The sequence below is a fragment of the Triturus cristatus genome, chromosome 5_1 (genome assembly GCF_964204655.1).
Source record: "Triturus cristatus chromosome 5_1, aTriCri1.1, whole genome shotgun sequence".
NCBI classification, from domain to species: Eukaryota; Metazoa; Chordata; class Amphibia; order Caudata; family Salamandridae; genus Triturus; species Triturus cristatus.
In genome coordinates this window covers 656,099,986-656,244,164 of record NC_140587.1, presented here as the reverse complement: position 1 = coordinate 656,244,164, position 144,179 = coordinate 656,099,986, and the positions used below count along the sequence as shown (strand labels likewise).

General features: G+C 44.2%; 1 long non-coding RNA gene across 1 annotated transcript; it reads left to right on the top strand.

The window, feature by feature from the left end:
* Positions 1-28,517: 28,517 nt before the first annotated feature.
* LOC146831340 (uncharacterized) lies at positions 28,518-121,962 on the top strand. The gene is made up of 4 exons (XR_014961270.1): positions 28,518-28,691; positions 62,417-62,545; positions 115,866-115,936; positions 121,426-121,962. It is a non-coding gene; the product is annotated as an uncharacterized LOC146831340 (long non-coding RNA).
* The last annotated feature ends 22,217 nt before the right edge of the window (positions 121,963-144,179 follow it).

Here is a 144,179-nt window from a genome sequence, read left to right as displayed (position 1 = left end):
CTTTGTTCTTGGTTATTTGGAGTTTTCATGTGTTTACTGCATACTTCTCGTTCAGGTTCCTTTCTGTTGTTCTCTTATATTTGCACTTTGTTTCTTTCTCCTTAATTCTGGAATTCTATCTGTAGGATCTTTATTTTGTTATCTCCATTTGTACATTGCATATTTCTCTTGTAGTGTACTTTTATTGTGCAATGTTGTAATCATTATTTATTTATTGTGTTTCCAAGGGAAGGGGATGTGTTGTACCTTGATTTCCTTTCCCTGCTGCTCAGTCAGTATGAATTTGATGTGGATGTGGAATGTTAGAATGTTGATGAGAGAGCAAAATGTTGGAGTGCCTGGATGTGTGTGAGAGAGACAGTTGGAGACTGTGGGCTGAGCAGCAAGGATGCTGCTCCTGGTGGGCCTTGGATTATCTTAACTACCATCCTGTAACTACCATCTTCCATCCAAGCTTAAATAAACCTTTACTTATTTTATGCCTCATGGCTACGTCTGAAGTTCCTACAATTCACCTTTGTAACAGTAGACAATTGGTGTTCCCTCAATAAAGTTCCTAGTAGGCCTCATAGGCTCCGTCCACTCTGCATGAAGGAGTTCACTTTTTAGGATACTGGGAAATGTGAACACTGGTAGACATCAACTTTGGGAAGACACAGCATTGGACATGGGGAGACATGGAAACAAGCAGACCTGGACTTGGACACAGAGATACCTCAACTTTCGGCGACACAGAGAAACACATACAGGGAGACATGGGGAGCAGGGGATGGGTGTGGCATTGGGAGATAGACACTGAGAGTCATGAGGAGACACAAAGACATTAACAAGAAGACAAAGGGAGGCACGTACACAAGGCGTGAAGAATGCTGAGGAGGCAGGAAACAAATGGACAGAGGAAATAAGTTAAGAGGACACATGAGACATACAGACAGACAAAGATGACGCTGAGACATGGAATCTGGGGAGAAAGGTGAAACAAAAGCACGGTTTCTGGAAGACATGCATGGTAACAAATGGGAAGATTTGGGTACCTGAGATACACTGGGGGGCATAAAGAGATGCTAGAAGACAGAGAGATCAATTGGAAACACACTGACTGGACAGTGGGAGACACTGATAAGGACAGAGAAACATAGAAGACCAGTAGATACAGTAGATATGGGAAGACTGACACAGTGAGGCCTGAGAGTGTGATGATATGCAGGGAGAAATACACATGGGAATGTAGGGACTCTGTGAGACGAGGAAACTGGGATAAATGGAAACTACAGAGACAGTGGACACAATGAGACATGGAGTCACTCTGGGAGGAACAGACACCGAGAGACCCAGACTTTAGGCGACATGGATATTGGAAGACACAGATAGTGAGAAGATATGAGATAGCAGAAGAAGAAATATGGAGAAAGTGCTCTAAGTGAGCGTGTTGAAATGGTTGGGGTTTTCTATAAGTGACGTGACCAAATAAGTGCACAAAAAATATATTACAAGAAGCTTAGCTTCTGTCTTTATTGTCATGGACTACAACGTGAAATCAAATCCTGTGCTTATCAGAGCATGCAACCTGACCAACATTTGAGTGCCTCAATGTGGGTTTTCTGCAAGTGCATTCAAATGCATCACATAACAAACAAACACCTAGAACAGTCTTCTCCACTGAGTATCTCACAAGTTACTGGTAGCTCTACAGCTACCTGTAAGTAGCTCTCCTGTGTATAGCACACCCTGCTAAATTGGAACTTTTGCTTAGTTGAAATTACATGTATACCAAAGTTGAGAGGGTGAATTTGAGGCAAAAATGTGTGTATTTTCAAAACTCATAATCTGATATCTGGAGAAAAAAGGCTACATTTCCAAAATATATTCAAATGTGATATTTGAGTGATAAATTATGTGGCACTTGAGAAACTTTTAACTAGTACCTTGGTGACAGGGTCATTACAACTATTGCTGTTATGCATTGCCTATGTAGAGACATTCCAAATTTGCAACACCATATTTACATGTGATCACTGCTAATAATCTTGCATATGGTAGCCACTAATGTAATCTTGTCTGACGTGGTAACTATTACAATACTAATAATATTACAAGTTCAGGATGATTTTCCTGGAACATAAGTAGCTCTTATTGCAAAAAGGGTTGGGGACCCGTGGCCTAGAACAAGCCAGACCTCCACACTTTACCAATGCTTGTCAGGAATTATTTGTATTCAATATCAGATAAATTAGTAACATTTCACAGTATTTTGCACTAGAATCTCCCTCTCTGTGTTAGTCACTTGCGTCATCTTCATGTCTTATGCTTCTTCTCATTCCTCTCCGTTGCTGTCTTTTCTCTTTTCACTGTCTTTGTGCATATATCACTTTATTTCCTACATTGCGCTATCCCCTAACACAAACACGTGTGTGAGCCGCCCCCACACAGAAACGCTGCATTTTGCTTTGTTATAAAGGGGTTCAGACTACATGCTCATTCAGTCATTGACCTCTCTAAAGAGCGCTCAGAGTGATGTTCAAATGTTTGCTAATTGTAATTACTGTGAGTTTGAAGATATAAACACAGCAGTCCAAATGAGTACAACACCAAATGAAAGCAAGTGACAGGCATTATCAGAAACTCACACTGCCTTCAGCCTAAAATCCAGAGCTGTCGATCGTGCCCTCATTCACACTCTGAACTCACCCAGGTGCCTAGTGGTGACTCAGCTTGAAGAATGCGCTATACAAGGCTCATATGTTGCAAGAAAAAACAAAGCTACTTAAAGATATCTGGGAAAATTTGAACATAGCATTCAATGTGATACAAAATATCTGTAATATATCAGTGACTGCATTCTGACTTAAATAACCTTCAGGGTTTTTGCACGCCTTGTTGAGAAAGAAATGCTTGCATTGTTTGTAAAGTTAAGGATCCAAATATTGGAACTAGAAGAGGGACCCAATTCAAATCTGTGTTTCTTACTCCCAGCTCTGGCTGAAAAGCATCTCAATAAAAGCACTGAAAAGGACATGAACACAGGAGACAGGCACACATGGAGGGAGGCAAACATAATGTACATCCCATGGTGTTTGTGTTGTGAAGATAAGTGGCTCACAGGTGAGATTTTTAAACTGCATTACAATTAAATAACCTTCTGGTGCAAACAACAGTAACTCAACCTGGCTCATTTGCATGTTTAGCATGGTATGGTAGGTGATACACTTGGCATTTTGAGGAAACTCCAAATAAAACAAGCATTAGCAAATACTGGAGATTTTTCATTATTATGGTGTACAGATTGGCCATGAGCATGCCATTGAAATGCACCAAAGTGCAAGCAAAAGTATCTGAAAGATGGATGCTACAGAAAGCGGGTTGCTTTATTTTCAGTAGCATCCATTTTTCAGGATCTTTTTTCAATGCTCACTCCGAAGTGCTCCGTAGTGCTGCCACACTGCTTGCTGACTAACTATAAGCATGATGGCCATCTTGTAACACTAAATAATATAGTGTGTGGAACACTCTTCCAAGATGGCCACCATGGTTGTAATCAGCCAGTGAGAAGCACAGGAGTGCTGGAAAACAATGTCTGACAAAAAAATTATTAAAAGGATGTTACAAAAAATAAAGCAACCCTTTTTTATGTCACATCCATTTTGCAGATGCTTGTGTGTGGTATAGGACTGATTTCAGATGTAAAACAGTCCCTAATGCACTCTAATGTAGGTGGAAAGACACATCCAAAAACCAATAGATAAAAAAAGAAGCTAAAATAGTCCTGTGCGCTGATCCAAGATGTGAATGACTACATCTGAAGCCAATGGCTGAAGATTCTGGAGCAGAATAAGCCAATGGCTGTAGAAGGCTGACTGAAGGCCATTTAACTGAAGTATAGACTATAATTAGGCTTTCCTGCTGTTTGTTGTTTTTTGTCTATTTCAGTGATGTTTCACAGTTTTTTCCAAACCTTTTGAAATCAGTGCTTATTAGTGTTCATTCTGCTGCCTAGCCTCCAAAATAGACAACAACAGTGTCTTTCCAGAGTCTACAAAACATGCTTTATTTTTACAGTTATTTCTATAAAGCATGTATTTATTTATAAAGGAGAAAGAATACAAAGTTTATAGTATTTTCCACCTGGCGGTGTGGCCAATCTACTTCTGTTGGCCTGTTTTAAGCACAGCAAGTCTGTGTGTTGCACTCTTAATCACATCTCTTTACCTCTCATACTCGCTCTGTCTGGCTTACAGGACTATCAATGGATTAAAATAGTATGAGAGCTATTTTCAAATGTATTATTCAACAAATTCCAGGACACAGTTGAGGGTCATTTGTCTACTTCTCACTGAATATCATGACAGTGTGGGGTGGTTAACCCTGACAAATCCATAGCACCTTCTGAAACCTGGAACATGGTAAATTATTAAATGGTGTGGCCAAGTCCCTCAGGCAACTTGGACGCTAGTGAGCACTGCTCTAAGTGATTTACCTAAACATAATACACTTTATAAACCAATGTTTATCTGTTTCAAACTCAATTTTTTTACTGTCATTACAAATCGATGTATCTTAACAATCACAAATAAAGTACATTACATAATAACATAAATGTTTTTCACCAGCATTGATACAATCAATTAATGTTGTACATCATTACAGTTGAATGGCGCCCAATGCATTTCGGGGCGAACAGTCCCTTCATCAGGGGAAAACCTGTTGCTAAAGAAAATTCATCAGATGATGTGCTAATGAGTTTGCGACAATGTCACTCAATATGATGAAGTTGCTGGGTGTGTTAGTATATAAAATAGAAAGCCTGTGAGTATTTGTTAACCTCAGTAGCACCCAAGTGTTCCCCAATGAATAATCACAACATAACAGCCATTTACATCCAAGCGAGACTCTGACTGCCCGAGTTACCTAAAAAGATAAGAGCCTACCATTATATAGAAACACGAGATTATGCTGTCAACTCAAGCTACGTCAAACACCAAATTCACGTACCTCAAAAATAAATTTAGAGGCCTCTGGTGCACTTTAGTCTGGTGGCGAAGAGGAACCAATGTCACAAATGCTGTTACTGCAATAACGAAAAAAACCTCTGATAGCCCTCCCATAAATGTAACACAGGCCTATATGTGTTCAATTCAACTCTAAATCCACAGGAAGAATCAGCATACCTTGACTAGCCACGTGAGTTCTCGCGAACGAAGCCACGCAGTGTTTTCTCAAAGGAACAGGTCAGTCACGATGCTGGAATCAAAAAGTAAATAGCTTTGGTTATTCTCCGTCTAAACCAGAGGGGATTGCAACACTGTAGATAGACCCTAGCTACTGGCACATACCTCATGATAGTCCGTATACATGCCATTCACTGGAAATGAATTCCATTCCATTTCAAATTCTTTATTTCGACATTTGTCATAAAAGAATCATACAAGTTTACATTTTAAAAAATATTCGAGTTTGATACAAATGTAATAAAATCAGTTATTATCAAAAGAAAAAATGTCAGTACCCATGAGACAGCCTAAAATAAAAATAAGGGTTTTGCACTTCGATATAAACTGAACTTTCGGTAGCCTACTCTTGACAATTGCAAAACTAATGGCGAAATATAGTTCAAAGCATTTTATCAAATGTCCTTCTTTTCCTCCACATAGCTCTCAAAAAGGATGACATAGCAAAAACTATTACAGGATTTAAATCAGTTTTAAGAATTCGGAAAGATTGCATACATTGCGTAAACCCCAGGTTTTTACAGAGGGGAACAATCCAATACCTTATGTGTAGATACAGTTTTCTTGCTACAAGTGGGCAAATATCATTTAAGGCATACTCAAAGCAATAAAAATCTTTGATCATTGTAAAAGAGCGTGACAAACTACCAGTATGGCAATTCTGAATAGAAGCAGTTAGTCTAAATTCATAATACAGGTTGACCAAATGCTTACGTGAAATACTAGAACATGCTTTCGCTGGCTCTGACCACAACAGCGGGAGGCCAATTCTCCCCAATTCCTCTTTCACATACCTTAGCCATGGGTGATTCCCCGCTTTTGGAAGGCCTATAAATTCCAAGAGTTCTTCCCTATAATCCTGGAGTTCGGGGGTAGTCCAAATCCTCTGCCAGAATGTTAGGGGTTTAAGGCCCAATTCCTCATTTATGGGTCTAAGGCCCATATCTAGTCTTATTGGCAGTAGCGGAGTGCTTGGGGGGAGGGCCAGAAGCTGCCTTAAAAATTTGTTTTCTGTAAGCACAATCTCTGGACGGCAGTTAAAGCCCCAGAGTTCACCTCCATAGGTTACACCCCCCCCCTTGCCTGAAGTTTGTATATTTCAAGAGGGGGGCCAATTGGTTTGACACAAGAATTATTAAAAAGTTTTAAAATGCCCCCGATAATTGAGCTAACTTGAGTGTGCTCTAATTTGGTGAGGGACCCAAGACATAGTTTCATTTAAAGTAAGACCCAAGTACTCGAAGGTCTGAACCCTTTCTAAACTAACGGTCCCTATAGTTGGATTTGGGCGTGTTGTTGGTGGTGGGCTAAAAATCATGTATTTTGTTTTAAGCGTGTTTATTTCTAACCCGCGGTCGAGGCAAAATGTCTCAAAACCATCCATCAATAGTTGGATGCCCATCTGTGACTTCGAGAGTAGTAGGGTATCATCTGCAAACATAATCGCAGGAAACCGGGATCCGCCGAGCTTGGGGGCATCACTATTTGAAACCTCATTCAGGTGTGAGAATACTCCATTAACATAGAGGCAAAAGACGGTTGGTGCCAGGACACATCCCTGTCTGACTCCCCTGTTGACGGGAAACCTGGATGATAAAACACCACCTTTGCCGCACCTAACCTGTGCAAAATTTCCGCTATGGAGTCGGATTATCATATTCAAAAGGGAGACAGGTATACCTAATTGTGATAGGACCAGCCAAAGTTTGGTCCGAGGAACCAAGTCAAAGGCCGCACGTAGGTCCACAAAAACAGAGTACAATGACCCACCCTCAACTTGTACAGTTTTCCAAAATAATAAAGTCTATCGAAAAATCTGGTCCGTAGTGGATACATTCTTTCTGAACCCTGCCTGATAGGGGCTTAGAATGGAACACTCTTCCATCCAGTCCCTAAGGCGATTCAAAATCAGTCCAGCAAAGATTTTTTGGGGGACATCGATAAGGCTGATCGGCCTATAGTTGACTGGGAGGAGAGGTGAACCCTTCTTAAAGATAGGGACTATCTCAGCTCCCAGCCAAGTATTAGGAACCGCCATACCCCGCTGGATTGCATTAAATAAAGCCGTTAAGTACGGGGCCCAGACTTTAGGTTCGTGCTTAAATAGGTCACCTGGGAGTTTATCCAGACCAGGTGCCTTACCTGATGGAAGTTTGATTAATGCAACACGAACCTCTTCTTCCAGAAACTCAATCTCAGGTGCATCAACAATGGTATTAGACATTAGACCCATCTGTTCCCTCTCGAGATTAAGATCATCCCCCCATAAAGGGTAGAGAAGTGTTCTTCCCACACATTTGCAGCAATATTTGGCAAAATTGCCGGTGAAGGGTCAGACGACCCCGTGTTGACAATTTGCCAAAACTTCTGGGGGTCTCTTGATCTTAGTGCCGATGTTAAATTAATCCAATTATCGTTATCCCACTCCATCTTGGCATAATATATTAATTGCTTGCTTGTGGAGAAGTGTGGCTCAATGGTTAGAGCAGCAGACCTCGATGCAGAGCACTGGTCCGGGACCAGGGTTCGATTCCCGTCGCGGCAGGGTCTCGGGCTATAAATTCCGTGGACCGGATATTCTCGCCTCAGTGCCTATTCTAATCATGGGTCCCACGCTGCAACTCTGGGCAATAGCTTGCTTAATCTCCACAACGGCCCCACAGCGCTGGGGATGCCTGGCTTCACCCTGGGGATGCCCAGGAGTGGACATTTCACAGGGAAAGCCAGGAAGGTTTCCCTAGCGGTATGAATACAGCGCCGGGAGACCCCGTCCGGGGTAGCTGTGCGCTATATAAGTACTAGCACATTTACATTCTAAACGTTTTTCTCTTATTAGCGCCTTATTGTTATTTAGCTTTACAGCCTTGAGAAGTTCTGTTTTAAGTTTCCTACATGTAATATTATGCCATGTAGGTCTGTTACCTCTCCTTCTCACTTTGGGCGCTATAGGATTAAAAGCTTCTGCCAGAATTAAATTTAATTCAAAATTTAGATCCCCAAATTTTTGATAAATTTCAGGGGTGGGATACTGCAACGATAAAGCAGCTACTGCTTCCAATACCGGGATTACCTGCGCATAAAGATCTGCCACTAACGCTAAATTTGTAACCAGTTTCTCCCACCTAACCCTGCGCCTATTACTGGTTAGAAGGAGCCTGGCATCTAGGGGTTCAGTTAAATTTCATGGACCTTCGGGGTTTCCCGGGGACAGTAGTTCCAGGATCAGCGGATTGTGATCGCTATCAACCCTGGATTCCACCTTAAAATCGACAACCTTATCCCATGTGGAGGTTCCAAAAAATATGTAATCCAATCGTGACTCATGCCCGATTTTGTTGAAAGTACATTTGGAGGGGATATCAGATTTTACACGACCATTGCAGGCCCTAATTGAATGATTTAATGTTAGGGCCATAATCTGCACAGCCAGTGGCGCCCAAGTCCTAGGTGAAGGGCCCACTACTGGTGGGACTTTCCAGTATTCGTCCTCCTCCGAGATTGCACTGTCAAACAAACCCATAAGCGGTTCAAAATGGCAACTGAAATCACCCCCTACCAGGAGGGTGATGCCTTGGGGAATCGTATTTAAAAATGCCGAAAGCTCTTCAATGGTTCCAGACTCAGCTGTAATATTAACAGGTCTTGAATAAACATTGACCAGGCCAAGCCTGGAATCATTCGGCCATTCTAATATCACGCATTGGAGATCCGCTGACAACGTATTCACTACCCTTGCACTGCATCCGATATGGGAGCGCACCCAAATAATTAAGCCCCCTGAGGGTCTACCTTTTCCACCCCACCTAGCCGGGAGTGAAAATGAAGCAAAACCACTCCGATGATAATCCTCCCTTGCCCATGTTTCCTGAAAGAGGCATATATCATTCTTATCTATGAACTCCCCCCACTCGGGACATGCTATTTTGTTGGCTATCCCTGCTAAATTCCACTACAGAATTGACATATGATCAGCGGTAGGTGTGGGTTCTGTAATTATTACACCACAACCCTCGCTGGTCGTTTTAGTTGTAAGCAGGGAACTTTCCAGCAGGGCCCCACACCGAGCGTCCGGGAGGCCAGTGCCCAAAGGGAGAACTGATTGGGCATTATCCGCTCTATCTGCTCCCCCCGTCCCGCCCCTATTCTTACACGTAGCTGAGCAGCCTAGCGGGGTATAGTTATTCGTAATGATAGTATTACTCGCCCTCAGATAGCTCCTCAATATGGAGCTACAGTGTAGTCAGTCCACCTCATCGAGGCAGCTGAAACGGTTGAAATCGAAATATTGAGATGTGGGGCTGGGAAAATGCAAAGTATTCATATTCCTTCTAGGGTTACTTCTGGACCATCCCTCTTCTAAACCCGTATCAGGTTGGCTAACAGGGGGTGGATAGAAATAAGCCAGAGCAAGGGTCTGAATTGAGGTCTACTCCCTGGAGGACGACATCTTCAGGATGTGGGCAACTGTCCCTGAGTCCCTAAAATTTACCAAAATACAGTCTCCGCTAATGTTTTTCTTAGTTGGGCTCAGCCATGAGACCCTTCTGACCATCAGGATTTCACTAAAAATGTGTGGAGGGAGGGGTCTATGCTTGTTTACCCAACTCACTACTTTATTTTTAAGTGAAGCGAATGATTCAGCTCCTATGTTAGTGGGTTGAGGAACTCCTGTTAAGACCACTACCAGGGGAGCAGCTTCCGGGGGTAAATTTACTGTCAATTTCTTCCTCAATCTTTTGCCCTCCGGATTGTCTTGCTCAATATGTACAAGAGGCTTTTCCACCATTGGGCCAGGGCAGGAATGAAGGGGGGGGGTCGGTATTCCTATGTAAAGTGTCCTGAGCTGGAGGTGGAGGATTTACCACAGCTGGGAGAGTTGTTAAAAGGGGAGAATTAACTGAATAAGTACCCCTTGGATCTACCACCCTCCTCCCTTCCATAGTTCCTGGCAAAGACCCAATGGCCCTTTCAATATTTGACAACCTAAGATCTATTTGGTCAAATCTGATAATTAAAGGGTCCAGCAAAGATTTCAGAATACTGCCCAGGTCTAAGGTCTGCTGAACAGGGCAAGCCTGAATATTATCACCATCGATCTGGGTGGAAGACTGTACTATAGAGGGAGATGGGAGCGGTGGATTTGTCGAATCACTAACTACTGAGGGATTCGCCTTTTCTTTTGCCTGGTCTTTAGAATTAATACAATTTGCGAAGTTGGATAATCTTGCCTTCTTACCACCCCCTATCTGCTTCCCTCTCTTTCTTTTTGGGACCGCCCCCTCCCTATTACCTCTTAACTGAAGAAAATTAGCCTCAGTCCCACTATCTCGAACAATGGGCACATTAGGATGGAGTGACGAACTATGATCGATATTAGCCGGCGTGGGATCTGATGTAGATCCAGAACAACACCCGAAATTTGGCGGGGTAGTCACTACCAAAGAAACACTGTTGGAAATAGGGTTGGGTAGTGGCAAACCCCTGTCAGGTATTCTAGCTTTAGCTATATTGCCCAGCGACGATCTTTTTGCAGTCTCTATGCCCTGGGAAAGGCGGCGTTCAAGGATAGTGATCTCATTAGATAACAATGAGTTTGCTCTTATCAGAAAACTGTCCAAAGTACCTGACATCGATGTAGTAGAGATAAGTGCTTTGCTTCTTGTCTCTCTGCCCGCCATAGTCCTATGTCTTCAGCAATAGGTTCGCGGTTGAATAACAATGTCAATAACACATAGGTCAATTTGACGGAAAACCAAGAGGGGTGGCCCGGTCCGGTCTCACACGGTCTATAACGGGCTAAAACGGGCTAAAACGGGCCCGCCCTTGGCCCGGGCTTGTCCCGCGTTGCGTTGGTGTGGTGGAGTTATATCCGTCCAAACAGGGGGTGGAGCATGAGGGAAGAGGCTGCAGCTGTGGTGGAGTTGGCTGCTGGTCCTCGCAGTCCTTCACAGTGTCAGAGCCCCAAGAACAAGCAAAAGGCCTCCACGAGCGGCTCCCGCGAAGCGGGGGCCGCGAGCCGTTTTCAAGTGTCCAAACAGGGGGCGGAGCGTGAGGGAAGAGGCTGCAGCTGTGGTGGAGTTGGCTGCTGGTCCTCGCAGTCCTTCACAGTGTCAGAGCCCCAAGAAGCGGAAATGAATTTATAATCAACGCTTCCCGATTCTAATAGGGAACAAGTACAGAAACCACCATTACTCAAACGTGAGCAGAAAACCCAGTTTCAATACAAAGAAAGATTGCTCATAATACCTGGTGTCCAAGTTGTTGCGCGTCAAGGCTCCCGCTCGTCACCTATACTCATCTCGTCTCCCACTCGTCAGCTGTACGACTCTACCAGCTGAAAGTCGCCTATAATCTCGCCCAACACCGATATTGCGAGAATTCTCGCAACCGGATTCTAAGCGCCATTACTAACTGCCAAATGGATACTGACTACATACCACAATTAGACTGTAAACCGTACGGTTACAATATTAAATCACATACAAAGAATCAATACTTGGCATTCTAGGCACCTATGCATCGCCTCTACGTGTTCCACGTTCAAAGTAATTTCAATGCGTTTCTGGAATACCTAACCAGCTTACACTGTGAGAATGGGCGCCATCTTGAAGTGGTGTTCATTCAAAAGATTAGTGTGGAGCAAGTGCATGTTGGTGATGTTAAAATATTAGTAAAAGGTAGGAGGTTAATAAACAAAGATCAAATCCATATAGTGAAAGTTATATGCAAAAATATAAAACATATGATTTTGTCTCTTGCAGTGATGCCAGGTCCACCTTGCTACTATTTTACATGATTAAACATTCGTCATTATATACAAAGGAATCAAGCACTCATAATAATAAAAGACTTAAAAGGACGTCGTAACTGGTGTCTTATCTAATGTTGATGTGATTCTCATGGCAAAACTTCCCTTAGTTAATTCATTAGAAATCGAGCAATTAAAAAAACTTTAGTCACTGCTAAACTGGTGATGTTTCTAAATCTTATGTGAATATAATGTATATATTATAAGGGGTCTTCAACTGGATGCATGTTATTATACTAGAGAAAACATGCCATTTTGAAACCATCATTGAGCCCGTGGGGCATTAGGGTTTTCAGCCTTTTTATCCAAAATGCCTCACGTTGTAATAGTTTTTGGGAATTATCAATATCTCGTCTGATTGGTACTTCCTCAATGATTTGGAACTTCAGTTGTGCAATTGTATGTCGATTCTGCTTGATTTCTAATGAATCTAATGAAGGTGTTAGGTAGATCGGCACAAGCATTCAAAGGTATTGACGCAAAACCCAATCCACTAAGGTAGGATGTGTGTTATCAAGTTTTAGATGTCCTGGTGGTGAAAGACTTCTGAATTAGTTGTCCATTACTGTAAGGCCTATCTCTCCTATTAGATACCATTTGGTTACCTTATTACATTTAATAACCGCTAACCTTTGACTGGGAACAAATAGGAATGCCACATTTGGACTCATTTAAATTGCAATCTAATTCTCTTAATGGTAAAGTTAATTTTAAATCATAATTTTGAAAATGCTACTTTTGGAAAGTTTACATTTTCTTGTCCTAACCATTTAGCGCCTGCTACCAGTGTCTTGGGTCGCATGACCACTGTGAATAGCTTAGCTACTGAGCTTTGTATATTCCTGCCAGACGGTGAGACAAAAGGGGCTAAGTGTTGGTAGGATGGGTCATTCTGCCAGGATGGTTTGGACTGAGCTGTTTCCTTCCCCAATTAAATCTTAAATGGCTGCCTCTGAACACACATAAAGAAACCTGATACTAGTCTTTTGTCTCCCCACACTTCTTGAAGGCTTGACAGGGGAAGGAAAGAACTTTTCAAAACTAGATGTGGGGGTAGTATAGGATATCCCCCCACTTCAAAGGCTGGCACAAGGTATAAATATTGAACCACTCTTCACTACACTCTTGGACCTGCAGACATTACAACAGGAAGAGCAGCCTTGTTCCCCATAGAAATTATTGCTGTCTGGGGCCTGCCTTGTTCCCCAGAGGACTGCCCTGCTGCTAGAGGCCTGCCTTGTCCCAAGGAGGACTGTCCTGCTGCTTGAGGTGTGCCCTGAGCCCACTGAAGTAATACTGGACTGGCTCTCTTTTTCCAAGGTGACCTGACTGACTCTCAGGGTCAGTTGACTGAACTCCTGTTCTGAGCTTAGGGACACAACAAGCTCCAGAGGCCTCCCTGCAACTCTGCAACTGACTTGCTGCAACTGGACCTGCATGGACCTACAACTGGACCTGCCTAAGCCCTGCTGGCTGCTGCTAGACTGAGTCCCTGATCATCAAGTGGTACTTCCCAAGGTCGTGGATACTTCACTGGCATCAGAGTTCCCTCCTCTTCAAGAAAAGGAGAAATCCTGAAGTTTTGGGGCAATTTGTGACCGTGAACAGGCCTGTTCATGCTGAGACTCTGTGGCCTGCGAGGACAACCAGTGTGAAGCTCCGTTGAACCAGACTCTTCGCGTTACAGTGAGCACCAGTGATGACCGGCCATGTGAGATCTGCACTTCGCACTGCAAAAACGGCAGCCCACAGAGACCGCCAAAGCGAAGCTCCAGCAATGGCCATCAGCGTTACCCAAATGGACCTTTGTGTTACAGCAACAACCATCAATGATGACAGGCCTAATCTTCACGCTACAGTGATGACCATCCGTGACCCTCTGGCTGCTCCTCACAGCCTCCTCCACTGTAAACGGAACTCTTCACGCTAGACTTTGACAAGGTAACTTTTTCAGTGGGACTAACCTTGTCCCTGTATCCGAAATGTGATCACATCATGGTCGGCCTTAAGTCGTTAGTTTCCTCTGGTCAAGCACGACCACAAGTGTCTCTTTGTGCTTTTAGGCACTATATCTACCTACAAATTTGAAATTGAATATCTCCAGTTCTGCTGATTGGATTTTTGTTGTTTTGGTATCATTGTATTTTTTACAATTTACACTATTTTCCTAAATTGGTTTGGGATTTTTCTTGTGTTATGTTTTTACTTTATTACTGTGTGTGTGCTGCATAAATACTTTATAATTAGCCTGAATTTAAGCCTGATTGGTTTGTGACAAGCTACCATGTGTTAAGCATTGGTTAATTTTGTGACTTTTGTGATTCACCTTGACAAAGAATGTGGTTGTTGCTTGAGTGGGGCTTCAACACCTCTCAACCAATAACCCAATTTTTTACATACATGTTTCAAATCAGCTGCTAATAACACAAAGGAAGGGTTTAAAATTGTGAAAGAATTATTCTCTTCTGTAGATTGCTCTAAGACAGTTACCCTTTTCCCCAGAACTTTGTAAAACATCCCCTTCATATTTTTCTTCTATAATCAAGTTGATCAATGACACATTTGATTAGCCTTGATCTCCCTGTCTCCAGAAAAATCCTTTCATACAGAAAAATGAGGTAACACCATGGTGACACTATTACAGGCTTTTTCATTAGTCAGTGCAGATGTTAGGTCTGTGCGGAAAGATTCAGATTCTTCTCAGAACTGGTGTTAATATTGATAACATCAATGTCAATGTTTATAATGATACGCTTGCATAGACGAGCGAAATCGCATCACAATTAACAAACTCACCCGTCATGAACTCTCCATGAAACTTGACTCAGAAATACATGGTCAGGCAGGCTTTGTGACATAAGCCTGAGGTTACTGATCGACACATCACAGGTGCGGTAGTACGTTGCGGGCAGATAAACGCGTGAACAGGAAACTCAGGTCCAACCCCCAGATAAGTGCAGTGACACCTCAATGACCCAGGGAGATTGGCCCCGATAAAGCACATGTGGCTGGAGGGGTGTGCGCATTCCCAAAACATCGTAAAGTCAGATGCCACAAGAAGTTAGGAACACATAGCCAATCAGGACACAATGCACACAGTACATGCAGTGATCACACGTCCCTCATTCCGGACATCTGGACACATTACCCGCATCCTCCATTGTGTCCATACAAGGTCGGAGCCCACCTGGATTTGCTATCCAGGGCCTTCTTTATGACTTCATAGTCAAAGCCCGCATTCTTTCACCAAACAAGGATTGACTGAAGTATTTTTATAAAACCCAAAACTGTATAAAGACTGTAGGAGAGTAGGGTCTGCTATCCTATGGTCACCCCAAATTTTTGCTTTTTGCTTCACTGGTTTTTGACATATTGAGGCTGTGGGCCTGCTAATCAGACCCCCAGCCTGCTGTTCTCTCTAACTAAATTGACACTATGCACCCTAGGTGCATAACCAATTGGGATTGGATCACCCTGTGAGCCCCTGTACCAGTGTACACTAGGTACCCAGGGCATTGGTGTATCTAAGGCCTACCAGGGGCTGAAGCATGTATTGTGCCACCCCTGGCCTGGCCTAACAAATTTGACACAACTGGCTGATCACTCAGCTGGGGTAAGTTGGTGTAACCACCTCTTACTTAGGTGTAGTATACCTATACCGAACCTTAAATGGGACACATGTTAACCTATAAGTCACTCCTATGGCAGGCCTTAACAATCCTGAAGGCAGAGTGCTTGGTTCCATGTGAGATGGTGCTCTGGCATGAGCTGAGCCTGTCTGCAGTGGTCGGAACAACTTCCTTCTACCGTTTCCAGATATCGTCATACCATATACTCTTAAGTGCATTATGAACCTCGCGGTTAAATGCTAACTTTGGTTTGGCTTTATCAAAACATGTCGAGTAAGGTGTCATACGAATTGGAATACTAGCCCCTCGCCAATTCTGGCGACGGGGTTAGCATTCCACCCTTCTAGAGGGACACGACATGTACAGTACCTGAAACCCGGGTAAAATCAGACATAGCCTCAGCTCCACAAAATGGATGCTGCCACCACAGACACAAGTCTGCCCTCCTGCTGCTGGGAGTCCTTCCAGCTTGGTAGATGTGGACAAAGGGTTTCCTGCCAGGGGAGGTGCGAGCACCACCCCAGACAGGATTTTGTGTATTGGTCAGGTAGGGCTTGAAAGGAAACAGACATGCCTGAGGCTCACCAGGAGCCTCGGTGCATATGCCAGTTCAAACCGGTCCTGGGGCACACCAGCCCCGGACCTGGGGCGAGCTGGACAAAGGATTGGGGGTGTAACCACCCCCCGTCCTGGTCCCACCCTTAGGGAGGGACCTAGCAGGTAGTCTGGCCCCTAGAATCCGCTTAAAGGTAGGAGCTGTGTCCTAAGACTTCAGACATCCTGGAATCAACTTAACCACAAGAAGAAGATGGGAACTTCGACGCTCTGCTGCACAGAGGACAGAAGGAAATCTCCCCTATGGTCAGGGAGTGACCATCTTGCTAACGCAAGCACCAACCAGCTATTCGACGTCTGCTTTGACACGCCTCCCGCCGGAGCCCGAGCCCAGAGCCCAACAAGACCTGGACCTCCAGACCTTTCACCGCCCGATCCACAGTCCCTGAAAAGAAGGAACCCGTGGAGGCACCGAGACACGTGGAGCCAGCCATCTTGAAAGACCGACGACAAGCTGCAAGCGCAACAACAGAGGCTCCCTCCAAGTTGTGCTTTGGGTCCTGAGACGCCCAACACCCGAGCAGCATCTGCACCAAAGGTGAACCCTCCAGCATCTCCACGATCTGCGTGGGGCCCCTCTGCACTTTGCATCTCGACGCGCCTGCCCGGTCCCTGGCCCGCTGGCTAGTGGCCATTTTGGCGACCTAACTTGAAATCAACGACGCTGGTCTGGTTGCTCTAGACTGGCCACAGCTGCTCCCCAGCTGGTCAGAACAATCAGCTTTCCTCTCTTTCCACGACTCCTGCCTTTGCCAAGGCTTGTTTGCTTCTTTCGAGTCGCCGACACCGCCGACAGCGAGAGCCTGTGTGGGACAGCTTGTGAACCGACTCCTGGACGTCGTCGACCTTCAGGGACCACGTGGCTGCAGAGACAAGCTACACCTCTTCACCTGTTTGCACCCGACATCGCCTGGTACCTACCTGGTGCCACGCCGGTCACTGGCTAGTGACTGTGAACACTGTCCCCTCTGCTTTCAGGTCTTCTACAACTCCGATCCACTCTTGGATCCACCGCATCTCTTCTGGACCGACCGCCTGCAGCATCTTTGTCGTCAGGCTCCATTGAATCGATAGAAGAAACCCGACGCACTTCGAGACCTATGCACCCGCTTCCTGTGGGTGAGGTAAAGCTGGCACTCCGGTGCCCAAGTGTAGAGAAACATCTCTAGTGTCTGTGTTTTGAATCTTGAATTCGTAGTCCATCCAGAAGACCCTTCTAGCAGTAACTTTTGAACTTTTACTCACCCGTTGAAAACCTATGGGAGCACGCATGTAACTTTCCTCACTGCACACGCGACCCGTGGACCTCCTGGTCACTAACTGAAGTTAGCTCCTTGTAGGCCCAGCGATTCCAGAGGCCCTAGGCCTTTTCCCTTTCCTGTTCGTGGTACTTATACCACTATTTTAGTATATAGTTTGATCGGCCACCAGGGCCTATCTATATAAAGTGCAACTTCTGCATATTATAACATTGTCTTGTTTAACGATTTGTGCTCCTGTGTTCATAAAGAGTCTAGGGGATACTTTGAGTAATAAATACATATATATTTTGAATATATATCTGTGTGGTATCCTTTCATTGGTATAAAGGGGGGTTACATATGGTAAAACAGCTTGCTTAACACGCTTTAACGAGTTTAGCCTCAAAGACTGCTTAGCCTACGCTACCACTAGGGCAGCTAGTCCGAAAAGGTTGACTTACAACCACACCATAAGGGTTGTTTGGCATGGTTCAAGGTGGTCACTTTAACTAGTGAACAGCATATACCAGGCCAACTTCTCACATTGGTGAGCAGCGGTTGGATTTGAGCTTGCTGTGTTTTACCTCTGTAATCTCTTTGTTACCAATTGAAAGATCATACAGGTACATATAAAACAAGATAGATATACTTAAGTTCTACTGAACTTAGTTGTTGTAGAGCAAAGGGAGTAGCACACCCTGACTACAACTACTAGATAGGTTTAGTAGGAAAACCCAAGTGTAGGTAGATTGCAACACATCCACCCACACTTAAGAGCAATGGCTGGGGCAGAGGGGTCCAATGTACCCATCTCTGTTGAGAGTGACCCCCAGAGGGCACCATCCATCTTTGCTACCCTAAACCAAAATGAGCTCAGGCAGTTGGCAAATATCAGGGGCCTTAAACAGCCCAAGAACCCTACCTCTGCTGAACTCAGAGAGCTTTTACAGGCTGATGAAGATCAGAAAGCTCTCAAGAAAGCCTCCCAGTTAGGCCCCTTAGGGACTGGAACAGGAGGCCCCCCTTCTGAAGATGCTACTGAGTTACCCCTTTCCAATAGTCACCCCTTAGATGAGAATCATACTACAGAGGATGAAAGTGATAAGGGTACTGAGACAGAAGGTAGTGGGGATGAAGGGAGAACTAGCCCAGTGCCAAGTGTTATACGTGGCCCAGCTAACCTAAGGCTACTGGGGACTGACAATGGGATCATCCCATTGGATCTCCATAGTGGACTTAACCAGGGGTTTGGGAGGCAAAGGAATCACTCAGGTGAATCTAATGCTTCTCATGACTCTAGAGGCTCTCAAGGTCACTCCAGAAGAAGGATGACCACCCCTCAGAGGAGGGAACATGAGGCCAGAATGCAGGAAGCTCAGCTGAGAATCAGGAGACAGGAGCTAGAAGTAGCTCTGATGGAAGAGAAACTGAGTAAGGCTAGGCAACCTAGAGAGAGTGGGTCTAAACCCACTGGTGGTAGCATTGTCCCTAAGGACAAAGATAGGGTCTTTGACAATAGGAACCTGTCCAAGGTTGTGCCCCCCTACAAAAGTGGGGATGATATCCACAAGTGGATGGCTGCTCTTGAGAGAGCCTGCAAAGTGCAGCAGGTTCCTGAAGACCAGTGGGCAGCAATCTTATGGCTCTCCTTTGAAGGAAGAGGCAGAGATAGACTCCTCACTGTTAGGGAGGAGGATGTCAGAAACTACAGAGCCCTGAAGAGTGTCCTAGTTGATGGGTTAGGCTTAACCACTGAACAGTACAGGTTAATGTTCAGAGACACCCAGAAGACACAGACTCAGGACTGGTCTGAATACATTGAATGTGCCACTAAGGCTTTGGAGGGTTGGTTGCTGGGAAGTAAGGTATCTGATTATACAGGATTGTACAATTTGATGATGAGAGAACAGATTTTAAATAACTGTCAGAACCAGCAACTGCATCAACACTTGGTTGACTCAGATCTGACCTCTCCCCAAGAATTGGGAAAGAAGGCAGACAAATGGGTCAGAACCAGGGTTAAGCAAAATAACCAGAACCAGGGCCAAGGGGGTGATCAGAAGAAAACAGACCAAAAGGGTGGAGATCAGAAATCTAAAGACCAGAAGTCTTCAACAGGGCCCCAAACTAGTACTAACGAGGGTGGGTCCCAGCCTAAAGGGAAGAAGAAAGAAGGTCCAAAGAAACCCTGGTGCAAATCTTGCAAGAATACAACTCACTGGACTAGTGATTGTAAGAAGGGTGGAGCCCCCAACACTGTTGCCCCTAAGGCACCTGCTCCCAGTACTACTGTTAGCAATGTTGGTCCCCAGACAAAGGGTGTAGTGGGAATCACTATGGGAACTGAAGGAGATTCTGACTTAGACAGAACCCTGACACAGGCAGTCTTGATCTGTGATGGGGACATGGATTTGTCCCTGACTGTGAGCCCCAGTAACCTGGGCAAGTACAGACAGACTCCTTTAATAAATAAGAAAGTGGCTCAAGCCTACAGGGACACATGTGCCAGTGTCACTATGGTGACACCAGGCTTTGTGGACCCTGGACAGTACATACCAGGTGAGAACTACCTGGTGACCAATGCCAGCAATGCCACCACTTCACATAGTGTGGCAGTTGTTAACTTCTCATGGGGAGGGGTAACTGGCCTCAAAAGGGTTGTGGTTAGTGCAGACCTCCCAGTAGAATGTTTGTTGGGCAATGACCTAGAGAGTTCTCTATGGTCAGAAGTGGAGTACAGGACACATGCAGAGATGTTAGGTATATCACCACATGTCCTTGCTGTGACCAGGTCACAGGCCAAGTTCAACCACTGGAGAGTAAGATACAATCCATCAAGGACTGGTCCCCTCCAACCCCCCAGACTCAAGTTCGAGCTTTCTTGGGCTTGACTGGGTACTACAGGAAGTTTGTTAAGAACTATGGGTCCATTGTGACTCCTCTTAATGATCTGACATCCAAGAAGATGCCCAAAAAGGTTCAGTGGACAGTAAGCTGTCAAAAGGCATTTGAAGACCTGAAGAAGGCCATGTGCTCTGCACCTATCCTGAAAAGTCCTGACTACTCCAAAGAGTTTATTGTCCAAACAGATGCTTCTGAGTTGGGTGTGGGAGCTGTGCTGTCACAACTTAATGTAGATGGTCAAGACCAACCCATTCCTTTTATTAGCAGAAGGTTGACCCCCAGAGAGAAGAATTGGTCAGCTATTGAGAGGGAGGCCTTTGCTGTGGTGTGGGCCCTGAAGAAACTGAGGCCATACTTGTTTAGCACTCACTTCAAGATTCAGACCAACCATAAGCCCCTCTTGTGGCTAAATCAGATGAAGGGTGAAAACCCCAAACTACTTAGGTGGTCCATTTCCCTACAGGGGATGGACTTTACAGTGGAGCACCGGCCAGGTACAGACCATGGGAATGAAGATGGTCTCTCCAGGTACTTCCACTTAGGACATGAAGACGAGACTGGTCAAGGCTAGTTTAATGTCCCTGCGTTTGGGGGCGGGTTGTGTAGGAGAGTAGGGTCTGCTATCCTATGGTCACCCCAAATTTTGGCTTTTTGCTTCACTGGTTTTTGACATATTGAGGCTGTGGGCCTGCTAATCAGACCCCCAGCCTGCTGTTCTCTCTAACTAAATTGACACTATGCACCCTAGGTGCATAACCAATTGGGATTGGATCACCCTGTGAGCCCCTGTACCAGTGTACACTAGATACCCAGGGCATTGGTGTATCTAAGGCCTACCAGGGGCTGAAGCATGTATTGTGCCACCCCTGGCCTGGCCTAACAAATTTGACACAACTGGCTGATCACTCAGCTGGGGTAAGTTGGTGTAACCACCTCTTACTTAGGTGTAGTATACCTATACCTAACCTTAAATGGGACACATGTTAACCTATAAGTCACTCCTATGGCAGGCCTTAACAATCCTGAAGGCAGAGTGCTTGGTTCCATGTGAGATGGTGCTCTGGCATGAGCTGAGCCTGTCTGTAGTGGTCGGAACAACTTCCTTCTACCGTTTCCAGATATCGTCATACAATATACTCTTAAGTGCATTATGAACCTCGCGGTTAAATGCTAACTTTGGTTTGGCTTTATCAAAACATGTCGAGTAAGGTGTCATACGAATTGGAATACTAACCCCTCGCCAATTCTGGCGACGGGGTTAGCATTCCACCCTTCTAGAGGGACACGCCATGTACAGTACCTGAAACCCGGGTAAAATCAGACATAGCCTCAGCTCCACAAAATGGATGCTGCCACCACAGACACAAGTCTGCCCTCCTGCTGCTGGGAGTCCTTCCAGCTTGGGAGACGTGGACAAAGGGTTTCCTGCCAGGGGAGGTGCGAGCACCACCCCAGACAGGATTTTGTGTATTGGTCAGGTAGGGCTTGAAAGGAAACAGACATGCCTGAGGCTCACCAGGAGCCTCGGTGCATATGCCAGTTCTAACCGGTCCTGGGGCACACCAGCCCCGGACCTGGGGCGAGCTGGACAAAGGATTGGGGGTGTAACCACCCCCCCGTCCTGGTCCCACCCTTATGGAGGGACCTAGCAGGTAGTCCGGCCCCTAGAATCCGCTTAAAGGTAGGAGCTGTGTCCTAAGACTTCAGACATCCTGGAATCAACTTAACCACAAGAAGAAGACGGGAACTTCGACGCTCTGCTGCACAGAGGACAGAAGGAAATCTCCCCTATGGTCAGGGAGTGACCATCTTGCTAACGCAAGCACCAACCAGCTATTCGACGTCTGCTTTGCCGCCGCCTCCCGCCGGAGCCCGAGCCCAGAGCCCTACAAGACCTGGACCTCCAGACCTCTCACCACCCGATCCACAGTCCCTGAAAAGAAGGAACCCGTGGAGGCACCGAGACACGTGGAGCCAGCCATCTTGAAAGACCGACGACAAGCTGCAAGCGCGACAACAGAGGCTCCCTCCAAGTTGTGCTTTGGGTCCTGAGAAGCCCAACACCCGAGCAGCATCTGCACCAAAGGTGAGCCCTCAGGCATCTTAACGATCTGCGTGGGGCCCCTCTGCACTTTGCATCTCGACGCGCCTGCCCGGTCCCTGGCCCACTGGCTAGTGGCCATTTTGGCGACCTAACTTGAAATCAACGATGCTGGTCTCGTTGCACTAGACTGGCCCCAGCTGCTCCCCAAAAGAGCAGCCCCTCTGACCTTGCTGGTCAGAACAATCAGCTTTCCTCTCTTTCCACGACTCCTGCCTTTGCCAAGGCTTGTTTGCTTCTTTCGAGCCGCCAACACCGCCGACAGCGAGAGCCTGCGTGGGACAGCTTGTGAACCAACTCCTGGACGTCGTCGACCTTCAGGGACCACGTGGCTGCAGAGACAAGCTACACCTCTTCACCTGCTTGCACCCGACATCGCCTGGTACCTACCTGGTGCCACGCCGGTCACTGGCTAGTGACTGTGAACACTGTCCCCTCTGCTTTCAGATTTTCCACAACTCCGATCCACTCTTGGATCCACCGCATCTCTTCTGGACCGACCGCCTGTAGCATCTTTGTCGTCAGGCTCCATTGAATCGATAGAAGAAACCCGACGCACTTCGAGACCTATGCACCCGCTTCCTGTGGGTGGGGTAAAGCTGGCACTCCGGTGCCCAAGTGTAGAGAAACATCTCTAGTGTCTGTGTTTTGAATCTTAAATTCGTAGTCCATCCAGAAGACCCTTCTAGCAGTAACTTTTGAACTTTTACGCACCCATTGAAAACCTATGGGAGCACGCGTGTAACTTTCCTCACTGCACACGCGACCCGTGGACCTCCTGGTCACTAACTGAAGTTAGCTCCTTGTAGGCCCAGCGATTCCAGAGGCCCTAGGCCTTTTCCCTTTCCTGTTCGTGGTACTTATACCACTATTTTAGTATATGGTTTGATCGGCCACTAGGGCCTATCCATATAAAGTGCAACTTCTGTATATTATAACATTGTCTTATTTAACGATTTGTGCTCCTGTGCTCATAAAGAGTCTAGGGGATACTTTGAGTAATAAATACATATATATTTTGAATATATATCTGTGTGGTGTCCTTTCATTGGTATAAAGGGGGGTTACATATGGTAAAACAGCTTGCTTAACACGCTTTAACGAGTTTAGCCTCAGAGACTGCTTAGCCTACGCTACCACTAGGGCAGCTAGTCTGAAAAGGTTGACTTACAACCACACCATAAGGGTTGCTTGGCATGGTACAAGGTGGTCACTTTAACTAGTGAACAGCATATACCAGGCCAAGTTCTCACAAAGACTTGCTCAGATTGATTGTACTTTGAGATAGTGCTCAGACTCGTTTCTGTAACTGTGCTCCTGGACCAAGTGTTTAATTAAACCAACTGTTCCTGTTTTGCCAAATGCCTCTTGTCTTTTGTTTTTTCAAGGCAAATTCATATTCGAGCAACATCGGCACGATGCTAAGAATGGAAGCACCTCCAGGCACCATTGGGTTCCTATATGAAACTAACACAGGACCCCTAATATGCCAGGTGAATGAGGAGTTCTCTAAGTATTCAAACACATAATGCTAACTGATAACACTTCAATGTTAATACATAATGAATTAGGCCTCATGGGTTACATGTTCTCACGTTTAATGCTGCACAGGGGATTCTGTATTGTTTGGGCCTGTATAGCACCCTTTTATCCGTGTATAAGGTTGGATGGCAGAATATTATGTTGTAAGTAATTATATTTACCATATCACGTGTAAACGTGCTAATGAGTCAAACTGTTGCGCTTATTAAAATACACATAATCAACGGACATATATGATATTTTAACCTTGCTGTACCACATAGCAGAATAAAATGCTGGTGTACATAAAAATATACGCTGTGAATATTTAAGTTTTATTTCCTATTTAGTCCAATTCTGTGAAGACAGATTATACGTCTAATAACATAACATATTTTGTCCGAACTGGTCATAACAATAAATAAAACCAAAATGCACTAACGTTGGGGTTGTCCAATTCACTCCAAGCAGAGCACATCAACACTGCAAAATCATATTACGGTACCATACAAAGAAGACCAAGCGAGGAGGTTCGGCCCAGCCAGAGGCCTGCCTGCTTACAGCTTGACCTGTTGTCATAGTAACATTGAACTTCCAGGTATTGATGTGCCAGGGTCAAGCATCTGGCTTGTTTCCAAGATTGTGCTTTTTGCTTGTTCTGTCCTGGGACTGCATGAGTTTCAAAGATAGTCCGTCTACGGGGGGAGAACCTTTAAGCCAAGAACACACAAAGCAGCTAGAGCTACTTTTTGTATAAATGTTAAAAATACTTGTGCACTTTAGCAGTTTAAAACTCCCATTCTGTGTGCTCTTCATTATGAATGCCCTTTTGCCTTGTTTTTAGGCTTAAAAATCATGTCATTAAAATATCACGAATAAATCATACAAATATATACACATGAAGGGTAATTTGGTCGGTTCTCCTTATCCATTGGTTTGTTTAACGGTCATTTACATTTTGTTTCCACCCACGACAGCATGACACATGTGACAGGGAGTCCTCTCACTTCAGCCATTCAGCTTGTTGACTTTGCCAGTGCTTGTTGCAGTTGTCCCTAGTCTTGTGTACAATTCTCTGACAACACAATCAACTTTTATTTCATTGTTTCCTTTTATTATTAATTTTTATAAACTTCTTTTATTGGTTTTGATGACAGTTGAGCCAAATACACCAAACATACTTGTGCATCCAGCTCTCATCCATCTTCCCACCCCCACCCTCAGCAGCCTTCCAGGAGCGTACAATGTCACGTTTGGTCACCAAGGCTTCATCCCCACCAATGTCCTTGCACCCTTAGGCCACTAAAACCACTCCATTAAGCCTAAGAGGATAACTTTGGAGTCAGTTCAACCGGTTTATTGAGGATCGCCGAGAGGGTGAGTCCAATACTGCCAGACCATGTGCAAGAAGTCTGCTGCGGGATGTTGGCAGCGAGCACATCTGGGGTTGGGGACAATACCTGTATATCTCAGCTTTGGGGTGTCAGGTTAGTAGTGTGTAGGTAATGTATTTGGGTCAATCTAAGCCTTGAGGAAATCTGTAGGAGCCATGAAGGCCTCCCGCCACTCAACCTCCTCCAACTCGCTCACCCACTTCTCCCATCTTTGTTCGAGCTATACCATTGTCTCTGGTACATTTGCAAATAAGGGTATGGTAAATCTGGGAGAAACCCCCCCCCCCCAACCCTGTCAACAGTTGTGCCTCTATATGGCTAAATTCTGGGATCTCCCGCAAACGGGAAGAGGACTGACCCAGGGCATGATATAGTTGCAGGTATCTGTGAAACTGGGAGCCGAATAGGGCGAATTGGGTTTGCTTATATTTTTTTATAAGAAGAATTAACCTCAAGGTTTCTCACGTGTAACTTAAGCAATAATAATACATTTTGATGAATAATAGAACACATCCATCTCACTGTCATGTGCCCTGCCAAAACTCAATGGTGCAGTCTTGAAACAGTGGGACAGCCCCACCTAGGGGCGCACAGGTGTCTCCAGAGGTGCTCAAAGTCTTGGCAAGGAGAAAACAAGCTTTTCTCAAACACTGCAAAGGTTTCTCTTGAATCCATAATCGTTTAGCCAATGAACTTTGCGAAATTGGCTTATAAATGGTAAAAGCAAATATAAATCATGTCAATGCTTAACACAGTACATAGTTTAATGAGTTTAATTGTAAAACCAGAAATGAATAATTTAGACTGTAGAATATAAATAAATAAGATGAAACTACTTCTATGTAAGCTCAATGCACTATTCCCACAATTATTGTTTTCTGATGGATCTTGTTTGTTACCCAGACTGTCACTGCAACTCTTCTTCTCCCAAATAGGCAACTTTTTTCAGTTTCGCCTTCACAGCGCTTGCAAAATCTCTTGTAATAATAAAAAATGTGTTTTTTTCTGTAGAGAAAATCTTTTCCCATAGACCATCCCAAATTTATGGGGTGATCCATTTCCCTTTCCCTCTCCACCCTTTAAAGGGGTTTGAATCAGCAGTGGCTGGAGTACATCTCTGACCCTTTCCAGGCTGGAAAGCGAGACGGGAAGTGTTTGCGAATGCTAAGAAAAGTACTCATTTGTGGAAGTTCACAAACTTCCAAAACTAACCAGGCCATGGAAAACCCTCAATCCTGCCCCTTGAGTGGGATTTATGGGGGCAGCGATCTCATCACTTGTGGTGGAGAGCTCTGCAAAAGTGGGCTTACGTCTGCCAGGAATCCCATGAGAATCCCTGGCAGGCAAGTGATGTAAATTCTGTCATAAACCTACGTTTACTGATGAATGTTCTTTTGTGAATAGCTCCATTTATGTCAAATTCGTATCACCATGCAAAGATTCAAGTGAGCTCCGTGGATTTGTCTTGTACAACACACTCAAACTGTTCGATTTCCCACAACTGCTGCTTATTACAAATGTATATATATTTCATGCCCCACTATTGTACTGCTGTTCTCCATATGCACATGTAAATGTCTGATGAATGCCCTGGGATTGTGCTGATGACAGCCGCAGATGTATATATATAGATCTCACTTGTCTCACTAGTGTATTAATTATGCCAGTTATTTTTCCCTTTAACGTAAATGGCTCTGTCACGCTTCCGGGCATAACAGCGCTTTATGAAAGACTCTAAATTAAAATTAAAAAAATCTTGGTTTCATGAACATCATATACGTTTACACGGACACATTTTTGCACAGGACGCACAACAGAGGACATTTTTTATCATTTTGACTACGTTTTGAAGAAGTCCAGCCTTCAGTTATACATTGTTTAACATTGTGTTATGGGCATACAGTGGCGCCTGACCGTTCATGCTGAGAAACAGATTTTTCGAAATGTTAAATATTTTCAAAAATCTTTGGTGAGTCCCAGAAGCAAAACATATATTTTCAACAATCCTGAACACAGTTCTTAAATAGATAAACACCATTGAGATAAAGCATCAGTTATCAACCATTTTTTTTTGTAAAACAGATACTCATTAACAAGCATCCATAGTACTTTAAAAATTCTAAAAATGTGTTTTATACTTTCATCCTTATTTTTTTTTTGTTTTCATTGAAGTAACAATACTATTTTTTTTAAATACCTTAAAATATTTTATAACTTTAAGCGCCAGTGCTGTTTTTTTTAAACTACCGAAATAATTGTGCATTAAAATATATGTATCAATGTTAGCATTGTTCGATCAATAACCCCAACTATAGAAAACCCCAAACATACTTTCGTAAATGTTCGGATCAGTGGGCCTTGCTAGGTAGTTGATTACCGTAGAAGCGGTTACCTCACCATGTTAACGTTTCGTTCGCTCACTCAACCACGTAGTCAGGGACGAATTGGCTAACTGACTCACTCGTTTTAGTCACTCTTCTATTGTTAGATTAAAAAAAAAAAAATGAACAGGTGTCATGAGTTTAACAGATTATTGGCTATGTTTGTCGTCAGTTTACCACGATCTGGAAGATTCCAACCCGTAGAGTGTCGTGTGCCTCCTTATCGACTTTGCTTTTGGTACAATCAATCTCTCAGATCGCCAACTCCCTTTTGTATCATCCCTTTCCATGTCTCTATAGAATAAATTGACTCTGTAAGAATTACACGCTCGCGTTTTAAAAATCATTACAAAAATAACCCTGCACATTTGTCGAAGAAAGGTAAACGTCCCACCTCACTTCCAGAAAAGTAAACAAACCTGGCCGCGCTGTTGGTGTTTGGCCGAAGTATGTATTTTTGCTTCCCATCCTCCCACCCCCCAATAGCGTCACCCTGTATTTTTCCTTCAGCGACCATGTAGCGCCCTTGTTGTGTCTACTGTCAGTGATGTCGCGAGCGCATTTTCTTTATTTTGGCTGAAAGCGAGGCTGCTGACCTTTGGAAGAAGCCCCTCGCCCAGCGTGTCTTTCTTTTATCTCGCCGGCTCCAGCTGCTGACGGAGGGAAGGGGGGCTCCAGATTCCAGCGGGAGGGTGGGCAGCGCGACTCCAGTATCGGTCAAGTACAAGTGCTGTTATTTTTCCTGTCATGTTTGTTGGGGCACCGCTATGGTTTATTTTCCTTACAAAAAGGCAGGAAGGGGAATCTGAAAAAAATACGGCTTGCATGTCATCGGCAATTACTTGGCAGCGGTGCCTGCTGACAGTTTAAAGGTAAGGAGTGGTTGAGACCAGCTCGAGCTGAAGCCAGCACGAGCAACAGAAATGCGCGGGAAGGGGGTTGGGAGGCTTTAAAGCACTAAAGCCACACAAAAAAATGTTTCGAATGAAACAGGTTGCACCAAATAAACGGACATTATTTGTCTAGATTTAAACTGCGTTTAAATGGGCATAGCGCGGAACATGCTCGGGCGCTATCTATGCCATTGACATTGTTTTTTTTAAATTGAGCTCTTGATGAAACAAACTGAATTTAATGAAAACGTTAGGAGTCATACCAGTAACAAGGCTATGCTTTTTAGCTAACAAAGAGCATGAACTAAAGATCGAACCCTCACAATGAAGGTCACCTGATAGACGGCGTGGAGAGTGAGCATGTTCTGGATTTAAATATATCTCATACAGAGAAAGCCCTTTTCCAGATACTGATACAATTCGGGCACTGCTGGGGCTATTGACATCTCGGATCGTCTCCAGTGCGTCACTGGGTTGAGGACAAAGTTGTGAAGAACCACAGACCAGTGTGAGCTTAATCTCCTGGCTACTCCTTCCCTGGAGTGCCCACTCACTACATCTGGGAGTAGATGTGCTCACATCAGAATCTTGGTCTGAGTAGTACATATTTAATGAATGCAAACCATTGCCTTTAAATTGCATACTACAAAAGACTACTTTTGTATGAAACCAAAGTTACAATCCCCAGTATGTACCTAAAGGCTGTGGTAAAACCGAGCGGTTTTTGCAACAAAGTTGAAGTAAGAACGAGATAGTTCACCGTTTTTATTTTAATTATGTATGAAACGCAAGAAACACATAATGAAGCAAAATCAGGAACAATACTGAGAAAGAGTAATGCTAAACAGTCATATGCCTTTTCACCCACATTCCCCTGTTCTCCCCGGGGAGTTGAGGCAGTCTGGTCTAGCGTGCCTCATTTTAGAGCTGCACAGTTCTCTCAGCAGTCATGCCCACCCACCTTCCCTTCCGACTGAAGTGAGAATGCTTCCCATCCTCAAAGAACCTTTCTCGTTGGTCTTTAATCCCATTGGCCCGCATTAAGGAGCTACCTGAAACACTAAACACATCTAGACTGCTCTTGAAATTATTAGCTGGTCTTCCAAAACTGCCCCCATTGTGATGCTTTATCCTCCACAAAAGAGACCTAACGTAACTGGGCGGCCGCACCATTGACATGTACCATATGTGGCGTCACACATTTTGTACAAATACTATAAAGCACTTCCAAATAAACAGTATGAGAACTTCTATCCAGACACCTAAGGGGTCATATCAGTGTGGGTAAGGGGAATTGAGGCCCCAAAGCCCATGCTGATGCACACATGTCTGTGGCTGCCTGGCTCTTGCTAGCCGCATGCAGTACTGGTCTGCTCATAAAGGCGTCACCTTGGATGAAGGCACCGCCCCTGGGTGTCTTCTGTCTCAGTTTGAGATCTGATGCACTCTACTGCAGATGAAGTCATCCAGAAACCTCTTTAAACACAATGGTATCCCTACCAACAAGCTTCTATGCTAGGCCCACTTGTGAGTATTTTACAAGAGATGCACTGCAGAAGTAGCAAGGGTACAAGCCAGACATGGGCGTAGCTACCAGTGGTGCAGTGGCACCATGGCTCAGAGGTGGAAAGGGGTCAGCCTGCTCTGCAAGTCTGTAGTAATTTTAGAGGCCCTCCTCTCACATGTGTTTTTTAACACAAAGCCTTGGGCCTGCTCTGTGTTCATTCCGTATGGTGTTTGAATAGGCTACGGGGAGTATAAAACAAGGGATACTAGGAGAACAACGAAGAAAGGGGTAAACGGACAGGATGAGAGATAGAAAGGAAGGGAGAAGAAAGTTGACATAATGAGAGAGGGCCAAAATGATGAGGCAGCAGGAAGAAGAAGATAAGGATGAGCAAAACAGTCAGGAAGAGAAAGGAGGCAGGAGATAAGAACAACTGAGAGTCAGTAAAGAGGAAGAGAGAGAGAGGAAGGAAAAAGAAGAGTGAATGGAGAGGAGATGAGTGGACAGAGGGACCCTGTGGAAGGAGAGAAGGAAAGACAGATTGAGGAACTTGGAAACTCGTAAGCAGGGTCTCACCTATCATTACTGTAACAGGTGCAATGAAACCAGAGTCCACGGTGGGAGGGCTCCACTGCACCCCAATGAAGTGAATATTTTATTACCAAGCTAGGGGTAGTTATTTTCCTTGCTTGCATTAGAGCGCAATACATGCAGGGTACGCCACTGAAGCCTGACGTCTGAGGAAACGCCTTTATGCTTAACTAGGAATGCACACTGTCATGTTTTTCTTAGCTAACCTTCCACCTCACAGAGCGCATGACCATATTGACTAGAAAAGAGGTTATCTTCCATAGAAAGAAGTGAGCATCCTTTGTTTGAAAGAAATGCCAAATGTTCCCATTTTGTTGTTACCAGACCCGGTCGAATGGCTGGAGGCCAGCAGGCAGGAGTAGCGACCATTGAGGCCGGGGTCGGTCCAGGCGCCCTCATACAACAGCTGATGTGACAGAGGTATTAACTGGTTTAGATGCACAGTCTCTGGCTGGGGATAGAGAAGAATATCCCGAATGAGTCTACATGTTTGCAAGAGTGTAGTAAGGATGGGCTGAGGGCATTTCGGCCTCTAAAGAAAGCGCTTTAAGTTTCTTGGAGGTGGATTTTAACTCCTGTACTTGCTCTCTGAGTATGCCGGAAGAAGTGAGATGAAAACATGATGAATTCAGGGAAAAAGTAGAATTAAGGGGAAGCTAGTCTTCAAAGGCCCTGATGCTCCAATCCTCTCAACTGCAGTGTTCCATCGTTTTCAATCTCCCTGATGCTCTGAGCTGACGAGACCCCAGGACAGACAGCAAGTAACATAATGGGAGAGACAGCAACCTAAAGCGGCTCTACACTGAAACACGGGAGGAATCCACCAAGAAGCGTGGGACCTGCGTCTCCTCCAAAGCAGAGAGATTTGCCAGCTTTGCGTTTTGTTGACACACTGACCAGACTCGGAGTCTGCAGCTGCCTCTGTAAGCCCAAGTAATTAGCCACATTGTCAGAGAAGGGATTTGTACATTTAGTAAAAGCCCACGTTTCCTAGTGCTGCCTGCCCTGTGCGTGCTGCAGAGCCAAGGCCTAAATTACTATGTGCAAGATGGGAAATCTCAGATTATTTTCAACACTCTGCATGCAAAAAAAGATTTAGATGAGGAAGCCTTCAACAAGTACCGTTCTCTGTCCAACCCTTCCTTCGTAGGCACATCAAGGAGGAAGGTGAACTTTACTCGGCTAAACGTCTGTGAGGGAGTTTGTGTTTTAGATATCATGTGGCTTAGCTTTGCTATGGTCTTAGCTGCTATTTTTAAGGCTGATCTTTCCATCTGCAAGCTTTTTTGGGGGGGAGGGGAGGCGGTGGGGGGGATGTGCTTGCTTGTGCCAGCTCCTTGGACCACGTCTGCCACCTGGTTGGTGAGGCATGTCCCTCACTTAAAGCATCTGCCCACCCAGGCATGGTCAGCTCTGGTGACCTTCTGTCTGATACTGAGCCTGGCGATAACAGTCTTCAGTAGTAGAGGGTGTAGTGAGGTATGATATCTGCACGCTCAGAGTCCTTTGGGCACAGTGGGAATTTCGAATTTATTGTATTTATTTTATTCATTTGAATCCATATATCGCTTTTGTCCAAAGTGATGTTACCAAACATTTTCACTAGAAATAATGAGAATCAGTAGAAAAGCAATAGGAAACTGAAACAACGCTAACAAATATACACCAGACTCCGAAAAGCATCCATATACCTAGATATAGAGTTATTCATCGCATTTGGTGTGTTTTTGTACACCATACTGAATAAAGGACCAGTGGAATCAGTAGGACTTGCTGCAGCAAACATAAACCATTAGCAATTTTACAACGAAAATGTTTTAAACTCATCACAGCTTTACAAAATAGGGTGAAACACATCTCAAAACAAAATCCAAAACACGGCAGACGCAAAGAAACAAAATGTCACCAACCCTCACCATTGATCCTGTCAAATGTATATATCTCTTTCGATGGGAGAAGTGGGTTTACAATTGAAAGAATGAATGATGGTGATCATGAATGTTGACATTACTGTTGTGTTGGACCTGGCATGAGGCATCACTTATTTAGCCCATCAAACACTTTGAACAGTGCTTAGACAACATCATTTTTAGGTAAAGCCATAGCCTTTCGCACAGTCTTTCCTGCAATCACCGTTTTATGTTGTTACTTATTCTACATGCGGTGCTTCTTTTTGTTAATTGATTTAGTGATTAATGCAGTGCTATTTAGAAAGCCAGAGATTAAATTTATAAACACAACACAGCACCAAACTAACTACACCTATAAACTGGCCACCAACATTATAAACAGAATCAGTTCTCTTGTTACAGCTTGTTCCGCTGTTAGCCTTTCCACTTGCCACAGCCTTACCTGCAATAAGTTGCAGGGCTCGAGTCGGGGTACCACGTGGGTGGACGGCGTCCCCCCCACTTATTTTACCAGTAGCTCGATAACTGGAGCAAATGGAGCCACACATTCACTCTTTGGCCTCTCTGGAGCGAGATCGTAGCTCATTCAGAACGCTGCTCACGTGCTGGCTTCTCTGATGCAATCGCATCTAAGGGGTGAGCGAGGGAAGGCAATGAGTCTGATGGTGCAAGCCACCTTTCGTGACGTCACTTCCAGTCGTGACGTCAGCATCCCCCCACTTCTGTTTTTTAGGACTTGTGCCCTGATAAGTTGCTTATAGATCACGGGAGATGGGCGGGCCCTCTGGCCTTACACTGTGCTTTCCGGCAGGAGGTCTTAGCTTGACGTAGAATTTACTTCAACTTGTATCTTTTTCTGCCACTAATACAAAACCATGAGAGCACAGTCAAACGTGGGGGCCTCCTTTCATCATTTATGTCTGTTACTAGAAACAGGAACGTACAGCCACTCTGAGGAATGAGGCTTAGCAGCACCACGAACTCCACAATAAGAACTGCCCTAGTCCCTTTTCACTCCTAAGTTCTTTCCATGAGGCAGCTACTAGAAAAACCTAATTAGTATACCTGAAGGGTTTAGGTGACTGGAACACACATTCAAATGAATAGATTTACAGCGGGTTTACGCTTTCTTTACATTAATACAGTCAGTAGTGTTGTGCTTGTCTACATCACAACCTTTACATATAAACCCTCAATTACAAATATAAAAAATGTGTCAGAGACCCCAGCCAAAAAAGAAACACCTTTACATTTGTAATATAAAGAATGCACGTGTGTGTCTAAGTGGACTTTTGTAGCTCTTATTTTCCTTTTCGTAGCTTAAGGGCATCCTTGAGAACAGATTCACTGGATTCTTGGTCAGCCCCCGATCACGACCACTGAGGTTCACCACATACTAGGACATTGGAAGCTAGGCTAAGGGCAGTGGTGTAGCTAGGGGAGGGCGGCGGGCGGCCCCAGGCGGCGGCGAGCGCAAGGTAAGTTTTCTCTCCCACGTCATCTTTTGCCTCCCTCCACTTGTCGTCATCTATCGCCAACCCCCCTCTTACCTGCACTGTCGTCACTGGGCAGCAAACTCAGGGATGGCCCCGGGCAGCAAAAGCTGTAGCTAAACCACTGGCTAAGGGCCTTATTTTGAGTTTGGCGGACTATATACTGTATAAAAGTGTGGCCGCTGTCTTGTCCACCGTACTCTTACTATAGGTGCATTATAGTCTAAGACATGTATAATATGGTGGGCGGGATATCTTTCACAGGATCTTTTTCAACAACTGGATACCCTCACGGGTGATTTGCCATGCTCTACAAATTCACATAACATTCCACATTTTGATGGAATGATGCAAATTACGGCCCTACAAGCTCTTGTTATATGGTATGGAGAAATTGGCACTGCAAGCGTTGCAGACAATAAGTTGCCATGATGTGGCTGATTCTAGTTATCAGACCATCCTGACATCAGCCTGTACATTGCAAGCTACTGCTGAAGAGCATACAAGGATCCCAATCACAAGGGCTTCAGAAGTATAGTGAAGTGAGAGAAAGGAAAAAGATGGTGTTTTACAAAAATAATTTAATAAGTATAACTGCCTTTTGATATGATGCCGCCTGTTTCACAGTGGGCCCCATCCAATCAGTGTCCTGAGGACTTGTGGATTTTACATCACACATAGTGTTGCCACCTTTGCTACAAGCTAAATCAGGAAATGAAGGTCCGCCCACATTAAGGCTTTGCAATAATCCTTTTTTTCCCTTACAAAAGAAGATGCATAAACACACACCATTTTACAAATTTTTTTGACATACCACTTTTTGACAACATTTTGCAATCAGTGGTAATGTTAATGGGAGTTATCATTATCCAGATACGTTGTGTTTATTTTATTCACCAGACACATAAAAAGGATAACTTAGCTGCAAAAATATTAAAACCTGTGGCATTCAGATTATCACAGCAGGAACATTGACCTCCAAAGTATCTGCCTGCCAAGTGTATTTAGTAGTAAGCTTGGTAAACAGTGGAGGCTCCTCCTCTAAGGCGGAGGAGCGTCGCCCTACTGCTTTGCAGCAGTGTAACTTGATGTTATTATCCTTTCATCATCTCCTGCTGCGGCAGCTTTGTGGAGCAGGGCTGGTGGCACAGGGGGAGGAGTGGTGTGCACACTCTAAGTGCACATGAATGTTTGTACGTCTGTCTCAGGTCGTCCAAACAGTCATGCACACTTTGCATGTTCTCCACCCAGGCTGCATTACAGCCTGGATGGAGAACATGTCCAGGCTACCATTCCCTGTCTGAGTGCCAAACCACAATGCTCAGACCAATCACAATGCTGCATTGCAACGTTGTGATTGGCTCAGGGGAGCCTACGTGCTTCCTTTTCTAGCCTGAGTCTGACGCGAGGAAAGACGGATGAGAGATGCAGCGATAAGGGACTTTTTTTGTTTTTATATTTCTTAACATCCCCTTACCTCCCTGCCCGCCACTCCAATCCGTGCCAGCTGCCACTGTGGGTAAGGGGCTTAAGGTACATGCTCGGAGATCTGTTTGTATCCCAAAATGTTTGCTATAATAATGGCAAGAAAACGCTGGTTATAAGGTTATAACTAACTTGCTAGAGAGATCTGAGTGGAATCTGTTGGTTTGAGGTCTGAGTAATCATAGAATATCTTAGATGGTTAATGTACTTAATTCTAAGGACTGTTTATAACCCGTAATTCACACAATCAGATTCTAGTAATGCAGCCAAGTCCATTTTAGCATTTTTATTTAAATGGATTAATTGAAGATTCCTTTTTGGTAAGAAGGAGTCAGGTGGTCAGTCCACATAGGTTAACAGGTTGCAGGCTTAGCAACATCTTCTCTGCTCAGCCTACTCTAACAGCAATCCAACATTAAATACACACACCAACATTCTATGACATCATAAGCTTGGCTCAGCGGAGCAGGGAAACATAGCAGCAAGACATTACAAACACAGCAGATTGTAGCAATATAATACTAGGCATTCTGCAATCTCTTTATAAACGCCCATCTCTAATTTCTTTATAATCCTTGGGATTGAGCAATGCCTGTAAAAACGCCCACCTCTAATTTCTTCTTAATCGATGACTTGTAACCCACCCAGCTGCCGATGATAAAGAAAAGACGTCAGAACTCAGATATGATAAGTCATTTCTAAAGTCACAATGCCTGCTGCCAAAGCCAGCAGATGAAGTGAAAGGCAGATCACGTAACAGAGCATAATGAAAAAAGCTGTTTAAAGCAACAAAAAACAAAACATTGCTGTTCTTTTTTCTGCTCTATTTTTCTAGCTTACAGTGACAAGTAAAAAGAAAATGTTTCTTTTTTGCCCTCCTCAGATAATTAAAGAAAAGCAAGAATATTTCTGCAAGTTTCTGCACATTCCGAGCTACTGTAGTTTTTGAAAAAAAAGTCTGACTTGTATTTAACTGTCTCTAATATATTTTTTCAACAAGTATCTAACATGGCTTTTTGATGTGTCTAATTTTGCACTAGAAGTTCTATTGTTATTCTTCATGTTTGCAAACATGCTCTCTCAGTCAGATTAAAGAGCTACGCACCAAGGGTTTAAGTGATTTTGAGGAAAAGTGATGGTGTAACCATGTATTATATGTGATAAAGTACCCCATTCTGTACATTATAAGGATATTGCAAGTGACCTTGGAGTACCATAACCTTCCAAAAGGAACTGAGACTTTGTCCTCATTCCTCTATATGGTTATAGAACTCCTCAGTGACTTGTAATATTCTTAAAATGTTCAGCGGGGGTACTTTATCCTTTTTATAATTGGCGACTTGTGACTCACCCACTCTCAGATTATAAAGAAAAGACATCAGAATTTAAATGTAATAAATTATTACGTAAAATTCTGATGTCATGATGCCTTCTGCGGAGCCAGCAGCTGAGGTGAAAGGCAGGTCAAGTTATGGAGCAGCTGTTCACAGCTACAAATTCGTTTTCTTTCTTCTACTCTATTTTTCTAGCTTACAGTGACAAGCAGGAAGAACATGTTTATGTTTTACTCCTTAGATTATGATAGAAAAGTTAGAATATGTCTGCATGTTTGTACACATTTCGCGCTACTGCATCTTTTTTTTAACAGTTTCTAATAGCTTTTTGCTACAAATATCTGACAGATTTTTGATGTGTTTGATTTTGCACTAGAAGTTCTATTTTTATTCTTCTTTTTGCAAACATGATCTCTCTTTCATTTGAAAGAGCTTCTCACTAAGGTATTATTTGGGATAAAGTACCCCCTGCCGTACACAATAAGGATACTGCAAATCACCTCGGAGTTTCATAATCATAAAAAGGACTTAGCCTTCATCCTCACTCCTCTATACGGTTATGGAACTCCTGGGTGACTTGTAATATACTTCTAATGTATGGCCGGGGTACAAGTTCATGGAGTAGATTATGGGCTTGCTGCACACATCTATTTGGAAACAGCAAGACACTCTTTTGGATCCATGCAGAGCTGACTAAAAGTTTAATCGTTGCGAAGTTAATAAAATAGGTACTGTTGGGTTGTTCAATAGTTTGCAACCCAATATTAAGCACCGAAGTAATTACATTTTATTTTACTACTAATAAAAAGTTATTGCATTAAATAAGGCACTACACAATTTTGTGACCTCTGATGGTTGCAAGAGTAAGTTGGCTTTGCCAAGAATCAGACTGGTGACCAGCATATCAAAGAGTGTTCAGCACACCGAACCATCCGTCTGGCTACAGTTCGTGCTATATACATGCCATTATTTTTACTATAATTATGCACAAAGACTTACCACAGATGCCACATTGCATTACACTGAAGGTGATGAATAGTCATTAATCTTTTCTTTTAAAGACAGAATGGCGGATATCTTACAGAAATCGGTTGCTTATGTCTCTCTTTCTTCTTTGGGTATCATTACACAGGTTTAAAAAAATCTTTTGCATTTTTATAGAGCGTGTAAAACGTTCATAAGGGTTTTTGGTAACTTAAGGGCAGTGTCCTAAGGTGTGCAGAGCTTAAATGCAAGGTAGGGGTGAATAGCAATCCTGACTCACTTCTTGACAAAAGGCATTACTGATTGCCTGCCAATTGATGCACTTAAAGAGTGGACTGTTACTGTTCTTTCATTAACCACCGATGTTTCGCAACCAAAAGTGTTTCCGAAATTGATGCCGTTTGCTTGAAATCTAGACAAAAGTGCTGAATTCCGGGCAACCGGATTCAACACTGAAAACTGGACATTCCAGACGAAATTCAGATGGGTGGCAACCTAACTGCACACATCTTGAAAACTATTTTATCTGAGTTGGACATTGCTAACAGGGATATCCTTTGTGATAAGGAACATGAGGCCATGGTAGGCATACTTTACATTTTCCAGAGTATGGAAATAGTAATAGAATTTAAAACAAACATTGCAGGAATCTGAGGTTAAACCACGTCACTTCGGAATGTGGCTCTAACAGAGTGGCTGCCAGCACAGCGCCTGCGCTTTCGTCTATTAGTGACAGAATACCGCATGGCCTGGGACCATGACAGCTGAGAGTGTCATGTCAGATGATGGACGCACACCAGACATTTTTTAATGTATCTGGGAAGAGAAAAGTAATCTCTCAACAAAATGTGCTGGTGGAGTCTGACGAGCATCAAGATACTTACTAAATATTTGTGCGCATTGAACAATAATGGCGGTAAGGACAACACATTACATTTTAATATATATAGAATGGGAGAATGGGGCTTTGGGAGATGAGAGAGATAGTCTAAAGGAACACCATATTGAAATGACTCCCCTGTGACTCTTCTCCCCTCGCACATTTGTTCCATGGGATCAATTTAAAAGAAGTGTAGGGGCATATATACCATGAAGACACAGATGGATAGCTGTCAATAATGACCATTTGCAAGTGATATTCAAGCTTTGCGCTCATTGTCTATAACTTCTCCCTGAATACCTTGGTTGAAATCGACCCCGTTATTAACAGCTATTCATCTATAGTTCTATATACGATGTAAAGGCCAGCAAAAATGTATAGAGCAGTTAACATTTTCATTAATGAAGACACATTAGTATTCTAACTGGTTCTTTCAATTTGGGTGATCTCCATTTACGCTGAGTAGTTCAGTTAATGATTGATACGATTCATCGAAAGATGTTAACCCAGAAGAGGTGCACAGGAAGGATGCATACCTTTCAAGATAGGGGAGTGCACTGAACATAAACAATGGGTGATTTGGCTTTATATTCAAAGCAGTGGCCCAGCGGACTTGAGCTGGTGCTGCAGTGTATTCCACGTTGCTGTCTGTCCAGCTCCTCTGATGTATGTGATAGAGTTGTGAGAACTGATTGACCTGTGTGTAATGTTTTGTAAATTAACAATGATAGAACCCTTTTGGATCCTGATGAACTCTGTAGACCTATGATGTAATGAATAGCGTGCATTGCAGTGAAGGATGCTTTAGAATGTTAACTAAGCAGGTACAGGCAGAAAAATAAAAACGTGGATTACTATGCTCTATATGTGGCATAGTTAATGGCTGGTGCCATGGTTGGGAAGACACTACAAAAGGCAACAAGATAAGGGATAAGTAACTTGAAGACTGGCAGTGCTCTCTCGGAGACGATACCTTGGTCCAAGCAAACTGCTTGTGCATTCCATGTGTGCCATTGTCGAAGTACAAATTAGATGCTGCATGCATTTGGAGTCAAATCGCAGTTCCAGCCTATGTGAAGCTGTCAAAAATGAATGCATTTGCAGAGAATCTATATGTCGTTGATCAAGAACCTGTTGGTCAGGCCATACATAAAGGTACTGCGCTACTACGCAACATAGAGCTATACATAATTTGAAGTGATAATACTGCGATTACAAGTGCTGCAAAGCAGAGATCAACCCGGCATCTAAAAGTACAAATTGACAGTCAAGCACAAGATAATGCTGCATTTATAAGTGCTGTAAAGCAGAGATCAAACAGGTATTAGCAAGTACATAGAGATGTCCGAGGCAAAGCGAACTAGATGCAAGAAACAGTTATCTGCTTACCAGAAGTAATTAAAGAGTCTTCATACTGCAGCACTGAGCACAGTAGCTCAAGGAGAAGTTCCTGGGATTGTGCTTAGGGAGCCATCCATACGTGGAGAGTCAAACCGCCAAAGTCGCTGAGTAGGGCTCTACAGGTATTTGAAGAGTGAAAGTCAGTGAGGAGTCCGGAATAATGGCAGTTGTTTTTCCGATGGAGATCAAGAGGAAAATCACATTTCCAGGAATCATCATGGATGATCCAGAGGACAGTACGTCACTGGGTAACATAGAAAAGGAGCTACTAGCAGTGGCCGAAAGACCGCCACTTCCCGTCTCATTAAGTTCCACACTGGTCTGCAACGCTGCTGATTTCTTGAAACCACCATTATCATTCGATTTTGCCACAAAGCAAAATATTGGCGATTTTCTGGACTACGTGGATAGAGACATTTGAAGATTACATTGATGCACTTAAAGAGATTGATAGCAAATAGATTATCAAATTCCCCAAAAGGTTTGCTGGTGATGGTGTAGAGGAAATGCCACGAACTGACGAAGAAATCACAGACCAACAGATTAAAGAAACCTTGACTCTCAAGTTCAATCCAATGCCAAATGTTGATTATGATAGAAATACCTTTAGTCATGAATGACAGAAAGTTGGCTAAACCTTCGATGAATTTGTAGAGAGACTTGACACACTCATCAAACACTGTAAGTTCAATTAATTTAATGATAAAGCGTCCATACGTCTTAGGATCAGTGATGGATGCTCGTCTGATTCATTCAGATGGCGAATACTAAGAGAAACATTTAGTTTGGAATGAGTGTTGATGTCGGCTAGATCTGAGAATGTGCCTATTGACAAGCTGCGGACATAGAGGCCGGACTGAATCAGAAATGAGTGTGAAAAGCAAGTCAAAGCAAAAGATTGAAGGACACAAGGTGATGTCCACATGTAAAAAGAAGTTATGTTTTAGATGTGAATTGTTGTATCCACATGAAGACCGATGTCCCACCATTGGAGAGATATTTAAGGGCCCTGGAAAGGAGAACCATTTTGTGACGGTGTGCAAAGCAAAAGGAAAAACAAGTGCGTCATGGTGTGAAGACGAAATAGCCGTTCCAGAAGCAACGTTTGATGTGCACCCAGAAGGCCCAGCGAAGGTGTCAGGTATGACAAATTGAAACTGAACAAAGCCAATTGTCATCTAAATCATCGTCAAACAGTTCATCCATATCAGTATCAAGTAAAAGTGAAGAAGATGGTTGTGTCATGTTGATGTTTACTTAAGAAAAGAGTGCGCATATCAGACTGGCCTAATGTGAAGAAAAATATCAGTCAAAGAACAGTCAACATGACAAAGCACCAAAGTCATTGAAACATTGTCTGAAAATTACACTGAAACTAAATGGCTGTTTGATACCTTTCATCATCGACAGTGGCACATCGATTAACATTATGCCTGAAGAGAAATATAATGAATTGCATCCCTTACCACCACTTATGCCATTGACAACCAAAGTTGCCATGGGCTGCATTGACACTCTTAAAAAGTCAAGGTTTATTTGTAGCTACTATGAAATACCAGAAAATGAAGGTGCAAGCACCCATCCATGTGCTCCAAGGGACAGCGTCAAGTGCCTGTCTACTCAGCTTCAGCACAGCTGCTGATATGGGACTGATTTCTGTGAACTACAACATGAATGCTCACCATAAAGTAGTAAGCCAGTTCCCTTGGTTGTTTTATTATTTGGAAAAGGTTAAGACTATGAAAGTAAAGTTGCATATTAATGAGGGTGTCAGTCCTGTTGCTCAGAGACATAGGCATATTGCTTTATATTTACAAGATGCTGTTGATTTTTTTTTTGAAATGTTACTTAAGCATGATATCATTGAGCGTTCTACTGGTCCAACGCAATGGGTTTCTCCCATTGTGGTAGTGCCGAAAAAGGATAATGAAGGAGCAGTAAGCATATGTGTTGACATGCGTCAGGCAAACAAGACATTGAATGAGAATGTCATCCATGTCCACACATTGCTGACATGATATCGCCACTAAATGGCGCAAAGGTTTTTATCTTTCCTTAATTAAATGAAGGTTATCATCAGTTGGAACTCGAAGTCGATTGCAGTTACATAACAACCTTTTCTACACATGTTGAACTGCTTTGATACAAAAGACTAAACTTTGGTGTGTCATCCTCTGCAGAACTGTTTCAAGACTTCATTCAACATATCATACAGCCTGTCATGAATGCATTCAATTACAGCAATGACCTATTGATTTTCGGAGCTACCCAAAACTAACATGATAAATCTCTTATACAAGTATGTCACTAACCTGCTGATGCAGGCTTGACTTCGAATGAAGATAAATGTGAGTTCCATAAAACTACGCTAACATTCTTTGACCATATCTTCTCTGATTGGGGTATGACACCAAATCCTGCTAAAGTACAAGTGCTGTGAAATGCTAATGTCTGAACTGGGTTGGCGTGGTGAGCAAAATAACGATGGATTAAACCCAGATCTGTGACTGGGGGTGAATGTTTTGCCAATGTGCAACATTCCGTCCATCATCTTGTGTGTTTTGGTGAAATGCTAAACCCCACAAGAATTTTCCATGGTGGGTTCATTTCTTGGCATGGCCAGCTACTGTTCTAGATATATACAAGACTTTGCCACAGTAAGCGCTCCATTGAGAGAGTTGATGAAAAAGATTGTTTTATTTCAGTGTTCCCATGAATTTGAGAACAGTTTTAAGAAAATCAAACAAGCCATTGAGAATGTTACTAAAATGGATTATTTCAATCCAAAACTTCAGACTGGGTTTATTGTAGATGCTATCCCAGTTGGGTTAGGTGCAATCCTTGCACAGCACAGTGGAGACCCGAATGCTCAAAGGCATATTGTGGTATATGCAAGGGGGAGTTTGTCCCAACCAGAATGTGCTTACTCACAATCTGAGAAAGAAAGTTTAGCAGTGGTGTGGCGTGTGAACAATTCCATGTGTTCCTGTACGGAAAGCCTTTTAATCTGGTTTCAGATCATCAAGTTTTACTAACAATATTTGGCAATCCAAAGGCCAAGATGCCTCCTTATATTGAACGCTGGGGATTTCAGCTGCAAGAGTGCAATTATAACATTGTGCATCGTCTAGGAAAAGAACACAGCCCTTCTGACTACTTTTCCAGAGTGTCTGTTAGACGTGGCATCTTTTGGCGTGTTTCCCCTGAGTTTTTGCTTTCTGACCTCCTGGTTTTGACTCTGTTTTTGCTGGTTTAGTGTCTCTGCGCACTTTCTCACTGCTGCTCAGTGTTAAAGTGCAAGTGCTCCTGTTGTAAATTATTATTATGAATTGGTGTTTCCATAATTGGCTGATTTGATTTACTAGTCAGTACCGAGTACAGTGCACCGTGTGTGCCCAGGGCCTGTAAATCAAATGCTGCTAGTGGGCTTGTAGCACAGATTGTGCCACCCACACAAGCAGCCTGTAAATGTAACTCTGGCCTGCCATTGCAGAGCCTGTGTGAAGTCTGGTACTGCCATGTCAACTTGGCAAGTGCACCCACTTGCCAGGCCATAACCTTCTCTTTTCTTCCATGTCAGCAACCCCTAAGGTAGGCCGAATGTACCCCTGTGGGCAGGGTGCAGTGTATGTAAAAAGTAGAACATGCCCTGGTAAATGTGGCATGTCCTGACAGTGACTTACTGCCAATTTCGTTTTTCACTATTGCAAGGCTACCTGTCCCCATAGGACAGAATGGGTAGTTTGTTTATAACATCTTATAAACATAACTGGCCCTGGGAACAAGGTAGAGAAACAAAGTTTAGTATGCCTGAACTCAGAGTCTAAAGATGCATCTTTTAGTTAAGGTCATGTTTACATTCTATGTTTGAAAATACCACTTTTAGAAAGTAGGTATTTTCTTGCTCAGCCATCCTATGTGCCTCTGCTGGGTTTGTGGATTGACTGTCTGGCTTTGGGATGACAGGGGCTGGGAGGAACAGTTGCTCCAGAGAGTCTAGATGGGTCAGGGATGGGCTGAATAGACCTGGGCTGCATTTCGAGTCGGGGGAGGAGATTTCCTTTCACCTGAATGGGCCTGGTCTGCCTTTGACAATGCTGTCTCCACCTCCTGCCAGGAAGCTGCACCAGTAAGGAGAGATCTGGTTCTGGCTGGGCACAGACACTCTCTGCCTGAGAGGACAAAGGATTTTGGGCTATAAAAAGTGGGGCCCACACCTTAAACTTTAGAACTCTTTTGGACCAACAAGACTGCCAAGAAGAAGAGCTGGAGAACCTGTGAAGAGGAACTGCCACTTTGCTGAGTGCTTTGCTGTGTTGGCCTGCAGTGGCTGCTTCTGTCTTGGGCAGTGAAAGAACTGGACTTGAACTTTCTACAACTTCTTTATTGAGCTTCTCCAAGGGCTTGAGGTAGAGCTTGCCCCCTGTTCAAGAAGTCTCAGGAACGGCAACAATTTCAATTTCAATTTCTTCTGCCATCAGCACTGGGGATTGTGGGTTTTTGTGCTGCAACAGAAGAAAAGCAACATGACGCCTTGTACGATGCCGCTGCCGTCTCCGTGTCCTGAAGGCACTGCAGAGGGCACTGCCGTAACGCTGCAAAGCAAACCTAGTCTCACCGCCACCTGACACTGCCACCGAGCCACTGCTTGCACCGTGACCTGTGGGCACCGCACCGCCCTGCTTCACGCGGTCGCCCTGGTACCGCTCGTAAGTTACATGACGCACCGTCCTCATCCCACACGGCAGCATTGGCCTACCAATGCCGGCACCATCGACTCCAGTTTGTTAGCTGACAACAGCGCTTTAGCAACATAACTGAAGATTTCTAAATTACTGTATTGTGGAATTTTATCGTTTTTGGTTTGGTTTTAAGTATATTAAAATATTGGATATTTTTCTAAACTGGCGTGGTTGTCTTTTGTAGTGCTTTTTCTGTGTTACTGTTGGTTATGTGCAAATGCTTTACACACTGGCTCTAAGATAAGCCTGACTGCTCGTGCAAAGCTACCAAGAGGGTGAGCAGGGGTTATTTTAGGAGTGTAAATCCCTTATCCTGACTGGAAGGAAGGGCCCCTTCTTGAACAAGGTGCAAACCAGTGCCAACTAGAAACCCCCATTTCTAACAGTGCCCATTCAAGGTCATTGCATTACATCCAAGCCAGCTGAAGCTTATATCAACTTTATTGTAAAATCATACACAGCTGCTGCCATTTTGTTAGCCCAGATTATCACTGCCACAAGCCACGATAGCGACATGCTAAAGTTAAAAGATTAATTACAAATTAGTCGTGGAAACAGCACACTCGACCTCTCACCAGTGAGAGTGGAATTCAAACATACAGAAATGTCAAAGATGAACTGCTCATAACGCAAGAGAGAGTTATATTGCGATGGTTGGGAATCTTGATTCCAGAAAGTTTGCAGCAGAAAATGATTGAAGTGGCCCGCGAAGGACAAAGGGGAATCATTGCCATGAAACAAGCTCTCCGAGACAGAGTCTGGTTTCAATATCTCAATGAGCGAGTTGAGAAATGATTAAAGGTCTCCCATCTTTCCAACTTCCTATCTATATAAGTTACTCAACACACCTTAAACATGTCAGAATTTCAAAAGCATGCCTGGGTGAGAATAGCTATTGACTTTTACGGTCCAATCCATAAAGAACATCTCCTGATGTTGATTGCTGATGAATGCTCACGATTTCCATTAACTGAGAATCTCTGATCCACCACTCAAGAACGAGTTATTGGGAGACTGGACTGCATTTTTGTGACATGGGGTGTTCCAGCCATACTAAAACCTGACAATGGACCGCCTTTTAATAGTCAGGAGTTCAAAAACTTCTTGGAGCATCTGAGTATAAAGCATCAAAAGAGCACTCGTCTGTGGGCACAGGCCAACGGACTGGTTGAGAGATTTATAAGTATGCTGAAGAAAGCGGTGCAGCGTGCTACACTTGAAAAGCTCAAATTACAAACTTAGTTAAACTCTACATTGCAAGCTTACAGTTCAACATGTTCACTCGACTACCGATGAAAGTCCAGCAACATTGATGTTCGGGAGAGCAATGACAACCAAGATACCCCAGTGGATCACTCAGAAAGAAAGAGATGATAATGACTTTCGTACGAGGGGCTTGGATCAGAAACAAAAGATGAAAACATATGTTGATCAAAGACGACTTCCGAAAATCATCATCTTCCACAGAGGAAACAGAGTGCTCACCCTGTAGATGCGTAAAAGAGAATCTGATCCTCGCTTTGATGCAGACTTTTTCCAAGGAGTGCCGACCAAAGCACACATGGTGACATCCGAGCACCCTGGGAAGTCTCTTACCAGAGACTCTTCTCACTTTTGGCATTTAATTCATATAGTTCACCAGATCTCCATGGTGAAGGAGAGTCTGATTCTGAAACCCCAGTGACTGCTGCTGCCCTTTCACCATCCCAGCACATCTTGGATTATGATGGTGGCCTGTCTCAGCTTCCCAAGACACAGTCAGGTTGAACCATTATAGCGCCAATGAGATTTGAATGTATATGTGTGTGTATCGTTTTGTAAAAGTGGCACATTTTCATCTCACAGAGGGGAAGATGTAACGTCTTATGAATTAACAATGACTAAACCCTTTTGGCTCAGGATGAGCTCTGTAGAGCTAAGATTTAATGAATAGAGTGTATTGCAATGAAGGCTGCTTTAGAATGTTGCATTCACAGTTACATGCAGAAGAATAAAGACATGTATTACTAAGCTTCTTGTGTGGCATAATCATTGGTGGGTACCCTGGCTGGGAAGATGCTACACCGCTGAGTTCCTGCAAACTGTGTAGTGGCAATTTCTGTTCCCTGTTAAGTGCCACTGCTAAAAAACGGCCAATGTGCATACACGGTGTAGATGTCTCCACATCTTTACAGTCCTGATGAGACCTCTGTATCTAGTTAATGTCAAAATGTCAGTGGCACCAAGGAGTAACAAACTAATCTACTGGACTGCTGGAGACATTTTGTGGATCACTTTATACTAATAACCCCCTTGTTTAGATTTAGTAGTATTTGTTTGGTTTTCATTGCGGTGCTATGGGCTTCACATTGGGGGGTCACATTGCACTGTTTTGTTTTTTGTAAATAGTTGGCAGTTTTGTATTTAATCTGATGTGTCTAATACAAATGCACATATTATAATAACTCCATTTATGTGGTGGTGGTCTTTAAAAGCATAAATTGCATTAGGTTATTATCTATTTCTGTTTGAATGACACCAATGAGAACCATTGTTGCATATAAGATGCAAATTTCCCTGATTCCCATGGGTTTAAGAGTCGCTCTTGTTGTCTTTTAAGCATTTATATCTCAAAGCATCACCTTGGATTAGCATTATACTTAGCATTATACATGGCAAGGCCACACAGGCTTGTCTTTATTGCCTGTATACATCTTGGCTTGCCAGATCTACAGAATAGTAAATCTTGGCTTGTTATGCTCAGGTAATACACGTCTGGCTATGCACATTTCCATGGATGCAACAAACAAAAGATAATTAGACAATGTCAATGAGACCTTCATATAGAGTGGATTGGTAAATCAGACCAATACCATGATGCAGTAGTCATATTACTGCCTTTTCCAAGTTCACTTACAAATGCAGAACAATTGGCTCTGCCTACATGAAGAAAAAACTGAAATCTTACTCATCGACTCTGTCAATCCAGCTGTTACCCTCTACCTTGCCCTAAGGAATTGGGAAACCACATAATCATATCAGATGAAACATGCGGTTTGGGTCTGATTTTTGATGCGGATATCTCATTTACCCCCAGATAAATTCCAGTCTCCAAAATCACATTCCATCATCATTGTCTGCTGAAAGGAGTTCGGTCGATACACCACTACTCATACAAAATCACCCTTATGTTCACCTTTGTCATGTCTTACCAAAATAATTACAACAGCGTGTGTATTGGAGTACCTTCAAATGTCTGTCTAAAACCTCCAGGGAGTTCAATACTATGCAGTTCACCTGTTCTTTGGCCTGAAACAATACAATCACATCACACCAGTACATAAAGCTATCTATTCATTGGGCTCCAGTATAAGAAAGTGCAACCTATCAAACATGTTGGTTTATTCACAAGTGCATATCCTACTACCTTTCAAAACAACTTGTCCCTTACCAACCAACCAGAAGCCTCAGGTTCACCCAACATTGCTTATTGTCAACCCAGTGATGCAGAGCTCCCTACCTGTGTGGAAAATGATGACCTCAAATTCAAAAGATCCTTAAAGACACTTGTCTTCCCCCTGGGATTTCAATAATCTCATCTTCGCCATGACCATCCTCTGGAGATTAATCTTATCTGTTCAGACACCTAAGTCTGGCATCGCTTCTTCACCCAGGCTGTTACGAACTTTGCTCTTACATACTTTGTCATTCAGTTGGTATAATTTTCGAAGGAGGGTTCTCCCAAGGCACGGCCCACTGTTTCAAGATGACAGATTCAGACACAGGTTCTAGCAAATGTATTCCCTCTCATATGTACCCTTAAACCAAAGTACTCTGGGGCTGGTTGATGGCATTTAAAAAAAAACCTAAATAAAATACATTTAAAAAAAATGAAAACAGAACAATTGATGATCAGCAATATTGCACCTATCTCCGGATTATAGTACAAAAACTGAGAATATGCTGAGGTGTTTATCATAATACTTTTGCATTTATATGCAGAGAAACAACCACCAACTTTTTGCGCATTATTGTCATTATATTACTTGACAGTATCCTTTATGTAAAGATGCAGGAGTCGGTTTCAGAGGTAAGTTTTATTTAAGTTAGCAGGACATGAGAAACCCTCTTCCTCCATGACAGAAACACAGCATCAGTCCAACTGTCCAATTTACCTTCCAGAATCTCTCCCCTACCACATTCTATACATTCTCCTGACGCGCCTGAAACAGCTGTCACCAGAAGAATGTACAGAACAACCCAACACATCTTTCCCCTTCGCATTGAAAAACAAGAATATTTATAGCAAAAATGGATAGAATACATATGACAAGCAAAGTTTTAAAATTAAACAGTGTCATGACATGGAAGCCTGGAAATAAAATGACCACAGGAAAAGATTTCGTTCTGTAAAACGTAATCCCGGAACCTTGATGGCAAATGGGTAGACCTAGAAGACATGGAATGACTTGTGGCCGTTGTTTCCCCATGACCTTCTACCCTGACTCGATCCTTGAGTCTGTCACCTTGGCATGATCTAGACACAGATATTCTCCCCTTGTTACACCATTTGTCGTCATCCAGTTCCACAGCACCTTTGTTAAACTTCACCACTTTATTAAGATCATAGAATCTAGATTCTCCCTTGGGTAAAATCCTGGAACACTTCACTCTCACCATATCACCCACATTCACTCTTAACTCCTTAGAACCCAGGGTAGAACGCGTTTGATCATATTTGTGCTGTGCCTTAACTTGCAATCCACCAACATTTTCTATTTTCTTCTCAGGCAACACGAATGCACCCTCACCCATCCCTCTCCTCAACAACTTGGAAGAACGTACGCACCCCCGTAGTAACACGAAAAGCAAAACACCTGTATCAGAGTTGGCAGGAGTGCGCACTGCCCACAACAACTTCTTGAGTTCCATTTTGCAGTTGAGACCATTGGCTTTTGCTAATTGCACATTCTCTTTTATCACTCTGTTAAAACGTTCGACAAGACCATTACTTCTCGTGTGATACATGGATGTTTTAATGTGTTTTATGCCCATTAATTGTAAAAATTCCTCAAATCCTATGGATGTAAACTGACAACTGTTGTCGCTAAGTAGCTTATCAGGGACACCCTCTCTTGCAAAAATAGATTCAAGAAACCTAATCACAGACGCTGAATTAGATGTCTTCACGAATTCAACTTCAGGCCAGCGACTAAAGTAGTCTATGAGAACTATGCCATACTCTAGCATGCTGCCTGATAAATTCATGGGACCAACAATGTCTATGGCCAATTTCATCCAAGGCTTACTGGACACTTCAATTGCCTCTACTAGGCTGGGGACCGTCACCTGTGATTTGTCGCTAACAGCACAGCTCATGCAGTCCCTTACAAAGTGCTCTACGTGCTTGTCTAAGGCAGGCCATCAAAAGGTTTCCCTCAACCTCCTTTTCATAGCACACTAACCTATGTGTCCTTCATGTGCTAATGCACGTACTTTGTTTCTCATGGCATCAGGGATCACCAATAATGACGATTGATACAACAACCCATCAACAAAAGACAACTCATCAAATACATGTATGTACTTGCTGGCAGGAGTTTGGTCACCGTTCTCTCCTGCCCAACCCTTGCTTATGATTTTAAGGATTTCCTTGATTTCTTGATCCTTATCATGAGCCTCTCTCCAATCATGTTCTGTTATGGCACCATTAGAATGACTTTCCACACTACATACTAATTCCGGCTATCTACTTTTGTCTTCTTCCTCAGTACGGTGATCACCACCACTGGTTAATCTAGATAAACAATCTGCCAAAAGATTCCTTTTCCCAGGTACATATTCAATGCGGTAATCGTGTTTCATAAGTCTATATTGCCATTTGGCAATCCAGGGAGTAGCCTATACCCCCCCCCCCTTTCGAGGTGAATAATTGCACAAGTGGTTTATGATCAACATGCACCACACAAACTTCGAACCCCACAGAAAGGACTTGAAATGAGTGATGCCCCACCAGCATGCAAGAGCTTCCCGTTCAATCAGTAGGTAGATTCGGCTCCATGCAGACTCCTGGAAGCAAATGCTGTCACTTCATCCTTGCCCTCCCTGTGCTGCATGAGCACAGCTCCTAAACCCTTTTGACTAGCATCTGTCATGATTATAGTTTGATCCTTGGTGTCAAACGCCTTAAGGGGTATGGCTTGTGCTACCTCATACTTGACGTGGTCAAAGTCCTTGGGACATTCACTGTCCCAGTTGAATTTGACATTATTTTTAAGTAAATATCTCATATTATAGGTCTTGGCTTTGCAATCGGGAACACATCTGGCATAGAATTCCACGAGTCCCATAAAGGACCTTAATTGATCCTTGTCTCCCGGGATGCAAAAACTTTCAATTGCCTTAACAAGGCTAGCTTTGGTTTATACACCTTCCAATGATAATTTATATCCTAAATATTCTACAGTGAGCGCATTCAATTTGCATTTATCCACACCTAGTGTCACACCTTTTAGTTTCAACATAGTTAAAACCTGATGTAATCTTTCGTTGTGTTGGTCCTGGTTTTTTTTGTGTGTTTTTGTTTTTTTTGTAGCCCCATGCACTAACATGTCATCCTGAAAAGCTATTACTCCGGGCACCCCTCTGAACATGCTCTCCACGATTCTTTGGAAAACTGCTGATGCAGAAGCTATACCAAAGGGCCATGTCCTTGAATTGAGAAAGACCCTCCAGAGTAATGAACGCAGTGAAATGCTTGGACTCAGTGGGAAGTTCAACTTGATGATACGCAGATGACATATCCAGCAAACGAAACCATATAGCACCTTTAAGCGAGGAGGTCATTTGTGTAATGTTAGGTAATGGATGTTGGTCTATCCATATGTGCTTGTTGAGATCTCGCAGATCCGCACACATACGTAAGGCCCCATTGGCCTTTTAAGCAAGGACCATGGGAGACTCACAGTCAGAAGAGTCAATTGGTTCTATGACATCACACACACACAACTTGTCCAGTTCTTGCTTTAGCTCAGACTACATCAACAAAGGCACTCCCCTGACTTTGTGCACAATGGCTTGTGTGCCCTCCACCAACCTTATCCTTAAACAGGCCCAATTCCTTAGTGAAAACTTCTGAGTACATTCATTCGCACTTTCACACTTGGAAAAATGCCTTTGCTGAGAATTAGTGGGATCTAATATAATACCCAAATTACCTTGGTCTTTCCAGCATAACAGGCAAGAGTCATTCTTTGCTACAAAAATGACTCCCTTAGAGTTACTGCCTCTGAACTCGAAATCAGCCTCAAGTTCACCCGAAACATCAATGACTTTTCCTCCTTAACCCACCGGGTGAACAGAAAACTTCCTTAAATTACTAATTTGAAATGATTCCTTCCAAACTTTCACACTAATTAAAGTGAATGGAGACCCTGAATCAGCCAAATCCCTGACACCGACACCATTTGTGTTTATAGAACATAATGGTCTACTCATCCTCTGTAAACTTACACCACATACGTCTTCTGTATGTTCCATGTCCCGAATAGTAAAAATGTGGTCTTCCTCACTAGATGACGATTCCCCTTCAGTGGTTAATTCTACATTGTACACCTTTCTAGATTCGTTTTTCGTACCCAATCTGCACACTCTTGCAAAATGACCTTTCTTTGAACACCTGGCACATATTTTGTCTGCAGCTGGGCACACCCTGACATTCCCAAGAGGATTAGTACTCTCACACCTATAGCATTCTAGTCTCTACCTATTTGGATTATTACTATTGCCTCTGTCAGTCTTTTCTTGGATCTATTTCGCTTCTTGTATTTGCTTTTGACTGCCAAAACGTTCTGTGCCTGAGTCTTCTCGTTAGACAATGTAATTTGTGCCATGTATGAACTCCTGCTTTCAATGCTCTTGGCAATGTCTAAAGCTTTTTTCAATGTTAAATCCGGTTTGGATAACAGGGCTTCTTGTACCTTCCTACTACTAGTCTTTTCAACGAGTTGGTCCCTTATAATTTCTTCTTCGAATCTTCTATTTTCACAGGAGGCTGCTAATATGCATAATGCACCTACATAGCCTCTGGCAGATTCTCCTGTTAATTGAGTCCTTTTATAGAATTTGTGTCTCTCCAAAGTCAGTTTTTTGCAAGCTTTGAAACGTGTGTTCAAAGCTTTGATAGCAGTGGCATACTCATCCTGCACACCTACACCTTCTGTTATCAGAACAACTTCTTTTGGTATGTGTTTTAGAATATTTCAGTCCTCGGAATCCAAAAAATACCTGAGAATAGCATATTTTGTCTTGTGTGTAAATGAGTCCCCTCCAAGAGCATCCAATTATGCTTCAAACCCTTCTTGCCATATTTCCCAATCCAGATCAGGAGATACAGGATTAGGAATAAAAGCTGCTGGTGGCGCTATGGCTTGCTGCATGACAAATTGTGCTTAGAAATGTAGCAAAATAAAAGAATAGTACTTATTACAAGTTGAAATACAGTTCATGGTCAATTGCACTTAAGCACTTGCAAGAGTGGTGTACAAAACACCATAGCACTAAAAGGTGTTGCAATTGCAGTCAATAATAGAACTGTAGGGATGGCCTTAGAGTTTGGTGTGCTTGTCACCGAAACAAGTGCACACTTAGGTAAATATAAAAGTACTGTGGTGTGTCGATTGCTGAAAATTGGAGTTGTTCCTGGTAAAACAACAGTTTGACACGATTGGCTTGTAGCATCAATTCAGTTTACTTTTGAAAGTGTGGTGTGCGTGTCACCGGAACGATATGACAAACTTGAAGATAAAGGTGCAGGCGTTGAATTACGTTTGGCGTGTGTATCGCCGAAATAGGCGCATGCTTAGGCAAAATGAGAGATGAATGGTCGGTCTAAATTAGTTGAGCTTGGCTTGTGGTAAAGTTTGGTGTGCGTGTCACCGTAACAGTAACACGCATTAACATTGATGTGCGGATCACCGGAGTCAGTACCTTGCCTGACCTCAAAATGGCATCACGCTGGAAACGCTTGCATGAAGCCGTAGAACGCATCAGTAGGAGGTTGAAGGCGCGTAGGAGGAAGCGCATGCAGAACTGCCCAAAACGTTGGGAAATGCCTCAAAAATCTTCAACACAGCAAAGAACACATTACTTTCGCACAGAAGTGCTGCACGGTGGACATGGCCTTTGGAGGGACAGCAAACAGACCTCTTGTCACGGCAATTGAGAAGGAAACCTCACTCATGAAGGACAGACACCGGATTCCCTCTCCGTTCGATCCAGACATGGGAGTCCTGTTGGCTTGTAACTCGTCGCCACTGTAAAGATGCATGAGTTGGTTTCAGAGGTATTTTTTATTCAAGTCAGCAGGACAGGAGAAACCCTCTTCCTCCACGACAGAAACACGGCATCAGACCAACTGTCCAATTTACCTTCCAGAATCTCTCCCCCACCACATTCTATATATTCTCCTGGCGCGTGTGAAACAGCTCTCTCCAGAAGAATGTATGGAACAACCCAACACTTTACTTATATTCTGTGTTCTCTTCTCTCTTTAGAAGTTGGTAAACATTACTGCAATAATATTTAATTGGAAGCTTCTATACAGTTTCCTTGTATTCTTTTATTTTTCATTAGTAGCTCTTCTTTACTGTTATATATTTACATTATATTCCTTTATATACCACATGTTTTTCTCTCTCTTTGTTAACTCACTTGTAATTCTTCCCTTTTTGGCTGCTTTAATACATTGTCCGATTATTTATTTATGGGCTACTCGTTTAATTGCCTGTTAGGTACTTTAGTTCTTAATTTGTGAAAATTAGGCATAGCGGCCCACAGATTTTATTTGGAGCTGGCAGTTAACGCTGATGAATACTAGGGTTGCCCAATGCCAAGATTGCTCAGTCTACATTACATTTAATTGTTCTTTCTTCCACCACTCTGTACTCAATGGTTCATTATCTCTCTCTCTATGCAGACTCATTTTCATCCTTTCAGGCACCCTTGGCCACTGTTTTCCTATCTTTCTCGTCCATCTTTTTTTCTCCCTTTGCTGCATTTCTGCCTTTTGCCATGTGTCAAAGTTCACTGATGAAAAATAAGTCATGGTCCTGTAAAATGAGTGCCAGTACCAACTACCTTCAACCACCAGCACAAATTAAGCTCTCAGTTGCTTACATATAATCGCCTTCCTTTTTAAATGTATCACCTTCTTTTATGTCACTGTGAACATTCTTATAAAGTCCCATTATAAAATGCATTTCTCATTTGCTCTACTCACTTTGGATGTTCTCTTATGTCTCATGTCTATGAATTCCATTGTGTCATGTCCTGTAGTCCTGGTCAATCCTCTGAATTCCCCTATGGCGAGGAGGAATGTAGAATTCCCTGGAACACCTTACTGAATATCATTCATAGAATGATCCAAGTCACTAGAGGTGAGAGATACCCTTGTTCATTGACAGATCTCCACGGGCCCTGCTGCATAAAGTGCCCTTAGGGAGCAACAGGTGTGTGCGCTCACTTTCTGAGCCCCAAGGAACTTTGGTATTACAGAAGGGGCTGCAGATGCTTGGGCAGCCTCACCTGTAATACAAAATAAACACAAACATGCTCCTGAAGGAGTTATTTACTATAACCAGCCATCATAAATCAAAAAGAGGTAAATACCAAAATAATCCAACCAACAGATAGGAATCAATCAATTGTCTATGAAAGAAGGCATAAAAAGTGCTAAAGGCGTACTTAGTGTCAAATAAAATACAGCATACTCTATTTATTCAATTTCTGTTTTTTCAATGCTAAATCAGTAGTTTCAAATTATAAGCTGTATACGTATAGGGTACACACAAATAGTGCACACTGACATATTTCACAAAGTACAGAAATGTAGTGTCCATCCAAAATATTAGCGTAAATCTTGAGAAGGAAAAGTGTCCATCAAATAAAAGTGGCAATCAAAAGCGATCCCAAAACTAAGCCGGAGTGAACATTGACGTTTTGATCTCCTGTGTTGTCTGTGCATGAGAACATCCTCAGGACCATTTGTTAAGGTACAAAAAGGCCAACCCTTGTCACTAGAGTTAAGGAATAACTACCATACGTAACACAATTACAGGACAGGCCAGTTTGAAAACATGGACGTGGATGCAGAAGTAGAGAGACTTCAGGAGGCACACTGACAGTACACCATAAAGATGTGATGCACCGCCAGCACTCCTTTTAAGAACAATCCCTGCAAGGTGTGAAGTGGATGCACCCTCGCACACTACATCCACCTGCAGGGAGGTCGATGCCCCCTCTCAAAAGCAGGTCAGGTGCAACTGCACAGTTAAAGACTGATCAGCTACTTCTAATAGCAGGGCCACCTTTCACTATTGCACTGTCAACATGGCAGTGAGTTTGCAGTTGCCCTGGGGGGAGTACATTATCTGTAATAGCATGCACTGGCCAGGTCTGCACCCGGTGCACCCATTTAAAGGTATGCCACAGCGCAGATCAGGCCAGTGCACTATATATATAATACAGCCACTGCACTTCTTGTAGCCTGAATTGAATGTTAAAGGATTTGGGCGTGCTTCCTGATGCTCGCTACCTCAGCCTGTCTTTCTACCACTGAGCATGCGCAGATACAACAACTTGCTTCCTGTAAATCAGAGCCCCCCCAGGATATTGCGGCATAAAGTAGTAAATTTAGCGGCACTAAAACAGGAATTTAGCGTCATAGAAATTGAAACTAAGCGGTATTTTAGCAGAACATTGTTAGTATTTTTTTTTTAATAAACAAAACAAAAAACGACCCAACGGGTCCCTCTCTTTGCCCACAGGATTTCTTTTTAAAAACCCTCGGCAATATCATATGACATTTGCCTTCATTTTTCATTGTGCGTTTGGTAGAGACCTCACCTGCCTGTGTGGGGAAGGATTGCTGTCTTTGCGGTTTGTCTCCCTCTGGTTGCCGCTCCCGCCATTCCATCGCGGCCGCAGCACAGAGAGGGAACTACACCTCCCAGCAACCTCTGTGGCGGAAGTGGAAGCCGCCTGTGTACTTTCGCGCCCGGAGGCGCTACAAACAGCTGCTGGATCTTCGCCTCGCGGGACGCGCGCGGGCGGCGCCGGGCTGAGCCCGGGCAGAGGGCGGGCCGTCTGTGGCCATCCGGGGCCGAAGGAGGCCGGGCAGGGCCATACCCTTTACACCTGGGACCAGAAGTTAGTCGCTGCTAGCAATAATACCTGGGCAACTGACTATCGCATAAACATTGACTATTATTATACACTGGTTCCGTGTGAAATGGCAGGAAAGGGGAAGCGTTCCACAGTCCCCTCCACAATTGCAGGGACTATGGACCAATTCATTACCCGAGCGGTCTCGGTCTTGGACCATGAAATTGCCATCACTGAAAGACGCCTCTCGATAGACCCCTCACTTGTCAGGCGTTCATCACTGGGCCCCCTAGCTCTTGTAAAATCACCAAGTAACTTTAGCGAGCAGTTACGAGAGGAGGCGCCACTACTTGCACCAGATATCACTGATTCAGAGGCTCTATCGTTAGTAGAGGAAGTTGTATCCACATCTGCACCTAAAGCCCCCCGCCCTCAGACTAGAGCAGGGGCCAGATCTATTACATCTATCAGGCCAGTCACACAGAAAAGGAAAAGGGGAGGGGTGACGGATGGCACCAGGCCGGCAAAAATTTCCAAAGCACTTAAAAACATGGTTCCTCTTGATTCATCAAGCACTAGTGTCCGTACTTCTATGACTGACACTAGTACACATGCCTTACCTCCATCTGATCCAAGCAACTTAGCTTCTCAGCTAGAGTGCATTGTTCGTTCCTTAATTACTCCACTAATGGAAAGGATTGAAATGGTTGTACTTAAAGTAGATAAACTGGAACAAACTATTCTGGATAATTTCTGCTCGCTAAAGAACGTCGTTAAGTTATGCACCAGGGACATACCTAAAACTAATTGCCCACAGAGAGCAAACTCTGTTGTTGCTGTTCCATTTTTATCTGGTATACCTTCTGCCCCTGCCCCTGCTCCAACCACTGTAGATATTCCAATTTTAAATACCCAACAACCGTTACGGCAGGTGGGAATGACACAAAATAGCCAATCCCCGAGGCGGGAGGGTCGGTCAAGCAAAACATCCCAGGGTATTAATACTACGAACCCAGGTAGCTCGAGCACTAACTTAGATATCTTAAACATCGCTCCCCAAGGTAATGATATTAGGCCATCCTCGATCCAACTACACCTACCACGCGAATCCTTCCCCTATGTTGTAGTATTAACGGGTGTTCCCGAACTCCCCACTAACAAAAATGAATCTTATGAGCAATTAAAAAATAAAGTAAGCCATTGGCTCAACATTCATAGACCAATTCCAAATGAATTGAATGGTCGGATTCTATTTGTTAGAAGGGTACAATGGGTAGGTTTCCAACCCAAAAATATTCGGGGAGATTGTATTATCGTCAATTTTAAAGACGCACGCCTTTCTAGGTTTATTATGGAACACATACCCTATGGTCCCAGATCTGGAATAGAGGTCCACGACCTAAGCTATTTTTATACCCCAGGCATTTGCCACTGACAATTTCATAGTATGAAAACTCCCCAAACTACCATGACATCGGGGGCAAACGATAGTTTATTTATAGATGGCGAGGCAGTCACTTCTGCGGCCTTAATTGTCGCCCTCAACCAGGTTGGAAGAGAGGGTAAATGTATCTAGCTGCTTTTCTGAGCCCCATGTCACACGTCCTGGTAAAAACTTCGGCACCCTTTTGTCTTGGAACTTGGCTGGTATCATGACTAAAATTGACTCTCCTGACTGGGTTAGATTCATTAACAACTTTGATGTCTGCCTATTTCAGGAAACATGGTCCTCTGAGGCTCGGTTTATGCCGGGTTATCTGAATTTTTATGTTTCTACAACCAAAGGCCCAAAAGGCCGCCCTTCTGGCGGACTAACCATATGGGCTCGCCAGGATTTATTCTCACGCGCTGTTGTAATTGACACTGGGTCCCGGGATATCCAACTGGTGAGGCTCACTTTCGGTCCCAAGAGTACTTTGGATATATACAACATCTATCTTCAGGGAACGAAGGGGAAAAAGTCAAGTGAGTTGGACATCCTAACTACACTTATAGAATCCAAATCGTGTAGTAGGGACCTGATTGTAGCTGGGGACTTCAATGTTACTTTCGAACCCCTCCTAGATTGTGACTCTGAATGGGGCCTTGACCCCGACGAGGACCTACGCTGGGGTATCCCAGTGCTTTCGCTACCTCCCATCAAAAGGTGGTCTACGGTAGCAATACAGGTTAATGCACTTTGCCTAGAAAGCGGCCTTCGGGCATTGAATGGAAGAGCTAAAGGGGATAAGTTGGGAGCATCCACCTTTGACAACGGCCGTTCAGCTAGTAGGATTGATTATGTCCTATGTTGTCTGAGGTTGTGGTGCCTTCTCATTGACATGGAGGTGGTGCCAAGATTAGAGAGTGATCACAACCCCATCTGCGTTTCTCACAGTTGGTGGGGCAAATCCTGTTCATTGATTAAGGAACCAACTCTGGTGCCCCCAGTATGTGTGCCAACTAATGACATGCGGAGGTTAAAATGGACATCAGTAAAGTCTAATGACTCAGCAATAGCTTGCATTAATACTAATCTCTCTGTAATTAATGCAAACCTTGAGGACATTTTGAAAAACCGAGATCAAAATGTGCAAGCAACTAGACTACATGAGTCCTTTTTTGAGGATTTACGTCCCTTCTTTTTCAAGCAAATAAGAAAGGGTATCAAGCCACCGCTCAAGCAACCAAGGTGGTATGATAAACAATGTAAAAGTGCAAGACGCACCTTGGCTAAAGCCCTCTCCAGTGGGTGTATATCACTCATTCAATCAGCAAGATCCGCTTATAGGAAAAGCATCGCCCAAGCTAAAATAAAATGGGACAAATTGTTTTGGCAGGACCTGAAGGAGGCAAGCCATGCCCGGGACACTAGATTGTTTTGGAACGTGCTGAAGTGGGGAAGAGGAGGTTTACCTGAAAACCCCTCAAATCTTGTCACACAAGAAGATTGGTTGGGCTATTTTAAACCCCAATATGCGCGAGACCCCCACTACACAATCCCGGGCACAATGCCATATGTTTTCTATTCGCCCGGGCCTTTTAGCCCCAAAGATGTTCTAGCTGCACTGTCCTGCGTAGCTGCAGGACGGGCCCCTGGTTTGGACGGTGTTCCTTCCGATCTCTTCCTTGAGAATAAAGCCCCATGGAGTAAGTATATCTCCCTTATAGCAAATGCCGTGGCTGAAGGCGCCCCAGTACCCAAATCTTGGCGGGGTGCCGTTATAATTCCAATTTACAAAAAGGGCGATAAAAGCCTTCCTGGGAACTACAGGCCCATCAGCCTAATTGACACAATTCAAAAAGTCATTGGGAGGATGGTACTGAATGAGGTACTTATTTGGATTGAAGCAAATGGGATCCTTTCTAGCCTTCAGGCGGGCTTCCGCAAATCCATCAGTACCATTGACCAGGTGTTCGGCTTTAAGCAATTGCTATGGAAGGTTGTTGAACTGGGCAAAGGTAGTCTCTATGTCACTTTTGTGGACTTAAGAGCTGCCTTTGACCTTGTCCCCCGTGAACAGCTTTGGAGGGTTCTAGAAAAGCTTGCTCTATCCCTGGAACTCCTGACTCTAATTAGAAGATTGCATGAGTTTAATTTTGCAAAAATACAATGGGGTGGTCTGGGGGAATCAACCACCGAGTTTCCCGTTGAGCGGGGGGTGCGTCAAGGATGTGCTATGGCCCCAACACTTTTTTCCTTGTACATTAATGGAATAGTGGATTATATGCTCCAGGCCAACACTGATGCTCCAAAATTGGCAGGTGCACTCATACCAATATTAATGTTTGCCGACGACACTCTCATAGTGTCTAAAACCCTGAGCGGCATGCAAAGGGCCCTGTCAATTTTTGAAAATTTTTGTAAAGATTATGGATTGGAGGTCAACGTGGCAAAGACAAAGCTTATGACCTTTAACCCACACACAAGCTATAGAGCCGGTAAGCTTATAATGAACAGCCAAATTCTTGAGGAGGTAACTAACTTTACATATTTGGGCATTCAAATGTCTCATAACAATTGGTGGAATAGGCATTTAGAAATGTCAACATTGAAACTTACTCAGATCACGGGAACGCTGGTTAAAGAGTTTAAAAAATCTATTACCAAACCTGTTAAACCAGTGCTACAAGTCTATGAGGCAAAGGCCCTTAACTCAGTCCTGTATGGAGCAGAGCTCTGGGGCTTTGATATATTAACATCCCTCACTGCAGTTGAAAATAAATTTTTTCGTTCTATTATAGGCTTGCCACAAAGCACGCCAATGGTCCCACTGCGTTATGATCTAGGCAGAAAGGCCATTAAAGACTTGGCCAATCTCCGTCCAGTTTTATACTGGAGGAGACTATGGACCACACTGGAGCTTCGATCTTACGCAGTGGGTATCATGGACGTAATTCAGGCTGATAAGTTTCACAAAATTAAGTGGTTAAGGAACCTTCGAGAATCCTTAAAAGCTTTGGGGTTGGAAAATTTATGGAACGACCCAGTTGTTGCTGAATTTCCTGTAAAAAAGCTATTGAAAAAACTTTATTGGGACATGGTATATCACAGGGTGTGGGCAGCTTCCACTTCCTCCACGATGACTAGCCGTTTTTTAGAGGCAAAGGTTACACCTCTTTTAGAACCTTTCTGGGACTTGATCACATCACCAAAGGACAGGAAACTCTACTTCCAACTTAGAGTAGGTTCCCTCCCACTTAGGGCCTTAACTTGTGGGTGGTTTGGTGGAAGCATATGTACCTGCCCTGCTTGTGGAGCCAAAAAAGAAACTACTGGCCATTTTTTGTTCGTTTGCCCTCTATACGCCGCTCGCAGACGTTACTGGCTCTCTCCTCTATGTAAATTGCTGGGCACAAGGAGTTCTGTTGTAGCTATTAGAATTCTACACACGAGCACCTTACCAGTTTACTCAATAGGCTTAGCTAAATACCTGGGGTGGGCATGGTCACTCAGATTAAAAGCTCTCCGTTGTATAGAGAATGTATCTAGGTAGGTTTTAAAAATTCTTTCATTAATTGCTGTCATCCCTGCTATAACTATTGTTTTTATAACTCATGTGTATGGTACATCATTTGTCTGTTTCAATGTTTAATGCTTTCTTATCCAAAATTGTTATCTATTTATTGGAAAGATTTTATGAAATTTAGTGATTGTGATTTTTTATAATAGTGATATTGTTGTGTCTTGTATGAATTATTCTTTTAATTCGAATAAAGACTAATGATGATGATGATGATGATGAATGTTTTGTAGGCTGCCATCAAGCACCTGAGAGTCCTACAGAGGCTTACAATAGGGGATCCTGCCATTGTTGATGAGGGGGATGCCAAACATTACCTTCTCTCTCCTACTCACCATGACTGCCATTGCCACAATCAGCTGGTAAGTACTACCGCTCATTTCTAATGTGGAACGCTTTAGACAGGTACAGCCTATATACTGCGTGGGTAGAGAAACTCCCACCTCTAGAAGGGAGCCTAGCTACCCTCATCCACCTCCAAATTGGACAGGTAGAAAGAGTTTGGTGCACTGGCGGCTCCTCCGCTAAGGCAGAGGAGCGTTGCCCCACTGCCTTTCAGCACGGCAAAATGGAAAAATAAAAGGATAATAAAGCTATGTTATTATCATTTTATTTTTCTGTGCTGAGGCAGTTTTATGGGGCAGGGCTAGGCTGGGCAGCAGGGGGCAGGAGTGGGGGAACCCTCCTAAGTGCGCATGAATGTTTGACCAGTCCTCTGGGGCCGGCCAAACATTCATGCGCACTTTGCATGTTCTCCACCCAGGCTGCATTACAGCCTGGGTGGGGAACATGCCCAGGCTCCCATTCCCCATCTGAGCGCCGTACTACGGCACTCAGAACAATAACAACGTTGCATTGCAGCGTTGTGATTGGCTTACGGGAGCCTGGGTGCTTCCTGTTCCAACAGAAGCCAGTAAGAGGTTGAAAGGACGGAAGAGAGGTGGCGGCCGGCCATCCGGCCGGCAGGTATGATGTTTGTTACTTTTTAACACCCCTCTCAATCTTCCCCCCTTCCCCCTTCCCTCCTCGCGGGAGCAGCCGCGACTAGTTCGGTGCAAGGTCACAGCTACCGCTGTCAGACCTCTTTGGTGCTTTTTTGCATTTCTCTTTTCCCCACATTAAAGATTTATATACTTTCAAAAAGTGGAAAACAACTATTCAAAAGTGGAAAAAAGTAATTTTTGTGTCATTTTGGCGTTTTTATTCCAAATATTGGATGGACCATAATAAATGCTGTAGTACAGCCTGATAAGAAAAAGTAAACTGAATTATACTTAGTTACTTTTCTTTCTATCAAATACGTAGTACAGTAAAGTAATTTTGCTCCACTTTTTAATTATGAAATATGTTGTCTAACTTTGAGGCAAAATCAGTTTGTCCATTCCTTATTGTACACGGAGCTAGCATAGCACAATATCAACTTTTTGGCCCTAACAATTTTTTTTTATTTTCAGTGGAAAGACCTGTCAGTTGCATACTTTAGTGAGCAGGCAACTTAGTGTGGTAACAGATTATCTAAGTTTTTCCATAGGGCAAATATTCTCAAAATATGTCAGGATACATCCCTGCTCGATGTCACTAAACTAGCAAGAAAATAACACAAATATTAAGAATAAAGAGAGCCCTCATCCATATAGCCCAGAAACCAATTAAGTAGTAAAACATATTTCACATTTTCTATCACTTGTCAAAGCTTTGGACTGCTTTGTTAATTTTCTTGGTTCAGTTAAAAAGTGCCCCATAATAATCTTACCATTGACCTGTGCAAAAATAAAGAATGTTAGTTACGTGCTATTTTCTGCTGTTTTACGATTCTTAAATGAGGAATAGGAAAATATTTCGGATTTAGTCTCATGAAAAAACGTACACAAACATCTTGGGTTATTTTGGGAACTTGAAAGACGAGGAAGCAACAAAAGCTGAGTTTTTTCAGTTTCTGCCCAGGTCAAAGACTTTACCGCATGTTTTATAAACATGTGTGCATTTCTTCCTATATGGCCAGAATGTCGCCTTTTATGAAAGCAAGGTTTATAAATGCATGTGCTTAGATGCTTGCGTTGTATAATCGTGCATTCCCGCCAGGGCAGCTAGTGGCTCTGTGTCAATCGCATGCGTCCTGGTGAAACAATGTCAGTTGTGTTTGCTCTTCGCTCTGTTTTTCAAGGGCAGGACCTCTTGACACCTGACAGCTCTCTGCGATAAGAATTTGATAGGAGGGGCTCCGAAAACAATACCTTTCTCCCTCAAGTCCATGGGATGCTCTCGCAAAGCTTAGGGGCGCTTTTCTTCCAATTTACTCTCCATTGTATTGAAACTTCATATTTAAGCAGGAGGAGAGAGTGTAATTAAGTGCCTCTCTTTCCTGTCCTAAACCTTTCAAGATGGCCCCAGATCAACGGAAGTGTGAAGAGAAAAACGTTCTTTCACAAATGTCTCATTAAAGGATGTACCTTACAGGAATGGGCACACACACTTCTCAACTTAAAAAAAAAATGACGAAGTGTTTCTAGGGAACCCACCTCAGCTTCTTCTACCACATACTGCCTCTTTCTTCCGCCATCCTACAACTCCTGTGACTTGTAGTCATGTTTGAAGGATCATTTTCATCCCTTTCACTGTTTTACTATCATTTTCTTTCTTCTTTCTCCCTATTCTGCCTTGTTTTCTGTTGGTCTGGCTCCAAGTGTGATGATAAAAACTAAGTCTTGATCCCAGAAAATGAGTGCCACTGTCCACCACCTGCAACTACCTCACAAATTAAGCACTGATGCACTCATCATGTTGATGACAAGTCTGACGATTTTCATGTCCTGTGTAATGCCTGGTATAGTTGCCTGTGCCAAGTGTTTAATTTGAGCTAGTGGTTGCTGGTTGGGAGCGCCAGCATTTATTTTTGGGGACTGGCACTTATCAGATATTTGCCAAGTGCAAGAGAGGGTTAAACACACAGATCGGAAAGACAGAGGAAGAAGAATATAGCAAAACAGTCACAAGCAGAAAGCAGGAACCTGCAAGTGCAAGAAACAGGGGCAGGGAGTGTAGCGATTAAATAGACCAGGACTTGGCACTAGGTGCATTGGCATTTAATTGCAGTGACTGCCGGCTTCTGAGCAAAGTTTCGGCACAGGCAGTCTTTCTTTCACAAATTAAGCACTGCCTGGTCGTATGAGGGTTCCCCATGGCCAACGGGCTGTAACTGCTTGGCAGTTTGTGGACAAGGCTCAAGTCGAGGATAGACGCAGGTAGACGCTGTCTACCCACAATTTTCAGAGAGCAGACAGTTTCTACCCTGGTGCAAAGGTGGCCACTTTCTGCAAAGTGCCTTTCCTACTTCTCACAGAATTCACAGAAATATGCTGAACTCGCCCTGGTGTGATTTTCTGACACCAGTAAACTTTCAGCAGCGCCTGCACATTGTCTGATTTTGTTCCGAGTAGCAACATGCAGGCAGGGAAAGGGCTTATCAGATTCTAGCTTCACCCTTAACAAAAGCCAGAGTTAAGGGGTCATTAGATCTCTTTTTGTTGGAGTATCCTGACTGGGACCTATCGGGAGCCTCACACCTACATGCAATAGAGGGGAAACAAAGGCTCACGTCTTATCACTTCACAGGTACTTAGAAGATAAATGTGTTTGACTTTGTTCAGTCCTTGTATATAAGAGATATGCATACACTGTAAGAATGTCAGATGTGTTGGTTCCCTCAGTATATACACAAATAACAATGTACCTACCACTTTTTTGTTTTGTAATGCTTTAGCACTACTAATCCCAATGCAGAGTGTCAAAGCACTTCACATCACACATTCTGATTATAGATTGACAATAAATCATATGTATGGATTTTGGAACCGGCAGTGTCTGGTTGGCTGAAGGGATGCCACCACTTTTCAGTTTTGGAATACTGGGGTGATTTACTCTCTGGACAACTTATCATGCCCTACATTATGACATCATATAACATGCACACACTTTTCTAATATTCGTTTTTCTTTCCCTCCCTTTAGTGTATAGGCTGACACTAGGTTTTATCTTGTCCTGAGGAAGACCCTACTTGATGATTCTAAAATTACACCGATACCAGGGTCGAAATGTCAATGTAGTATTCTCTCATGTCCTGAGTCTCTGTAACCATAAATTTATAGACATTGTGGGTTACTGTTGAAATTCAAAATAGGTCAGAGATCTTTTATGTTTATGTTGTTGTCCTTTTCTGGATGAATTTGATATAATTTCGGTTTATTTCACCATTTGTCACACAAGTCACTATTTATTGTGTTATTGTTATTACGTTATTATATGTTGAATTTTGTTTGTCAGCCGATTAAAAAAATTGAAAAATCTGAAATATAAAAAAAGTCATGTTTGATTTAAAGGCAATAAGGAATCCTTATTGACTGTGAATTTCATTGAGTGCATTTCACAGTAATTTAGTTATCATTTGAATACTTCTTAAAAAGTATTGAGGTCACAAGGTCTTGAGGATAGGCGCTACATGGCGTCTCAAATACTAAAGCTGTGTATCAGAAACCTGATACTGCAGGGAGTGCCTGGACCCTGAAAAGAATGTGGGGCATATTCTCAAGGAATCATCGCCAAGTTAGCGGCACTTTATCATAGCCAAAGTGGTGATAAATATATCGCCCCATTCACAAGCTGGTGCAAATAGCCGATATCACCAGTTTACCTGCGATAGCAGCCGCAAAAAACATCGCCACAGATGACACTGGCAAGTAACGCTAATGAGATGCAGAGTACGCGTTCCAGTGCCAAAAGCCGCGACAACACCACTTTGCAACATTCTCAACGACCAGCGAGATCAGCGATAAGATCACAAAACATGTGATAAGGCGCGTTAGCAGCACGGATTTAACACCTGCTCTTACCTGGTGTTAAATGCAAAAACAACAATTGATCGACAGAATGCAGAACAATGTCATACATTCACCCCAGTACAGAGATCTGGGCCTAAATCCATCGTTTTTTTCCTCACCATGCCATTCCAGTTTGAACCCAGTCATATGCAAATCAGTCTTGACACTGTGCCTCATTGGAACAGTCCAGCCTGAACTGCCAAGCCAGGTCCTCCCTGGACTGGAAATAAGCATCCTAGGACCGGTTTCGGGGTTTCACCCCTCTTCAGCCAGGATAGCTTGATTCCAGTGGCATGGAGAGCACGGAACCCACGTCTGGGCATACCCTTCCCACTCGGGGTGACAAATGCAAAAACAACAGTTCATGGACAGAATGCAGAACAATGTCATACATTCACCCCAGTACAGAGATCTGTGCCTAAATCCATCGTTTTTTTGCTCACCATGCCATTCCAGTTTGAACCCAGCCATATGCAAATCAGTCTTGGCCCTGTGCCTCATTGGAACAGTCCAGCCCAAACTGCCAAGCCAGGTCCTCCCTGGACTGGAAACAAGCATCCTAGGACCGGTTTCGGGGTTTCACTCCTCTTCAGCCAGGATAGCTTGATTCCAGTGGCATGGAGAGCACGGGACCCACATCTGGGCATACCCGTCCCACTCGGGGTGACAAATGCAAAAACAACAGTTGATGGACAGAATGCAGAACAATGTCATACATTCACCCCAATACAGAGATCTGGGCCTAAATCCTTTTTGCTCACCATGCCATTCCAGTTTGAACCCAGCCATATGCAAATCAGTCTTGACCCCGTGCCTCATTGGAACAGTCCAGCCCAAACTGCCAAGCCAGGTCCTCCCTGAACTGGAAACAAGCATCCTAGGACCGGTTTCGGGGTTTCACCCCTCTTCAGCCAGGATAGCTTGATTTCAGTGACATGGAGAGCACGGGATCCACGTCTGGAAATACCCGTCCCACTTGGGGTGACAAATGCAAAAACAACAGTTGATGGACAGAATGCAGAACAATGCCATACATTCACCCCAGTACAGAGATCTGGACCCAAATCCGTTGTTGTTTTGCTCACCATGCCATTCCAGTTTGAACCCAGCCATATGCAAATCAGTCTTGACCCTGTGCCTCATTGGAACAGTCTAGCCTGAACTGCCAAGCCAGGTCCTCCCTGGACTGCATCCTAGGACCGGTTTCGGGGTTTCACCCCTCTTCAGCCAGGATAGCTTGATTCCAGTGGCATGGAGAGCACGGGACCCACGTCTGGGCATACCCGTCCCACTCGGGGTGACAAATGCAAAGACAACAGTTGATGGACAGAATGTAGAACAATGTCATACATTCACCCCAGTACAGAGATCTGGGCCTACATCCCTCGCTTTTTTGCTCACCATGCCATTCCAGTTTGAACCCGGCCATATGCAAATCAGTTTTGACCCTGTGCCTCATTGGAACAGTCCAGCCCGAACTGCCAAGCCAGGTCCTCCCTGGACTGGAAACAAGCATCCTGGGACCGGTTTCGGGGGTTCACCCCTCTTCAGCCAGGATAGCTTGATTTCAGTGGCATGGAGAGCACGGGACCCACTTCTGGGCATACCGTCCCACTCGGGGTGACAAATGCAAAGACAACAGTTGATGGACAGAATGCAGAACGATGTCATACATTCACCCCAGTACAGAGATCTGGGCCTACATCCCTCGCTTTTTTGCTCACCATGCCACTCCAGTTTGAACCTGGCCATATGCAAATCAGTCTTAACCCTGTGCCTCATTGGAACAGTCCAGCCCGAACTGCCAAGCCAGGTCCTCCCTGAACTGGAAACAAGCATCCTGGGACCGGTTTCCGGGTTTCACCCCTCTTCAGCCAGGATAGCTTTATTCCAGTGGCATGGAGAGCACGGGACCCACATCTGGGCATACCTGTCCCACTTGTTTCCGGTCCAGGGAGGACCTGGCTTGGCAGTTCGGTCTGGACTGTTCCCATGAGGCACAGGGTCAAGGCTGATTTGCATATGGCTCAGTCTAAACTGGGGTGGCATGGTGAGCAAAAGAACATTGGATTTAACCAGATCCCTTGACTGGGGGTGAATGTTTGATTCATTCAGCATTCCGTCCATCATTTATTTGCGTAGCCCTTTTCGCCCTATGTGGGATGGGTATGCCCTGACATGGGTCCCTTGCTCACTGTGCCACTGGATTCAAGCTAGTCTGGCTGAAGAAGGGTGACATACTCTGAAACCGGTCTCAGGATGCTTGTTTACGGTCCAGTGAGGACCTGGCTTGGCACTTCATTCTGGACTGTTCCCATGAGGCACAGGGTCAAGACTGATTTGCATATGGCTGGGTCTAAACTGGGGTGGAATGGTGAGCAAAAGAACAATGGATTTAACCCAGATCTCTTGACTGGGGGTGAATGTATGATTCATTCAGCATTCCGTCCATCATTTGTTTGCGTAGCACTTACCTGGTGTTAAGTCGGACGACAACCTGCACCATGAAAGGGAGTTCAGCCCAGAGCCACACCTGAAGAACAACTGATGCCATGCAGCTACTGACCATGCAGCCGGACACCCAAGAAGGCCACAACACCCAGCGCCACCATACTCAGGACCCCCTCCTCCTCCGGGGCGCTACCCCGGGCCTTCCTCCATCCCCGGACAAAGATATCTTACAGCAACTGCACGAAATCATGAACAAAGCATTTTGCCTGATGCCGCAGAAGTACAACAATTAACACTCATGTGTGGACAGAAAAAGGAGAATCATTCATTCATCTTTGAAGTTCCAAACAAATTATTGCAATCAACTTCTACCCAAAACAACCTTTAGGAAGAGCAATGGTGGGTCTACCCAGGACAATCTGTAAGTCACAGCCTGAATGGCAAAATTCAAGATAAGAGGGTGTGTTATGCGCTCATAAAAGGACAGAGAGAGAGAAAGAGAGAGGAAGAGAGAGAGGGAGAGAGGAAGAGAGAGGGAGAGAGAGAGAGAGAGAGGAAGAGAGAGAGGGAGAGAGGAAGAGTGGGAGAGGGAGAGAGGGAGACAGAGAGACAGAGAGAGAAAGAGAGGGAGAGGAAGAGAGAGAGGGAGAGAGAGAGGGAGAGAGAGAGAGGAGAGAGGGAGAGAGAGAGATACAGATATATTGTGTAAGGAGTACAAGGCCGCTCGGCCTCTTGGCTCATACATGCCAACTGTTGTGTGTGTATCGCCATTGGTGCACCATAAGCCTAATGCCTAGCTTCCATTCAGCGTGAAAGCGACATCACATTTCCCGAATGCAAGTAGTAGTCAAACTTACATTAGGGATGAAAGCTCCTTTGTCTCAATACATAAGGCGGAAGGACATCTGCACCTCCAACCTTGGTCTGGCATGCAGCTCGCACCCCAGAGAGAGATACCATTGCAGAGGATGATGACTCCCACACCACGCACACCGCAAATGAAAGACCAACGTATGAACACCCCGCACACAGAAGTCCTTGCTTGAGGTAGTCCTACATGGGATGCCCTTGACACTTACATACACAAAAACCCATTCTTCCAAACGTTGCACACACATACGACTCATTGCTCCGAGCTGTGGCATATCATCCACATAACTGCCGCAGGACAGAAGAGTGCCGGTTCTACAAGAGCCAACAACGCAATGGCGGGACATCCCGAGCACATGCACAAGTCCAGTCATGTGGAACTGTACCGTGCATGTATGCTGCATTTGCTGGGGGCACTGCCACTGGCAGTTTTGCGCATCAGTTACTGTCTGAGCTTCCGTGTTGCGTATATCACCTGCATCCAGCCCTGGTTCCACTGTAGATCATGCACATTTGAGTGGCCCATGGATGTCTGCCTATCCAATACAATGGTAGCTGAACTGGATTATGACTTGTGTGTGCGCCCCCTGTTGGAACAGGAGTGTAACCGTGATACCCGTGCATGGGATGCCTTGATATTTGGCGTATGTGCTGGCAGTTGGGCATGGGAGATTGCACAAGTCCTTGTGTGCAGTGACCACATCGAGGCGCTCTCCTATTGGGCTGTTTCGCGGATTGGTGAAACGGCGTGGACGGAGCACATCTGTCTGGACCAGTTAATGGATTGGCTCTTCCACGTGTTCGTTGAAGTCTTGGAACTCATTGCCCATGAAGCTGCGCTTGCATTCATGGATGAGTAACTATGTTCCTGCAGCCACGACTGATTGTAACCCAGAGCACAGGTCCCAACACCTTGTTGCATCTCAGAGGAATGGTCACATATCCCACCACAACAGTGAACATGTCTGCATTCGCCTGGACTCCGAATGCATGTGCGTGCAACTACGTGTGTTTGGCGGAGCTGCACAGCGTCGTTTGGCAACGTTCCAAAATCTGACATACTGGTGGAGGGAGAGTACACCCCTGGCAATGTAGTACTACATGTGACCTTGTTGGGCCCATCCACCTGCTCACTGCGGCAGAGCAGACAGTAGTAACAGTCTGGTGGTACAGCACTATGCGGATCCCATTGGCTGTGAGTCGAGTCCCCTGACTTGGGGCAATGAGCATACAACAAACATCACATGACTCGTCCAGCAAGGCAAGGTGGGCTGAGACCGTTGTCATCAGTAATGATTTGTGTTCATTTTTGCCTCCCCATTTCTTGCACCTCTACATGTTCCTATGCTGCCTGTTAGTGTCTGAAGCATTGGTCTTCATGTTGTGGCCCTTGTCTTGCCCGTACTGACACGCACATACTAATAAAGTCTGGGCAACTTCACTAGTGTTCAACTGTGATGAGTGTTGATTAGAATGACAAATCGTGTGCCTCAATGAACATTATCTGTACACAGGGAGGGACTGACTGACGCATTTCACTTGGGGGTGAGTCCCTATTGACAGCTCCACCTCTGTGAGCCAGACATTGTGGTTGGGATAGTTGCTGGTAGACCTGTGCTCTTAAGTGACTTCAGCAATGTGAGTATGGTGTCCAACTTTTTTCCATGTGCATCAATGTTATCCATCAAAACAGGCAGTGTCCACACTGTTGAGTGTGAGTAGGTATGCAAAGAGATGTTCTGTTGTCACATTTGATGGGGGACACTACTTTGGGACTACTCCCGAATTTGACATTTTTACACACAGCGCTATTTAATACATGGACGTGGGGCTACGCTGGGAGGTTGCGAGATTGTTGTTCATGAGCAATTAGGCCACAGCTAGTTCACACCTTCACAGTCATCTTACTGGCCATATGGGTCAGGCTCCAACATGCGCATTGATGTCATTTCCCAGGGTGTACCTTTTTGTGCAATCAGTCTCAATACATTCATCCATACTATCATACTTGATTGAACATAGACATGACACATCTGTGTGATTTGGAATGTTTTATTCACATTCTGTGGTGTGTCGGAGCTGGAGAAGTACATGGCCATGCAAACCACACATTACATGGTTGCCCATTGGAGGGCCAAACAGAGTCATTTGGGGAATGATGAGTTAGTCGGAAGAGGAAGAGTTCAGTCCGCAGCCTGATTGCTGTGTCATTGGTAACCAGAGCAGATATGCCACCATTTCCTCCAGCTCATCCAGCACCTCCTGTGGCGCGGGGCTCCCACCTCCAGTCGCCTTTGCTGCCTTCCGGTTGGCAGCGAGTTTCTGCTTGGTTTGGCTGTTCACGTCATGCCAGCGCCTCTTGACCTCCTCCATTGACCTCCTCAACACTCCGACTGCATTCACGTTGTTCACGATGGACTTCCATATTTCCGTTTGTGTTGCCAATGGCACAGTGGAGGTGATGAACAGTTGTTGGTAGTGTTCTATCACCTCTGTGACGATGATCCTGTTTTCCTGTGGAATGAACCGCGTCTTCCTCTTCCTCTTCTCCTTGCCCTTCCCCGAGCACTGGGTTCCTGACTGGTCCTCCGTGGGGTTTGTGGGGTCCGAGTTGTCCTCTGCACTCGGTCCGGGTGTATCCATGGTGCTACGCAGTTTATTTTAGTTTTGGTGTGTATTTTTTTGTTGCTTTTATAGTGCATTCTCCCGTATGATGCGTGGTAATTGCAGGCCTGTCACTGGTTATCGATGATTTTTGTATCGCGATTGGCCGCATCGCAACTTTTTTCGCGTTCGTGTTTTGGGCTTTTTCGGTGTCGCATTGGTTTTAACACGGTCATTTGGCATGTTTTCGTGTGAGTATCGCATGGTGCCGCCGGGTTGAGAATACTACATTGACACAGTGTTATTTTCCCGCGATAGACTGCAATTTGCAAAGTTGCGTTGAGACTATCCCCCTGTGTCTGTAATGAAACGGGTGCTCATGTAAAGCACTCTCATACCTGCCGGTCGAGTTTGCGCTACATTAAACTGCCCCAAAAAACTAGTGTTGGGAGAGGGGTGTTACCCCGAGCAAATGTAAAAGTAAATGAAGAAAAAAACCAGGCGCAGTAAAGGGAGGACGGGGATTTGAGCATGAACCTCCGAGGGAAAGGGTCAAAGTTCACCTACGGTGCTGTGGACTTTAGGAGGGAAGAAGGACAAACCAGAGAGGAGGGACGGACCTGGGAGGGGAGAAATACTGAGCGAGGCATGACTAGGAGTATAGGTGGAAAGACAGAGGAATAGGAATGGAGAGACCAGTGTTCGTATGTAGCCTAACAGCGGGCGGCAAGTAACCTGTGATTGAGGGCAAATCTCTTAAAAATCTCCTGTGATTGAAAAATGAAAGTTCGTCTGTAATGAAACAGGTGTTCATGTAAAGCGCTCCAATACATGTGGGTTGAGTATGCGCTATATAAAACTACAACAAAAAAACAAATGGGACCACTTGGGGCATAACACACCCCTCCACATCAGACACTGTTGTTTGACACTGTGCTGCAATTATCAAATACAGTTCTTTAGTGCTGCATCCTAAAGGTTTCAGGAGTAGGCACCATGCGCCAGTCCTACCCATTTAACAAGTAGACACCGAATTTTCAGTAGCCTATTTTTCAGTAGCCCCGTTTAAGCCTGTCATTGTACCATTTGTTAGATCACGGGGCAGGCATCAGAAACTTAATTCCAATCCCACAATCTCTGCAATCAACCTGGGCTAAGTTCAGTAGGACCCTCTAGGGCTCGGACCCACTAGTAATGACTGGTTACTTACCGGTAATATTCCTTGCTCCGAGTCATAGACCTCCCCGTCACAGTCCAGGTTCCCATATTGTAATGACTGTGATGAGGAGGTCTGACGAGGAGGTAATGACCAGTTACCTACCGGTAATATTCATTGCTCCGAGTCGTAGACCTCCCCGTCACAGTCCGGGTTCCCCTCCCTCCCTCCCTGTTCGGCTTCTTGTGCTTGGGGGGTACAGGATGTGCTTCCTTGGGTCAAGGGTTATATGCCACAGGATGTGGGAGTGGCCTGGAGGGTAGGGCTGGGCTAAGGAGTTTTGCTTGGAAGCTCTGGGGAGGAGCTATTGCTCATATGGTAATGACTGTGACGGGGAGGTCTGACGAGGAGGTAGTACAGTATTAAATTCAATTCAGCTGGTCCTTTCCAACGTTGAACATGCTTTTCAAAAGCCCATTCCACAGCGCACGCTGGCTCCCTTAACGTCACCTACAAAAACAGCAAGGAAGGGGGCGACTCTGTATTTCAATTACGCAGCAGTTACTACTCCATGAAGATCTGTGCGGCTTTTGGCATGGTACTGCTGTCCCAATAAACTCGCATTTAGAACTGTTCCAGATGGAGAGTGTGTTGCTGCTTACAGCAAAAAGAACGCCACAATATCACAAGAGTTATAATGAAAACAAGGAGAAACAGCTTATTTATTTTTTTGCACGAACTTGATTCAAAGGTATCAGAGCACTTTAGATGAGCGCCAGTTGTGTTACAGGTGGACACAGTTGTTTTGGTAGGCACGGGGAGATTAAGTGATTTGTCCAGAATCACAGGATGGTGAGTGTCCCTGCGGAGACTCAAACCCGGTTCCCCGGATTCTGGGTCCACCACTCTAGCCATTAGGGGCAGATCTTCTGCATCGGTTAGTTACAATATAGGAAGTGTGAACAATACAGCGGGTAAATGTGCACCCACGAGACGGGAAACCAATGTACTTGAACAAACAATCTACTTACCAGAAGGATTTAGTTTAAAATGATGAGAAAACATCACTGTGAACAAAAAATCCATCCACATTCAAGAGTTCCTTGCTTGTACCTACCTGCACAGGAGCCACCCACAGGATGTGTCATATAATTTTTGACATGATCACCCTTTCAAAATATGAACGTAAACACAGCACATCTCTCGCTTTAGCTGTAAGCTTGTCACTGGCTTCTCTAATCTTATTTAATCCAACTCACACATGAGCTGCTTGAACTCTACTGGTGTGATTTTGGGGGAAGATCGGCATTCTCTGTGCCAAAGCAAAAGAAAGCCAAATCCCTCTTTAAAAGAAGCCCAAAACAAAACCAGTATCCTACCAAAAAAAGCCCACTGGACGCTTGACATCAGAAATTGCAAAAATACATATAATGGCTAGAGCGGGCGGTTTTGAAGCTCGGGAAGGCATTTTGCACTCCAATACCTTCAGAGTGCAGGACACAAGTAAAAAAAACACGCAGTTGTCAAACATGCAAAAGGGAGGTACAAATTCTGCATTAACATGCAAGCACAGGCACTCAGTAGCAGAGAACAAAACCAAGAAAAAAAATAGTCCCCCCAAGGAGCAGATCAACAACCATAGCTTAATGAAACCGTACTTAGTCCCTGCTGTGTGGGAGGAAAGGAAGAGAAAAAGGAGAGACAAATAGGTAAGACTGACCACTAGGAAGCAGGGATTTTTAAAGGACACTGGCAGAGACAAATGAAAGGCAAAGGCAAGCAATGGGTAGAGTTAAAACTCCACAAACCATACACAACAGGTCGCTAAGCGACAGCGCAAGCACTGTCAAGCTCGACCTTAAAAGGAAAGGATTAGGCCTGGCAGGATGTTTATTTTGCCCCCAGGTCGAAACGGCAGTTTAAAACAGCACTACAGACTGCAGTGGCGGGACTGAGACATTTTGAAAGACTAATTGATTGGGTGGCACAATGAGTGCTGCTGGCCACTAGTGGAATTTAATTTACAGGCTCTGGATACATGTAGTATTATTTACTAGTGACATATATGTAAATTAAATATACCAGTCATGTAATTGCTAATTGTAGCATGTTTTAGTGAGAGAGCATTTTCACTTTACCGCTGGTCAACAGGAAATAAAGAGCATAGGGTCCTAATGCTAAGAAAAACCAGTTTAACAGCACAAGGCAAGAAGCTGGGGGTGAACCTGCAAAAAGGGCCTGGTCCAACCAAGTGGAAACTTAAAATTAGGCTCTTTTATAGAATTTAAAGATTAATAAATATACCTGAGCTTGAAGCTTTCGCTCCCTTGAAGACATGCTTTTCTCCATGGCAAGAGATCTTTCTTGAAAGTCTCCTCGGCGTCAGTCAGCCAATGCCTGAAACATAGCTGCATGCCATCCAGACCTGGATGTTTATCACCTATCTGAAGCTCAGCCCATCAATACAGAATTTGTGTTATTTGCCAGGAACAACAAACATGAAACAGCTCAAACCTGGATCAATGACATAAACCTTGGCAGTTTTGAACTTCACCCTTCACTGAATGTCATGTCACTTGGATTCACCATGAACAACAACCTCACCATCATGGAACTCATTGCCAGAAAGCAAAGACAACCTGGTACCAGCTCTCTCTTCTAAAGAAAATGAAACAGTTTCATCAAGAAAGCGATTTCAGAACTGCTGGTGGTGCATGCTGGTGACACTCTGCTCCATGGCTTTCCAAACTCCACAGTGGCACCCCTTAAGAGCATCGTACATGTCGCAGCACATCTCATCCACGGCCTGAGGGTATAGGATCACATCATCCTAATGGAACTCCATTGATTCCCCCGGCCTGTGCCACCTTCAAATGCCACTGCATTATTTACAAAGCCATCACAACCAGCACCCTCGCTTATCTTGTAGACAAGATCACCATCTCTAGTGGTTCCCGACACACCTGCAGCCAGGACACCATCAGACTGCAAAATAAGTGTTAAAAAAAAGGCAGCAGTCCGATTGCCTTTATGCGCCCATTATCTGGAACAACAGCTCCATATAGATCATTACCGTCCCAGTGTTGCTCCTATTTATGAAAGAGTTGAAGACTCACCTCTTTAAAGAACTCTTCATCACAATGCATTAACCTGTTCCCAACCGATCATTCGCTCCTTCTTACTTGTTGAGTTTATGCTAATCTTTGACCCTGTACAGCACTTCACTGCCTTTTGACTAGGTTTGCTCAATAGAAATATGATATAATACATGCGTATGTTCCGCTCTTTTGAGGTTTCATTTTTTCTGTGCCCATTCTTTTTTTCTGCTCCTTGTGAGATCATTTTCATCACATTGCATGATATTGTTTGTGCAAAACAAACACAACAGAGAGGGACTAAATATGGAACTTTTTTGTATGCAAGTTCACCTTATGTGCCATCGACTAATGAAAAATGACAAATTGCATGCATATGTGGAAAGCATAAATCTTCACAACTTTGTGAAATTGCGAGGATTACTATGAAACTTTGCGGATGATGGTAGAAAAACAACTTTCTTCTACTATCACTAAAAGCTGTACTGAGTAATGGTTAAACTGATGAGCACACATTGCACAGTTCATGTGATTTTGGACAGTTATTTCTCACAACCTTTCTTGACGCTTCCCCCACATTTACATGCACTTGTGCCTTTTTTGATAATATAGGTAAACTTGCAGAGAAAATAACTACATACATTTGCCATCTTGTCATGGTTTCGTTCTATCATGCAAAGTGGCGAAAAGCATCTTGCAATAAGCAGAACCTCTGCACAGGCAGAGATAAAATTAGCCATAAAAAAATCACAAACTTCAAAAATCAAGGCCTTTGCAAAATTGCATCGAAACAAAAAAAATGCACACCACTAATTTCATTCCTGGTGCAAAAAGAGGCACAAAAAACATCCATGGCACACACAAGCTTTAACTTAGAAGCTTTTTGAATTTTGATTTCCATTTTGATATGAGGTGTAAAGGAGAAATGACAAAATGGTATTTGCCACAAATTTTGCACCTCTCATTTCTGTTTCTTTTTCTGATACTTGCAGGTTTAACGAGTTAAAAGCTGGTGGTACGTGAAAGCACGTACCAGAAGCCAGCACAATTAAGGTTTGTTCAAAACGAAGCATGTTGTCGTTTGCTACTGTCCGAGCACTTCTGCCAGGGTGTAAATGAGGCTCCTGGTGCCCTGTCTGTAGTAAACTTTCCAAAACACCCACTTTAAATACCAAGAATAATGAGATGAGGGGGATGCAAGACAGGACGCAGTCCTGGTGGTGGGTCTGTCCCAGCGAAAAGCGACCCTCCGCTGCCATTTCCAGAGGATTTGGAGTTCAGTTTATCTTGACTCCCTAGAAACATGTAAACAAAGATTAAGGAAGATTTTCGGATTTCAGGTGGCATACTGGAAACAAGCTGAACAATATGTAAAGTACTTGCAATGTTACTTTTTGTACATTTGCATCCGAGGGTGCTCAGTTTTGACTTGTTTGTAATTAGATGGACACGTGCATTAAACATGCCGTTTAAGGCTGGATAACTGAAAATCCAGTGTTGTTTCTAAATCAGGTTGTTTAGGAAGGCTGCCTGTGGGAGGCGACCATTTAACTCTTTGGGCCTTTACCTGAAGGGGGAGGTAATTACATGCACTTAACTACCAGAGGGGCATGTTGTACACAAGACAAGACGATTTAGAGATGAAAGGATTGTTTGTTGCACCAATGATGTCAGGTTATTTCAGAGTTCTCTCTATAGCTCTGGGCGGCCGGCCAACGTCTGCCATATCAAATCCATCCCGGTTGGTCTCCAGCTCTACCTACTTTCAGTGTAAGACTGAAGCTATAACATTGTTCTCTTTCAAATCGTCCTCTCCCCGCCTCTCGATTTATCCTTACTCTTTCTCCATCTCTGCTTCTCTAGAGTGGGCAAATTAGCTGAGCGACTTTTTGCTTCAGACATTTATTGTAATGTTAATGCCATGAGTCTGCGTACTGGCACAACACATGCACCTTTCATCTATCTGATGTTGGTCAACTGAGTATCAATTACGTGTGGTAATATTGACGTCTGTTATTTACAGCGCTGTGAAAAGGCAGAGTGCAGCATGACATAAATACTGTGTTCTAAATATCCTTTAAAAAATATCATCCTATTGTATATTGATTTTCTATTATTTATGATATTTTTATTTACGATAGTTATGGAACAATGTTTATGTCAAAAAATATTCTGACAACAATATTTTGTCACCACACTCGGTCCTTCAGTCTCTTTCTTTATTTGATTGTCATCTGTAAATCTCGTATTTCTTCTTTCTCTTCTAGCCTCATAAAAACACTCCCCCTTTCCTTTCTAGACTTGCTTTGTAGTTTTCTCCTCTTTTTGTTTCTTTGTCTCTCCGTCTTTCTCATTTTGTTTCTGTCATCTCATCTCTGTTTTTTTATGGGGGTGGATTTACTGATTTATAGGATCGGTCATAGTGGGATTTTGCTAATTAGTGGGATTGCTTCACGTGGAATGCGGAACAGTATGATGATATTTCTGTATGAGCAAATCTTCTCTTCTCAGTGGGGCGGTGGATGTTCTAAGGGGTGCCAGTCTATGAATGTTGAGAACCACCCCAAAACATCGAAGGCTGCAGGTATTCCTCAACTTCTACAGGCAGTTTCCTCACCAATAGGCTGGGCATGCCAAGAGTAATTGCGTATTCAAGAGGGAAGGGTGAGGGAAAAGCCAGAAAATATCTAGGATTGCAGAGGAAGGCGTTCAAATATGGAGAAACATTTTCTCCCTGGTAAACAAAAAATGCTTCAAAGTTAATAGACACCTTTGTATTCTGATATGTGAATCTTAGGAATCCGTTACTGATTCCCAGAAGGTCTTCAGGAATTTTTGGATAATTCATAAAACGTCACCAATGTACTCTAAAGAAAGGCAGGGGGTTTTGCGAATCTGCAGCACTCCTTGGGCAATCATCCCAACTATGCAAACATAATCAAAAGTCTCACTCAGTTTCACTCAGTAATCTATCACCACATAAATGAACAGTTTACCCAAGAATGTTTTTACCCTGGCATTGATTCCATGGACTACTCTGTCTAGCGGGAACTCATGGCTGAACAACTCACATTGTGGTCCTCTCATATACTGCATTGGATCCTCTCAGTAAATCCACGAGGGCAAAATTTGCAACCTGACTCATTCTCTGCTGATCACATCACTCCAGTGAGTTTCATGTCCTATGTGGAAGACACAAGGATGTTGGTGTCAATTTCACATAGTGCGAGACATCAACGGAGAAGTTTTCTGCTTGCATGATTGAACTAGCAAACTGGATTCGGGAAAAGTGCTTAAAACTTAACGCAGAGAAAAAACTGAAGTATTACTGTTTGGCAAATAGGCATCGTATGTTTTTCGTTTTGGTGGCCTGAAAAGTTGGGCAATGCTCCTACATCTATGGCATACCATGTAGGTCTATGGCGGCCTGTGTGGGGAAGAGCAGTGGACGTGGTGGTGGTGGTGAGGTTGACAGACGACGAGGGAAAATGATTTTTTCTTTTTTTTTCACTAGTCTTCGTCTGTCAAATCCTCCTCACCTCATCCCACTGCTCTTACCTGCACGGGCTGCTTCTGTAGCATACATAAGAAACCTGGGAATCCTATTAGACGATGAGTCATTCTTCTCCACACAAATAAATAAGGTTGTCTTAGTTTGCTTTGCTTTCCCGCACATGTTTTACAAAAGGTTTTCATAGTTACTCGCCACCTTTAGGAAGACTGTAGTCCAAGCACTGATTGGCTCAAGACTGGACTACTGCAATGTTCTCTAGCTGGGCCTACTGCAACATCTTTTGAATAGGCTGCCAAGTGTCCAGAATGCAGCAGCAAGATGTATTCTTGTTCTGCTAAAATTGATGTTTGTAGCTGTATATTATGAAAAACTACACTGGCCTCCAGTAATGAGAAGAATTTGGTTGAAGATTTATGCTTCACCCATAAAACCTATGATTGCCTTGAGTCCACCTACCTCAGTTGCAAATTGCAGAGATGTGTTTCTAGTTCAACAGACAAATGTCTAGCGATTATACTGAAAGTAAAACTCGCTAGACAAGGAGGAAGAACTTTCTGTAGTATGGCTGCCTCTCTTTCAAACAATCCTGCTGGAACTGAGACTGCATAATAATATTCTATTCTTTCAGAAACAACCGAAGGCGTGGCTATTCTCAGAAGGTATATTCATAAGAGACAAGGGAACCCAAAGGGTAATTAAGGACCTTGGGTAATAGTTGAGTACAAGAAACAATGGTCCTCAAACGATTAGAATAACGGTTAAATAAATATAGTTCAGAATCGATACTATATTCTGGATGTCCAGCCGGACAACCGGTTTAATTTTGCAGTAAAACAATGCACACATATAGGAACAAAATACATGTGCGACACAGTCCTGTATCCAATAAGAACAGTAACATTACAAAACACACAAGGGCATTTCAGGCAAGACAATAGGAGCTTTTTACAGTATCCAATGTTTTAAGCTTTTGCAAAACAGTGAATGCACTTTTTTACACAATGGATTAATGCGCATACTGTTTAGTAGGGGTCGACGACGTTTCGATCCTGTTACGAGGGTAGTAGGATCATCATCAGGACATTAATGAGTACATGCCTGATTATAACGGAAATTGCCTGTGGGAAAATAAACAGGGGTGATATAGAGAAGGGGAGGGGTAAGCGGTGATTGAAGAAAGAGTAGAGAGAGGAGATTAGAGCGATCCACTCAAGGCATGTTGAATTTTGTCACAACAAAGGCGCATAAAGTACAGGTGTGGTAACCAGGAAGCATGCTGGTGTGTGGGCATCCGTCGAGTTCATAAACCATGAGACCTGGTGGAAAGGGTCAAGGAGGGGTGGCGCGCAGAACAAAGGACGTGCTAGTGGTGTACGTACTGCCAAAACAATGGGGAGGAGTTAATTACGCTCGAAGTAAATGGCTGACTATTGACGAAATGGATAGTAGCAGGGAGCGAAATTAACGCGTATTAAGGAGACCTGCGTGGTGCGAGTGAAGGCGGCGCTCACCTTGGTAAGGTGGTCGAGAGGAATCCGTATCCATGGAGGGAGCGATGTCCCGGAGGTAGAAGGAAACTAGCAAAAAGATGACAAGGGATTTGTAAACTAGTGGGACTAATTGAGCAAGAGAAGCGCATGGCAATGAGCAGGAGTAAATGGCAGGGGGACTGAATGAACAGGCGGTGCCCGGGGCATCAATCCGAAGTATAAGAAAAGGGGGAGTATGACCGCGTTGAATTGAATGAACAGGCAAACCGCGTGGCTGCAATGAAGGTTGGAATGAGGGAGCGATCTCGCTGTAACCTAGTAGGGCTGATTGAGCAGGAAAAGCGCCTGGCAACAAGCAGAAGTGGGAGACAAGGGGATGGCAAGGGGACCTTAATGACCAGGCGGAGCCCGTGGCATCAATCAGAGTAGGGGGGTAAGGGGAGTAGGACGGCGTTAAAGTGAATGAACAGGCAACACGTGTGGCTGCAATAAGAGTAAGAAAGGGAGAGCGATCTCACCTTGAAAGGGAAAAGTTAACGCGCTAGATTCGTGAGAATGCACGGTCCGGCGGGTGCGTCAAGCAACAACGATAATCTGATTGCGTGAAGGTCCACTAGAAGTGAAAAGTTACGCGTTAAGTGAGTAAACGGTGGGCATGATGGTGAAACAACGCTAAGGAGGAATCACATTACCTAAAGTGAAATGAATCAGAGGAGGTGTCCAACAGTTGACGGTCCAACAAATGTTACAATGGTTCGGGAAGTTAGGGTGGCGTGACAATGCACTAGGGAAGGAAACGCTCGACATTAGTTCGATGGAGGCGCTGTACCGAAGGAGCGGCGGAGGTGGGGAAAGGGGTAGTGATCTGCGCTTACCGGAATCGAGCCAGTTCCTCTGGTGTAGTGAACCGAGTAACGAAGTGATGGTGCATTGGTCGCGTATAAATGCTGAAGGCGTGTGTTGGTGACTAGAGCGTGTGAGAGCGGCACCATCTTGGGAGAGTGAAGCAGAAAGGAAAGATAGACTTAGGAGTTACAAGAAGGGTTACAATGAACAAATACGTGTACTGACCAAGCAAGTCTAAGGGGACAGTTTAAAAGTCTAAATGAGAGAAAAAAGCAAGGAATTTTATTTAAACGGCTTACGGCTTTCTGTACTGGTCAATTGACAAAATGAGCAACAATAGGGAAACTCACACGTGATTAAATCATGTAACGGAAAATTAGGTCAATGGAAACGTGCACATGCCTGATTGGGGCAAGAATAACAAATGTTGCGTAATTGAAGTTGAGATACTGATACAGCGAGATGCAATCATAATACAATGAAATTACAATAAAAAGTAAGAATAAAAAGTAAAGCGAGATGAGAACGGAAAAGTTAAGGAATTGGCATTTACAGGGGATTTTTTTAAGGAAAAAATTCAAACCAGCAATACAATGACGGAAATGCAGTTTATCAAATGAGGTTTGTCCAATCCTCGCTGCGCTTCAGGCCTTGCCTGATGCTGTTAGTGCGGATGATCATTCTGAGTTCTTCTTTGTTCTTTAGCAATGTCCCCACCTCTCGGCGGTTGCTTGATGGTTTTGATCACTGTCCATTTGATGTCGTCTTCTTTGTGCCCCATTTCAATGAAATGTTCGACAAGGGGGGTATTGGGGGTTTTACATCGCACTCTGCTTCTGTGTTGGCCGATGCGCAATTTAACTTTTTGTGTTGTCTGGCCGATGTAGATTTTGTTGCATGGGCATGAGATTAAATAAATAACATTGCTTATATTGCAGTTGGAAAAGGAATTCAGGGTGATAGAAACATTGTTGAATACAAAATCTTTGCCTTCCATGGTAGTGCTACACACATTGCAATTACCACATTTCGCATGTCCGGTAAGAGGTTCTAACCCCCAATGCGCATCAAGAGTCACCATTGGAAGAGAAAAAGGTGAGGCAGCCCTTACTAGATGGTCCTTTAGGTTCTGGTTCTTCCGGAAGGCAAACATGGGCCGCTCTATTGAGAGGTTGCCCGCATTCACTACAGGCCAATGTTGCAAAATGGATTTGCGAATTTGATTTGAAGCAGGGGAGAAGGTGGTGACACAAACTAAACAATTGGTGTTGGTTTTAACTCTGGGTGAGAGAAGGACTTCCCTAGGGCAATACCAAGCTCGTTTTTGTGCATTCCATACTAGTCTTTTTGGGTAATCACGGGCTCTGAGTTTTTTGGTAAGAGTGGAGGCCTCAGAGAAAAAATCATCCTTAGAAAAACAGTTACGCCTAATGCGTAGAAATTGGTAGTAAGGTAAAGAATCTCTGAGTGTTCGGGGGTGGTGACTTTCATACCTGAGTAATGTGTTTCTCTCTGTACTTTTTCTGTATAGTTTAGTGAGTAGTTCACCATTGGAGTGGTATATGTTTAGGTCAAGGAATGGGATATGTAATCTGTCATGTATATTGGTGAAGTTGAGACCAGAACAGTTATTATTGAGCCAGTGTAGGAATTGGCAAAGTGTAACCTCATTTTGATGCCATATCAAGAAAATATCATCTATGTAGCCCCGCCACATATTGATGCCTGAGAAGAATGGATTGGTGGCAGCAAGGATAGAAGTCATTTCTAAGTGATCCATGTAGAGGATGGCTAGATTGGGCGCAAAGACTGCGCCCATCGAAGTGCCCTTAACTTGCTGGTGATATTCATTCTCGAAACTGAAGAAGTTCCGGGTCAGACATAGTTCTAGCAACTGGATAATAAAAAGTGTGGGAACAGAGTGGGCGTGGGGTCGGGAGTCCAAGATCCCATAGATCACAATTAGTGCCGGGATTTGTGGAATATTAGTGTAGAGTGATTCTACATCCATAGTGCAAAGTATATCCTGGGCAGGGTCAAAGGGGTGATGTTCGATGAGGTTAATCATAGCCATGCTGTCTCTGATATAGCAGTGGGTCAGTGGTACAAAGTCCTTAATGAAGTGGTCAATATATTGGCCCAAAGGCTCTAAAATGGAACCGCAACCAGAAACTATGGGACGTCCTGGGGGGTTAGTCTGGTTTTTGTGGACCTTTGGCAAGGTGTAAATGACTGGGGTGCGCTGTGATTTCACATTAAGGAAGAGGAATTCCTTCTGGCTGAGGAAGCCCTCCAATTTTGCTTCAGTAGTGATTTGTAAGATAAGTGTCTGTAACTCTTTTGTAGGATTCGTAGGTAGTCTACAGTAATGGTCTGTATTGGATAATTGGCGCTGGATTTCTGCTTTGTATGTAACCTTTTCTTGAAGCACAATGCCTCCACCCTTGTCGGCTGATTTGATGACTAATGAATCATTCATTTTAAGAGAGGTGATGGCTTTCTTTTCTGGAAGGGTAATGTTGTAGGGAATGAATCGTTTTTTGGATTCCCAAACGGATAAATCATTCAAAACAAGTTTCTCAAAAGTGGTTATTTCACCAGGGATCATGTTGGTAGAGGGGGAAAAAGTGGACGGAGGTCTGAAAGGAGTGTTGGAGATGGAAGAGGGGGATGGATTCAAAAGAAAAAATGTATGTAGACGTAGTCGTCTAAAAAATCTGAGCAGTTCCGTGTGAAGTTCCAGAAAATTGGGGTGGGTAGTGGGGACAAAGGATAGTCCTTTACTAGGTAGAGATAACTCAGGATCTGAAAGTTTGTGTTGTGAGAGATTAAAAATGGGTATGCGTTGCAAATTGTCATCAGTTACCAGTGGTAAAAGTTTTGACGGGTTTGGCACTCCCCCGGTGGGTTGTACCATCTTTGGGCCTGCTTTACACGGCCTTGCTTGGGTGGTTCGTTCTGGCCTCGCCCTAAAAAATTACTGTTTGGGCCTGGAAAATTGGGGCCAGGGGTACGGTTGGATGTGCTAGTACCTTCACCTGTGTCGGAATTATCTGAGGACTCAGCTTAGGTGTCTGAAAAACCCACTAGATTGTTGCGTCGGTTGAAGCGGCCCCAGGGTCTGCTGTTTTGTGGGTTGGAGTATACCCTATCAGTATAAAAATCTTTTTGCAAATACGGGTAAGTACGTTCAATATTGTATGTTCTGATGTCTTTTCTGACTTTAACTGATTTTTATTTTGCTCTATTGTATAGAAATCGTCAACTGTATTTTGTATTTGTTCTAATAATTTCATGCTATCAGGGATTGGGCACGATTCCCTGATTTGTTTTTCAATCTCTTCGATTTCTTCTGCTAGTTTTTTAAGTGCTTCTGTGGCAGTGTCGATGCCAAGCACCAACCAATGTCTAGAGCAGGTGGTGCCTATGTAGCTAAAACTGTTAATACACTTAGGGTTATCAGTAAAGATTCCAGGAATATTGCGTTCTTGTAGCCCAGCAGGAATGGTTTCTGCTTTAAGATATTCGGTGAGCATACGGGTCATAAATTGAAGATGTACTTGTTTCTTTTTGCACTTTTCTAGTTGGTCAGCTGATGATATGTTGGTGGAGGAGGGAGAATCTGCTGAGTCTAAGAATAAGGAAGGGCCCTCACATATTTTTTTGATGTAATCGTCGGAATATAGAGGTGCGTGGTCAGACATAACAAGGGGGAAATAGAGTAAAGAGTGGGGAAGGAGGAACAGGAAAAAGACCCACTTACTAGTAAGGGGATAGGTATCCTACCCTTGCAATCCAGCGATTGCGCTTAGCATATTCATAAGAGACAAGGGAACGCAAAGGGTAATTAAGGACCTTGGGTAATAGTTGAGTACAAGAAACAATGGTCCTCAAAGGATTAGAATAAGGGTTAAATAAATATAGTTCAGAATCGATACTATATTCTGGATGTCCAGCCGGACAACCGGTTTAATTTTGCAGTAAAACACTGCACACATATAGGAACAAAATACATGTGGGACACAGTCCTGTATCCAATAAGAACAGTAACATTACAAAACACACAAGGGCATTTCAGGCAAGACAATAGGAGCTTTTTACATTATCCAATGTTTTAAGCTTTTGCAAAACAGTGAATGCACTTTTTTACACAATGGATTAATGCGCATGCTGTTTAGTAGGGGTCGACGACGTTTCGATCCTGTTACGAGGGTAGTAGGATCATCATCAGGACATTAATGAGTACATGCCTGATTATAACAGAAATTGCCTGTGGGAAAACAAACAGGGGTGATATAGAGAAGGGGAATAGAGAAAGAATAGAGAGAGGAGATTAGGGCGATCCACTAACGGCATGTTGAATTTTGTCACAACAAAGGCGCATAAAGTACAGGTGTGGTAACCAAGAAGCATGCTGGTGTGTGGGCATGCGTCGAGTTCACTATTGACTAAATGGATAGTAGCAGGGAGCGGAATTAATGCGTATTAAGGAGACATGCGTGGTGCGAGTGAAGGCGGCGCTCACCTTGGTAAGGTGGTCGAGAGGAATCCGTATCCACGGAGGGAGCGATGTCCCGGAGGTAGAAGGAAACTAGCCAAAAGATGACAAGGGGATTTGTAAACTAGTGGGACTAATTGAGCAAGAGAAGCGCGTGACAATGAGCAGGATTAGATGGCAGGGGGACTGAATGAACAGGCGGTGCCCGGGGACCATCTCGTTCTAAAGTCATTGTAAAATGTCACTAGAGGTCAGTGGCGTTACCGTAAAGTGAAGCCAGTAGTCTACCTAATCTCTCAGAACTTCATTGGGTGTGGGCTAAATGGGGGTCCACTGACGTATTGGGGGGACGCCTTGTACCACAGGGTCTGCAGGGGCCTGCATTTCGCCCTGCTATAGATGTTCACCCTGGGATACCATATGGGTTGCTGCTGCGCTTTGGATATCTCAAAAGCAATCATCAGTACTGCAGTCACTCTGTTAAAAAAAATTTAATTTACAAACGTCGCCTGGTGTACAAGGCCTTGCATAGCATAACTATGAATTCACTGGCGCACAATTGGCTGCCAGCCGTCAAACCAGGCTCCCTTGTACCATGGTGTGAGGGTTTCTGCGTTGCATGGATGATTGTTTTTGTGCAGGAAGGGACACCTTCCTGCAAAAAAAATCATTAGAGGGTTTTTTCAATTTCTGTTCTGCAGCATGCACAGACAGAGGAACAAATAAGGAGAAATAAAAGTATTTCTCCTTGTTACGCCTCCCTATGGGGAGGCATAGGATTCTGACGCATTGTCAGGTCTACGAAACCATGTAAATCTGGGAATGCAGCAGAATCCATGGATGTTTCGTGGGAACACCCACAGCAACACCCATGGCACACCCCTTTCAATCAAAGTGCTGCGTGTAAAGGGAACGTATTTACAAGGACACAAAAAGCCACGCAGGATGGCTTTATGTGTCCTTGTAAATATGGGGCACCAATTTGAACTGCTGCTGCGTCACAAAAGTTGATGCACCGGTGGCGCAAGCGGCTTGTAAATATGCCCCTCTGAGTCTTATTCTTTCATTATTTGACGCTATCCCTCTGTCACCCCCTGTCTTTCACAATGCTTTATTTACTTTCTTCCTCTATACTTCTTTTCCTTGTGTTGAACCCTGTTACAGCCTGCAAAAGCACAATCTCCTGTCTGTTTATAGTAGTAATTTTAGGAGCATCTTCTTGGGCCTGAAGCTATACAATATGTGTTTTTTGAGCATCTTCAACATATTAGTGTGTGCCTTTTCAGTGAATTGTGTTGAATCCAGTCCCCATTACACTGACTTTGCCATCCCAGAACCTACATATAGCATGTATGAAAATCCACGATACAGAAGAATTTCTCAATTTGGACTTTTTAAACATTTTCAAATCCCGTTTATTTGGTTTAGGAAGTGGAATATAAAACGCAAATGGCTATTTTTTCCACGCAGGTTGAACTTACATCTCCAAAATCCTTTATGTTTTTTGAGTATTTCTGTCTCTTTTTTGCTATACTTATTTTTCACAATAACATCCTCTCTGTCTATTTCTTTCTATCACTATTTCTATCACTATTTCCCAGTGAACCTCAAAATCTGCATAATATCTCCTAGCCCTTGTTTCTGTCCCTCTATTTCATTATTTATGTCCCTTCACAAGTACAACTCTTAATAGGACGGTGGTGAGACCTCCACCGCAGCGCCTCCGCAAGTCTGGCGGTCCTCGGACCTCCATACTTGTAATCGGCCCCTTGGAAGCAGGCTTAACAGAAGTATTTAGCACTATGCGAAAGATGCTGTACCCTTCTGATCAGCCTGAAAGCACCTAGACAGGAACCAGTTTCAGTATACAATGCTGCATCAAGCTCATCTGCTCAGTCACTCTTTCTGATTGTCTATTGTCTTTATTTCCTTTCAGGGCCGGCTTTAGTGCTGGTGGTGCCCTGTGCGACAATGTTTGTTGACGCCCCCCCAATGACCACCTCCACCACGGATTCTATCACTAGCACCCTTTTCACAGTGACCAAGTCACCATAACCACACTCTCTCAGATGCCTTGAATTAGTTATATAGCGCCACTCGTACCAGTGTAGGGTGTCCGAGCACTTTGCATCACACACACATTACACAGAGACAATCAATCATAAGTGTGTAAATCAGTGTATAGGAAACGTTACTTAAGCCAATGGACTGAAAGTGTAGGAGTCACATGTCATCCATACTGGTAGGCAGTATAGTTTAAGAGTGCTTGGTGTGGAGAAGCACACACGCAGAGTCGAAAAAGAAACAGCATAGTTGGGAGTTTTCTTTAATAATAAGAATCGATTTCTAGCCAAATTAACCCTTTTTGCAACATTAATCAATGTTCTAATAATGTATACTTTGCAGTGTGAATGCAGTTCTGGGATGAAAGTTAATAGCTGACTGTTCTATATTAGGACTTTAAGTTATAAATTGCAAATAACAAAAGGATGTCTCTTTTGAAAGCAGTAATCTGCTGATCTGTTTACATCATATGCACTCTGTAATCTACTTGGTACAAGTTCTTTGCAGCAGGCATATTAACCCTCTGCACCAACTTCACCTACATCAAAACCTCAACTATACAAAACGCTGATCTCTCTCCAGGAAGATAATTAATCACACGAGTTTTCTTGACATTTATGTGAGGCCTGGTAATTGCCGGGGGAAAGAAACGCTGCAGCAGGTGCTTCAAAAGCTTAATAAACTTTAAAACATGGCGCCCCCAGGAAGCCAGCACCCGGTGCGGTGGCACCGGTCGCACCGCCCTAAAGCCGGCCCTGTTTCCTTTCATCTCTTTGCCGCCTAGTAGTTCTCTCTGCCCTCTTGCTGTCTCATATCTGTGCAGGAGACACAAGCACAGCAGCTAAAGATGGCCCAAATTACACATTATCTATCTATCCATCCATCCATCTATCTATCTATCTATCTATCTATCTATCTATCTATCTATCTATCTATCTATCTATCTATCTATCTATCTATCTATCTATCTATCTATCTATCTGCAATTTAAAAAAATACAAAGATAACAGCAAATACAAATACATAAAAACCACAAAATGACAATTAATTGAACTAAAGTAATGAAAATAAAGAATAATTAAAAAACATAATCATACAATAATAATTGGGATATTCGTAAAAGTACTATAAATGCAGGTTAACACATATTGCTTAAATGATTTAACTTGCACACGGTTATTTTTCTGTTCCCAATCCATTAATTGAAATGGGAGGGTGAGTGTTGTGCTTCTGAGGGGGTTAGATTTTCTATTCCTACTCCAGTCTAAGAAACAGTGGGTAAAGTGTTGGACTTAGATTAGAGGAACTATTCCCACTGCAGTCGTCACCGCACTAGGGAAAGTGTTGGATTCAATATGGGCTACATTTACTAATACCACTCCAGTGTAATCACACTAGGAATAGTGGTGGATTCCGAAAGGGTTAGAGTTACTATTCACAGTCCAACCTAAGCAACAGTAGGGAAAGTTTTGAACTCTATTCCCACTCCTATGTAAGCAACAGTTAGAAAAGTGTTGGATTCCTGAACAGGTTAGATTTGCTATTCTCCTTCACATCTAAGCAACTGTAGGGAAAGTGCTGGACTCCAGAAGGGCTAGATTTACTATTCACACTCCACTCTGTGCAATACTAGGGCAAGTGTTGGTCTACAGAGAGATTAGATTTACTACTACTACTTCAGGCTATGCATCGGTAGGAGAAATGTTGGACTCTGGAGGGTTACATTTACTTCTCCCACTCCAATCTAAGTGACTATACAGAAAATGTTGGACTTTAGAGAGACTACATACAAAATTCCACCTCCTAATCATTTTGTACAAAACAAGTAAATACCTAAAATCAGAGGAAAAATAAGTTCATATTATAAATAAAAAATAAATATTACACAGTAGTAAAATAATTAAGAAATACATACTAAAATTTAAATAAAGTTTACTTCCCTACCGCAAAAAACAATAAACACCAAAACATCACTTACTATAAATACAACAACCCTGAAATCAAAATATTACATAGACTTTTAAATGCAATAAAATGAAAATATATTTTACAAATATTATTAAAACACTTAACACTAAATTGATAAATAAAAATTATTGTACATATGTCCAACATTGAAAAGATACAAACCAAGTTAATATTATCAATTAAGTTAAAATTATATTATAATTTCAATAACTTCCCACATTTTTCCCGTACAAAACCAACAATCCTCTAAAATATAAATTACTAACACACATATAAACAATGAAAACACTGTAAAGTAAACATATTAATATTTAATACAATTGAAAAATAAAACAATTCCATATTTAATCATCTATTAAATAATTATTTAGCAATGAAATATTAATTAGCAATAATATATATCTGTCTGTAATTTAAATACCTTCCCAACCTATTCCCCTACAAAACCAACAATCTGCTATGAAAATATGAATTGCTAACAAAAATTTAAACATTTACATATGCTGTACAATTTAAAAGAAAATAAATCCAACAATTATAAAAGAAAGCAATTTACACAATTAATAACCAATTAGCTATAATAAACAATTAATTACCATTTATATAAAATATTTTAAATGTAATTAACTTCCCACATTATTCCCCTACAAAAAACACAACAAACCACTACTACAATAAAAATTAATCATTCAGCAATTAACAATGTACATATACATTAAAAATAACTAAACTTAAATACATGAAATAACTATTTAACAATTAAAATCATTATTAATCAAAAATATTTCATTAACTATAAAAATGAATGAACAATAAAATGTAATTAATTATAATTTAATTTACTTTCTACCCTTTTCAGCTACAAACCCAACAAGTCACTACTACAATATAAATTAACAACTTAATTAAAAAAGTTTAGTTGAACATTTTGGATTACAAACTATGCTTTTAAAAAATTAAGAACAATAATACTGACAATACTAACACTTAAACTTAATATTTTAATTTATAAGTACTACATTAAACAAAAACAATATGTTTAACAGCTATATTTTAGTAATCAATATTAGAAAAAGACATATTATTCAAAATGATATTATAGATCAAAAACTCCCCAATATTCTTGACTACGATATTCTGCAACACAATATTTCTGTACTTGCAATATTCTTGACACAATATTTATGTACCACCACATTAAAAACTATATATATTTTGTTCAAACATCCCTGATAATATCCAGAGTGATCTGTTAATGATAACACCTATGTTCAATCACCCAGGCTTCTGACACAATATTTATGTACCACCACATTAAAAACGATATATATTTTGTTCAAACATCCCTGATAATATCCAGAGTGATCTGTTAATGATAACACCTATGTTCAATCACCCAAGCTTCTGTTTTGATTTTCCACTCTTGCTAATACCCAAATCTTGACCTTATAATGAATCAATATAACACTTTCCTGTTTCCCATAGTTTAGCTGATGCACCTGTAAACAGTTTTATATGTTCAGTCACAACATTGTGTGACCAGTTACAACGCTAAATAATCAACATGTGAGAAAGTGAAATGTTTACCTGCAAAAGATATAATATCAAACACACATATTGCATTATAAAAAAATATTATTCAAAAGAATACTGTGTACCAATGCACCCGATCCGTAGTTTGTATTGGTACAATGCCTTCAAAATTTTATGACATACAGAAAAGCATTGTATACTGAAATTATTCTTAGCCACCTGCAATTAACTTATGCTAAAATCCAATTCATACTTTTTTAGCTCTCTGTGCCCCTTCAGACAGAGGCCGACCTTATTCAAAATCAATCTAGTGATTCGGTATTTTTACGTTCAACGCATTTGTGATTTACGATTAGTTGCAAAACAAGCTTTTTGCTCTTGCAAATTTACCACCAAGTGGATGCAGATGGTAATCAGATGCAAACTTTAAAAAGGTTCCCAGAATGCTTATTTATTTTTAGAATTGCTGCATTGTATGCTTTTATTCTTCTACGACTTTGTGTGTTCTATGAACTAGAGGGCGAAAACCTCCTCCAACTACCCGAGCAATTATCTAATCATTATCTTAATGTGCAGCAATGAGCTTCTGAATACAACCTCCATATCACTCCCTCCCAGTTTGAACAAACTAGGCACGTATCAGAATCTCAGTTCAACAGTACCCACCAATTTAGAGTGCTATGGCATATGGCATATTGACATCATCAGTTCCATGGCTAATGCTGTCTCTACATGTCAGTAGATTCTTAGATCTTGGGTACTATTCTATGTCACTCAGATGTGTTTGAGAAACATGTGATGATTTCCCTGCTTATTTGGAACCACTGACCTTCCAAAAGGTTTAGCAAAAAGTTGTAATGTCTTCTGAACTTATGAAGAAGTGTGTACAGTTCAGTGCATTTACCCTTAGGCCCTCATTTACAAGAGGCTTGCTCCACTGGAGCATCACTTTTTATGAAGATCCGTTGGTGCAGTCCTCTCAATCATATCTATGTAGCGACGCAAAGCCATCCCGCGTGGCTCTGCAGGCCTCCTAGATATGGAGTAAGACATAGATTTCGAGTAAGCCTTGCCTTACTCTATGTCAAGGAGGCGTTCCATGGGCATTGCTGTGGGTGTTCCCACTCAACACCCATGGAATTTGACATTGCCCCAAATTTACAACATCAATTACACATGGGGAAGCACCAGAAACTTACATGCACACCTCCCCATAGCAGGCGTAACAAAGAAAAAATTGAAAATTTCTCCTAGTTTTTTCCTCTTTCCTCATAGAACAAGGAAAATGCCTCTCATGAGTTTTTGTGCAGGAAGGTGCCCCTTTCTGCACAAAAACAAGCATGCCAACACACATACGCCCTTTGACCATGGTGCAAGGGTGCCTGCATTGGCGCTCGGCTACAAATTGAACATTGGCACTGGCTGAAAGGACAGGAATGCACCGTATCTTGTAAATATGGTGCATTCCTGCCATTTCGAGTTGGCATTGGTCAGCGCAGCAAAATGTCTTGCAGTGCTGCCCATTACCAATTCTTTGTAAATTAGGCCTTTAGTTTGGATGGATACAGAATGGCCTAACTTAGCCCCAGACCTTCCAGGACTTTCTTGGTGTTTAAGAATCGTCATCTTGCTTCTGGTACTGCGGCAGTTAAGCCTAGGAAAAATGAAAGCTTATTTTCTCTGTGTTCTATTGGACCTCTTTCACATACAAGCTTTAGTACGAGGTCCCTATCTTTGTAATTTAAGAGCCTGTCTAGGCTGGGCCAAGGGGGAGCATTAGGTAGTAGTTTTGTTGCTAGAGATTTATGAACTCGGACACCTAGCCCATTCACTCTCGAAGCCGCTTCTGTGGGCGGATTCTGCAGTACCAGCCTGCAATCAGTGCAGTGAGAGTCTGGATTCGTGTTGCTACGGGCTCAAAATCACTCCAGTAGGATCAGATCTGATGAACAAATGTGCTCTGGACTTGAGCCAATGAGCTGATCTTAGTCAGTGGTTGGTCATGCCCCCCTTCTGTGCTGGTTCGTGAAAGGCCTTCTTTGAAGCATGGCCTGATTCATTGAGGCATTGGTTGGTCTCATTTGGGCTTGTGTTGATGATTCCCTATAATGCTATTTATAATAATTTAAGTGATTGTTTAAAACCCTAAACACCACTGACAATAACATCAGAGTGATTTGTTGGATGACGAGGAGGATTTATAATCAAATAAAGCAGTTACATGGCTGAAACCAATTACAGATAAAGATGAGGAATTTCCATGTGATTACAGGGGAGGTTTGAGAGTGAATGGAGATGATAGTCATCTAACAAGTCTATTTTTTACAGAGTTTTATATAGCCAAACTTGACCGATTCGGGTATCAGAGTGCTATACATAGGGCCCGATACATTACATGAGGATACATTTTTTGTATTTTTTCTGCTAGGCACGGGAAGATTAAGTGATTTGACCAGAATCACAGGATGTTCAGAGTCATAGCCGAGACTCGAACCCAGTTCCCCAGATTCAAGGTCGACCACCCTAGCAATTAGGCCAACTCCTCTCCTAGCTGGTTGGCTGGGTTTAGCAATGGATGGCTAGGTCGGAATGATTACACAATGAGCTTAAGATGACTATGACAGTCATATGATGCCTCAAAATTGATTCTTCAGTTCTTTTTGGAAACTGATACAGTCATCTTTGATTTTATATGTATTGGGTTGGCAATCCAGATCAGTGAGGCCTACGTGTGAAGAAATCTTCCAGCAAGCCTTTTTAACGTGCTGGACAAATAACAAGTAGGCTCTCTGTGGCTCATTTCAAGAATCAGCTTGTTTTTTGCATTCCTTACTGCAGCACTGTTAGTGTTCTCTACACTATTGACTATTCCTCAAAACTCTGTCTGAGTGGCAAATTCACCAGATTTGCAGCATTGCACCATAACCAGATTTGGTAGCGAGCTGACTATGCTGTGGAAAATCTATAGACCACTGTCAGATCACCTTTCTGGAAAGAAAGAGCTGAACTTGGTCTGTCCCTTACCAACCAATGAAATGTTCCTATTATGAAATGTTCCTATTTCCTCATGTCACCTTACAAGTATACTAGTTAGGAAATACAGAAACACACCCCAATATTGCTCTTACATTGTGATTTTAATGTTCTTTTTTTATTTAGGAGCATAACAACAACACACCAAGACAGCATAAATCTCATAATATTGATCATGACATTAATTAACACCTCATTTCCCCCACATACGTTGACATTTAACAGCTGGCCCTCGCAATTTGGCTATCTGGAATTCAAGTACATACGTTTCTATAGTTTCCCTCCATCATTCCCTGTATGTAGGTGCGGACCCACGTTTACATTTTTTGGTGATCATAAGCCTGGCAATAGTTAATACATAGAACACCCACCTTCTGCTCCAGCTCCTGGAAGCATCATTTCAGAAGTGAGTAAAACCCTTGTTTGTTGTATAGAGACTATTTTCTGGTAGGTCCGAAATTCATTTTGTTTGTGACAGCCAAAAAACATATGGATATTAACAGCAGCCACAGTTAGAAATCGTGGAAAGCAGTGGGATGTTTGATACCACCTGCTCAGTTTTGAAGAGTAATGTAGAAATCAAATAAGGTCCGAAAGACTTGACCCGCAATTTATGGGATTTAATGATTTTGCAAAAACAGGCAAGACTATTAATACACTACCAGTGTTCCTACGTAAAAAGGTTCTAATTTGCAGGCATTTGATCAAATTCATTTCGATGTAATGAGAATTACATCTGTAGATTTAAATCCCTGATCATCAAACAGATCTGCTAAATACGTAATCTCGGCCTGGTGCCAGGTGCCAAAGTACAAAGATGTAAAACATTTACGCAATTCTGAGTTGTCCAGAAGTAAAGTATATGCGTGCCTTTATGGGATTTAAGAAATGTCCTTATTTTCGCCCAAACGGTAGCTTGAGCTTCAATGGTTTCAGTCTGACTTTTTTGATTGTCCAACTTGCCCTTATGATGCTCAGATTATTATTAATAGATATTACACTAAGGTACTTCGTTGAACTATGATCATAGAGCAGCTTGATGCTATTGCCAATACTTGCCCAATAATACAATCATCAGTCTGGGAGTGCCCAATTTCCTTTCGTTATAGAAAGTTTTAAGAACGTAATTGCCCTTCGCTCTTTCTTCTCTTTCCAGGTAAATTTAAATACCAAATAATCAAGCTGTTTAAAATATTTTTTAGGAATAGGGAGGGGTAATGCCCGAAAAAGTATAACATATTAAGTAGGATTTAATTTGAACTAAGTTAATTCACCCGATTTGAGAGATGGGAAAATGCATCCACCTGGTCAGAAAAGCCTTTACCTGCTGTAATAGTAAAATATTATTATATTCAAAGCAGAGTCTTAGAGTAGACGCAAGTGATACCCAGATACCTAGCACTAGAGACCATGCGCGGGTCTTGGGTGGTAGCTCCACCTGCCAATACAAGTTGTGTTTTGTGAGAATTGAGTTTAGAGCTGGATATCTTGTCAAATTAGAAGGCTGCTTTTTTGATAACATTCAGAGTGGGGTTAATACAGCGTGAGTATACCAATACATCATCGGCATACACAGCAAGGGGAGATGCGAGGGATATAATAGGATTGCTTGGGATACTCTTTTGTAAATACTTAATATAAGTATCCATGTAAAAGGCACGCGAGGCTGGTGAGAATGGACAGCCTTGCCAGGTGCCACGCGCAATTAGGATGGGTAAGGAAATTCTTGTTGTATGCGTATTTGAGCCTTAGGTGTTTGTATACTGCTCAAATCAATTTGATGAATTGTGAGCTAATGATAAATTATTTTAAGAGTTCCTATAAGAATTGCCAAGACACCCTATTGAATGCTGCAGCATCGAGTACAATTATATTAAGGGGCTTCCCTAAAGTGTCAGCTTAATCTATTAATATGGCAATAAGATTTTTGTGGGAGGTCTCATCTTTGCTAGGAATAAACCTGTGCTGTTCCGCTGACGTTAGCCTATTGATAATTTTGTTAATCCTATTATACAAAAGTTTAGTATAAATCTTAGAGTTAGTGTTGAGCAGTGATAAAGGACAATATGCATTACACTCTAGAGGGTCCTTGTCCTTTTAAAACAATATGGTTATTATGGGTTCACTCCAAGAGGGGGCAGTACAATCCACAGTAAGAATCTCTTTAAGTACATCCAACAATAGTGGGGACACTGTACTAGCCAAGATCTTATATATTTCAGCTGTGATGTAGTCAGGGTCAGGATCTTCCCAAGCGGTAAATTAGCAATGGTGGTTGACTTCTTCTACCGTAAACTCAAAGTCAAGTGTATCATGACCACTAAGGTCCAGTTTAGGCAGCTCAGTAGTCCTTAAATATTCATGCATAGCAGTCATATTGCTGTCTGCATCCTCCTGGTACAGTTCTGAATAGTATCTTTCAAAAACTTAAAAGAATTCTAAAACGTTTAGGTCATATCTCCCCCGATAAATATTTGCTCTGGTAATTATTGTATTCTGAGTATCCTGCTGGCTTAGCACGCAGGTAATTTCCCTGACTATTCCCTTATTTTGCAGATCTGAACTTGAGACTAAAAAGCTCTTTTATTATGCCAGGCAGTTATTAGTGCAGTAATAATAGGTAAATTATACCTACTGAGCTCTAGCATAATTAAAAACTAAGGATTTTCTTAGTTCGGTTTATAGAAATTGGATAGAATAAAGCCGCAATTATCGTCTTGATTACCGATTTCACCTGTTACCCACCTGCCCGCCCGATCTGCCTTGGATTGTATAATTCTGAGTGTTTTGTTTAAGATTATTATAGAGACTCCCCTCTGCCCCAAGTGATACGTAGCATTAATTTTCACATAAATTCTTGATATAGTGTAACCTCTGCAACTCTTGGAAATACTATGATTTGCAGCCTCAGACCTAGCGAGGTGGGTTTTCTGCAGAGCTAGGATATCAGGTCTCAGATGCCAGGCTTCTGAAAAACCTTTGCCTTCTTCCTACCATTTCATTTTTAATACCATTGATGTTCCATGACAACATTTTCTCTGACAGGCATTTTAAATATTATCATGCCTGAAGCCTTAGGATGGTCGAATGCTCCTTTTTATTGATTTAGCAGCCAATATAAATCCCTCTTGTCCTTCTCCTCTTGCTCCCCTCTCCTCCCTCTTTCCCCCCACCCCCTCTTCATTCCTCCCCTGATCTCTCATGATGCCCTAGCTCAGCACTGCTAGGAATTAGAGATCCCCCACCTTGTTTAGATGTCACCTCTGACATCTATGCAATATTGTTCTGCCTCCTCTCAAGAGCCCATACTTCTCCTTTTCTTTCTTTCCTCCTCTGACCATATTCTCTACTTTTATCATTCCCCCTTCCTTCATTTCACAGGTCTCAACATGTTAATGTTCACGATGTTAATCCTCCCAAAACTGTCTATATTTCTCAGGTTCCCAAAAAATAATGAAATACCCTTTCCAATTAATCTAATGAGAGAAGCTGCTTATGAGAGAAACTGGAATGGATAGAGTCTTAAACCTAGGAATAAGTGCCCTTAGTTCTTGCATCTTAGAAACAGTCTCCCAGGCTAGGTTCTGAAAGATAGAGGAAAAATATCCCTCCTGCGCAGTAAATCTTCTATGTTCCCTAGCAACGGATAGTATGTTTTCCTTTATATTAACGTATTGAAAATAGGCGATGATGGTACGGGGTCTACTACCCGATTGAGTGGGCCAGCTGGCACCCTTGGTGCCTGTGCAATACAGAGAGAAGGAACAGTTTGTTAGTTTCTGGTCTTTGGGTTGCCCAGAATATAGGTGGAAATAAGATTGACAACCAAGTTGAACATTCTTGCAAGCCACCCCAGCTGCGCACTCAGCGCCTTCTGCTATCCCCACAATTCAGATCTGCGACAGCAATTCTACAAATCTACAAGCCTTCGCATTTGCCAGTCAGCGTTCTGATCTGGGCCCCCAAATGCTCTTGTTTCCTAAAGGAGGTGTTCTCCAAGCTTGAAATCTTATTTCCAATAGTTGTGTTGCGGTCCACAAATTCAAGTATTTGTTGCTCAATGGAGAGTACTTTCTGCATTAAGTTCCTCAAATTTAGCCGACTGGATTGATTGAATAATTTTAATCAGATGAACATCCTTTTAAAGTTTTGAGCATAGACTTAGTGGAGGTCGACGTCGAAAAGTGGGCAAAGTTTAAAAGTGGGTGGAGTTTCCTTCAGATTCTTTGTCTTCAGAAGTGTGTGTGGAGTACAAAGAGTATCTAGGGACATGTCTTGTTGTGCACTAAAGCCCTTAGCAACTAATGTTTCTTCTTCTGAAATTGTATTAGAGTATCTATTAAATTGTCCTATATCTAGGAATGTGAGATACAGTGCATAGGTAGCATAGCTTATTGACAAGTTCGAATTTGGATCCTCCAACCTTTTGTTATGTATTGATACATTAATTTCATGCAATTTACCTTTAGCCAGTATGTTCTGGGCTCTTTGGGTTCTCGGATTCCTAATTTCATACTCCTCAGGGAAGTTACTCATAATGGGAGGTAGGCTGCATCTAGTCAGTGGTTGAGGGTGTGTGCTTCTGCTAAATCTAGTCAATTTAGGATCCACTCAAGTCGATCGTAGTTGCAAGTGTGGGGGCATTTGCCTCTTCTGTATCTCTTGCAATGCAGTGCTGTTGACCAACTGGCTCTGTAGTTATTCCTGGATGTCTGACAGGCAATCAGCAGGGTTGGTTGAGAAGGCTGCGATTTCTGGAAGATTCTCTACAACCTCTGCCTTTTCCATTGTACTACCCATCCCGTAACTCTTTAGACCAGCAGAGGCGAGTAGGTTTGGTTGTTCTTCTATACAGTACATCTGAGTGTCTTGTAGAGTCTCATTTGAATTACTTAAAAAGCTATGTTGTAGTGGAGATAATGGGCTGGTGGAGCTGGTTACAGTGTTTGCCGGGATGGATAGGGCATTAGGAGGTGTTTTAGCAATTTCATCCATGCTCTCTGTGGTGGCAGACAGAATAAGCTCAGTGATAAAGGAGTCAAAGTGAGCATAAGACACCAAGGCTAGCATTTCCTTTTGTTCTTGGACTTGCATCAGCCCCATTAGGGTGAGCTTTGTCCACAGTTAGACTCTTGCAACTCTAATCGTTATTAAAACAGTCAGTGGAGGAATTGCTAGGATTTGCCAATGACATTTCATGCAAAGTTGCTGCAGCTAACCCTCCTGGGTTGCCCTTGGGTTTATCATGGTGCCCTCTGACTCTACCATTGCCCAATTTGAAGACCTTCCAAACCTCCATTTTGACCTGCCCAGGATTTCTGTGGTTGCCACTCCTGCATTTAACACCAGCCATTGAGCCGGCTATTAGCTTTGATTATTTGATTGTTTTCCTGTTTAGGCGTTGTATATCAGGTGTCAATGTGGCCAGGAGGGCAGCGCCTAGAGGACTCGTGATGCAATAATAATTACGAAATGTAGGAACACTGCTGCCACTAGAATGTCCCCTCTAGTGACAATGGAATATAAATAAGCAACAAAAATAGTGTAGCAGCTTCAAATAGCAGGTACAAATTGGTAGAGAGCACCTGAATCCGTCAGGCCCAAACTCCAACAATCAACATGTGCGGTGTGATTCACTTAGGTCCCAGTAAATGCCAATATTCCTGCTGCCCTTTGCTCCGCACCATCAAAGGAACACTGTAAACACGCAACTTAAATTGATGAATATGGTTCACCAGTTGCAACTTTTTACTGAAGTGAAGTCAGCTCAATCCCAGTGGAGTCACCCTGTTCCTTTCCCAGCTGTGGTAACAGTTATGAGAAATAGCAGTAACAGTCAACAGGGAGCCTGTGTTCAATGGCCTTTTTCTTGATTGACTTCCCAGCAGGAGGAAGGTTCAGCAGCCAGTAGTGTCCCAGAAGTTTCAACAGAGAGCCACGATCAGGCTACTCTTCAGCGCCCCATCTCTGAGTCCCTAATCCAAAAACAAATTGCTAGGGGACACAGGGATGGGGCACCAGGTCCAGGCGGAGTTCCACCAACTCTCTATAAAGAAGATCTAGTATTCCGGGCTATCAAATTTTCACCGCTTTACTCATACATATTAGGAAAAAAACGCACCCCCCCTCATGCAGTGGTTCGAGGGGGGGTGATAAAAAGTCTCTCAGGAACTATTGTATGAAAGCTCTAATTGATAATGAAGCGAAGTATTTTGGAGGTGTGCTGATGTACTCATTACAATCATGGGGCCAGGACAAATAAAATTAAACCCCCAAAGCCGCTGGATGTAAGAAATACGTGGCATTAGGACTATTGTTAGCAGAATGAAGAGTTGCCTGCAGATGGGGGAGGGGACGGGCCCCTAAATTCAAGGATTGGATCCGAGAACTGGTATTCTGGTGGGAATAATCTTTGACATATGCAGAATTACTCCCACTGTCATCACACCCTAAAGATATTTGGGATCCACTAAAGTCGTACTTAATAATGCAGTCGTTGACTGATAAATAGATACCCAACATCATGAAAGGGTTAGGCAATATGCAATAGGAAGGATAAGGATGGGAGATAGAGCTGAGCCTGATTTGACGAGACAGCATGCTCCCCAATAGCGGATTGTTGTATTTGCCTATACTAGTGAAGTACCTATGCCAATGGACAACCATGCAAAAGATACTTTGCCTTTATTCATAGATGGAGAAAATGTAAAATGCAGGATTTGAATGCTAGACTCAAGTAGGCAAGAGATATGTATGTACTAGACTGTATGCAAAATGCACAACGCATGAAAAGATGAGATTTGCAAGAAGCTGTAAACATTGAAAATGCATGTATGATATACGAGCCGAAAGTGTACTGTTACTGTATTGTTGATTGCGTATTTGCTAAATACTAATAAAAAAGAATTAAAAAAAAAAAGAATCATACCTCCAAATCAAACTGGATTCATAAGGCATACAGGAACAGCAGTGAACCTTCTCTCTTTATTGATTGACCAGGCAGAATCTAACAATCATCCCGTATCTATGGCTTTCATAGACTATAAATCTGCCTTTGACAGGACTGATAGGAGGAAGCTTTGGCAGAAACTTGCACTTCTCAAAATCCTGGATCCCTTAGGTTAGGGCCCTGCAGTTGCTGCACCACGACATATGGGTTAGAATAAAAATTGGGGACAGATTGAGCTTGTCACGGCCTATAACTACCATGCAAGGCTTCAATCAAGGTTGTGTTCTTGCGCCTACCCTATTAAATTTGTTTCTATCTGACTTGTCTCCGGTCCTTAACCCAGTAAATTCCCACCCGCCCATATTGGGTGGCTTTTGCCTCTCAAACCTACTTTATGCAAACAACCTGGTCCTCATCAGTAAAACAAAGTTTGGTTTGCAACTTCTCCTGGACGCAACTGCCACATTCTCCAGTAGGAATGGTCTGCTGGTCAATAAAAAGAAAACCAAGATCCTTGTGGTTCGAGTTGCTAGAACACAAAAGCCAACTTGGTTACTTGAGCAGGAGAAATTAGAAGCAATCAACTGCCACAAGTAATAAGGAGTCCTATTTAACGACAATTATTATTATTATTATTAGATTTGTAATGCGCATGGCTGCCACAGCAACGAGGCGTCCCAGTGCAGCAGCGAGAACCCGAAACGAGAGCCAGAACAAGTCATCGTGGTTAAATGGTAGAAAGGGGGAAAAGCCACGTCTTCAGGGCCTTGCGAAAAGCCAGATGGCTAGGAATAGTTCTAACAGAAGTCGGGAGAGAGTTCCACAATTTAGCCGCCAGATGTCGAAACGAGCGCCCCCCCCCGCTCTGGCCCTCCACACTCGAGGGGCACAGACCAGGGCATGTTCAGCAGATCGCAGAGGGCGCTCTGGTACGTATGCCTCCAATAGATCCAGAAGGCACAGCGGGCCTGCTTTGCTAGAATTTTGTGTGAGATACACAATACTTTAAATTGAATCCGCTTACACACTGGCAACCAGTGAAGTTTAGGTAGCACCTGGGCGACCGAGCAATACTTAGGTAGTGACAACAAGATCCGTGCTGCTGCATTCTGGACCCTCTGGAGGCGGTTTACACTGGCCCTTGTAGCTCCCAAATAGAGGCAGTTCCCGTAGTCTAATCTAGCGAGAACAGACGCTTGGATAATAGTCTGCCGCACCGGAGGGGGAAAAAACCCAAGCAGTGGTTTAAGACTCTGCAGGAGACCAAAGCAGACCCCAGCAACGGCCTTGGTTTGTTTTTCGAAGGTCAGCCCTCGGTCAAACCATATCCCAAGGTTTTTTACAGAGTCCCTAGGGACTGGGGCAGGCTTCAGACGGTCCGGCCAATGAAGATCCGTCCATAACTCCCTATCCTTTCCAAATAGCAGAATTTCGGATTTCCCGGAGTTCAGCTGAAGGCAGTTTGCTGCCATCCAGACAGAGATAGCCAACAAATCACCCCTGAAGTTGTTTAGGTTGGTGGGGCTTTTCTTAGAGAAGCTTATCATCAATTGAGTATCATCGGCGTATGATACCAATGACAGCCCCCTTCCCTTGGCCAGCACCGCCAAAGGGCTGACATAAAGATTGAATAATAATGGGCTTAGTATAGAGCCCTGTGGTACTCCCTGGTGTAGTGCACACTTTTGTGAGGAGAAGGGAAGTGCCAAGACCTGAAAAGATCTCTCTGATAAAAATGATGTAATCCAGGCCAAGGCCATGTCCCTGACCCCAATGTCCTGCAGGCGTTTCAAAAGTATTTTGTGAGATACCGTGTCAAATGCGGCGCTTAAGTCCAATAGGATCAAGGCCGCTGAGTTGCCTACATCTAGATGACTTTTAATAGTTTCTGACACAACCAGAAGCGCAGATTCCGTGCTATGCCGAGGTCGAAAACCATGTTGAGTGGGGTCGAATAAGGCGTGTTGCTCAACAAAGCCAGCCAGGATGAAGTTAACATGCGCCCCCGTCACATTGGCTAGAAAGGGTAATTGCGAGATGGGCCGAAAATTTCCTGGATCAGACGTGGCTAGGGAGGATTTTTTCAACAGGGGGACGACTTTGGCATGTTTCCAGGCTTGTGGGACTGATGCCGTAGACAGTGACCGATTGACCACGTCAAGGAACAGCTCAGAGATAGAAAAATACAGCTGACGGAAACGAGTGGGGGTCACTGGGTCAGCTGGAGAGCCTGATTTAATTTTTGAACATAGAGCCGCAAACTCCAGAGACGTAATAGGAGGAAATACCTCCAGACTACAGCCATCCATGGTCTCGCCCTCAAATGGGTCCACCTCTGCAGACAAGGGAGCTGCTTGTAAATCAGTTCCACCTTATTAATAAAATATGTGGCTAGCTCACTACAATGGTTATTGGAGGTGATTGGGGAAACCCCATTGCCACCGGAATTCTTCATATTGCCCAGTAAGGAAAAAATAGTCTTGGCTGGGTTGGAGCTCCCCAGAATTCTGCTGGCCACAAAGTCAGCCCGTGCTCTACGAATCTCTTTATGGTATGACTTAAGGGCTAATTGATATTCCAATTTGGCAGTCACATCATATGTGCGCCTCCAAACGCGTTCCAACCTTTTACAACCCTTTTTGGCTAAGGAGTGGGCTTCGTTAAACCACGGGTTAGATGGCCCGCGTCCTTTCCTTCCCCATTTCGCAGGGATGTAAGTGTCCAGGCCCGCCGTCAGCCAGTCCTGGTAACACTGATTCGCTGCATCAGCGCACACGGGTAGCTGTGATTGATGGCTAGATAACCAAGCGGAGAGAATCTCTGGGTTAAACCTATGCCAGGCGCGCTTTAAGGTCTTCAGAGGGCAGCTAGAGTCAACTTTAGTCTGAAATTGCAGGGAGAAGGAGACCAAAAAGTGGTCTGTCCATGCCTGTGGGACGGGAGAGCGCATTATGATTTGAGGGAGGTTAGAGATAACTGGTTCCAAGACATGGCCGGCTACATGAGTAGCTTCAAGCACACACTGCTTTAATTGAAAGGCTTCCAGGTCAGCCAAGAAACTACCAATCTCCGCCTGTTCGATGCTCTCAAAATGAAGATGACCCACTTTATTTAATAGTTCTTCCTTAAAGCTAGTTGCTGACCCGGCGGGCCTATAGATCAGGAGACCAGCCAATGAAAAGTTGTGTGTTAGCCCGATTTTAAACGAAGCGCATTCACAACCCACTATGGGTTCACTCTCCAAACTGACTCTATAAGCTTCCTTGACTACCATTGCCACCCCACCCCCTCTTCCCACCTCCCTATTCACAGATTTCAATATGTAACCAGGCGGGAGAGCCAGCCAGGGTATTGCTACGGCGTCCTGATTAAGCCAGGTCTCTGTAAGAAAGAGAGCATCTGGGGATTCATCAGTTAAAAGGTCGAAGACCTCAGCGTGATGTTTTGTCAGAGAGCGGCAATTGAGGCTTAGGAATTTGAATTGCTGAAACCCGGAGGGGCACGAAGTCCACTGTGCCGGAGACAGTTCGAACGGGCAAGACTTACAATGAAAAGGCAGCTCGTGAGGAAGCCATGGGGATGACGGACAAGTAGAGGTAGAAGCCAGGGCAATAATTTCTTCCCATGAATACACGATGGGATCAGGCATAGTAGCACCCACAGAACCTGCGCCCTGCGCCGGCCCGGCGCGGAGAGGCGCAGACGGGCTTGCCTTTGGTGTGTTAACGGCGTGCCCGCTGCGCGGTCGCGGCAATGTGCTCATTTATGTGCGTGTGGGAGGGTCCGGCCGGGCAACTGTACCGCCAACTTCCCCCCTGTCCAAGATGGCGAAGCTACTCCGACCGTCTCGGGGAAGTCAGCACAAGGATCCCAGTCTCTCCCACCGCCCGAGGAACACCCAAGCTGATGCAGGTTAGTTAAAAAGAAGATGAATAGAGGTTTGCTAATAAAACCCTGCGTATCAGTTAAAAAAATAAAAAGGAGTTAACAGAGGTTTTAAAACAAATGTAGTGTCACCAAATAAGCAATAAAAACAATACCAGTAACTGGCGTTTCACTCGCTCCCGGCTCAAGCCTCAGGAGCGGACTGCTAGCGCGGTCGCGGCAATGTGCTCATTTATGTGCGTGTGGGAGGGTCTGGCCGGGCAACTGTACCACCAACTTCCCCCCTGTCCAAGATGGCGGAGCTACTCCGACCGTCTCGGGGAAGTCAGCACAAGGATCCCAGTCTCTCCCACCGCCCGAGGAACACCCAAGCTGATGCAGGTTAGTTAAAAAGAAGATGAATAGAGGTTTGCTAATAAAACCCTGCGCATCAGTTAAAAAAATAAAAAGGGGTTAACAGAGGTTTTAAAACAAATGTAGTGTGGCCAAATAAGCAGTAAAAACAATACCAGTAACTGGCGTTTCACTCGCTCCCGGCTCAAGCCTCAGGAGCTGACTGCTGACAATGGTAGATACATGAGCCAGATGACTGAAATAAGAAAGAAGGGCACTGCACTATTGTTGACTCTTAGATCTGCATATACAAAATTAAAAGGCCCCACACTCGCGCTAATCATCCAAGTAGCGCAGGCGAAGGTACTTCCGACCTTAACATGTGGGAGTGAGGCACTGAAAGGACGGGAGAGTGCGATACTTGATAAAACTCTCACAAAGATTTACAGAACAGTTTCCAGCCCCTCCTCCACACATCACCAGCTCAAACAAGGCTGGAATTTGGAATATGTAGACAGGCGCTGGCCCATAAGGCAGCATTTATAATAAGCTGCCACAAGCTTAGGGCCCGAAAGGAAGGTACCCTGGCCTACCATTTATGGACTGAACTGGCCACAAAAGATAGGTCGGGCAGGAAACCACTACTTAAACCAAGCACTCAGCACACTTGGATTGGACACTACTTGAGACCTAACTACCAGCCATCAGGAATTCAAAAGGATGGCAAAAATCAGCACAAAATGACTTTCATTAATAGAAGATGAGGCCAGCCTCTCAGCACGGAAACACGGCTGAATAACATTATGCACTTACACATACCTGAAACGTCAGAGGTTCTTAAACAACCCCTAAAATGAAAGGACAACGTCACAGTTCATGAAGCTGAGGATGGGGGTAATCCCTATCCCATGTCACCTCCCAGCTTGGAAAAGGGGCAAGGAACAGGCAATGTGGCGGCTTTGCAACCAGCAAAAAGAGGACATAATACATGCACTGTGCCGTGCCACACCTTTCTAGAGGATAGGAGGGCTTTGCTACGAAGGGGGTGGATTGCTAAAGATATAAGATTCTGCAGGGAAGCAGTGCTTGCCTGTTTTGACCCATCTAAAATCATGCTAAATTGTGCCTTGGTCAAATTCATTCACCGCTTCTCCAGGAAGATAGAGGCCCAGGACCATGCAGGCTAAGTGCTGAGTAACCAATCGGCCATTACCAGGCCCTGTAATCCCCTGCCTCGATTACATCCCCCTAATGTCATCCCACCTTCTTACCTGAGACCATTGGACACGCCCTAGCAGTCACGATTGGGCTAGGAATCGCAGGTGTCTAGTTAAATTAACAAACCTTTCTATTTAAACCTGTCTCACTCTTTTATCAGTGTAACAATGTGAACTCCCCGGCTTCTTTTAGCTTTACACATGGACTCATATTGTTTTAAGTGTCTTTTTTACAAAGAGGCAACTTTTATGGAATATGTACATTTGGACTTGACGCCATTTCCTTATGTTGCAAAGGTTTTAATTAATCACGCAATAAAGTCTTTCTATAGCAAAAAAAAAAAAACGTCCTGGTTTCACACATCCATGTGGCGGTTTGCCATCGCATGCCGTGTGCCGCAACAGCCCTTCACACTCTAGACCAGGGGTACTCATAGTACGGCCCGCAGGCCGCCAGCGGCCCGACAAGCCTTTCTTGGCGGCCCGCGGACCTTGCAGACATCCTACCAGTGTTTTTTTTTTTTTTTTTTAAAGAGTGTCCTGTGTCCGCAAACACTGCCGGTTGCAGCAGTGCTCTATGGGGGCCGGGCGATTCCAGCGAAGGTCAGAGTGGAGATGCAGGGGCGCTAATAAGTGGTGAAATACAACAATGCCTCATTAACATGTAAGTGGTCTTTTAAAGACCTGTGAAGTACTCGGGTGCGGCCCGGCAGCTGTCTCAGCCCCAGCTGACACACACGCACACCAGGTGAGGTGACAGAGGGAGGGAGACACAGGGAGGCAGACAGAGGGTGACAGAGATAGGGTGACAGAGAGAGGGGGAGTCAGAGAGGGAGGGGAGACAGAGGGAGGGAGGGGGAGACAGAGGAAGGGAAACAGAGGGTGACAGACAGAGGGAGACAGAGGAGACAGAGAGAGGGAGGGAGACAAAGAGAGGGAGGGAGACAAAGAGAGGGAGGGAGAGGGAGACAGAGGGAAGGAGAGGGAGGGAGACAGGGAGGGATGGAGAGGGAGAGGGACACAGAGAGGGAGGCAGAGACAGAGGGAGGGAGGGGGAGGGAGACAGAGGAAGAGGGAGGGAGAGGGAGGGAGACAGAGGGAGGGAGACAGAGGGAAACAGGGAGAGAGAGGGAGAGAGAGGGAGACAGTCAGAGTGAGGGTGACAGAGGGTGAGAGAGAGGGAGTGAGATAGAGAGAGGGAGACAGTCAGAGTTAGGGTGACAGAGGGAGGGAGGGAGAGAGAGAGGTGTGTGTGTGTGTGCCGGGTCTGGTGGCTCAGTGGACGAAGGCGTCCGCTGCAGGGACCTGTGTTCAACCTCATGGTCAGTTTTTTTGTTGCTCTAGACCCGTCCCCCTCCCCCACTGACCCCACCGGTGCAGCCCTCGGCCACAAACCACAGTGTAAACTTGGCCCCCGAGAGAAAGTTTGTGAGTACCCATGCTCTAGACCTCCCTCAGCACACTGTTATGCTTCCCCAGTGGAACGGGCATGGCCGGGTCACAGCGAGAGGCCAGTGATGAGCAGAAAGCACAGCAAGAGGTTCGGATAGGAAGGTAGCTTTGGCTGCTCTACCATTCTTCCAAGGACTGAGGTAAATCTTTCCAGCTGTAAAAACTCAGCATCTCCTCGTGGCATTTCTTACTGCCTGTGTAGGGAGAGACTAGAGGGTGGGAGATCAGGGCCACATATCTGAGGGCTAGAGGTGAATATTGCAAGAGCTATGGGCCTGCACAGAGCTCCTAGCGGTGTTCTTCCTGCCAGCTGCCAAATTGTCCTTTATTTTAATGTTCCTAAACACTGTTGTGGCTGAGTCACAAAAACATTTATAACTACGAAAAGTAGTACTACAGGCGTACATAGTATATATTTGTGCGCCCATTTGTGAATTTCCCCTGAAATGTCTCACTCCCTATTTGTGAAGTTGCAAACAGTCCTTTCTATTTATTCTAACTGTATATGAATATGACCCCCATTTTCCAATTGTATTTCCATTTGTGATGTTGTGGGGCCAATTCATAAAGTCTTGTAAGTGTATGTACTGGAGTACTGTTTCATGTACTCTTACATGCCTTGGTGAATTGGCCCCACAGTGTTAAAGAAGCTTCCAATACTATAAATGTAAATATATGTCCCTAGATTTTGTTCAATAAACAAACTTTGCTCCCCACACCATACTCACTGCAGACGCTTAGAGTCTCCAAATTGTAAGAGACCCAGAGGGTTCTACGACCTAGCACATACATGCGAATGAATATTCTAAAAGGTAAGGCAGTTCATTTGTGTTCAACAGATTCAATAACCTGCCACACAGATCTCACAACCTCAAATACAGAGAAAATACCAACAATACAATTGAAACTTTAATTAAATATCATAAAATTACATAATATATGACAATGATTACACAATGTATGTTATGAATTAATTGGACATGGTAATGTGTGGAGAGATATCCCAATGCACTCTCTAATGCAACTAGAAATATCTCCTGACTTACAGTCAGAATATCTTTTCTACTCTGTATCAATTAACCTAACATACTCATCCTGGGGCACATTTTCTCCATCTACCCGCCTCTTGCTGGACTTTTTTCAAATTCGATTTTCTGTAATCTCTACTGTCCCAATTCCTTATTTAAATGACTGTTCAATTAAGTTCGTTACTTTGACTTCAATTCATGAAACCTAAAATAGCATCTTCAGACACTTGGGGGCATATTTCTGAGCCCATTGGGAAGTGTAGAATCACTCTTTGTGAGGCAATGGAGGCACAAACACCCAATTCATATTCATGAGGCCACGCAAAGCCACTTTGCATGGCTTTGAATTGCCTCATAAATATGGAGTAAGGCAAGGCAGCTCTGATCGCTGTGTTGCCTTACTCAGCGCAAGAGAGGCATTGCATGGGTGTTGTGCTTCGTGTTCCCACTCAGCTCCCTTGGTTTTTGACACTTTCCCAGTTTTAGGACTTGTAAACCTGGGAATATGTCATAATCTTGCCTACTGAGGTGAGGGTTAACGAGACGAAACATCTTTATTTCTCCTCTTTGTTTCTCTTTCTATGTGTGCTGCATTCTATGGGTTGTTTTTGTGCAGAAAGGTCCCCTCTCCTGCACACAAACAATACTGCTGACAACACAGGCACTTGCAATAAGGTGCAAGGGTGCCTGCGTTGGTGCTAGGTCGCCAAAACAGCGTCAGTGCAGAGGAAAAGGGCAGGTATTAACTGTATTGGATAATTACGGTGCATTCTTGCCCTTTCCCAGTGGCACAGGGCAACACAGCAAGGGAACTTGCTTCACTGCCCTGCACCACCAATCCAATAAATATGCCCCTTGCTGTTTATTCAAGGCCACTGTCCTTCTTACTATGAACCTACATTCACCTCCTTAAATGGTTTAAAATGTTAACACTTAAACTTCTTGCGTATATAATAGTCTATTGATGCCTTTACCTCTGGCGTTGATCAGATCAAATCTATGTACCTTTGAATGTTGATATACTTTCTACACACCTATCTCCACCAACTTACCAGGACCATTTAATCTCTCCTTGAACCCTCATTTAGCACCCAAATCATGCTGACAACCACTGATTTCTCAAACATTTTCACTTCACAATTCGTCTCATATTCCTCTAATCTTATCCACCCGCCCCCTTTACTCCCAGTCCCTTAAAAAAATGGCCATATGCTGCCTCTTGACAATTGCCCTCCCCACCCAATACAGAAGCACCCAGCCTGAAAGCAACTACTATCCCATCTGGTAAAACAATCACTACTTACCCTTTTTAAAAGCCATTGGATAAACCAACTAACCTCTTCTTTTTACCCAATGAGTTGCTGTATACCCGGTACACAATGAAAAACCATTGCAAGGTGTAGCTCAGTGTTTGGCTCTTGGTACCTTGGCTTCTTGGAGAACCTACAAGCCCTATATATCCTCGCTACCAAAAGGGTTCAGCGGATGTAACAGTATATTGCTTTTGAAAATATGCCATAATCAGAGGTTACATGTGAAAATGTAGGACAAATGGCTGTTTTTTTAACTCAATTTCAAGTTTTTTTTTTATTTCAACTGTAACTTTCTATAGGAAAACCTTGAAGTATCTACACAAATGATGCCTTGGTGAATTCTGAATAGTCTACTTTTCAGAAACGTATATCTTTCCGGCATCCACCATTGGTTTCACACTCATTTCTACCACTAACTGGAAGGAGATTGAAAGCACAAAAATGGGAAACATGGGCTATGTCCCTGTAAAATGCCAAAACTGTGTTGCAAAATTTGGTTTTCTGTTTCAAGTCTGCCTGTTCCTGAAACCTGGGAAGAGGGTGCTTTCCCGCAAATGGCTGATGCCATTTGAGGGAAAAACAAAGACAGACGCTTTCTTCTGCAGTACTTTTTTCCCATTTTTCCCAAACCCCCAAAATGTAGCTGTATTTTGACTAATATCTTGGTTCCCTTCAGGGGAATACACTTACATTGGATACCTTTAAAATCCCCAGAACGTTGGGAAAAAAATTGGCATGGATACCTTATGTGGATAAAAAGTTATGGGGGTCTGTTAGAAATGAGATTTCTGGTTGGCTAGGGCATGCGCCTAAGCCAGGCAGAAACCACCACACTAGTCAAGGCAAGGGAGTTACAAACCGAAGATAACCCCTGCTCATCCCCTTGGTAACTTGGAAAAGCTGTGAGGCTTATCCCAGAGGCAATTTGTAAAGCTTTTGCGCAACACACTTACACAGCAGCAACACACTAGGCACAATACAAAGAAACTCCACACAAGGTTATGTGAAAATAGCCTTTGTATTATCCTTAAAACACATTAGAACATATTCACATATATACACTGTGCCACCTGGCATGACTTTACAGAGATTACATACACCACAGGGCCAATCGGGCACTGTCATAACATCACAACTCATAGTTAGAGAAGACAACCAGTAACTACTGGCAACATTGCAAAGCGTAATCAGCAACGGTGCACCATAATCAGTTATAAGGTGCACACATCACCTGTGCACTAAAGCACATTACATTCCCTCAGCAGAAGCCTTACAGTAGGGGTCACCCTGAGCATAACACATTATGCATAACATCAACAGCCGTGCACCATAGTAACACCTGCCACAGTGCACATCTCCTTAGCCCTTCTCAGGCATAAATGTAATTGCTCATATGCAACAATATCTCTAGGAGCCCACTGACCTCCAATCGGCAGTCCCAGCGCCTCCGTGCTCACCACCTGGACTGCGTGGTGATTTCTGTGGAGGTTCCTTCCTCCACCAAGGCTTGGGGGCCTCCTTCGAGGTTTACCCCGAGCTTCCAAGATCCACAGCAAGGCCTTTGCCCCAGAAGTAGGGCTGTGGGGCCATGTATTACTCCGGCAGCTTTTTACTACCATTCGGGGCAGCTGCTACCCTGGCCCTGCGTGATGACCCCGACTCAGCTCCTCACCTGGTTCTTCTTTTCGTTACGAGCTGGGAGAGGGGGAGTGCTGCTTTCCCCAGTGCAGACAAATCAAAAAGCTCCTGCACCAACGTTGCGGCGCGTCCGGGATCCTCCAGGATCTCCCAGACTGCCATTGGCCAAACTTCCGAAGTAGAGATGCCAGTGCCTTCTCAGCCGCATTGAAAGCGCGTCGAACACCTCGCCCACAAGTACGCAACAGCCGCCTGACTTCCGGTTGCAGGCACATTCTGCCCTCAGCGTCCGGAGCTCTCAATGGCTCCAGTCGTCGCCCCAGAGGCTGTAGGCACACTTCCGGCCTTAGCAACCACACGGGGCTCTCCTTCTGCTTATAGGAGCCCCACCCACAGTCAGGCTTTCGACACTGCCTGACTTTTGCTTTGCGGCCGTTCTCACCGTAGTCGCTACTACTGGTGAGCCTGATTATAGCTATTGCTAAAGGTTCTTCCACAAGCAAAGGATGGCCTTATACCATTTCTGAGTTGGCAGAATTGTATTCAAAGTTGGTGGAGAACTTCTCTGCAGAGACATCTGATATGAGGGAATTATTGAAAGGAACTCTAAGTTTGAATGGTCTGAATGCCATAATATTTATTGAAATTAAGAATCCAATCAATAAAGCACACAATTTACAAGGTTTTGATGAACCCTCTACCATTATTTTTTTAACAACTGATGCAAGTGGCAAAGGGTTAGGTGATGTACAAATTAATAAGCCTAGTAAAGAGGTGATACTTGCTGTTGCCTCTTGTTCATTTTCATCAACAGAAGAAAGTGCTCTGTTATAGAGATTGAGACATTAGTTTGTGTGAGCACTTGAACATTTTGGAAACATTTTGTGAGGAAGAAATTTTATTTTAAGGTGTGATCGCAATCATTTAATACAACTGTTATCCATAGAAGCATTATTTAGGGCTTCTGCAAGAATTGCCAGAGTTTTTGTGTGGTTGCAGGATATTAGATATATGGCCCAGTGTGTTCCTGCAGCAAAGAATGTTGCAGCTGTTCTTTTAAGTAGGCTGGCTTTACCTCTTAAAGAGACTGACATGGACCCATGGATTGAGTACTGTATAGCAGGAGTGTTTCAAATTGGCAGTGCTAAAATGATAAAATGATAAAGTAGATCTAAAAGAGAATTTGAGAGTATTTGGGGGAAGTAAGAAACCAATCGAGTGCAGAATTCGCCCAACTGGAATCAGAAAGATAATTATTGCTCTTTATCATGAAGGACACTCTGCTTTTACTCTCACTGACCGCAATGTAAAAGACCAATATCGGTGGCCCGAAATTGACCTTGTGTCAGAAAGATTTGTTGGGTCATGCATAGACTGTGAGAAAGCAATAGGCCACACAAAACCTTAAACCCGCCCATGAGCTGGTTAGGTTGTCCGCAACGCAACTTATCTTGAGAATATATAGCTGTGGATATTATGGAAACTATATCATGGCATGATCTAAGTAGCAAATGCAGCATTGTGTTGATTGTTAGGTTTTCAAGATAGATTGAATCGTGCATAGTAGATAAAGTTCACACAAAAAATGAAATCAAATTCTTAGATGAAGTCTTTTTAAGAGAAGAATCTCCTGCATCTATTATTTTAGATACTGGTGTACAATTCAAATCTGAAGAGATGATACATTTTTCGAATCATAATGGTATTACACAGACATTTTCTGCACTTTACCTTCCTATTAGTTATTGTGGAAACGGATAGCAGAGTAATAAAAGCAATAATACAGCTGGCTAATAATGGCAACACAATTTGGAACAAGGAATTAAAGAGAATGCGGTGGCCATATGCAGTAAATCTTCTTTATTTTATAGGGGAGAGTCCATCTACCTTCATGAGTGGGTGCATTCCATATTTCAAGGTTACCCTTGATGGATAAAGAGTGGTAAGTTGGTAAGAGGTAGTGCTGAAGTGGTGAAAATTCACATTCTTTTTTCTCAGAATGAAAATTGTTAAAGTTATAAAAAATACTGTGAAATTGGAAGATGGCAGGATGTCGCATGGAAGTGGTACTGCTGTTGAAAGACATTGTAGTTTTGGTATGAAACACGCTCCTGGATGTGAATTAGTACCAGTTAGTAATTATTTATGTTTAGACACCAGGAGTAGTGATTTTGAAAACCAAAGGGAATTGCCTGCTCATGACTTCCATGCTTTAACATTTCGGTCTGATTTATTGACTGGTTTATTAACGGAAGGGAATAGAGGGAAAGAAATACGTCTTGAGCAGAAGAAAGTATTAGAACTATTACAAATGGAAAATTAATAAGGAAACCAAAAACTGTAGAAGCATATGATTGTACTTTTTTTGTTTTGTTTTTTGTTTTTTATGAAAAGAGGGGATGTATGTAATGCATGTTCGTTGCGTTCATATCGTTGGTGTTTTAGGAAGGCAGAGCGGTGCAATGCTCTTTCTTTGCTGTTCCATAGTCCATGTTGATTATATCGGCAGACTTGGAACGTGGGGAGATGGATCACCAAGGGGAACAACCTTTACAACGCAACTTTTACAACGCACTACCATTACAACGAAACTATTACAACGCAAATGCTGTGACAACGCATGCCATTACAACGCAAGTCTTTACATCGACTTGCACTAGATGGCGTGCTAACATTAAAAATAGTGTAGTTTACTTTCCAAACACCTTCCCTACTGCAACGTGGACTGGAGTTAGAATAGTAAATTACCCTTTTTTAATGTTAGCACGCCATCTACTGCAAGTCGATGTAAAGACTTGCGTTGTAAAGACTTGCGTTGTCACAGCATTTGCGTTGTAAAAAATTCGTTGTAACAGCATGCGTTGTAAAAGCATGCGTTGTAACGACATACATCCGATCACCAAGGCACAGCTGATGCTGTCGGTACCTTGGTGCTCACCCGCTAAGGGCCTATTCAAGGAGGTTGTCACAGATAAAGATATCTACAAATCTGTATCATTCGGTGTGAGCAGTTTATTACAATACCTGTTAGTTTGCCTACAAGTGCCCTAACTCCTGTGCTGACTGATTTTAAGAGCCACTCTTTCCTGGAGTGTACAGCTCTTTTATTGTAACGCGTACGCTTGAGGGTTTATTTTCCATTTCCTACTTTCATAATACAGTAATTAGTGACACCAACTCCCTGGCGACGCTGTGCACTGACTGAGTCGCTCTCTGCCCAAACAAAGCTGTATTGTAAACAATGATAAACACTCGACTCTTCGTTTTATGAGCGTCTTCCGTCCATAGTACTTTCCCCAGTTTTCCTCACGTACCAGGGGACGGGCCTCCTTTGATCTCTTCCGGGCACCCACGTTTCGCAGCTAGAAGGTTGGTTTGGCATCATTTAATCTGATCTATTTTTCTGCACAAAACGCTAGCGCTTTCTGTTTACAAATGAAGTAAATATTTATTTCTCTGCCAGCATTCAGTCACTACTTTGCCCTGTTACGGCTCTCAGGGATGTATCACATCACACAGTCCTCTGCAGTCCGGAAAAGCAAGAAAACAGGGCGGCTACCTTTCCCACGTGAACAAAATGCCCTTCTTTTGGGAGGCATTCATGCCTTAAGCACACGGCACTTCTCTTTGGGAACAGGGCGACAGCCTGCAGCTTCACAGTGAGATCGGACATGTTCGGGATAACAATAACATTGATTTGGACGCCTGGTGCCGAGTCCTACGTGCAGCCAAATTAGTTGTGCTGGGTCATGGTGCCACATTGCAAAGGTACGTTGGCACGGAGCACAGCACTCTCGTGGCATAGGCATTAGGCAAGGAAGTAGACTGCATCCTCACTCATATTTCAGAGATCTGATTGAACATAATTCATCAAGGAAAAAACTGAAGACTAGGATGTATGTTCCCAAGAAAATATGCTCTTGTTCATAACATAGGTGGAGATGATTGAAAGGGCTTTAAGTCTTATTTTGTGGCTGATTTCCCAAAAAGATCTTGCATGGGAAGTTAACATATGAGGCGAGGGTAAATTGAGGTGTCATATTTAATTAAACTTGACTTTATTCTGATATCAGTGATTATTAACTGGGCCAGGCTGATGAAGACAGCTGCATAGGGGTGCGGACGTCGATACAGAACAACTGGTAATGTCTGTCTTGCATCAGTCTGCACCTCCTTCTTCGGCTCTTAACTCCCCCCCCTTGCAATTTTCCCTATTGTGGCACGTGGCCGACAGGCTCTGTGGGCACTCCATGGTGCAGGGTGATGGGGCTTGAACCATTCCAATCTGCTCATGGATGTAATGGCCGTGCCCGATGCCAGGCATGCATTCATGGTATGCTTTCTCTTCTTCCTGAAAACCCTGTCAATGATGGAATCTTTGGTCTCCGGCATCTTGGACCTCTTTTTTCAGTGGTTAAGCAGGAAACCTGCTGTTATATAACTACATGTCTTCTGCTGTTTTTCACTTCACATGATAGTCAATGTTGTACCACACCCTAAGTAACAGCTACCAAACAACTTTCATTGAACCCAAAGCTCGTCTTTTATATGCTGGTCCTGATAGGCACAGGTTTGGCCACACCCAGTTTGTGCTTTATCTGCCTTGCTGTTGACAGTGAGTGATGAGCAACGCCCTGATCTCCTCCTTAAAACCTGTCTACCATGAGTGTAAAATCTGCGAAGCGGGCCACACCATCTGCTCTAATGCTCAAGGACTCAGAAGAGCCCAACATCGTCCTTTATACGTTTTGCAAAGATCTCTCAGTTGTGGGAAGTAACTTAACATAACGTAACATGAGGTAACGTAACGTAAACATAGCATAACGTAACGTCTTGTAATATAAATAATGTGATAGCATAATAAAACAATTTTCTATTCATTCAGCAACCTTTTCCCCAAAAACAGTGGCGCAATGTAGTGCCCCTGGAAAGGAGGCATTGAATTAAGGAGAGTGCCTAAAGGAAAGGAGTGTGACCAGATACTACTGAATATCGACCCCCAGAAGTGTAGATTTACTAGTCCTAACTCCACATCTGCATATCTTTAAGATATATGTCCTACATGTCCCATGTGGGTACATATATGTGGAGTTTGATATAGAAAATCCAGACCAACTTACCTGTTGATATTTGAGTTTTTACACTTTGTCCCTGGTATTCTGGGTGTTTGATATTCTGCTTTCTATATTCAGAGGAGCTTATTTACAAGGCACTTGCGCCACTTTTACGTCATTTTAAACATGGGGAAAGTGACGCAAAAGTGGCTCAAGGGGCTTGTAAATCTGCCCCAAGGTATATAAAATGGAAGAATGTCCAAAGAGTCCAAGTTGATCGGCAAGAGCTCTTCCGACCATGGCAGACAACATCCTACACTTTATACTAGAACAGACTAGAACAGAGTGCCATGAGGTGAAAGTTGGAGTACGACCGAGAGGAGAACTAAGCGGACAATGAACACCATGATCCAGATGAATTCCCTGGAATTTGATTACCAGACACCTAACAACCGAGTGCACAATGAAGCCTCAGATGGACATTTGAAAGATGATATAGGGCCAGATGTATGAAGGTCCTGTTTTGTGGTTTCCTAATTGCAAATCTTTGTGATTCGCAATTAGGAAATCGCAAAACGGAATGCATGAAAGTGTGTTTAACACTTTTAGGGATTCCTAGGGGATCGTAAATGACCTACCTCATGAATATTAATGAGGTAGACGCGACCCCCATAGGAATCGCAAAATAAAGCAATTATTTTTTTCTGAAATGAAGCCCCTTTTCCTTAAAGGAAAACGGTATGCGTTTAAAAAAAGAAAAGAATTGCTTTCTTTTCATGTTTTAGGAGGGGGCAGTGATCCGTGGGACCACTGCCTGCTCTTACAAAATGATTTTACTAACATTCACAAAGGGGAAGGGGTCCCTTGGGGACCCCATCCTATTTGCAAATGCGTTACCACCTACTTGAAGTAGGTGGTGAAATGCGAATGTTTGGCGACTGCATTCACGATCACAAAACATTCATGCATACCGTTAGGTTTCGCTATTTGCAAGGGACACCCTAAATACACCCCTTCCAAATAGCGAATCGCAAACCCATTTTGCGATTAATCACAAAATTGGGTTTGCTGCATCAGGAATGCATTTTTTGCAATCGCAAACGAGTGATTCTGCGAATCGGCCCGTTAGCGAGGAGCAAAATGCATGATGCATCTGGCCCATAGATATTTACGCACAGAGATAGCTACCTGCCCTTAGTGATCATTTTGATTCTTAAGGGAGGAATGTCCTACGACTGTGTTAAATTATTTTCGGGGTTTTTAATTTTTTGCATTAATAATAACGATTAAAAATAGACTATCATCTCCACCGCATCCCATTCTATAGATGTTTACAGCTTAGGCATGCACTGACACCATATATCCGGTCCTTGGTGGATTTGCCGGAGTTTCACCCACTGGAGAGGCGTTTGATGATGGGAGACCTGGGCACCAACATTATTAGACAAATTTACCAAACACTGATCACACTTAGGCAAACTACATTAGGCACGCTACGTACGACATGGGAAGCGGACATTCCAGATCTCACGGCGTACAACTGGACCGAGGCCCTGGCAAGACCCCTCTGTGCCACTATCGCAACACGATACCGCCTAATCCAGTTTAAATATGTGCATAGAGGAGGGGACCTTTCTACATACAGTGTGGAGCAGTAGGGCACTTCAGCGACTTACCCTGGATCCCTAACTGTTCCTATTACACAGCACAGATGGGATTGGGGGAAACAGATATAAGCAACAACTCTTATTCCTGGGGCTCACATTGGTTATGCGGGACATAGCCCAGCACTGGAAGGGGACCTCTCCACCATCAGTGGGTGGTTGGAAGCGTGCCATGGACAGATGCATGGGGACGGAAATAGCAGTGTTCAGCGTGCAGTGCTGCCCACAAAAACATAAGATCTGGTCACGCTGGGCAGAATACAGGGGCATAGAGCTGCCCCTGCACAATCCCCAGCATCTTCCATCGAGCAGGAAATACACTCACACTGCCATAAACATTCCCACGACAAGCAGACCCTGCCACCTAAACAAACTCGACATGTATTCTTCACGGGGTGGGGTGAGGTGCATTGCCTGTGTCAGAGTTGCCTTAGTAGTTTTCCTTTATGCCTTTGCTGATGTTTTGAATTATCTGTACTATTCTGTAATATATTCTAATTTGATGCATGTAATGGCCACCCTGGCCGTGATGTACTGCCAAAAATATCAATAAAATTTGTTATATAAAAAAAAAAGAAGAATGATTACAATAACTTGTTCAAATTCAATTTTGCACAGATAGGCTGTAATAACATGATTATATTTGAAATTAATTTTGTATGATGTATAAAAGTGTGTTTATTAATGTGTTTTACTTTTGCCTCATTTTCCAGTTATATGCCATCGCAGACAAGATGGATGCCATTGCTGTCTCCCACTCTTGCCTTCTCCCATGCATGCATCTTCTACCCACAGGCTCTGCACAGCACAGTCAAGTTGATGTGTAATGGTTTATTTCCACTGTTATGATTACTTTGCAGTCGATTAATTTTCTCCTGTTGCCTATGTTTTGAAAAATTATCAAGGTCCCTTTTACTGCCTTGCATTGTGCATACTAGTTCATTTATTCGCTGAAAGTTCTATAGTTTATATGTTTCATATTTGTAAGAACATCTCCAGATGGTATTAGCATACAGGACTAAAACAAGCATTGGCATAGCCAATAGGTCTCGCCTTTGGGGCCTTATAAGTGTTTAGCCAGAGCTATTGACTTTGCCAATGTCTTTAAGCTGTGCTGTAGAGAAGTGTGGCTGATGTGCAGCATGCTGAAAAGTTATAATAAAAAAGTGTCAGAAGCATTTTTGTTTCCTTATATATGACCAAGAAGGCATTATGTACAACTGAACGACCATATTAAAAAAAGTATTTACAATAAAACATTTCCTCAGTTTTCTTTTGTTCTTGCAATGCTGGCAACTTTTTTCTGCCTCTTCCAATGGTTGTTTTTTAAAGCATTTTTTTGAGGGGGCATAAACAATCGGAGGGTGAAGGTTGGGAACTAGTACCTGTATTATAACAGTAACAGCGGCCAGACGCTAGGGGAGAATCAACAGATGCCAGAATCCGAGAGCAGGCTTAGGTGGTGCTGAGTGATGCTGAGGTGGTAGTGGTGGTGGTGACTGGTGTGGAGTCGATGCTGAGGTGATGCTGAATGATACTCAGGTCTTGCTGAGTGATGATTATGTGGTGGTGTACTAGTGCAAAGGTGATGCTGAGTGATACTGATGTGGTGCTGAGTGATGCTGTGGTGGCCGTGAGTGATGCTGTGGTGGCCCTGAATGATGCTGTGGTGGCCCTGAATGATGCTGTGGTGGCGTTGAGTGATGCTGTGGTGGCGCTGAGTGATGCTGTGGTGGCGCTGAGTGATGCTGTGGTGTCGCTGAGTGATGCTGTGGTGGCGCTGAGTGATGCTGTGGTGGCCCTGAGTGATGCTGTGATGGCGCTGAGTGATGCTGCTGTTGTGCTGTGCTGGCCTTCAACGAGTCCAGCATAACATTTAAATTATTTTGCACTCTGCCTTCTCTCCCGACCAATCTGCAACCCTTAAGTAGCTACCGTAAAATTCTACTTTACTCAGATTTATTAATAAAGTGCATAGTTAATTAAAGCCATTAAACTTGAAAACACATTAAAACCATGGCAATACAAATAGCGTAGTAAAACAGTTTGGATGTTAGGGTAAATGTTTTTCATGTCAGGTCGACATGTGGAGAGGTTCCAATGGACTAGCTAATTCAATTCATATATAATTTTCGGTCTTGCTCTCACCGGTGAAGGTCTTTACTATGCCATGAATAGCTGTACACATTTGACAACCCTTTGACTTTTACTCATTCTCTGCTTCTGGCCCTACTGATCTCCTCCTTCCCATCACTATGCCCATTTTAGCTCTTGCACTATTGTGTTTTCTGTTTTAACAAATTGGGGTCCTTGTGAGCACTAATAATTTCTAGGGAAAGTGCACAAGTGCTGCTTAGAGCAGTAGTACTATAGAAAATTGTTAAATAAAATGCAGGTGCCAAAAGCTAAAGGAGTTTAAACTATAGTAATCTGCTATACAGCACCAGTGATATTTCATGCATTTAAGTAGCTCTCTTGGCAGAGTAATTATTTCCCACTGTAGTTTCTGGTAGAAATGATCCTGCTCGTCAAGAAATGCTAAACATCTGCAAAAACGAGTCTGCTTTTAGAAATTCTTTTGATCGGAATTGTGAAGGGCCTATTACCACCCTGTAGTCACCTCGTAAGGTTTCCGAAAAGGATATGTATATATATTATTAGTAGGTTTCAATACAGTATTCGAAAGAACCCAGTGATAGGGAAACAGGCGATCAGAGAAGGAGGGTGCCTGACAATGTCATCACTGAGTATTACAGAGATAGGGATTCACCTGCCAGGAGGACAGGCGTCAAATTAGCTCAAATTAGAGGGTGCGTTTAGAAAGATAAATAAAGTATGACCATCAAGCCCTTTCATTGTGGTGAATCAGAAAAGATGGATAGTAAAAACATGTCTACCCAATAGCTTGAACTATGTGCAGACAGGCGAGATATAAATATGTCTAGCTTGGATAGAAGCTAGTGGAGATAAGCACAAACACAAATTTCACTACATCAGTATGTTAACTGATAAAAGTTTGCCACCTACTGGTGTCTCCTCCTGTAAAAAAAACAATTGTGTTCATGTATTCCACTCTTTAACTCAATTATTTGTAAAATAATCCCCTTTAAATCAAAATGGCTTCAATAAGAACAGGCATGTGCTTTGCAAATCTCAAGATCACCATGTGTGCAGCCAACTATCAGACTGGTTCCGTTTTAAAAACACAGTAAGGTACCTTTTGGCAAAGTAAATTAAGAACACACAACGTCGCTTGTCGATGCAACAATAATTAAAAACCAACAGAGTTGCATGTTCGCTGATGCCACACAAAACAATGGTGTTGAAGCATCTTTGTTGAAGCAGATGGAAAGGAGTCACCGGCTGGGAAAACTATGTAGAACCTCTCAATCGACTCCAGTATACCACGCGCCACCTGTTTTTTTTTAATATCCAAGCTAATTTCATTTGGACTTTATAGTTTAGTAAACATACGATTACTACTGTAGGGGCAGGGTGAAGTGGAGGGGGCCTTTACAGGGATATCACTTGCAGGATGAGTGCCTCAGGGCAAGATCAAATCTTTTGCTTTGGGATCGAGATGTAAGTCTTTGATGACAAGAAGAAAGTTGTGGTCCTTTTATTCACCGGACGCGCAAGTGTGCTGGCCAAAGAGAGGCAGGGTGAGAGCACGTGTCTCTTACAGGAGTAAGCAGTAGAGTAGGGCATTAAAGGGTCACGTTGCATCTTCTGGAGATTTGCTGGTAGTGGGAAGCAGGGTGCGAGCTCAGATCTTACCGAATGAGTTAACACTGAGTGCTGAATTGCAAGGAGAGCATACGTTCTTACCTACAGGGGCGTAGGAGCAGGTTACTCCGGAGCTGTATGCTGTCAAAGGGAAATGAAAGGACTGGGAGCTCAAAGAAGCATTGACAATGCAAGTATTACATGTGGTGTCCATGAGAACAACACAGACGTGAATAGTTACTGAAGGGAGGGGAAGGAATAACTGTTAGACACACAGCAGGCCAGGTAACACAAAAGTGGATATGATGGGACAGACAAGACAGCTGGGGAAGAATGTAGTGGAGAAAGCATGACCCGCTCTATACCTGCATTGGAGGTTGATCACGATGTCACAAATCCTAAGCTATAACTGATCAGTTAAAGGAGAGATGTTCACAGGGGTGGACGTCTGACAAACTACCTTCTCTGTGGTGGATTTTAAAACATGCTAATTTTTTTATTTTTGTACATACCTTCAATTTTAACACTTGTATGACACAGGTTAGTAAACTATGGCATAAACAAACTTTATTAAAGCGCACTCTCTTGCAATTGTACACACTAATTCAAGACACACTGTGCTTAGGTAACCGGAATAGGAGGATCATTACTAACATTCACATTCATGTCTCATTGTTTGACTGTAGCCTCTACCTCCAGCAGCAATGGGAGACAGACATTTACAAGAAGGGTGTGAAAAGGAACAGGAGCCACATGTTCTTGTACCACATTAATAGCAACAGAGAAGAAATGTAATCACAGAATGAAAGCAGAACATGTTTTTTAGAGCTACGATGTGGTGAGCAAGAGGCAACATGGGCATACAGCACCTCCCACAGGATCCTTGCTGGAGTCCTTTGTAGCTGAGAAGGACATTAGCGCATGACCTGAGGTGGGGGGGTGGGGGCAATATGGAGTCCAGAGGTCATTGCCTGATGTCAGGGGACAAACAACAGGCCGAGGTATGACAGGATGGCTGATGCGGTACAAGTTAGGCATTGGCCATGGCAATCTGCACCTTGACTTGCTCCATGATGATGCCCGGGTCCACCTTCCCAGAACGCCCTGCCCCCACCGGGGAAAAGTCAGACGAGAAACCGTCCATTTCTGCAGGCATCAGGATCAAAGTCACAGCATGAAACGGAACACTCCGCGAAACCGGAAGAGCAGGGAGGGCATTTCTGGTCACTACCATGCTGGGAGGTGTAGTCACGAGCAGTGAGGATTACGGCAAACAGAGCCGCGAAAAGGTAGAAATAGAACAAGCACAAGCGCGCGCGCGTGCACCTAACGCGGCAGCAGGGGGAGGGGGAGAGGAGGGGGCCTGCGCCGAATTCCCTTGCGGGAGCGAGCAGCAAGACACGATAATTGCTATCATATGGCGCCGCTGCTCGCTCCCGCAAGTGAATTACCAGACATGCACGCAAAGCTGTGCCGATTGCTAAAGGTCTTTTTCCTAAGTAGCGCATGCGCGCTGCGTAGGCGAGACCTAAAAAAAAAAGAAATGCAATAAGGCTTATGTGCTAAGGTCCAGCAATGACCAGCCTGATTTGCGATAAGATCACAAAACAGGTGATAAGGCGCGTTAGCAGTAGGAAATTAACACCTGCTCTGACCTGGTGAAAAGTCAGACTACAACCTGCACCAGAAAAGGGAGCCCAGACCACAGCCACACCTGAAGAACAACAGATGCCATGGATACACTGATCATGCAGCTCGGAGCCCAACAGGACCACAACACCCTCTGCCACTACCCCCAGGACCCCCCGTATGTATCCCCCCTACCCCCCTCCCGGACCAACACTGAGGCAGCGCAGACAAAGACAACGACCTCCTGAAAAGGCACCAACCTCACAGACCCAACACCAAGGAATGTCATTGCCCACCACAGGCTCAAAAAGACAACCATCCTATGCATCCTGACCACCATTGCCCACAGGCTGATGGTACCAACACAGCGGACAACCAACACCCCTCCACAGACAAAGCTGCTGGCTGTGCTGCATCTGTTGGCCCTGGGACCTTCCAACCAAATGCCAGAGTCGGATGAGTCTCACAGCCAGCACAATCCAAGTCCATGACAACTGTCTCAGATGCCATCATCAGCATGGTATCCTATACTCCCCCCACACTGCGCATGAACAGCTGGAGACCAAGCAAGGTGTCTACGCCATAGCTGCCTTCCCGCACGTGTCAGGGGGGAATTGACAGCACACTTGTCCTACTTGTGCCCCCTGGTGACACTGCACACAATTACCTCAACAGAAAGCACACGCATTCCATCAAATTGCAGGCAACAGTGAACCACCTGGGAATCACCACCAACGTCGTCGCCAACTACCCAGGCAGTCTGCATGATTCCTACCCCTACCCACAGTCCATCACCAACCAGCGCTAACAGGATGGCACCCATGGATATGCACTGCTCGTTGGCAAGTACCAAATAAACACACCACACCCCCCAGCTCCACAATCAGGCAAATCACAACTCTGGGAATGCACATGTCACAGACTCACATCCAACGTGCCAAACAACATGCCCACCCACCAGACACAACAGCACAACTTACTGTGTTAACCTAGGCAAGCCATATACATGAGTCATCAACTGCATGGCACCTCAGCCACACAATAGCGGAATGTGAGGAGAGGTGGGAACCAGGCATGTTCGACGTAGGCAAGTGACCCCTGAATGAGAAGGTACACAATGCCAAGTGTGGCAGAAATGTGCTGGACAGACCTCAGTATGTAGACCACAGACATATCCATGTCTACATGCACTGCTGGTGTATGGAGTTTGGCGGACAGTCGACGCAACCATGTCACCCCAGCCAGTGGGGAAGATCGTGGAAATGTAGCTTGTGACGTCCCCCCTTGTAGGCGTGTGCGGAGTGGGCTGGCCCGGCGTACGTCAGGCCAGCATAGGGGTGTGAATAAAAAGCACGTAGCTCTGGGCGTGGTTCTCTTCCGGAATGCCCAACGTCTCTGCCAGGGCTGCACCTCCCAGCCCACCACGAGGCTGATGCCGTCGCCGTGAGCGGTGCTGCCTGCGATCCTGTGCGCCTGCTGCACCCCAGCCCGCTTGCCCCTGACCCGTCATGCCCGCCTCCGCGCAGGCAAGCCTCCCTGCACGCCTACCGACACTGGCGTGTGTCAAGGAGGGCCCACCACGTGCTGGCGCAAGCCCCAAGCCTGAGGCCCGCGAGCTTAGCAGCCTCCTCAGACCATCACAGCCTCCGCGACACATGACCGCTGTGCTACTTTCTCGTTTACCTACTCCACTGGCCTACACAGCTGCCAGGTCGGTCACACATTTGGAACTGAGTCTTGATTGCGCAATGGCACACACTTTATGGCTGTGTTTATGTCACTATACTCCCTTCGAAGTGGTGTCACCAACGCTGTGCATAGTATCTTGCACGACACCTGCCTGTGGTCCTTTTCTGACTACTGCCTTCGGGCTACACTGCGGTCGAGTAGGTTACACAGTTGGAACTGAGTCTTGATTTGTGAATGGCCAAGTTCTTATCATTGAACGCATGGAGAGGAGTATGAGGAAGACGTGGTGCAGTCCGGAGGAGAAAAGGATCCTCGATACAGAGGTGATCGAACACTGCCAACCACTGCTCTGGTGTCACTAACTCTGTGCATCACGAGCCGACACGTGGCTGTGGGCCCCTGCTGACCCCTGCCTCGGGCCTACACTGTTGTCGAGTAGGGCACACATTGGGAACTCAGTCTTGATTTATTTATGGCATCTTTTATATCTTTGTACTGGCCTCATCACAGACTGCACACCCCTTCATCTCCGGTGCCACTAAGTCTGTTCCCCGACAGCCATGGACACTTACTGTTTGAACTTTGTTGGCGACTGAGTATGGACTGGGGGTTGTCTTCATCATCATGTCGGTGATTCTGTTTTTATGGCAAAAACAAGGCTGTAGCATTCCACTCCTCAATTTGCCGCTTCCGAATGGCTTCTACCCTCTGCATCATGCCCTGGAGGACACCTTCCACAGTCCCCCGCAAGCCTCCACCACATTCACCTCGGACATCGATGAGGTCACGTGGCCCATCTCACTGCACCGTAAGCCACCGTCCCGTGGCTGTGTGCCTGTGCCGGCTGCGGCGCATCCGGGGCCACTAACTCTGTGCGGCTCAAGTCAGGGACGATGGCCTTGGGGTCCTCAACACCATGTGTCTGTGCCCCTGCGCTGTCCGCTGCCTCCAGACTCAAATGCGGTCCACCAGGGCTCACACATCAACTTGGGTTCTGACCGGCCCGGATGTCGCAAGAGGCACACGCCACCACCACCAGGACCGCCTCCGAACGCCAAATGCCAGAGTCAAAAGAGCGGTACTGGAAGACCAACGGAGTTGCTCACACCTGTCGTGGATGCCATCATCTACCTGATACCCTGCTCAGCACTCCAGATGCCACTGACTCAGTGCACCACGACTCATGGACCATTTATGAATGAGTTGTGTGCTGTGGTGAGCTCAGAAAGCAATGTCACCTCAGGCAGTGTGGGAGACCTGGGACGATGATGAGGAAGATGATGCATGTGTAACACACACCACAGCAGCTGCATCAGGAATAACCCGAAGGGACACAATCCTCAACATTTTTTTCACATGAGCAGGCTCATCTATATTGCCCCAACCTCAGTGCACTGCAACTCACGTACACTCCTGATGGCATGTTGGGTGACCTCTGTACTTGCTCCAGCTACCACCATGATGCTCCGCAGTTGTCTCTGGAATGCTGGTGTTTTCTGTTTCCGTTTAAATGGTGTTCCCTGTACAAGCTGTTGCCAGCACCAACCACTCCGTGTGGGCTGGCCTACACTCACCCCACACCCATCCAGCACAGGCATCACTGTAGAGCAGCAAATAATTACACAAATCCCAAATCGGATGAAGAGCAGGGTAGATGGAGGAAAGCTATCACAGAAGAGACTAGATTATATCGAGGGCTTACTTCAGAGACTATTAAGAGGTGACTGGGAGAAGATTCCAGTACGGAGGAAGCATATGTGTCAGATACTGAATAAGGAGATGAAATACTGGAACTGATGTTGACTTCAAGAGCTCCACCACACATGACCCCAGCAGAGCAGAGTGGCTCAGGTGCTAGTACTAGTTCTATAGTGCCAACCGCTCCAGTACAGCTGAGTGCATCCCAAGTTGAACGACCCCTTCATGTATTGCAAATCACCTCACCAGTAGTAGCTCAACCACCAGTTGCTGTTCCAACAGTGATTTCTACTGCAATGGTGACCAGTGTATCCCCAGTACTTGTTATTAGTTCTACCTCTGTAACTCGGGTGGTAGCCAGTGCTCCTCCGCTTATAGAAACAAGACCTGGGACTCAAATTGTTACAGGAGGAGTATCTACTTCAGGATTTGTCCCAACTTCCCAGAACTCACAGATAGTTGCCTGGAAGCCACCATTAATGGTGCAATTCCAGATCGAAGGAGGGATGCTAGTACTCGCAGCTCGAATGTCTTCTGAGGGAATAATTGCAACTGAGGAGGGATATATACTAGCTTGGTTTGAGGAAACAACAAGATCTAGTAAGGAAGAGAATGAGGGGACACCTGAGAAATTTGAGATTGAAAAAGAAAAGCCTATAAATATATCACAAGTGAAAGTTGAATTGGAAGAAATAATAAAGAGGTGCCTAAAGTTCAAACGCTTAGAACAGTATCAAAGGAAAGAATTAATGTACCTGTGCAAGGATGTTATGAGGAGAACTTCTTTAACTCATGACAAATTAACTGAACTTGCTCAAAATTATGAGGAAAAATCTTACAAAAAATGTGCATCTACACAGAAGCTATAGGGTTCCACTTGATGACAAGGCATTTGAGAATATGAGAATTAGAGGGCTGTGATTGTATATTATAGAATTGGTTAAGTGCATTTGCAGGTGGGGTGAGTTTGAAATGTTTTCACATCTGTCAAAAAAATTGGACATTGGAAGAGGGAATGTTGATATAATCTTAAAAATCCTGGAGGAAATATGCAAATGCCACAAGGTATGCAAAGGCAAAGGCTGCATGACTGGATTTGCTGGGACCTGTGGACCCCAGCCGGGGCCCACATGGTCGGCAACCAGGGAAAAGGCTCGGGGTCCAGACCGGGGCCTGGTGCTTTGCGCTTCTTGGCCAGCCAGGGAGAGGCTCAGAGTCCCCCCGGACACCATACAGAGCGCGGCCTGGGTCCAGGCGTGGACATAGATAGCTGAACCCGGGCAGTCACCACTGTTACAGCCATAGGCCCCCAGTGAGGCATTGTCAGGAATAAAAGCACAACCAGGTCTTAGAAGAACTAGAGAGGAGGTGATAACACACCCAGCATCATAACTCAAACAGCCCATATCACAGACCTCCAATTGGTGAACAGTGCTCCCTCAACATCTGTAACACTGCACTGTGCACTCCACCGCACATACACTGCTGGAGGCCATTAAGCTCATTGTTGTATGACCCACCCCGGTAAACATACTTGTGCTACCCTGACAAGAATGGGCAAAACAAGAGCGAGACCGTCGGAGCTGCCACCGGACTGGGAGCCATCATCAGGAACACAGAGAATGAATCTGGAACCCTTGGGTGATCCAGGACAATTACAACTCACTAAAATATTGGAGGCCACTGCGGACTCAAAAGCCACCATCCACCAGAACATTAGCACAGTGTCAGTGGGGCTGGGGTTGCTTAGAGCAGAACACCATAAACTGGTGGAACGGGTAAATCATACGGAGTCCACGCTTGCCGAACTACAGCCTGCACAAAAAACGACATGCCTTCAGCTCATGGAACTCACAGATAGGGTCCGTGTACTTGAGCGAAGAGCGGAAAATGCTGAGGGATGCAATAGGCATCATAATATTAGAGTAGGAGGCCTACCATAAGGAGTGGAACAATCAGATATGATGTCTTACCTGGAGAACTGGCTGAGAACCGAAGTGGCCCCGGAGGGCCTCTCCTCTTTCTACACACTACAGCGAGCCCACATAGTCCTGGCCCATCTACCGGTGCCCAGACATCCCCAATGCCCGTTGGTGGCAAATTTACTCCACTAAAGGGACAGAGATACACTATTACACAAAGCAAGACCAACAGGTCCTTACATGGTGGGCAACACTAGGGTTTCTCTCTTTCCCGACTACACGATGGAAGTGCAGAGGAGGAGAGTTTCCTTTACTGAGGTTAAGAGGACAATGAGAGAAGAAGGCTTGCAATAATCCCTGATGTTCCTGGCTAGACTCCGGATCCAACTGGATGGAAAGACACATTTCTGTGATGATCCTGGGAGCGGCCTGGGAATGGCTCGAAGCATATAAAGCACAAAACCTCCGACTGAACAAAGGACAAACACACAACCCGGTATTAGAAGGAAGACACACCACAAACGATCTTGGAAGGGCTTAACGAAGAAGCCTAACCTATCACAAATGGAAAAGGAAAGAGCTACAGCCTTACAAGTGGTAGTAATGATCATGAGAGGACCCGGGAGCCTAACAAAGGCTGTTCCCCTTCGGCAAGTGGATTGGGAGAATCTGATTCCGAATCCTCACGAACAGATAGTGTGCAGCTCCCAGCTGCGACCCGAAGACGGCAGATAAAATACTCTGAAAAGACATTGTATAGGGGGGAAGAGACACACCATGTTGCATGTTATTTGGACCCTGCGCAGGGTGGGCGTTATTGGACTATCATTGAGAAATAGGCCAGCGCGAAGGTGACAACTAAACCGCTGTCTTTAGCGAACAACCCGCCCCCTCTTAGAATGTTTACAAACTGCTGAGTTTGGGCCTTCTATTTCACTACAATGGTTTTCTTGGAGTCTGGGCAGCCGGCTGTTGCAGGACTGCTCTTGGGAGGGGGAGTTTGTGTTCAGAGGGACTGGTTACCTCGCTTAGTATTGGTCCTTTCTTTATGCCTGGGTGGTTCTGTTATGCTGTGCTTGGTGGTGGGGAGAGGGGCGAGATGGAAGACAGGTTAGTGCGGAATAACTTCAAATGGCTGTACCGCACTCCATATTGAAATTTCTAACGTGGAACATTAGAGGCGTGGGGTCAGCAGCTAAACAACATAATATTCATAGATATCTACGTAGAAGGGGAGTGCAGATAGCTATTCTGCAAGAAACACACCGTATCCAAATTGAAGTAGACAGCTTACACAGGAGGTGGAGGGGTCAAATATTTGTGACTTCTTATTCAGCGTATGTAGGAGGAGTGTTGATATGAATTAGGGCAGGGGTCCCATTTGAACCACAGAATACACTCATTGATAAGGAAGGACAATTTGACTTGTTTACTGGAAGGCTATGGGGAAGGGAAATTACATTTGGGAATGTATATGCCCCTACCCAAGATCAGATACCCTTCGCTAGCTGATGTGGCTGTAAGAGATAAGCTCCTTGGTGGGGATTTTAATACCCTGTCCAATGTCCTGTTAGATCCCCATTGCTGGGAGCCTCAGCACACCGCAAAGCGGCAGGGATGCGAGACTGAATGGAAAATTGGGGGATGGAGGACATATGGGGGACGCAACATGCCAAGATAAGGGATTACTCTTATTACTCACCTATTTATCACTTACACACACGATTAGATGCCTTACTAGGCTTGCACTCCCTTGGGACAACTATATCCAATACTGAGTATCTAGGACGCACAATGTCGGACCATTGCCCGTTATTACTTGAGCTTAAACCATTGAGGAATCGTCCCCTGATCCTCTTGTGGCAACTCAATCCATCGACCCTAGAAGACGCTTGCTGTAGGGAAACCCTAAGGTCCGCCATTTAGAACTATTTCTCCGAGAATGCACAGACGGCATCCTCGAGATTAGTGGAGTGGGAAGCATTTAAGATCGTACTATTGGGACATTGCTTAGACCAGTCAGTTGGAGCCCAGAGAGAGTTGCACCTAGAATTAATGATACTAGAGGACAAACTACATCCATTGAAGAGCCCACTGGGATGGAGGCTGGAGACATGAACGGCCAGAGTGTTTCTTGTGCGCAATATAATGAGGCCATAGAAAGACTATGGTGCCACAACTATAGGGGTTACCTCACAAAGGTCCATGAAAAGGAAGGGAGGTCAGGGCGGTTGCTAGCATGGCTGATTAGACCAGAATCAAGAAGGTCCCTGATCACGCAATTAAAGGGACAGATGACAACACTGTCTCTGACCCAGAGACGATTATCACCTTATTTTATGACTATTATAACGGCTTATATGACACACCCGCCCTAACGCACCACAGACACACACAGATTTTTTTAACAGCCTGCCACTTCGGAAACTAGATCCCCAGGACAGCGAAACACTGGGGGGCCTGGTGATGAAGCAGGAAGTCCGACTTGCCATTAAAAGTATGGGTAGTGGGAAGATCATGGGCCCTGACGGCCTCCCAGCGGATTTTTTTTTCTGCTTATTCTCCAATATTGGTCCCTAGATTGATGCCACTTTAAACTGAGTTTCTGCGCTTGGGAATCTCTCTGACTCGCTGCCCGACGCAGTTGTGATACCACTTCGAAAGACCACAACCCCAGGTGCTGGTATGTAAGATCATCGGCCACTTTCCATGTTGAACATGGATTTTAAAATCCTTAGTAAAATCATGGTGGTCTGGCTGCTTCCGCATAGGACAGCTCTAATCCAATCGGATCAGAATGAGTTCATACCATCCAGGATTACTTCGCTCAATTTGAGAAGACTCTACTTGGTTTTCTACCACCTGTTTGGCCAGACAGTTTCCAAGGCTGCCTTTTTGTTGACCGACCTGGAAAAGGTCTTCAACATTGTTAGATAGGATTATTTGTTTGAGACCGGACGGCAGATGGGACTGGGAAATGGGTGGCTAAAATGGATGAAGCTGCTATGCCGAAAACCCACAGTGATGGCTTGTACAAGTAAAATAGTATCACAACAGTATGAAATTTGCCGGGGGACGAGATAGGGATGATAGGGATGCCCCCTGTCGTCGCTCTTGTTCGCCTTGGTGATTGAGCCGTTAGCGGTCCTATTTAGAGCAGGCAGGAAAGGTATGGGAATACATATGCAATGATGCACACACATCTTCTCGCTGTACTCAGATGATCTTTTGATATATCTAACCGAAGTAGTGAGAGGCACAGCCACAGCCCTCGAACACCTAACAATAATTGAAGGCGTATCAGGTTTGAGGGTCAACAGAAACAAGACCTATCTGGTTCCTGGGTCCCCCTCCTTCCTTCAATCCCTGGACATCCTGGTAGAGCTCAATTGGGCACACACCACTTTTAGATATCTAGGGATTCATGTATACCACTCCTTTGAGGACTTTCGGAAGGTAATCTAGGGATTTGTGGCAACCCAGCTTCAATGGGTTGCACACTGATTAGATGGCAAAGGACTTGAGGATGTGGTTTGGACATAAGGGAACGCTACCCAGCACTGGCTGTTGGCCAAATTGCTTAACCCAGTAGTGGATACTCCATAGCGGTCACCATTACTGAAATGTTGGAGGCAGGGGTGTCCAAAGCAACGGATACCCCTAGATATTCGCCTGTTCTGCGCCTGGTAGGATTAGCACATGGGGACCCGATCTCCGTCTTTACACCTGAGCAACTATCAGCCTGTTCCTCTTCAGGATTAGACACAGTGGGGGATCTTTATCATCAGAGTACCCTTGTTCTTTTCGAGAACTTGGTAGTAGATACGGGTCTACCCCGGTCAATTCCGCCAATATGAAGCTCTGACACAGACTTTTAGGGAACTGTGGTGAAGGGGCAGAGAGGAGCCAACAACTCACCTGGTGTTGCACTCCCTGATGATCCTGGGGCCAGCGGGTCACGTAGTAAAATGGTTATATTGCTCCTTGTTTGAAATGACCCATAAACCTCTAACACAACTGCGTGCAAGATGGGAGTTGGCATTGGGGCGGGAGTTAACGGAACCAGAGTGGAACAGGGTCCTGGCCTATCCAAAAAAAGTATCCTGCAACAGCAGATTCAAATACACAGTTTAATTAATTACATATGGTTTATATGACACCCCACAGACTGAATGTTGCCTATGTCGGAGAAATACGCGGTTGCCCCAGATGCAACCAAGAAGACGCAACCTTCACACACATGACATGGGCATGTCCCAGGTTAATGAAATTCTGGGAGGAGGTGACGGCGGCGTTGGGCAGGACATTAGGATGTGAGATTAGTCCAGTAGCTGATACTTGTCTACTGGGGTTCTTCCCTCGTCCACCTAAACGAAAAGTCGGAAATAGGTTTATAGATCTGACCCTAGTCCTTGCCAGACAGCAAATTGCCATGGCCTGGAAATCAGCCATTGGCCCAACAGTGAGTGCTTGTTGACAAAATATGACATTCTGGGCAGGCGCAGAAAATAGGGCACTGATTAGAGAGGGGGCAGGGGGACTACGTAGGTGTCCTATAGCAGCACAATGGAGGAAAACTCTTGACAACTGGGAGCACCCGGAACTGGATATAACCACAGATAATAGTGGCTGATGAGGAAATAGGGCAGGGAATCGTGATAACGTCAACTGATTAGAAATCAGTGAACTGAACGGGTACATGTTAAGTACCGTCGACTGTAGATGGATGTGATGGCCCCTGCAGGAACCGTCCGATGGATCGGACCCAGGACAACCGATGCATGAATCAGATGCAGCTAGAGGGTTTCCACACAAGTATATAACCCGGGACTACATGGGTTGGCTGTGGGTAAGCCCCCCCCGCCTTGGTGTTTGGGCACAGGCCTGGTGGGAAATGTCCAGATCCTGAGAGATGAGAAACCATCCACAAAAAGTCGATTTTCTTCTCTTTTTTTTAGTTTGTTTGAGTGGCATTATACGGGAGCCTCCCTTTTGGAGGTGCTATCTGAGATAGCCTAGACCACAAGATGTTAATAAGAGATTGTAGATTAGAGAACCACACCTGGTGAATAAGAGGTACACCCCACGTACAACAAAATATCTTAGCACATTGTATTACTGTTGTATTAAGAAGGTTGCTGTTCCTAGATGCTGATAATCACTGAATAGCTTATAAAGCATGTGAAGATATTGACTAAATTATACAGTACTGTTCTATAATATGTAAGGTGTAAAACTTGAAAAGGATGTACCTAGCTGTATACTATTTCAATAAATGGCAATAAAAATATGTTATAAAAAAGAAAAAGAGGAAGTGCTTCGAATGTGGCTTTGAGAGATGAAGATCCAGGTTAAGGAACTAGCACTGGAATAAGGAGTAGTAATCGAGAAGCAGAATGGCCATTGGGCTATGAAAACAAAAATCTGAGGAGAAGTGCTTCAATAGCCCGAATACTAGAAACGATACCTGAAGAGATTGAGGGGTATATTTACAAGGGATATCGCCACCAGAACACCACTTTTAGAGACGTTCTGGTGGTGATATGCTCTTCTCCACAGTTACAAAGCAATGTGTAAATAAGGCCCCTTTACATGCATAACTTAGCGTGAAAGGGGCATTCCACCGCAGCTCCCATTGCTTTTGGCACTGCCCCAGATGTACAAGGAGGTGTAAATCTGAGGCAGCGCAAAAAAACTACTGCCATACAAGAGCAGGCGTTAGAATGGCAAAATGAGGAGAAATACTTATATTTCTCCTAGTTTTTCTTTTTCTATGTGTGCTGCACACATAGAAAGAGCAAAATATGTGCAGGTAGGTGGCCCTTCCTGCAAATAAACAATAATTAAATAATGACAATTTGCTACTTATGTGTGTGCTGCACTCTTCTGCACACATAGAAGTAACAAATTGCCATCAGTGATTGCTTATGTGCAGGAAGCGACACCTTCCTGCACATAAACAATGATTCCCTGAACTATGGTGCAAGGGTGCCTGTGTTGTTGTTAGGTAGCTAACTTTAGTGCCAGTGCTAGGGAAAATACAGGGGTGTACCATATTCTTGTGAATGCAGCGCATCCCTGCATTTTGAAAATGTCGGAGCACGGCGCTACCAAATTTGGTGCAGGGTCACACTTGTATTTGTATTTGTAAAGCGCAACATTCATCCCAGAGGACACTACGGCGCTAGAACTGCATACAATGCAGTAAGAGAAGAGCGCAGGTTATTCTAAATTAATGACTAATTGGTTTAGTATCTGGGGAACAGGAAGGTTTTTAGCTTCTGTCAGACGTAAGTCAAGTGAGAGGTCATTCCAGAGAACCGAAGCTGACTTAGAGAAGGAGAGCTCGCCCATCCTGACTTTGGTAGTATGTTTGACCTTTGCAAGGGCCTGATGGCGCGATCTCAGGTTGCGTAATGGGACGTGGAATTCCATTTTGTCTCGCCGAATGTGTGGGCCTTTCTTATGTAAGGTTCTGTGTGCGTAGCAGAGGAGCTTAAATTTGGATCTTTGTTATGTTATGTTATGTTACGGGGTATTTTTAGAGCATGCGGCTACTCCAGGGAGTGTCCCAGTGCTGTCTTGACCCCTAGGCAGAGCAGTAAGACACATAACAGCATAGTGTCTCTTCTACTGTAGGAAGAGCCACGTTTTATAAAGTTTGTCCAAAGCTATGGAGATCCTGTTCCTGTCTAAGGGAAAGTGGCAGACTGTTCCATAGCTTCGCGGCTGCCACCTGAAAGAAGCGCCCCCCCTTACGTGAGCGAAAGAACTTTGGCACGATCGTCAGGTGCGGGGCCAACAACTGCAGGGTTCTGGATGGTGTATAGGGCTGAATTTTGTTCCTGATGTAGGGGGCCCGATGTTGTGAAGGGCCTTAAAAGTCAACACCAGGGCTTTAAAACCTACCCTTTTTTTCACTGAGAGCCAGTGCAGGGACTTTAATTGAGGGGCCATGTGTGACCTGGGTCCGACCATAAGTACGGCCCTTGCCGCCGCATTTTTAACCACCTGTACGCAGCCAAGTAAATAGTCAGGAAGGCCCAAGTACAGCACATTGACATAGTCCAGCCTTGACGTAATCAGGACTTGGACCACTGTTTTCCTATGTGAAATAGGAAACAAGGGGAGGAAATTCCTCATCATTTTTAGTAACCCAAAACAAGTGCCAGCCACAGATTGGACCTGGGACTTCATGGACATTTCAAGGTCAAGTTTCACCCCGAGATTTTTTACGGTGGTGACTGGGCTTACCGGGGGGGACAAATTCTGTGGCCACCATTCGCGCCATTCGTCACCTGGAGTATGTCCAAAGAAAATGATTTTTGACTTGTCTGAATTGCATAGCAGTTGATTTTGCCTGAACCAGGCAAACCCCTTAGCCAAGCATGCGTTCATATCATTTCCTTTTAGCGCCTCGTCCTTTTCACAGGTAAACAACAACTGAGTGTCGTCGGCCCAGACTTTTTGTAACACGTTTGGGTTCAGGGGCGGTACCAAACGCTTGGAGCCACCAGCTGCTGTCCCAAATTGAGTGTGCACCTCCAAAGAGCAAGATCTCTGACTTTCCAGCATTTAGCTTTAGGCAGTGCTCGGTCATCCAAGTTGAAATTTCGGTGAGGCAGTTAATTAGGGTGCTCTTAGTGTCGATATTAGTCAGACTGTCAACCAGGGGGATCATTAATGGTGTATCGGAGGCGTATGGTTAGTTACATACAAAGGGTATACCCAAAATAGTCTCTGGGACCTGGGTGTGAAACAGTACGTAAGGACAGTGGTCCCAGAAAGTCACAATGCAATTTAAGAGATCAAAGAAAATATACAAAAAAACAAAACATAAACCACAAGGTATTGGTTATACTCAGTGTTTTAATTCACACTGGGCATCACTCTCTTAATGAACAAATTCATGTTACTACAAATATCAATGTCCCTAGATCAGAACATGGTGAAGAGAAAGAAGGGAAGGTGGGTAACAATGTTTCGTGAGGATAGGGAAGTGATTAGAAAAGGTAGTGTCAATCAAAAACAGTACATTAATTCGAACATATGAGGCTCTACCATCAAGCCTATGAATCTCAATCTTAACAGAAATAATAAGCAGCCATGGACACAACAGTACCAAAGCATGAAATATCTGTTGGCTATGCTGGCTTTGCGGTAAAGAGTTGACGTTTTGACCCCTAGATACTGTAGGCAGCTTAATCCCTTACGTCGGGGTCTTCATCAGGACAAGGTGCGGGGGTGAGGGAGGAGCGAGATCTAGGGATGGACATGGAAAAACTATATTTAGCTAGAGGCATCAAGGCAAAGATCAATGCATAAAAAGATGGCTTGAAACTAAAAAGGTAATTATTACCAATGGGCCTCTGCTCACTGGCTAGGAGCTGGAACGGGCGCATAGGCTCCTATGGCGGAGAAATGAGCGAAGCACCTATAGGGAGAAAGGTGCAGGGTAGTATGGAGCCAGGTAGGCTTAGAGAGTACTGTGTGGTCCGAAGGCTCAGGAATTAACACCATCAATGGTTAAAAATTAGAGGAGAAAGCTCGGTTGAGAACCTTACAGCATGAAACCCAAAGGTGACATCACATGCAGAATGTTGGCGCAGTGCGCTGATGAGACATAATGAACTGTTATTTTCAAGCCATCTTTTTATGCATTGATCTTTGCCTTGATGCATATAGCTAAATATAGTTTTTCCATGTCCATCCCTAGATCTCGCTCCTCCCTCACCCCCGCACCTTGTCCTGATGAAGACCCCGGCGTAAGGGATTAAACTGCCTACAGTATCTAGGGTCGAAACGTCAACACTTTACCGCAAAGCCAGCATAGCCAACAGATATTTCATGCTTTGTTACTGTTGTGTCCATGGCTGCTTATTATTTCTGGTAAGATTGAGATTCATAGGTTTGATGGTAGAGCCTCATATGTCCGAATTAATGTACTGTTTTTGATTGACACTACCTTTTCTAATCACTTCCCTATCCTCACGAAACACCATTACCCACCTTCCCTTCTTTCTCTTCACCATGTTCCGATCTAGGGACATTGATATTTGTAGCAACATGAATTTGTTCATTATGAGAGTGATTCCCAGTGTGAATTAAAACACTGAGTATAACCAATACCTTCCGGTTTATGTTTTGTTTTTTTGTATATTTTCTTTGATCTCTTAAATTGCATTGTGACTTTCTGGGACCACTCTCCTTACGTACTCGTAGGCCTATGAGCAGATATCAAAGCCCCATTTCCTGCTGATGTCTGCTAGGGAGGAGACATACGCATTAAAGAGGGTAAGGCTCAGAGGGGCTCCTTGTGGGACTCCATATTTAATGCTTTTTGGGGTAGAGGACCAAGATCCCATTTGAATTTTTTGGGTTATGAGTTTCAGAAAGGATGCGAACCATGACAGGGCTTTGGAGTGTAAACCTTTCTCATGGAGGATTTGTAGTAGATTGTTATGAGATACAGTATTGAAAGCCGCAGTAAGGTCCGAGAGGATCAACACCACGGCTCAGCCTTGATCCACTAGGGATCTGATATTATCGGATACAGCAAGTAAAGTGGCCGCAGTGCTGTTGGTGGCCCTAAAGCCAGTCTGGGAGGGGTCCAGTAGGTTATTGGTTTCCAGAAAGGTGGTGAGTTGTCTATTGACCAATCTCTCTAAGACTTTGGACAGGTACGGTAGCTGCGAGATTGGTTGGTAAATTGCTGGGTCGTAGATTTCAAGGCCTGATTTTTTTAATAGAGGGAAGACCACTGTTTCCTTCCATATGTCTGGGAAGGAGGCTAGCTCTAGAGATTGGTTAAAACCTTTGGTGACATGGGGGCATAGAACTGACACTAGTCGAGAAAAGATGAAGTGTGGACAGGGATCGAGTGGTGATCCTGCCTTAACCTCAATCATAGCTTTAGCAGCCTGTTCTTCTGAGAAGGGGGCACGAGTGGCCAGATGGGCCTGAGCCAAGGGGTGGGGTACCCTGATTTCCCAGTCTATATTATGTCCCTCAGGGTGATTCTTAAAGGATGCATAGAGTTTGGTCACTTTGTCTGTAAAGAAGTTGTTAAGTAGCTCGCAGTTCTCAATTGTGGGTGCCATAGTTTGAGACAGACTAGTGGGCTTGCAGAGTTCTCGGATTACTTTATAAAGTTTGTTAAATGAATTGCCATTATCTTCGATCCTTTTTGTATAGTAAGTTATATGTGCATTTTCTAGGACACAGTGATAGCATTTTAGTTCGACTAGGTAGTTCTGTCTGCCCTTGCTGTCCTTTGACAGTCTCCATTTATGCTCCTGAGTTCGACATTTTCTTTTCATTAGTTTTAGTTCTAATGAATACCATTTTTCAGATCGAGTTTTATTGTTGGGTTTTGTGTTTAATTTAGGGACACACTGTTCAAGTGCTTTCTCGATTTCTTTTTGTAGATGTTCAGCTTCTGCATGAGCAGAATTAGATTAAGACGTGTCGAGGTTTTAGTGGGAGAGGTGTGAGGAGAACGAGTCAAGGGTGATTTGATTCCAGGCTCTTTTCCCTGACTGATACACTGTTTCAGCCTGGGATGATTTATCTGCTAGGCTGAAGGAGAAAGAGATTAGGGAATGGTCAGTCTAAGGTAATGATTTGATGTCATAGACATTGATAGTTTTTATGTTGGAGAACAGCAGATCTAGTGTATGCCCAGCCGCATGTGTTGGTTCCTTGATCCACTGGGCTAATTGTAATATTGCCATATCAATTTCCAGGTGTTTGGCCCCAGCATTTGGGGAGTTTTTATAGTGGATATTGAAGTCACCTATAACTAGAAACTGGTTCTGTTTTAGGCAGAGAGGGAGAAGTTGTGATAGCAAGTTAGCGCTAAAGCTAGGGTGATAGCCAGGAGGGTTACAGATAACAGCCCCTCCAAATAGTTTGATTTCTCCCTTGAACACCGAGAAAGCTAGAATCTCATCTGTGCCTGTACGAGTGACTGCCATAGGGATGCAGGTGAGGTGCTCTTTAAATAAGATGGCTGTGCCCCCTCCCTTCTTCCCCTTTCTATCTTGTTTTAGTAATTTATAGCCTGGTGGTAGGGCAGAGAAAATGTTGGGGTGTTGTTGTCGTCTAGCCATGTTTCAGTAATAAATGATAGGTCTGGGTTTAAATCATCTAGGATTTCCCAGATCTCGATGTTGTGTTTGAGAAGTGACCTAGAATTAAAGTAGATACAGTTCAGGGACAGGCTGTTGGGGCTGGGGTTGGTATCCTTCTCTGTTTTGGACGGAAATATTTTGGCAGCCCCATTTGCAGTGACAACATGAAAATGGGCCTTCCAGCTCAATAGGAGATGCTTTTACACAGCGCATGTTTTGTTTTTGTTCATCTGCCCAGTCTCAAAGCATATCTCTTGAGTATGTAAAGGGAGGTATTTGTTTTGACATTAAAGGACCAGGGTTTCTGGCTCCAGGGCTCGTTTGTGCGCGGACGGGCGCAGAAGGGCTTGCCTTAGGCCCTTCCACTGCTGCTACCCTACGCCTGCTACCTGACGCCTGCCTACCTGACGCCTGCCTGCCTGCCTGCCCGCTGTCACCACTGACCCCCCTGACGCCACTTACCTCTTCCGCCGCCGCTGACCTCTGCCCCGCCACTACCTGACGCCTGCCTGCTCGCCTGCTGTCACCGCTGCCCCCCCTGACGCCACTTACCTCATCCGTCGCCGCCGACCTCTGCCCCGCTACTTCCAGGTACTGCCCTCCGCTCGCTGCCTGCTCTGCTGCCCTTCTTCTTCGTGCTGCTCACCGCCGCCGCTGCCCCGGTCACTCGCCTTCCTTTCCCGCCTCCCAGTTCCGGTTTCCCGCCACTGACCCCGCAGCCCCGCCTCCCCTTCCTTCCCATTGGCCACCCAGCCTCCCGCCTCCCAGCTGACCCTCCCTCCCGGCTCACTACTTAAGGGGTCCACTCCGCGCTGGTCACTGTGACCCCCTGTTCCTCACAGGTGGTCGCTCCCCTTCCACTGCTGCTACCCTACGCCTGCTACCTGACGCCTGCCTACCTGACGCCTGCCTGCCTGCCCGCTGTCACCACTGACCCCCCTGACGCCACTTACCTCTTCCGCCGCCGCTGACCTCTGCCCCGCCACTACCTGACGCCTGCCTGCTCGCCTGCTGTCACCGCTGCACCCCCTGACGCCACTTACCTCATCCGTCGCCGCCGACCTCTGCCCCGCTACTTCCAGGTACTGCCCTCCGCTCGCTGCCTGCTCTGCTGCCCTTGTTCTTCGTGCTGCTCACCGCCGCCGCTGCCCCGGTCACTCGCCTTCCTTTCCCGCCTCCCAGTTCCGGTTTCCCGCCACTGACCCCGCAGCCCCGCCTCCCCTTCCTTCCCATTGGCCACCCAGCCTCCCGCCTCCCAGCTGACCCTCCCTCCCGGCTCACTACTTAAGGGGTCCACTCCGCGCTGGTCACTGTGACCCCCTGTTCCTCACAGGTGGTCGCTCCCCTTCCACTGCTGCTACCCTACGCCTGCTACCTGACGCCTGCCTACCTGACGCCTGCCTGCCTGCCTGCCCGCTGTCACCACTGACCCCCCTGACGCCACTTACCTCTTCCGCCGCCGCTGACCTCTGCCCCGCCACTACCTGACGCCTGCCTGCTCGCCTGCTGTCACCGCTGCCCCCCCTGACGCCACTTACCTCATCCGTCGCCGCCGACCTCTGCCCCGCTACTTCCAGGTACTGCCCTCCGCTCGCTGCCTGCTCTGCTGCCCTTCTTCTTCGTGCTGCTCACCGCCGCCGCTGCCCCGGTCACTCGCCTTCCTTTCCCGCC